The sequence below is a fragment of the Pogona vitticeps genome, chromosome 6, assembly GCF_051106095.1.
Source record: "Pogona vitticeps strain Pit_001003342236 chromosome 6, PviZW2.1, whole genome shotgun sequence".
NCBI lineage: Eukaryota > Metazoa > Chordata > Lepidosauria > Squamata > Agamidae > Pogona > Pogona vitticeps.
In genome coordinates this window covers 105524344-105641030 of record NC_135788.1, presented here as the reverse complement: position 1 = coordinate 105641030, position 116687 = coordinate 105524344, and the positions used below count along the sequence as shown (strand labels likewise).

Below are 116687 nucleotides of genomic sequence, written 5' to 3'. Positions count from 1 at the left end.
AAACCAGAGTACATACCCTAAATATGGAACATGGCAATTAATGTAGGTAACAGCTGACATCATAAATATATTACAGGGAAAGACAGTAAGGCATCAGAAATGACTGTATGCCTCAGTGTTCCTAGGAAATAAAAGTACACCATTTCAATTAGATGTTGGTGCCACTAAAATGTAAACATTATCCACATTCACTTAATGATTGCTTATATCAAGCTGGAAGAGGTCTAATCAGCTTTTAAGTCTGTACAATCACATTATATGAAAGCCAATGGAAAAATGAAAGCTCAACATTGTTACCACAAAGACAAAAACTACAAATTGAGTTTATAGCTGCTGGCAACTAGTGTTGTGTTCACAAGGAATTCAAGGCTGTGTCTGACAGAGATGGAAAGCTAGTGTTTATGAAATGGTGGTTGATTCAACTGAGAAGCTCCATGAAAATAATACCTGAAGCTTCAAGGCTTAAAAAGGCAAGTAGCTGTACATCTTGTGGAGAAAAACAAAGACTGAGTAAGCAGCAGGATGGAGATCAGAAAACCATCCAAGAAATTCAGAATATGGATGAATCCAAAGTCATCTTATAAAGCACTAGAAAAAAAGCCACTTTCTTTTGTCAAAGGAAGATATAGTCTCAAGTTTTTCAAAAGCATTAATACAGTATTTATAAATCCAAAAGAGTTTAATTTTTAAAAACACAAAATATTTAAAGGGTTCCATTATCAGGTAGAAATAAAACATATGAACAATGTATCAAGCTTTCAGTTCTTCAAATATATAATCATAAGAGTTTACTTTTTTCTTCATAATTTAAAACATTCTCACTTTATATTTACAAACATAAATGCTTGCTTTGACAAAAGACCACACTTTTGTTCACAACCACTCTGACTCACAATTTTGACTGACAGATTTCATGAACTTTTACCGAGTAACTCTCTCACTCTCTCTCTCACGCCCTTGTACACCAACATTTTCAGCCAGGAACCAGACCAATTAACTTGAGTTTCCATCAATAAACATTATTTCTCACTCCTCAAATGTTATAACTGCTGCTCCTGGCACACATCCCCCTCATATAATTATAAACTAACTCCAGTTGCCTAACATACAAGTCAATAAAAACCTATAACTTTTAATTTGATGCTATGTGTTAAGTACGGAAAACCTTTTGAGTAAGTTACAAGAGTATGAAGGAAGATGAAATAAATGGAGAGTACAATAATTAAAGAATGTGATATGTGAAATGAAATTGGAAGGGGAGGGGAGTAACAGAACCTAAGAAAATGAAGAACAGATTGTTAAAAAAATAATTAAAATAACCTCAATAACTTCAATATATCTAACAACTCTCCTACTGCAAATCAGAAAAGGCAAGGTCCTTTCTTTGAGCCGTTAATCTATTTTAAGTCATTTAGTCACTGTTTGAGGCTATGGTTCTAGAACTGTTATTCAAAGAACAAAACACATGCAAACAAACCTTAAGGGGAAAGAAATGAGTACTTACATAAGGTCTTCAAGCAGTGGCGGTGGTGGCCCTTCAGTCAGTGTAACTGAACTGGATAGAAAAGAACCATGGGAAGCAATGGCGCCAACAATGATGTCTCCAGGCTGATGATACTGGTGAGGCGGAGGAGGTGGATGATGAACCTTGCATCCAGCTGGCTCAGCGAAATCAAGTATGTTAGGAAAGAGAACAAGTAGTGAGTTAAGAAACATTATAATCATATATGAAAGTCAAGCTTTTCTATCTTTATATCCCTATGTTACTGTAATCTATTCTACTATACAATTCAAGTCTCTTTGACTAATCAACCTGACAGGAAAGTTCATTTTGCCTTAGAGATCTGAACATGTGTACATTAGTGGCTCTCTACTGGGTATCATTCCCTCTCTTTCTCTACCTCCAAATAGTACTGGGAAATTTATAGAAACATTCATATTCATGAGCAATGAATATGTTCTTCACAACTATTGAAATTCCACAGGGATTTGGGGCAGCAACAGAACTAATTATAGTGCTTTTGGCAGTGCAATAAGAAGGTGTTTATTAAATCAAAATTGGGAATTCCCCTTGGGTTTCCTGAAGGAACTTGTTTGTCTCATCTGAATAGATGTTTTTCACTAAGAAAACAAGAGCTCCCTTGCCATAGACTGACAGACAGCAAAACATGAACATCAGAAAAATAGCAAGAGGGTTCTCCAGACCAGTGGTTCTTAACCTTTTTGAAAGAAATGCCCCCTTGAGCCATTGAGGAAGTTATCATTGCCCCCCTCCCCACGGCGATATCTTTCTTATTTATTTATTTATTTATTTATTTATTTATTTATTTATTTATTTATTCATTCATTCATTCATTCATTCATTCATTCATTCATTCATTCAAGACACTTAAATCCAATGACCCCTGAAAATAAAATTCAATTGCAAGAAAATGAAATGCCAGAAAAAAACAGTAACATTTAATGATTTAGTTACAAGTGAATTTTAAGATGCAAAAAGAAATATAAAAAGGGCTTAAAAACAAACCGCAATGCAGGAACTAAAAATTTCAAGACGAAAACTGTGAAATTAAATTAATTATTCATGCACACTATAAAAAGGGTTAAAAAGACACAAAGAAAAATTTTACATAAGGAAAGCAACAAAAATCAGAGAGACAAATTATATACAGTGGTGCTATGCAATTGGTTTTGTCACTTCAGCTACAAGTCCTAACAGAATTTTAAGAATTGGAGAATCTTAGAATATAGAGTATTTGTTTGAAAGGAAAGGAATATTGATTTTGTTGCTGTCTGAACCATAAATTCAAGATAACAACCTAAAGATAGCAACCTACTTGGGTCTCAAAATAATTTTTTGGAAAAAGCAGAGCAATATTAGAGAGAAATTCTGTAGATAGTAGACTTTATATTAAGGAAATAGAGAAGCAAATTAGGGTTGTATATTGCCTTGTAGCAGTTTTAAATTCTTTTTTTTTAATTCAAAGAGCATTGTTAGAATAATGCAAAAGTCTGTTGACCAAAGCAACCTTCTACACACGAAACTTGTTTAATGTAACATTTTCACATTATCTTTTCAGAAGATTTTGAGAAGAATTTTCAAGTTTTATGCCAATCATTTCACAGTCCTAAGGGTTTTACAGCAATCAGAAAGTAATGAGTAACTAACACTCTTTGCAACATTTACTCACACAAATTACTTTGGGGGAGGAGAGTTACAACCACATCCATAACAAATTACCTTAAAAACAACTTTCCAAGTACCCAACAGAACAATAAACAATTGAACTGCTGAATAACTCAATGAGAGATGGCACGCCACCCCAAACCGACCCGTTTCTTTCTGCGCTTCCATTGCAATGGGCAGGAAGGTAGGCCAAGGGCAGGAGATTGTGGGAGTTGTCTAAACCTTTTGGAGCGCCCCCACCACCCCCTTCTTGAAGCAAACTGTTATACTCAAGCCACTGACATGCTGCCCTTTTCACCTTCACTGAACAGATCCTCAGGGTTCAGGGAGAAAGAGGAGCAGCTGACTTTCTGCAGTGCGTTTGCTTGTCTCTCTATGAACCCGTGGATTTTGCCCTCAGCACTCTCAGTTCAATTTGAGAGCTTTCTCTCCCAGAGGATTTACGCATAGAGGCACATCACACCCGTGTACACAGAAGACAGGGGAAGATCTCAAGTTCGATGTCCCTTAAAGCCATTTAAAGTTGGCCGGCTGAACTTTCTTTCCCCCTGACAGCCAGCCAGCTACGACAGGGCAACAAGAAAACCCGGAAAAGCTGCTGAATTCCCACCCACCCAGGATGACCTGAGCCATCCCTGTCCCTAGAAATCCTGCCACGCCACCCCAAACCGACCCGTTTCTCTCCGCATTTCCCTTGCAACAGGCGGGAAGCTGGGCAGGAAGGCAAGATGGAGAAACAGGGCTTGTCTCTCCCTCCCCACCCAGGGACAAGACAGCGCTTCAACAGGTGAGGATAGGGACCCGAGAGACCCTTTCCTTCCACCCAATCCACACTTGGTGCTCCCCTAACAGAGAAAGGCAAGACGTGGCAGGTAGAAAGAGCTGGATTGTCTGGCGGTGGCGGCACCGGATCCACTGCCAGCACTGCGGCTGCAGCTGCCTTCACAGGTTTGGTTTGGTCCAGCACCCCCCTACCGCCCCCTTCTGTTCCAACCCCCCCCACCGCCCCTTTTCATTCTACTGCCCCCCTGAAAAATGAAATCGCTCCCTGCTCCAGACCAAAATAGGGTACATATTCTCTCTTTATCAGGACGTGGTGGCACTGCGGGTTAAACTGCAGAAGCCTCTGTGCTGCAAGGTCAGAAGACCAAGACCAAGCAGTTGTAAGATCGAATTCACGCAACAGAGTGAGCTCCCGTCACTTGTCCCAGCTCCTACCAACCTAGCAGTTCGAATGCATGTAAATGCGAGTAGATAAATAGGTACCACCATGGTGGGAAAGTAACGTTGTTCCATCCTAGCTCCAGTGCCTTTTTCATTTCAGATGAAAAAGCCAACAAGAATAAGCTGTAATGGCCTCAAGTGATAACAACCCTATTCGGTCATTACTTACCTAGTTTTCACCAACATGTTTAGAGACAGGGAGTGATAGGTTCTGCTTACAGCTAGGCTGCACACATAAGGAAGAACCCTATAAAAATCAGAATTTTTCCTGCCATGGATGTTTCCACATGCTAGCAGCAGCCTTTGTTTTTCAGACATGTCACTTTCCATATTCATAAAGCTAAGATTGAGAAGGGAAAGGCTTGGTACATGACAATCATTTGTTGATCTGCTTTGATCTGGATTCTTGCATTCAGCAGGGAGTTAGACTCGATGACCATATAAGCCCCTTATATGGGGCTTAACTCAATTATTCTATGATTATATAGCCCCTAAACAAGGTTGATATTCCTTTTGTCTGGAGATGTGACTTTAGAAGCTTCTAGCTCTTGGTGAGATACTGAGGGAGAAAAAATTATCTGTTGTCCTCACAGTGAGATTTCTATGTATCAGATTCTCCTTGCCCAACAAATATTGTGAAATTTCTTGGATGTATAGTGATGCTTAATTCCAGAAGAAACACTGATCTGTGCAGAACTAAATAGCTAAATGATTTCGTTGACTGCCCACCATCCTTACCTGGGAGAAGAGGAAGGTGAAAACCAAGCTGTACATAGCCCCAAGTGTGCAGGTACATTCCTACAGCAGATAGGGGTGTTGCAAATTTGAGAAGCTTTGTCATGATCCCCTCTGAAGACCCTATCCTCCCAGGCCTTCACGAGGTTCTCATTCTTCTTCCTTCTTAGCTGCCACCAGATATTAATGCTTTAATATCAATTATGTATGGAGACAAGTGTGCTGTTGAAAACTTAAGTCTTTTATTTGATTAGGGAAGTTATTAGATGATGAATATTCATTGGATCAATCACAGGCTGCCAATCACTTATATTTGAATATAATCAGATACAACACCAATAACCCTCTGTTCTAATCTACGTTCTTACAGATCTCTAACTCACTCTCTGTCACTATCAAGATACACACAGTCTCTTTCTCTCAGATTCTCTCCCTCAGACTCCATACACCAGTCTTTATATCCAGCTCCCTCCCCCCCTTGGCTCCACCTTCCATCCACTCATTGGCTCCTTCTTCAATGTTCTGTGGTGATGGACAGGTAAGGGCAGGGCTGTTCGCTACAAGCATGTTCCTAGACTTAACTGTGAGCTGCAAAGGAAAATAATTCCAAGTGGTGCCTGGATCTGGAAGCTTGACTAGCCTCACACTTTCCTTCATGTAGGAGAACATGCATGGGGAGAGATCTTTGGCAGCCAGTTTACCTTCCAATCATAGGCAATAAATAAATGCTGACTAGTGATGGGCATGAACTGGTTCATCCCCACTTTATCCCAGTTTGTAAAGGTAGCAGCACAGGTGCTGTTGCTCCCCTTCCCTGCCTCCTCAGCCAATCAGCCACTCACCAGGCCCAGCTTGCCTGCTTTTTTCACCTGCTTGGCTAATCTCCCAGTCACAAGCAAAGGCACAGACTTCTATGACCTGCCCGTTTGTCTGAGTGGGAGATCAGCCAAGATGGCAGGGCAGAGAAGTCTGAGCTGTTGCTGGGGGTGGAAGATCAGTTGAAGAAATGCAAATCTGACAGGCGGTTGCCCAATTTTTTTTGACTGCCTTCAGCGTTGGAGTGCTCACCAACTCCTGAGATAATTGGTTCCATTGTCGTACTGCTCTAACAGTTCAGAATTTTTTCGCACTTGAGTGCCTTCAATGCAACATTATTTTTTCTTTTTTTAATCCTCTTTTCTTTGCCCAGCATATTCCATGTCTGAATAATGATACTTCCAATCCCTGTCCCATCAACCGATGGAGTGGGCCAGTCATTTGACTCCCACAAATGGGCATATGCCTGAACAAATGCTTTAGCAGAGTGTCAGGTGTTTAGAGAGGTTGAGGATGAGGGGGTGACTGGCTTGGCATTGGCTCTACATACAGTTAAAAGTACAAACAGGTAAACAAGTTGGTGATGCAAGACTTCCTCATGATTGGTCAATACTTGTACCCCCCCTTGTGTCTCTCAATGAGGAATTTGGTAAGCACTTGTTACATCCCCGCTTTTCAAAACATCAGAAACAGCAACATTTAAAGCAGACATCTAGCTTACTTTGGAAGAGCAATACCTCAACAGTGCTAAGGAGCCCTCCTGTGGCAATGAGAGTAAGCCACATTTGTAATTTAATAAACTTTTCTAAAAAGTAGTCACAGCTCTAATGGCTGCCTGGAGCAGTTCTTATACAGGGAAGGCAACGCTGCAAAGCATTTTCTCTTTATAGGACTGTGTTATTAAACATATTTCTGTTGCACAGGAACACCTGGAACTGAAGGGAAGGCAGAAAACAAATTTATTATCAAGGCCACATGTATAATTAAGTTGAATGAGGAAACCACTTCTACTGGCAAATTTGAATGTCGAGGAATATTATTAGAGATTCTATTTGTTATTCCTTCATTTTTACCACCAAGGATTGATAGAGGAAGTTGTGGGTCAAACAGGAGAGTGTCTTGGACCAGTCAAGGATGGTCATAAAAGGAGGAGCTCATGCCTTCAGTGTATTGATAGTCGTGTCATCAATGATAAACACCTTTTCTCGAGTGAAAAGTGCATGTGTTTGGATTTGTGTTGTCATTTCATGCTACGTCACAGCGATCAGTCAACAGGTGTGATTAAATTCATAAACTCTGCCTGCTCCTGAAAATTGTGAATTGCTTCATCAACGGCTTTCTATCCACCTAGTTCATTGTTATATGTGTGAAAATGTTTCTGATCATATCACACTCTCCCCCCACCACACCACCATTGCTACCTTTTACAATTCATCTTTTCAATGAATGCCGCAGGGATGACTTGATGATATCAGCAATCTCTGAAACTCTACAATCCCAGGGTCTTGTGGCACAGGTCGTGTGGGACCTGTGTTATCAGGAACTGCTATTATCTCTTTCTGTTCCAACTGTAGGTGTATAAACTGAGGTGTGTCTCTTCTTTTAGCTACAGGGAGAACAATGTAATCATCTGTCGGTCGAACACAAAACCTCATAATCTTTGGTCATTTCTGGAGACAAGCTGACATTCTCTGATCATCTCTGTCTGGCACCTCAGAAAGTTCTTTTTGATGCTATCAGATAAGGTCGCCTTTAGAAATTTCAACACCTTGATTATTCCTGGGTTTGGCAAGGATGACAACTTCAGTGGATGGGAAGGCAAAGGGACGGTACATACCTAGAAGACTTGTCTCACTATAACAAGTCATAACAGGGATTGCTACAAGATGGCTTGTAACAGATCCCACAGGGCTTGCTTTTCATGAGAAGATATCTATGGATTCTGGTTAAGTGAGAACAGTTTTCATATCTATTAGAATCTGGGCCAATGGCTCGTAACTTCTTGGAAATTTCATTCCATTGGTACTACTTATCTTAACCTAGCTACTGATTTAGGCTCAGCTCACTGTTCTGGAATTTACACTCTTCTGGATGGTTAGGACTGCATCTGATAAAATGTGCCCATTGTGAAAAATTGTACACATTTTAAGAGTCTGGAAAACCCAGCAAAATTGCTGAAATTTGAAATTTGAGGACAATTTTGTACAACAACTCTTTTAAAATTTTAGGTACCTTCTTGCAGGCATAACTAGGCAGCACAATTTTGACCATAAATAAACAATATATACTATGGACTGGATCCTAGAACAGTCATACTTAGAGCAAACTCAGTACAATTAATGAAACGGGTCATATCTAACTTCAGTTCATTTGAGAAGAGTAATGAATTGTTCCTCTTCAAGCATTATTAAGACAGGATCCAGACAGGCTGGATAGTTCCGCGGTTTAGATATCTGACTGCGGAGCCAGAGGTTGGGAGTTTGATTTGTCGCTGTGCCTCCTGCAAGGACAGACAGCCTATGTGTCCACGGGCATTTTGCACAGTTCCAAGGCAACTCCAGAAAACCCTGGAAAGTTCAAAGTCCGAATTGACTTGACGACACATGATTACTTTACCCTTTAAAAAACAACACCTCAGAATGCCTACGTTGTAAATCTAGTTTTCTGTAGTTTCTGCAACAACAAGCGTCTCATTTTGCTGCCCAGAGGTTAAAATGAAACAGTCTGAATGGTGCCAGATTCTTCAAAAGCTAAGCTTGAGATGGTAAGGGCTGCAGTGTTTTTCTCTGAGGCTAATGAAGCTCCTCCAATATCAGTCACAACATCCTCCCAGCATCAATTCGCTTTGAACTTTGAAAGGCTCCTTAGCCTGCCAGTGTTGCCTTTCTTCTCCTCACCATGTATGTGGCTGGTGAGAAGCCTCAATACACACCCACTTGGCAGGCCCCGTACTTAGGAGAAGTTAATTTCCTTTCAGGTGTCTTGTGGATGCCCTTTACTCCCACTGCCACCCATAACTTGGCAGGTGTTAGTAGAAATTATCTTCATGGCATCAGTAGGATGGACCTGCAGGGTGGGCCATTACCTCTGAAAGAGGTGAAAGCACACACATATAATTCTGAGGTGACTGAATTGACTTCTTCAGCCAAGGCATGGTAAACATTGTGTGATAGATGAGGCAGGGACAATTTTAATGGAGGAGGTCAAATTTGTACGGCTTCAATACCTCAGGTGTTTCACAGATGCTGTGGAGGCATAATTTGGGGGGGGGGAGATATCCATGGCCCCTTGGATGTAGAGGTCAGCAGAAACTCATTTTCTGAAAAAAACAGTGTTGTATTTGTGACCCTTCCGGTTCATTCGGCTAAAAGCAGGACCATTGTAGTTTCCAAGCTCAAGGAATTGTGTTGCTTTCTCTGAATTTCTGAGTGGGAGCTGAATCTTTGGTGCTGGAGAAGCTTACATTTTTGTATGTGTACTAAGTAGTTTTATACCTTGTAGCCCCTTCTCCACCTGTTCCCAGCTAATATAAGAACTCATTGGCTCAGGATATAAGCAGAGACATATAATCAGGAATGACCGTCTTTAAAAAGAACAGAAAGAGTTAATTGTAATAATGGTCACAGCAGCAAGATTAATATTTGCAAACAATTGGAGAAATGACAAACAAGTCACCCTTAAAAATTGGTATAAAGAAATGTGGAATTTAGCGAAAAATGATAAGCTAATATGTAAAATAAAAGTAAGAAGGGGTATGACAAAATATAATGATTTTAAAGAGTCAAGTCAAGCCAAGAACTTTTATTGGCATCTGAAAAGAAACATATAACACAACAGGCAACAGTCCTCACCTAGATGAGGTGTATGCCCAGTTAGAAAGGAAACAAAGAGGACGAGTGGCATAAACACCAATGAAACAAATCAAAATGAACGTAATTCATTTGAAAGAACAGCTAGATACCAGCAGCGAGGCTTTGGCAAACCTGGGAAGTTGTTGATTACATCACACGAGGGCAGAACAAGAAGTTTGTTGGAAATTGTGATCTGCATCGCTGTATTAGATTGTTGATATATTTGGCCATCTGCCCGGTATAGACTTTCTTCTCTCCTAGCAGGAATGTGTTCAGCATTACCTCCTCTGATCGACCAGGTGAACTAGCAAGAATTCGCTCCAAATCAGATGCACGGATATAATTGTATACTGTACAGTAAAGAAGCATCTGTGCCAGGGATTCAAGGGCACCAGAATTACAAGGGCAGTGCTATGTTTCCATTGGTTGGGAGTTAAATCTACCATATAGAACATTAGATGGAAGTACATTGCATCTTGTGAGAGTGAAGGCACGCTGTTCGTGTGGGCTCTCTATAATGTGCAGATAACTGGCCAATTTTTCAATGTGTAGAGGGAGTTGTAAGCTGAACAGACTTTATGGGCTGCCCCAAAAAGGCTTGCCTTTCAGTGTCCAAAAGCCTAACTTTTAGCTGTCTATACGATTGCATAAACAATAGAGCACCAGTGAAATACCCAGAGTTTGGACCCTTTGAATGAACAGTTTTAGGCTGGGAGAATGGAAGGAGTCAGACAGGATCCCCCTAATTAAGGAGTCTTTGTCTAGCAGGAAACAAATTCTCAGGCAGTACTTCAATTGTCTCAACCATGTCTCTGTGTTCAGTCTAGTTAATCCGGCCTCCAAGCACAAAGCTGCATACGGCACACAGTGGGGAACAGCAAAGATTTTGTAGAGGAAAGAGGCCTGGAGTCTTCCCACCGAAGAGTTGAAGGTGTCGAGCCAGATTGGGATCCCATTCAAGAGTTGGGAGGCAGCCTTAGCTTTGAAGACCCTCAGGATGGCAGGGATGTTTGCGTTGCCCCATACATAAAAAAAGCGAAGTATTGCTTGCAAAGACAGCCTTACTGCTTTAGTAATAATGTAGCGATGGCTGGTCCGTGAGTTGCGATAGTGGAAGTTTAGTCCTAAATACTTGAATTCTTTCACCTGTTGGATAGCTTTCCCGTAAAACATCCAAGGTTGAGGTTTCCAAGTCTAATTGAATACATTAAGGGCCATTTTGTTACAGGAAAAATAATTGATGGATTTTGCAATTAGCTGTTTTAGACCTATCTTAGTATGTGACAGGAGTACCATATCATCCACATATAAAAGAACAGGGACTGCCTGTTGTCCCAATCTAGGATAATGGCTGTTCACTTCTGAGAGCAGCAAGATCATTAATATACAGGTTAAATAGAGTAGGGGCAAGGACACAGCCCTGCTTGACTCCTCTGTTGATGGAGATCTCTTCGGAAACATTGTCATGGCAGAATAGCTGAATATGGCAGGTGTTATCCGTATACAATCTCTGGATTAATAAAAGCAATTTCCTGTCTAGGCCAGCATCCTGTAGCTTTATCCAAAGGAGTTCTCAGTCCACCGAGTCAAATGTGGCTTTGAGATCTAGGAGGGCAGCATACGGGTAGGTCTTGGTGTGTGCCATCTGCTTGGCTATAAGATGGGATAGTGCCAAGCAGTGGTCCATGGTGGCCTTGTCTGCCCGAAAGCCTGCTTGCTCAGGGCCTAGTATGTTGTCATTTATCCAGGCAGTGAGCCAATTCAATAAGTGATTAGCATAGACCTTTCCCACTACTGATAGCAGACTAATTGGTCTGCAATTGTCTGTCGCTCTTTTTGTATATAGGTAAAATTATGGACTGGGTCCAGGTCTTGGGTATCATCCCAGATCTATCCACAATTGTAAAGAGCTCAGCCAAACCTATGTTTGCTTTGAATAGATCTGGGGGCAAAAAGTCAGACCCAGGAGCCTTCCCAGATTTCAGTCTATCTAATAACTGCTTAAGCTCTGTGGTGGAAATAGGGGGCCAGTTGGGTATTCCCTTGAAGTTGTTCTTATCAAACAGGGGAAAGTTCTTGCAGTCATCAAAGTAGAATGAGAAAAAAATTTGTTCCCATGTAAATGACGGAATTGAGGGGATTGGATGACTTTCCCACCTAGATCTACTTGTATCACCTGGGGTCAAGCTGACAGGACAGAGTCATGTTATAATCACAATACAAAAAAACACCAAACATGAATGAAGTTTGGATGATACCTTTGGAATGTCAATGCCATATCCAATTGTATGAGAGGAGCATAGTCTGTTGGGTCTTCAGTGTGGACTTTGGGTGCAGCCTGTTTCAAGCTGGGAAGTTCTCGTGCTGCTGATGGAGTTTCTCCTGCAGGGACTTCCAGATGTGGGGGGCATTGGGCTGTAGTAATTACTTGGTTGGAAGGGACAGTGGACGTAACTATTATATTTTTCTGTGTATAAAATGCTACTTTTTCTTAAATTGTTAGAATAAAAATTGAGGGTCGTCTTATACACTGAGGGTTGTCTTATAAGCTGAGGTGAGAACAAAACAGCCCATACCTTGTCTCTGCAAACAGGCTTCCTTCAATCATGAGTCGCACTCTACCCTGCCTAGAGAATTTTCCTTGACCTCTACTTTATTATTCTTCATTTAGTCAGGAATATTTTATCTTCTCATGCCTTGCAATTGTCTCCATATTTCTGCTTTAATGTTGCTTTTTTGTGCATTCTGACCAATTTTGTAGTAGTATTAAACCTTCATGCGATACCTAGTTTAGCTTGTGCTGCTTTCAACAGATCATTGTTCTGAATTCATTGCTTTATTGTGACTCGGGATATTGTTTACCTTTTTACTGTGTGTCACCTTTGGCTACACATTTTAAAAACAAGCAGTTGCATATTTTGTGAGGTTGTCTTGGCTAGCATGGATGGTTTATTTCGTCCTGCACTGACCTTCTTAAGCCTGTTCTGACTGTTAGCATGCCCTGGGATGAAGCTTGAGAACCACTGGATCAAAGCTTGGGTTTCGAATATCAGCCACATGAGACTTTAGATCTGAGCCATCACGCAGTTCACGTTTTCAATTAATTCCTAATTAGTGCCTTTCATATCTCATTTGGATGCAGATGATGTAAAGAGATGCTTAGATTACATTTACACGGAGCAAAGAATAACTTCAACCTGGTGTTCAGCCTTCGGTTGCGTCATAGGGAAATGCTTTTATCATATTTGATTTTCATTTGCTTTTTACTTTTTATTATTTTTGCCTCTGGTGTAGACTGTGATTAAGAAATGCGTCAAACAGATCCAAATATTTTAATAACTGTTGTGGCTTCCTTGGCAAATTGCTTGCATTCAAGTGATGCTTTATGTGAATTGGCTGCCTCTTTGAGGTTAGTTTCTGTACCACTGCAGACTGCACTGTGCCAACAAATGTTTGCTACAGCCTGCGGATAAAGAGAGTTGCATTACTCAACCCACCTGGTGAGTATTAGAAGTACTATATACAAGTTAAACTTCCAGAACATGGTGTATTTTCAGAAACTATTAAATTGTCTCATAATGTTTTGGACCACTGCTATGTCTTGCTTGGCATTGGATATACAGTATTGGTAATTTGATGGCAGCTCTCCTGGATTTGGGGCACAGATCCTTTGTGGTCAACTTGGAAGTGGCTTAGATTGAATCTTCAACATTGTGCATGTATTCTATTATAGATGTAAACTACCTACCTCGTCTCCTGCCTATAAGTAAGTATGTCTCTCTGTGCTTTTTGACATGATAATGTCTGTATCATTTCAAGACAATGATCATGTTGACCTGTCACAGTAAATGCAGCACTGAGTCTGTCCGCATCTTAAACATAAATGGAGTTTATTTAAGATGCATCTTCATGGACTGTATTCCACACTTTCAACTGTATGGCTGTTTAGTCTAACGGGAAAGAGGGGAATGTGACCTGGAATGGAAATTCAGGTTTTTGCTTTGTTATGGTGTAATTCAGTGGTCCCCAACCTTGGGCCTCCATATGTTCTTGGACTACAGTTCCCAGAAGCCTTCACCTCACCTCAGCTGGCCAGGATTTCTGGGAGTTGAAGTTCAAGAACCTCTGGAGGCCCAAGGTTGGGGACCACTGGTGTAATTGATTGTTTAAGGTTGTAAAAAAAAATCTGGGGTCAAGCTGACAGGACAGAGTCATGTTATAATCACGATACAAAAAAACACTAAACATGAATGAAGTTTGGATGATACCTTTGGAATGTCAATGCATTGGGGGGGGGTTAGCAGTATGGTTAGCTTTGTGGTTTGGATTATTGCCTAGTTTAGCAGATTAAATTTGCCGTATTTTCCCAGGTATAAGACACTGCTTTTTTCTAATATATTACACTAAAAATTGAGAGGTGTCTTATACATGGAAGTAAGTGGAGAACATGGAGAGAACAAAACTGCCCATACCTTGCCTCTGTAAACAGGCTTCCCTCAGTCATGAGGCTTAGCTTCCTATAGTCATGAGCCTTATGGAACTGGCATCAGCTGATGCTGAACAAACTAATTGGAACAGTGCTCAGATGCAACAGGGACTCCTAATGTCCAAGCGTTCTGAGCCCAGAGGCTGAATACTCAAAGCTAAGTTTTCTTAATTTGGGGGTTAGAAAAGTAGGGAGGTTTCTTATAAATGGGGGCATCTTATAAATGGATACATGTTTTAATTCCTTCCTTCCTTCCTTTTGCATTAATGTGTGAAATTGGCTGGGAGCAGCAAAAAAAAAGAAAAGAAAAAGAAAAGAAAAGAAAAGAAAAGAAAAGGAATAGGAAAACAAAACATAAGAACAAATAAAAATACTGAGCAGCAAGCATTAGATTTGGGGCCTTCCCCCCCCCCAGCAACTTGTATGTACATGTGTATGAAAAGAAACACCATGTATGGCAGGTGTCTGAAATCTGGAGACATCGTTTCAACTCTTAGATGTCGTTTCAACTCTTAGATGATTATGCTACGGAATGCCTAGAGTGCAGGTCCACTTTTGTGTAAATTTTGCAACTAAGTGTGGCTCTGTGTCATGAGTGCAGCCGAAGATCTGGAACCTGAAGGGTTGACTTTCGCTGAGGAGAATGCTGAGCAATTAGAAATACAAACACCTGAATCACCTCCAGATTCTCCTCCCCAAGTAGACAGGCTGAGGACCCTTGCCCGGCCTGGCTAATCAAAGCAGCCAGGCCGAAAACAACGGAATGGGCCACTGCAATAATAAATGGGTCTTTCCTTGAGGGCAGGTTTCCACCTGCCCTCAAGGAGACACTCATTAGGCCCATAAGAAAGAAACCTAATTTGGCGGCGGACGAAATTGGCAATTATAGGCCCGTCGCCAATGTTTCTTTCATGAGCAAAGTGGTGGAGAGGGTGGTGGCAGATCAGCTTCAGGCACTCCTGGATGAAACAGATGCCCTGGATCCATTCCAGTCGGGCTTCAGGCCGCGTCACGGTACAGAGACAGCATTGGTCGCCCTGTACGATGACCTGCTGAGGGAGGCTGACAGGGGCAAAATGTCTCTGTTGGTCCTCCTCGATATTTCGGCGGCCTTTGATACCGTCGACCACGGTATCCTCCTGGGGAGGCTCTCCGAGCTGGGAATCGGTGGCCTGGCGTTAGCCTGGCTCCGCTCCTTCTTGGAGGATCGTCCCCAGAGAGTCCAGCTTGGGGAGAGTGTCTCAGCCCCGTGGAGCTCCAACTGTGGGGTCCCGCAGGGTTTGATTATCTCCCCAATGCTGTTTAACATCTATATGAGGCCGCTAGCTGGAGTCATCAGGGGGTGTGGAGTGATGTGTCACCAGTATGCTGATGACACTCAGTTCTACATCTCCTTTTTTCCAACCGCAGGTGATGCCGTCCTGTCCCTTCAGCGCTGCCTGGGGACTGTACTGGAATGGATGCAGGAGAACGGTCTGAGGCTGAACCCGGACAAGACGGAAGTTCTGAGGGTGGGGGGCCCCGTGGTTGGTGGCTTGGGTGGCTCTCTCTCGTTTGGGGGAGCGGCCCTGGCTCCGGCGAGTGGGGTCCGCAGCTTGGGCATACACCTGGACCCGGCGCTCACCATGGAAACACAGGTGGCGTCGGTTGTCTGCTCCGCCTTTTTCCATCTTTGGCGGATTGCCTGGCTGCGGCCCTACCTCGACACGGGGGCTCTCACTACCTTGGTGCACGCGCTCGTAATCTCAAGATTAGACCACTGCAACGCGCTCTATGTGGGGCTGCCTTTGAGGTTGATACGGAAACTTCGGATGGTGCAGAACGCAGCGGCCAGACTCCTTACGGGAGGGAGGAAATACCATCATATTACTCCTATACTGGCCAGATTGCATTGGCTGCCCATTCGTTTCCGTATCGAATTCAAATTTTTAATGCTCACTTATAAGGCCCTAAACGGTTTGGGACCTCGATACTTGGCGGAACGCCTTCTCCCACCAAGATCTACCTGGATCACCCGCGCGAGCCAGGAGGTGAGGCTGAGGAGCCTCACGCCGAGGGAGGCCCGGAGGGAAAAGACTCAAAACCGGGCCTTCTCGGCGGTGGCTCCTCGCCTCTGGAACAATCTCCCTCCTGAGATTCGCGCGGCCCCTACGCTGGGTACATTCAAAATCCAACTAAAAACATGGCTTTATGTCCAGGCCTTCCCTCCTGCCAGCATTTAATTTAATTTAATTTATTTAATTTAACTGTTTCCTTTTCTTATCTATCATTTATTATTTTTAGTATGTTTGTTAATAATGGATGTTCATGGATTCATCTTGTTTTAATTGTATTTGTTCTGTTGTCAGCCGCTCAGAGTGGTATAATTATACCAGATGGGCGGGATATAAATAAATAAATAAATAAATAAATAAATAAATAAATAAATAAATAAATAAATAAATAAATAAATAAATAAATAAATAAATAAATAAATAAGACTCATGACCAAAAGGTCAGAGGATCGCTTGAAAGCTGCCCGCAGAAACATCCGATCAACTAGCCCTGAGTACTAGGATGAAAAGGCTTCCAGCAGTTCAAGGGGCTATTTTACTATATAAACAGCTCTCAGACGGCTGAAAATCCATGGAAGCAACAAGTCAAACCTCTGGCTTGTATCCATGCTCCTGACAACCTTGAACTGTGTTCTCTGGACTCTTGGCTGTGGACTCTGACTCTGGACTACGTTGTGCATTTTGGCTTTGGACTCTGACCCTGGACTATGTTGTGTGAGTTGTCTTTGGTATTTGGATATCGGCTCTGCATTCCCTGAATTCCTGACTTTGGACTGGCTTATCGGACTCTGCTGTTGTAACCCCCAGGAACGTGACACTCTGGGGAACTGAAATGTTTCACCTTCCTGTATGAAATCTGGACAAACTGTAATCCTCCAAAATATTAATGAAGTAGAACTCCCATCATACATAATCCTTGGTCAGATTTGCTATGGCTAATGGAAGAATGTGGTTCAACAACATCAGGTCAGCCACAGGTTCTCCAGTTCCATTTCAAAACAAAGAGATCCATTGACTTATTTAATTTGCTTTCCAGATTTTTGCAAATGAGAATAGGAACATCCTTATTACACAATTACTTTGCCTGCAATGAACAACCATCCCTGTACTATGACTACACATTAGTGGAGGCTTTTCCGTGCTAATTGGACTGGGATTACAGGAATCTATTTTATCTCAGGTCCAATTATTTGTCCATCTGGAACAGTGCTTAATTCACTCATCCATGATTCGCCAGAGGCAGTCATTCCATGTTGCAGATAACCCACAGTAAGCTTTTTACTGCAGGTTGTCTGCAAACCAGCACAAAAATGCTGAAAACATAACATCCTGTTTTAATGCCATTCCTCACATAAAAGCAGAACATGTAGTTCCAACTGCTTCCAGCACTGGAAATTTACAGCACTGGGGGCTGGGCAGCAGAGTTCTCCCCTGGAACTGTCCCCCTCTCCCCAAGAACAATGCCACCACACGGCCAGTAGTCGAAGGCTTTTCGGCAACTTCAGCAAGTCTTCCAGTCCTGGATAGTTGGTGATGGGTGCCCTATTGCAATTCTGCACCTCATCCTTCTAATTAGAGATGCCAGGGATTAAACATGAGGTCTTCTACAAAACATGTACTTTTCTATACAATTATCTTGCAATGTACGTAGGCACCCTTGCTGATAGTCAAGAGGTCACTGCATATATGGTTCCTATATAAAACAAGAATACCAATGCTCTGAGGATGGGGGAATGATATGGTCAGAATCGGGCGTCAGCCCTTTATCACACGTGGTCTCAGGCATGGAGAAGAACCCTTCTATCTCGACCTATCCTATGCCCCTTTGTTTACCACATGGAGCCATCACAATGAAGGGCTTACGCGCATCCTAAGGCTTAAGAATGTCCCTAAGGCTTAATTTTCTCTGGTCTGAGATACATAAAGAATACGCGCATCCTAAGGCTTAAGAATGTCCCTAAGGCTTAATTTTCTCTGGTCTGAGATACATAAAGAATCTTTGAACCACTGATGAATTGAAATGATTTTCTCCTATAGATTTGGGACTCAAAGTCTTGCTTTCCTTTTATGTTTTTCCTCTTAGAGCCAGAGCAGACAAAATGTTATTAGCATTTGTGTGGTTGTTTCCTATATCAGTACTGTGCTAGGAGAGAGTGGGCCTTTAACCCTTTTTTCTCTCACAGATTCAGTCAAGACTCCTCCCCCTCATACCTATTATTTTCAGTAGAAAGATAGCAGGTTCATTGGTGAATAATGTCTGTTAAAGCCAGGATCACAGTAGAGGGGACGAGCTAAAGCCCACTTTCCCCTATAGAATGTCCCAAACCTTTTCATTTGTCTTCCACTTCCTGTTTTTTTTTTAAACAATAACGCAATGGCTGATGACTTGAATAATGTGGCATCTGGTTGGCCTTCTGTCTTCTGAGCTTCTTTATGAGAAAGAACAATTTTTTGTGGGAGGGGGATGAATTTTGCAACCTTTCATAACAGTTGTGTTTGTTTTGTGGTAATTAGAGAGCTACACCTACAGATTTAAAAGAATGCCCTCTGTTGTCCTGGGCTTGCAACTAAGAAGCCGTTGAGCTGTGTTGAGAAGGAATCAAACCAGTTGTCATGGCAGGGGGAGGAGGATTGGGAGGACTGGAATTCTTAAAATGGATTCCTGTGGCCTTTCTCCTGCATGTAGTGAACTAAAGTGACGAGGCAGTCATTTATTTAGTGGTGGCATATAGGGCCTAAAATTGTAAAAAAAAAAAAAATTGTTCGTGTAATTGCATTGAAATCATTGGTGTTAATCAAGTGAGTTAATTTAGCCCTGAAATCTCATTACAAGCAAAGCAAGCGCAGGTGACCGACTTTGTTTCAAAATGGAAGAAAATGGCTATCTTGATATATGATGAGCAAAGAATGGAGGCAGGACATAGTTCATGCATTATTATTATAACCAGCTATGGTGTGTTTAAATGGCCTTAAGTGTTTTCTGTCATCTGTTACATTCATTTCTTGCCAGATTTCCTAGAACTGTGATGCATCTTCGCCAGTCTTTTGAGAACTGGGTTCCAGGGTTGCTGCTGCCCTATATTATGGTAAAACAAGTACAAGCCTTGAATTAAAAATAGAAGACTCTTCTACTGATCAGAGTATGAGGGAATATAGCATTTGGTGTGAATTCTAGGTGACCTCCCCCACATCAGGTTCTTTACCTTCCTTGCTACTGTGATTATTTCAAGACAGAAAACAAGGAGTGATACACATACATTAGCATTTGTTAATTCTGGGCCTCAGGCACTCACTGGCTGTCAGCAGTAAGGTTGCGAAGTAATGGATGACTAATTTTGCAGCAAACAACTTAATCAGCATATACTTGCAAAAATAAAGAGAACAATGTCAGGCCAAGGTTTCATAACACCAATGATATCTGTGCTTTTGTTTACCAGCAAGGACGATCTGTCCCTGTAGCATGAATAGGGTAGAAAGACGTTACAGACCACCTTACTTTGAAGCAGAGGCCAGCAAAGTGTAAATCATGATCTACTAGAAGATTCTGAGGTGATTTGTAGTAAGCTTCTGACTCTGAATAGTTTAATAACAGGAATGTTCTGAAATGATGGACGTCTGGAGTGGGAGTGGAGGACCAGAGTGAAATACAGTGTGAAAAGAACTCAGTTCTGATTTAGAAATACATTCTGGACCACAATTCTGCATACTTCTGCCCTACCTCAGTTTTTGTAGACAGCTTGGTGGATGGTCTGGTTCTAGTTAAAGTAATCCTGAATTACAGCCTTAAGGACACTTTCCTTGCAATTCTGTGTAGTTCTGCTCCAAGGCAGACTGGCAATGGCTATCGATGTATGGTCTGACCAATTCTTCCAAATCCCTCTGTTTTATGAATGTGGGATATTGTGCTTCTGAATCCATGATTCCAATTCCAGGAAATCTTCATTCATACTATGTAAAAGAACTGCAGTGAAATAAACTCATCTGAAATACAGTGTTGGAGGATACCAGAGCCAGTCAGAAAGGCAAATAAGTGGGTGCTCAATCCAGTCAAGCCCGATCTCTTGATATCATACCATGCACGAACAATGAAAGTACAGAGCTGGCCAGAAAAAACAATATTTCTGAGAACACTGTGTGAGGGATAGTAGGAAGAGAGGAAGACTTAATACGAGACACTGTTGGTTTGCAAGATCTCAGTGGGGCACCTTAGTGGGGCATGATATGACATTTGGGAGGTCATTAACTCATCATTTCACAGCTTCAACGAGTGAACTTCTGAGTAGTTGTTCTCGATTCTTTTTAAAGAATTTTAAAAAATATTTTTATAACCAGACACAAGAACTCATTCCCAGCATGGATGCATTTGGCTGGGAAGGAGTTAAAAAGTTCTGCTGAGAATCCTGACTGACATGGCAAAAAGTACAGGTTGCCCCAGACTTGGAGTTGCTTTAAAAAAATCTTGAGAGAATGTTTACTAAAAGCACTTGGATTGAACATATACAACTGCTCTGTGCTTTTGTAATGCAGAAATACTTTGAATATGCTTTACAAACTGTATGCTAATTCCCTGAAAATACATGGCAAAATGGTGCCCTTTCTGGAGGACTGTCACTTCATTACTTTCTTTAAAGCCAGCCTGCTTCTTTTAAAAAACTTTTCAAAGAAAACCTGCCTTTTCACTGCTTCTGTGACCTTTCATTGCCCTCAAAGCAACTCCTTTACTGACCCAGAAAGCTGTAACAATGTATCTACTTTGGAATGCTCTTGCTAGTAAGCCTGTTCTATTCCTACTCAGTTTATAACAAAGTGACTGTTTTACTCTTGTGAAAGCCCTTTTTTGAGTATCAGTATTTCATCCCCTGCACCCTGGATTCCTTCCAAATAATAATAATAATAAAATATATGGGCCAACCATTTTTTTCAAGATAAGCAACACTATTCTTTTCAATTTATACAATCTGTTCTAAATCTGGGGACATTTAAGACTGGTTGTTTCTACACAGAAAGGGTAACTCAGTTTTACCTTTTTTTAAAAAAACCTCATAACTCAAAGACCCATTGCCCAAACTTCTCCAAATTTGGCACACCACAAGAATAGTCTGTTTACTACATCTGTGCCAAATCTGGTCCTGATCTGTTAAGTTATAATATTTTGTTTGAGTTGCCCCCATTTATAGAGTTGCCTTATAGAATGTTGATTTGTTCAGCTGCACAATAACATCACGGCACTCTATTTAAACTGCATATTATAATTTAATATGTGCAGGGTGTTGGACTAGATAGCCTTATGAACCCCTTCCAATTCATTTATTCTATGATTCTTTAATTCTGTGTAAAGGAGAAATCCTGGCATCAATGGAATATGCCTTGTGTTAAGTATGTTTAGAGCTTAGTATCCACTTGGCCTAAGTGGGACGTGGTGGCGATGTGGGCTAAACCACAGAAGCCTGTGCTGCAGGATCAGAAGACCAGCAGTCGTAAGATCAAATCCACGTGATGGAGTGAGCTCCCGTCGCTTTGTCCCAGCTCCTCACCAACCTAGCAGTTTGAAAACATGCAAATGCGGGTAGATAAATAGGTACCACCTTGGTGGGAAGGTAAAACGGTATTCCCTAGTCACGCTGGCCACGTGACAATGGAACTGTCTTTGGACAAGCGCTGGCTCTATGGCTTGAAAACAGGATGAGCACCGCCCCCTAGAGTCGGACACGACTAGACTGAAAATGTCAAGGGGAACCTTTACTTTTACCTTTTTATCCACAAACAGCATGTACTGTGTTGGCTCAGTGGGAAGGCCTAATCAGATATACCGATATACCGAAACATATGTGGAATTTCCCCATAGAAAGGGATGATTCTGTAGGTAGCGCTTGGCTTTGTAAGAGAGTATCTGTAAGAGTGTATTTTGGGAGGAGAAAGGCAGGGCTCTTGCTGGGCTATGACCACACAGGTCTTTTTCAGATACACTCTTCTTTATTTTCTCTGCATGCTCAGCTTTCATCTTTAAAGACTTCTTAGCCAGTTACTTGATGAGAGAAGGAGTAAAATGTTAAGAAATTTCTCACTGAAACATTAGCCTATCTCTCCTTCTTATACCCTGGCTCACTGGACAGAGTGATACAATATCAGTGCCATGTGCTAAACTTTTATTTTAAAAATAAAATAATTTTTAAATTTATTAACATAAATTTGTCTCATTGGTTATCTTAGAGGAGTTAAACATGCACCAGAGTTGGTCCATGTGAGCTTCCTTGGACACAGCATTCCACAGTTAGGGTGCACCAATGAAGGAAGCCCTTTTGCTACCAGCTGTTCATGAAACATTTAGGGAGGTAGAAACCTGCAGAAAGCCTACTGTTTAAGAAGTTTATCTGGATAAGCACACAAGAGCGGCTGTTCTTTGCAGAATTAGTTTCAAGCTATACATGGTTCTAAAAGCAAAGGCAACCTCACAATTAACAAAACACCTGCATGATATGATCGTAATATGTATTTATTATATATTTAATTATTTAATTTGTATACTACAGTGGTGCCTCAACGTAGGAATGTCCCAACATACAACCATTTCGAGTTACAACCAGCTCTGGCCGCAAATTTTTGCTTTGACTTGTGGCCAGAGCTTCCAGTTACGAACAGAAAAAGGCAGGGGGAAAAGGCGGGAATTCAAATTGCTAACCATTGGTAGGTGAAGAGGCTGCTTGTTTGTAGCTCTTTTGCCACAGCAGTTAGAGTGAGTGCGATTGGAGGAGGCTTTGGACTGCCTGGTAAGGTAAGGTGCTGCTTTCTGCTTTTTAAAAAACGATTCTGGGTGGGTTTTGCAACGTGGTTTTGGACTGGGTGGTGGGATTATGTTTCTATGCTGTGTTGGGTCTTCCAGTCTTTGTTTTCCCCCCGTTTCTGATGGATCTTGCAGGGTTTGTTTGCTTCCCCACCCATATCCGAAGGGTCTTGTGGGGTTCATTTGGTTTTTGGGTTCCCCCCATTTCCGATAGGTCTTGCAGGGTTTGCTTGCTTTTTGGGGTTCCTCCCATTTCCGATGGGTCTTGTGGGGTTTGTTAGCTTTTTGCTTTGCTTATTTTGCATTTCCGATGGGACTTGCATGGTTTGTTTGCTTTCTATTATATCCAATGCTTTTCAAAATCCCTCCTAAGACTTAGTTTTTAATCCTATTTTGTTTCTGGGAGGGTAGATTAATTTAGCACTATGCAGCTTCTCATTCAAGTTCATGTCTGTGGTTAGAGTCTCTTGGTCAAAAGCTCTAAGCTAATAAACCTCATGTTTCTTTGCAGGGGAAAAAAGAGTATGGAATCTTTTCTTCTTTCTGGAAAACATCTCAATCAAGGAAGCCAAATGAAAAAGCTACACCTAAAAGACAAGTAACAACTGTGGAAATACAAGCTACATCTGCTTAAATTCCATGTATTACAAACTTATTAAAGGAGCAGGAGAACTGCCAGATCCAGGAATCTTGGAATTGTTCCTTGCTGAAATTTTACTAGGTTGGGAGTGCAGAGCAACAATCCCATCAGCTTTCAGCTTTATGAAAGTTAAATACCTGAGCAAGGAGAATTCTGGGAATTGCAGTCCCCAAAAAGGAAAATGAAAGTAAAAATAAGTAAGCAAATAGGATCTGTCTCATATTCCCTTCCATCTGAGGCTGGAAACCCTTTTTTACTTGTGCCTACCTTACATTCTACGGGTCCCTATTTTTACTCTCTTATTGTTTCCCATTGTCCAAAGCATCTGCTTAGCAAGTGTGGGGGCTAACATGAGAGATATAATTAAGAAAAGGCTGGGCAATCTTGGCAGGTCTGGATGCCAGTTTTCTGACCTGGTATTCACTGGAAGAGCGACACAGACTATCTAAGATACAAAAGGTGCAGAGGGAGAAAAAGAAGGCGAGAGAAAGAGTTGGAAAATAACTAGAAAGCCACTTCTGGATTTGGAAAATAAATTTTTCAGGGCATTAAACAGTGCAATTCTTTGAAAGGTGAAGTTCTTTGAAATGTATATTTGGGATGGGGCGTCACTGGAAAACAAGGAGGACGTTAGCAGACTTGGGGCTGTAAAACAAGACTGGGCGTTCACATAGACCCATGGCTGCACTTTGCCCACCTCTAATTTAAGAAGCTTGAACATGTTGCCAAAGATGGACAACCTGGGGATTTCCAGATGTTACCAAACAACAACGCTTGCATCATGGGCCAGGCTTGCTTAGAATGATGAGAATTGTAATACGTATGCTTCTGGAGCTGGGGGTGGTGGTTCATAGGTTCCTCAGTCTTGTGCTAATTGATCTTGATGAATAATATTTTTTTAGCAATTTACTGCACAATCCTATGCATATGTACTCAGAGACATAGGATTGAAGCCTTTATTCAGACACTTCCAGAGGTAACCCAACTCATGATTTTTGTTTATCATGCTCTTGACCCTCTCAAAACTCTCTCCTCTGACTCCAGCCTTCTGCCTTGCTGCCTGAAAATGATTTCTAGAATTGTTTGTAATACATTCTATCTTCAAACCAACCTCTTCTAGGAGATTTCTGCAACTTCCTATGTCCCACTGTAATTAAATCTTTCTCTCTATATAACTGAAGATACTGCATATTCTTCACAATTCTCTCTCTCTCTCTCTCTCTCTCTCTTCTACTGTTTCTGTTGTAAGCTCCTTGGGAGAGGTTCCTTGGTGAAACAACATCCGAGTTCATGGCACCACCATCTTTGCCATTGCTGTTCTGCTCCTTTTATCAAGATGTTTTAACACAGTGCTGCCACATTTATTGGAGTGTGATTGCACTGTGTTCTCATGAGGAATTATTTCCAGGAGCTCAAATTTCAACTTAGGTTACATGTAGTGTCACCACTCCCAAAGTGCTAGACAAAAGAAGAAAGCTGGAAGGATAGAGGCTTTAATGAAACTTAAGGGTGGAAAAAAGAGGGCGAAAGATGGTTGGGTATGGTAGATGCAGGTGTGGTCTTTTGCTTGCGTTCACACCTTCCTGACAACCTGGGCCATTGGCTACAGTAGGATGGGTATTAGAAAGATCTGCTGAACTTGTTGGCCAACATTCTAGACCAACACCCAACTCAGCTTCTGCAGACAAATATATAAGCAAGGTGACTCCCATCCTTGATCTTTGGTTATCTGTCAACGGTTTCCAATCACAGTTTGGTCCCATTTCTGGGACCAAGCTACAGATTGTTCCTGGTTGGTTATTTGGTTACCGGCACAAGCAGAGCCCACAATGGTTCATTGGCAAATACTCAAAAAGAAAGGCATGAGGATCACCAGGAAAGCCCACCTGCTCATGCTTCTGCTGGCATTGATTGGTAAGGAAATCTGCTTTCCCCCCCCAACTATTAGACTAGAACAAAAGTAATGCGCATTTCAAAACTGCAAACTGAGATGAATGGGATTCCTGCGTTGTTGTTTGGTTGCTTGCTTTTTTTGGATAGAAGTCATATTTGTAGTAGTGTAATGGAAGGGGATTAATGTATATCACTATACAGTTCTATGGCCTGTTCCAGAAAATGGAGACTTATACACGAGGAAGCCCTAGCTACTTTATCATTGCTGTTTGTTCTTGAAGCTTCTTTCAAAAGATTTTCCTTTTTTGCCTTCTATGTATTTGAAGTTACACAGGAAGGAAAAAAGTGGTTGAGATTTATTATTGTATTAAATATAGAATTGTATTCTGGAAAGCACATATCCTAATAATTGGTTTGCAGTGGAAAATATTTCAGATTTAATCAATAACAAGGTAAGCCCATGGCATGAAGTACTACAGGACCCTTTTCCCTGGACCTCCTACAAACTTGGTGACAGCAAGAAATTTGACTCCAGGTATTTCCTGTTCAATTGATCTCAAGAACATTTTAACAAAGAGATGTACCGGGTTGTTGCTATTAATATATTTTCTCTAGACCCTATAGATCACTTGAACTCTTTTTAGGTGAAGGAGGGCTGATTTGAAATGTAGTGGAGGTTGGTGATTCCAGTATCAGTGGGACAGTGAGTCCATTCTGAATCCAAACTCTGCAAGATGCTGAACCCCATCACCAAAATATATTCCTCTTCTACCGTCTTTAAAGGTCACTGTCGAAGTGATATTGGAGTCACCAGTCTCTACTTTTGTAACGTATTGACCACAAAATTCCTGGCAGCTCAAAAGTGGACAAGTGTAACTACATCCTCTCTGGCAGAATAGTTAATGGAAATCTGGAAGACTGCAGAATTGACAACACAACATTTACAGTTTATATGATTGAAGGATGGCAAGTGGAGATGTGTTATTTGGTGGTTTTTTTTCCCCCACTCCAAATCCCCAAATTCAGAATTTGTGAACTTTTTGTTTGCCATCATCTTGGTTCATGAGTTTATTTTCATGATAGTTTAGTGTTTTAGAGATATTTCATAATTTAAGTTTCTTTCTTTGTTGTACAACACGCTGAATAGTGATTTGCTAGAAGGGGTGGTATTTGCAAACAAACAAACAAACAAGAAAAATCCAATAATTTGTGGGGCAGAATTCTGGTAGTTTCAGCTCAAAATTCCTCACCTACAGAAACCTACATTTCACTCACCTGGACAGAGCCTTTTCCCAACAGTGTCTGGCTTTTTGGGGCCTGTGTTTCCTGTATGAAAACGAAGCTGCTCCAGTGCTACCTGGAAGTAGTATGTCTTCCTGTGAGGCATAGTCTGATTGCCCATTAGTTCCTACAGAGGGCTCCTCTAAAAACCCATACATTCCAGGAAGACCTATCTGTGACTTCATAGTAACACTTGAGTAGCTTCCTTCCTTTTGAAAATAAAGGCTGAAGAAGGCACTTGATGGAGGTAAACACAGCTGATCTGTAGATATGTGTGCTGCAACTTCCAGAATTTTCCCAAAGAGAATTCTTGGAGAATTCTGAGAGCTGGTATCTGAAAAACCCAAAGTCCAAATCCAAATGACAAGCCAGTGTAGTTGTTTTTCTTCAGCGTAAGCATTGTAACATTTTGCATTTCAATCTTCATATTATGTTGATACTATAAATATTCATTGGCTCAATCCTATCTTAATAACAATCATGTCAATAATCAGGTCAATTCTGACTGAAGTGACACACTTTCCAGAGTTTTCCTGGTGGAATACATTCAGAACTGGTTTACCATTTCCTTCTTCTGAGGATGCTCTGGGATTGTACAGCTTGCCCAAGGCCACACAGACAGGCTCTAGTCATAGGCGGCACAGTGGAGAATCAAACTCCCAGCCAGATACCTATACCACTGAGCTATTCAGATACTCTGTATCCTAATAATTCTTAAAGAGGAACCAATTTATTATTCTTGTCAAGCAAGCTGAAGTTAGATATGACTCATCTCACTAATTTCACGGAGTTTAAGTATGACTGTTCTAGGATCCAACTCAAAGTGTATATTATTTATCTATGATCAAACTTGTGTTGCCTATTTACACTTGTAGTTGGCAAACCATACAACTTGAAGTTGTTTTTTTTTTGCTGGCAGTTAATATTCCTGTTTGGAAAATCAGGCGCTTACTCTACCACTGGCTTGGCATGTGCTTGAAATCCAAGCAGACACTCATTAATTATCAATAAGAAGCTTCTCCAAATTACGCCACTTGCCTTCTGCAGTGTAACTAAGCAACAGGATTTTGGCCAACATGTCATCTGGTTTCCTGCTCAAAAAAAATTACACATGAAACTCCCAACTGCGAAAGCTGCCACTACTGATAAGGTGCTAGTCATGCAGGAACTTCCCCATCTGGAGCTCTGTACGCTCATAAGTACTGAACAGGTTACTGGCCATTTAACCTATGTGGGGGGGGGATATGGAAGGTTGTATACAACGGTTGCAGAATCAGCATGTTTCTATTAGAAGTACATTTTGTAGGGCAAAAGATGCATATATGGCTTCCCTGAAATTTTGCTAGCATTTGAAACTCCCCATGTAATTCCTCAATACCTGTGTTTTCCATTATGAGGAGGTTGTTTTAACACTGATTCTCAATTTTAAGTTATGCTTCCATTTGTTATGTATGTCCATGTGATCTGAAGGACAGAATCAGCCCATATGAGCCCCCTTGGCTTTTAAGATCCTCTGAGGAGGTTCTTCTTTTCGTTCCATTATCTTCCCAAGCTTGTTTGTTGAGGACACAAGGAAGGAGGGCCTTCTTAGTGGTTGCTCCCAGTCTTTGAAATGCACTGCTCTGTGAAGCTAGGTTGGCCCCCTTCCTCTTGTCCTTCTGTCATTAAGCAAAAAGCTTTCATTTCAGGCAGGCTATAAAGCAATAAGCAGAGGTCTCAGAAATACAACGTTTATTAACTGTTTTTACAAATGTTTTAAAAACTGGTATTAATTGTGGTTTTAATATTGATAAAAGTTTAATTTTTTAAAAAAATATAGTTTCTTATGGCATTCAAAAAATCAGTGATTCTTATATAATTATGATTCTTGTGAGCCATCTTGGTCCCCTTTGGGCAGAAAGGTGGCATATCAACAAACAAGCACATTGTTGTTTAATGTTTTATTTAGTTCTTTCCGTTAGTGTCACTTTTCCCATACATCAAGTTGGGATTTTACTTTGGAGTAAGTGAAGCCATGTAAGTTGCATTCGCAGCAAATTAGAGTTAATTAATGAGGTGATTATTTCATCACTCATCGTGTTGCTGATGTGCAAAAAGAGACATGCTCAGACACATAACCAGCATCTAGTTAGTTAGCTGTAATTTGTCATCACAATTATGTGATTCCAATTACCTTGGAGAAAAATCCTAATACGATTCTGCAGGGATGGGAACTCTAGTAGTGCGACTTACTGTCAAGTTGGATTTAAGTCACAGCGGTGACTCGACTGAAACCTGACTTGAGTTTTCCTCCCCAATGACTTAGACTCAACTTGCGACTCGGAACCCACCCACCCCTCCTTTCTTTCTGGGCAAAAATCTTATTTTTAATAGAGGCTTTGAACTCAGGACTTGGTACTAAAGACTCAGACTTGGGACTTGGTACCACATACTTGAACTTGGGACTTAGACTCAAAGCCTTGCCAACATCCTTGGTTTTCTGGCTTTTTCTTCTTCTTTTAAAGAATCGTTATTATTCCTATGGGTTTTGGTTTAGTCTTGATGCTCTTGAATGTGTGGTTTGCAACCTGTACCTCTGAATAAAGAGATTCAGAACTCCTTTAATCCTTGACTTGTATGTAGACTTCTTTAAAAAGAACCATCAGTCAAGATATCAATGGTCAAAATTCTGTTGTTTAGTGTAGTAAGTCAGTTAGAGTAGGCCCATTTTAATCAATAGAACTTATGGAGGAGCTGAATCACTAAATCCCCATTGACTCAATGGGCCCACACCAGTGTGATTTACTAAACTAAGCGACATAATTTTCGCCCCAATCTTTTTAAGATCTGAAAGTAGGTACTATCTGGAAATATTCCTGTGATGTGTTTCAAGGAGAACAATGGTATGATAAATAGGAATGGATTACAGGGATCTCGTCTTATCCTACAGACAACAAGAAGAGTAAGTAAGGATATAAATCCTCTCTTGTATCATTCTCACACTGTGAATATGAGGAACAGTGAACTTTTCCTTCCTTCTTGGCAAAGAGGATTCTTCTGGTGCTCTCAGTACAGAGTTCCTACACAGGAGAGAGCAAAGTTTTACCTATTGCTTTGCAGAATTGCTGATTTTTGTGGGGGGAAAAAGTGGACCAACACAATTGTGTGAATTATGCAGGTTATATGAATTGTCCCTTAGTCGAATGACTGTTGTATTTTAAAATTTGAAGCACTGAACACATAGTTTCTATCTTTCCTAACAATTCTTCCGCACTGCTGTAGAGATGGGCCTTCCATGTCTACATGAAAGACCCAAAACACTGAAGTGGCTGTCTTTGGTGTAATACATGTTCTTTCATTAATTACTCGAAGACAGCCTCTTCAAAATGAATGATTTGTATTTCTGAAAGAAGAGTTTCCCCTTTTGGTGTCCTTTTGGTTCTTACGTTCCCTAAGAAATTTTCCATCCAATAGTACAGCATACTGAAGGCTGTCAATAGGCAAGTAGAACCTGCAGGAGGAAAGGAGCAGGAATTTTGAATCTGTAAAGTGCCTGGATTTGGTTGGAACCCAGTTAAAAGTTACTGTTCCTTGCTTCTCTCATTCCTTATGGATGTGTTGTCCTGAACTCCTGGTGCCTTCCACTATGGATTCTGCTGTGCCTCCATCTTGGATCCCTTCTCTCTCTTTTTTGGCTTTTTTCTTTCTTGATTTTTAAAAAATTTCTAGTTGTTTGTAAGTATTTTTGCTGCTACCAGGTAGCCTGTCTGCAGCTGCGTGCCTCTTTGGAGTTACTATTATTTTGTTTAAAATGTTCTCCTGAATTCTTGTAGGGCAATTTCCCTCTACTTTTGGAGGGGCATTCCTTTATTGGGTTATTTTTGTTGCTGCCTGCCTGACCTGCACTATGCTACTGGCTGAACTCAAAGAAGAGAGGAGAAGACATCAAGTGATATGGGAGAGCAATATCTCCCCATATTCTAGAAGGTTTTGTTTGTTTCAAAGTGCTTTGATTGTATTTTTTGGTCTTTATTTACTTGATTGCTTTTCTGGGTTTTTGAAAGAATTTGTGTGTGTGTGTGTGTGTGTGTGTGTAGTGGAGTTGCTTTCCCTGTCTGACTGATTTTATTTATTTATTTATTTATTTATTTATTTATTTATTTATTTATTTATTTATTTATTTATTTGGTTAATCTTTGTGTATCTGTTTTGTTAAAGGTTTATATTTTGGTTGGGTTTGGGGGATTGTTTGCTTTTGTGGGAGCCTATGGGCCGAGGGCAAACTTTTTGACTATGCCATTATGTCACTGGTTTGTGTGGCTGGGCACATTTTAGGGTATTTCTCTCTCTTGTTTTTGGTGTCATGTTGTTTTTAGTTGCTTTGGTGAGACTGAATATCTCTGCGTATAAGACAGCCAGTGTCTGCCTAGCTGACTGCTTCCATACCCTCTTTTCTATTGTGCCACCCAGGGCAAGAATTTAGCAAGTATTCTTTCTATTCTTGGGTCTCTCTGTGTAGCAGGAAGTTCATATATGCAGAAACTTGGACTGAAAAGGAGGTAGAGAGCTGATATTCAGCAGAAAACCCTATGCCATACCAGCTTCTCTGGAAATATGATGGGGAACAGGAAACGTGTTTAATGTTAACGCCATGAATTGCGTTTTTGCTGTTTCAAAACAAGTGAACCATACTGTGGTTTGGTCCTTATAGTACCACATTAGCTGTAGGAATTACCAGTAGTGTGTGACTGTTGGAAGTCTAATAGAAGCTGTAGGATAGCTTACAATCAAGATTCCAGCTTGCTACCAGGATTTCAAAACGATGGGGGTGAATAATTGATAATAGTGAAGGAACATGAATGCACATGCCAGTGTTTGATCAGTGCAGATTTTCCATGTACATTTTCTGTACCTTAGCGTAGCAAATTGCAATTAGGGTTAAGCCATTGAATCAGTGGAGATTTGGTGAGTTCAAGTTTTTCATACGTTCCACTGATTCCAAGGGTCTCTTCCAGTTGTGACTACTCTAAGCAACAGCATTTTAGCTATGGTTGGCCAACAAATCTAATAAAATGAGCAGAATTGAAACACTGAACAAATTAGTTAGGACAGTGTGACAAATCAATTTCCAGATAAGAAGCCTTGTTAGTGTGTTATGGCAGAAACACCAAGGTCTCACTGCATCTTACAGGTTAAGAAGTTTTCTTTGGCATCAGTAAATGAATCCTGTGACTCCACTTCCCCGCAAGGTTCTGTCATGACCAGAACCAAAAGGGGCTGGAAATGCTCTCTGTAGGTGCATGGAGGAGCAAGAACGCTGCATGAAGGGGGCGGCGAAATCATGTACGCTTGTGCAGCTGCACACCTTAGAGGGAACCTATTTATCTACTCGCATTTGCATGCTTTCGAACTGCTAGGTTGGCGGGAGCTGGGACAAGCGTCGGGAGCTCACTCCGTTGCGTGGATTCGATCTTACGACTGCTGGTCTTCTGACCCTGCAGCACAGGCTTCTGCGGTTTAGCCCACAGCGCCACCACATCCCAAGAAGACTGTAGCCATCCTTAAAAAACAAAACAAAATACATTCCTCTGTTAAAGTAAAAAAATGTCCTTCCAAATCAAGGTCTGATATGCTGTAGAGCTTCCTCTCAAGAGGTTGATGTCCTGATTGTTCTTGAGTGTATATCTGTTAGAATCATAGAAACAGAATACGGTAATTGATTTGGAAAGGGCCCAGAAGGCCATCAAGTCCAACCCTCTACTCAAGATAGGAATCTACATCAAAGCAGATCTGTCAGATGGTTGTCCAATTTTCTTGTGAACGCCTCCAATATTGGAGCACTCACCACTTCCCAAATAATTGGTTCCATTGTCATACTGCTTTATTACAAGTGATAGCAGTATGATATCACTTCAACGTCAATGGCTCTATCCTATCAAATACTGGGGTTTGTAGTTTTGCGAATGATTGAATATTATCTGCCAGAGAGCAGAGAATATTCCACTGAATATTCCACTCCACTGAACCACTAAGTACTTTGCCATACTACAAATCCCTTAGGATGAAGCCATGGCAGTTAAAGGAATGCTCGCCTGGGTTGCGTAGATACATTCTATGACAAACCCTCAGGTCAATGTTTCTACAAAGCTTGGTCTGGGGTTCCCTTTCAATAGGAACCCTTGTTCTGAATATTTCTGTAAGCATTCAAATTTCAACCATCTGTGCCTTGAAATCCACATGACCTCATCCTTCTAAATCTCAACCAGATGGTTCTAATTTTGGAATTGCAGCAGAAAACATTTGTCTTTCTGCCTGAGGGAAGAGCCGTGCCAAACATCTATTAGTTTCTTTCTCCTCCAGTTTTCCATTTGTGCTTCAGAATTCCCTCATGAGCAACTCCCCATATTCCACCAAATCTCCTTCTACCTGTAGATAACTTTCTTTTGTATAGTATTTGAATATCCCCCCCCCCCTTTCAGTTCCCCTTCAGGCCTCTGGTTGTTTTAATGTTCTCCTAATTGCACATGCACTTATAAGCCCTTGTCCTGGTTTACATTAGCTCAGCCAACATTCTCTCTAGACTGTTTTTAACACTCCTCCAGGACATATTTTCAAATGGTTCCTTTTTCCCCCTTCTTGCAGACATTAAATCATGCTACCTCCCTTCATGTCTCATTACAGTACTTTTTTGTCTTGATTTTTCACTGGCTGCCTCCAAAGTTCTTATTTTTTTTCCTGTCTTACCATTTGATCTCTGTTGTTTCTTTCCATGTGGTTTTGTAAAGATGCCAGTTGGTGCCTTTAGACTTGTCTTACCTGCTTTATACAGTGGTGCCTCGCTTAACGATTTTAATTGGTTCCAAAAAAATAATCGCTATGGGAAAACATCGCTAAGTGAAACGCGGTTTCCCATAGAAATGCACTGAAAACCGGATAATCCATTCCAATGGGAACGGATTGCTGTCCTTAAGCGAAAATCGCCATAGGAAACATCGCTAAGCGAAACGCGGTTCCCCAATTGAAATGCATTGAAACCTATTCAATGCATCTCAATGGGGGAAAAAATGACAACAAATTTAAAGAGTTGGAACAAAGTCAAATTAGTTTAACAAAGGGTTTATTAAGTGCACTTATGATTTCAAGCATTCTAAATATTTTTAAACATTTTTAAACATATAAAAAACCATCGTTAAGCAAAACAGGGGGACACAAACTGTCATCGCTATGCGAAGCATGGTCTCAAACATTGCTATGCGAAAATCGCCCATAGAGAACATCATTAAACGGAGCGCAAGATCGCTCTGAAAAAGCCATCGCTAAGCGAGTTCGTCATTAAACGAAGCGCTCGTTAAGCGAGGCACCATTGTACAGCAATTGCAGTTGGTTATATTAGAAGTCAAACCTTAGTCCAAGGATGGACAACTTTCCTACATGAGGGACAAGCCCTGGATCACCCCAAAAGCATTGGGAGCAGTATTTTTGCTACTGCCATAGAAATTGCTACCACAGTTGCTGTAGAAATTTCAATTCCATGTAATTCCTCTCATTGCTGGAAACTTGTAGGAGCTGTGGAATGGAAGTAGGAAGTCTTTAGTTACCAAAAATCACCACCACTGGCATGGCATTAATTAAAGACATCCTTCTTCTGTCCTGTGGCTTCACCAGTTCTCGATGAGATTGCATGGGGCTTCTGGGTGCCTTTCCACCCAGTAGGAAATGCTTAAAATCATCGTGGTTGATGATGTCATCATATTTACACAGAGTAACTGACACAAGCAGGATTTCAGCCACTGATTTTAAAAAACAGAGGGTGTTGTTCTTTTTATATATGAAATAAGAAGCAACTCATTGCTATAACCTACCTTCCTCCTTAAAAAGGATCCAAAATATATTGCAGCTGATGTGTTGTGTGAATTAGCAGAGTGTCTACTCAGTGATGTAGTGATAATTGTGAAAGTGCAAATGTTCATTGTGATAGTCCCCATACGATGTACCCAAGATGCAGGTACAGTGGTGCCTCAACTTACGAATGTCTTGACTTGCGACCAATTTGAGTTACAACCAGCTCTGGCCGCAAAATTTTGGTTTGACTTGCGACGCGAGCTTTGAGTTACGACCGGAAAAAAGGCGGGGGAAAGGTGAGGAAATTTGAACTGCTAACTGTTGGTCGGCGAAGAGGCTGCTTCTTTTCAGCTTTTTCACCCCAGTGGTTAGAGAGTGTGTGTTCGGTGGAGGCTTCAGACTGCCTGGAAAAGTACTGCTTTTTGCTATTTTAAAACTGCCTGTTCTGGGTGGGTTTTGCAATGTGGGTTTGGGCTGGGTGTTGGGGTTATGTTTCTATGCTGTGATGGGTTTTGCAGTGTTTATAGTGTGTTTTTTAGTGGGGGTGTTTGGCTGGAACAGATTAATCATGTTTCTGATGGGTCTCACAGTGTATTTTTTAGTCCCTGCTGGAATGGCTTTTCAAAAAACCTAAGATCATGGCCACTGGCCCCATCACGTCCTGGCAAATAGAGGGGAAGATATGAAGGCAGTGACAGAGTTTAATTTCTTGGGCTCCATGATCACTGCAGATGGTGACAGCAGCCATGAAATTAAAAGACGCCTGCTTCTTGGGAGGAAAGCGATGACAAACCTCAACAGCATCTTAAAAAGCAGAGACATCACCTTGTCGACAAAGGTCTGCATAGTCAAAGCTATGTTTTTTTCAGTAGTGATGTATGGAAATGAGAGCTGGGCCATAAAGAAGGCTGACCGCCAAAGAATTGATACTTTTGAATTGTGGTGCTGGAGGAAACTCTTGAGAGTCCCCTGGACTGCAAGGAGAACAAACCGATCCATTCTAAAGGAAATCAACCCTGAGTGCTTACTGGAAGGACAGATCCTGAAGCAGAGGCTCCAGTACTTTGGCCATCTGATGAGAAGAGAAAACTCCCTGGAAAAGACCCTGATGTTGGGAAAGTGTGAAGGCAAGAGAAGTAGGGGATGACAGAGGACGAGATGGTTAGACAGTGTCATTGAAGCGACCAACATGAATTTAACCCAACTCCGGGAGGCAGTGGAAGACAGGAGGGCCTGGTGTGCTCTGGTCCATGGGGTCACGAAGAGTTGGAGATGACTTAATGACTAAACAACAAGGAATGGGTTTGTTTGATTCGGGGGGTTTATGTTTCTGTGCTGTGATGGCTCTTGCAGTATGTTTTTTAGTGGGGGGTTGTCTGGAACGGATTAATTGTGTTTTTGATGGGTCTTGCAGTGTGTTTTTTAGTCCCTGCTAGAATGTGTTTGTTTGATTCTGCGGGGGGGGGGTTATGGTTCTGTGCTTTGATGGATCTTGCAGTGTCTGTTTTAGTGTGTTTTTAGTGGGGCTTGTTTTGGCTAGAACGGATTAATCGTGTTTCAATGTATTCCTATGGGAAATGGTGCTTTGAGGTATGACCATTTTGAGTTACGACCATCTCTTATGCGATGGATTAAGTTCATAACTCAAGGCACAACTGTAGTTTGATGGGTCCATATCAGCACATGAAAAGCAGACCTTTTGTGAAGTGAATGGCTCTTATTTGTCCATTCAAGACCAAACCATCCTCAAATATTTTGAATTACAGCAGGGGTAACTTGGAAAAACATACTTTCTGAGGAACATTATTTATCCCCCTGATACTCTGATGGTTTTAGCTGAACTCAGATGGATCAGGGAAGCTTAAGGGGGTGGTGAATATCATAGCCCCTGCTGATCAGAAAGTCCTTGGACTTTGGACCTGTGAGTCATAGCTCCACTACATTACTGTGTGTAATGTAGTGCCATTGCTGCTGCCACGGCAGGATTTTGGGACATGCACCAAAGGCCCCACTCTGTAGAGTGAGCAGAAGAGCCCACAAGCATAGCAAGGCTGACTTAAGCTGGGTAGAAGCAAGAGTAGCAATTTATTGTCAGGGCCATAAAACTCTTTTGAACTAAGTGGAGTCATTCACATTATCATTTAAAAGGTCCTCGCCCCACCGATACAACTATGACATAGTGAGTTGCAAGTTATCTAATGGTGCCATTGCGGTGGTACATTTTCTTTCATGAACATGAGTTCCAAAAAATATCCAGCAGAAGAGATGATACTTTTTGTTTGTTTTTGCTGGGCCTGAGTGTATCTCCACAAACTCTAGAAACAAGGCATATCTCTTGCCTCTGAAAAACTTTTTTAAAATATAATTTTTATTCATTTTCCATTGGGTCAGAAAAGATAATAGGGAAGGAGATCTGGAACGAGGGATTGGTGTAAATAAAAAACACAGAATGTGGTGGAGAATGATATATATCATTATTACTTTTACCTACCTGCTTTCTTACTAAACTTACTCCACAGTAATCTTGCCAAATTTTTTTCTAAGCCTTTAAGATCTACAATTATATCGCCTCTTAAAAACTTGGATTCCAGAGCCCTATGGAAAGAGGTCAGAATTCTGAAGAATTAAAATTCTACCAACTCACATTACCAAGATTTTGGAAGATGTTTCTTTCCAAATGCAAAAGAAGTAGCTTGCCAAAAAGTTACTGACCAATAAGAGTATTTTGGTATGTTGGAACAGACAATCTAGATGAACCAGCCGGTGAGAAATAAAAAAATTAAATAAAGAATAAATAAAGAATTAAAGAAAATATATTTCCAGACAGATATCATGAGCCTTTAGTCAAGTATGGGAAATGTTCCTCTTTTGTTAAATGAAGCATTTCTGTCCTCATTTAGAAGAACACTCTGCAGAAATACACAGAATAGGAATTCTAAACCAGCTGGGGAAGCGTCGTGTTGGCCTGGCACAGCCTTCCCCAACCTGGTGTTCCGCAGATGTGTTGAATGACCACTTCTATTAATCCTAGAACAAATAAAAACAAAAAGGAAAGAGAGAGAGAAAAAATAACTGAGTGGAGAGGAAGAAAGGAGGGGGGGAAGAAGTATGAGAGGAAGAGAAAAGACAAATTCAGTGTCATAACAGTGTCCTTGGAGGGCCTCCCTTGGCGGCGTAGTGTTTCACATGGTTTTGGATACAGCTTGAGAAAAGTTGTCCTTATTAAATGAAATGTATTGTTTCTTTAATAAAGAGCTGCAACTAGGACAGGGTTCTTTGGGACTTTGACCGAAGGTGCCAAAAAAGGGAAAATGCAAAAATGTGCTGCTGGAAGGGTATTAACCTGCCCACTGGTATTTGACACTGAAAGGGCATGAACCCAAATGCTCAGATCTCCTAAAGCTCATTGAGTCATTCTTCCCCAAGCAAAAGGAAGTACAATATAGGTGGGTTCAGCGTAGAACTAAAGTGGCCATTCCACATTCAGCTCCAACTGTTGTTCCTCCATTTTTTGTCCTTTTCTGTATACAGTATTTATCAATCACATGTGACCAAAGTTTAACCAATAGGATTGCAACACCCTGTGCCAAAATTCTCAGTTACAGCTGCTATTATTATTATTATTATTATTATTATTATTATTATTATTATTATTATTATTATTATTATTATTATTGTTGTTGTTGTTGTTGTTGTTGTTGTTGTTGTTGTTGTTGTTGTTGTTGTTGCTGTTGCTGCTGCTGCTGCTGTTGCTGTTGTTGTTGCTGTTGTTGTTGCTGTTGCTGTTGCTGTTGTTGCTGTTGTTATTGTTATTGTTATTGTTGTTATTATTGTTGTTGTTATCATCATCATCATCAATTTGTCAACTGCATCAGACAGGGGAGGCAGTTTCTCGTTAGAGAAAGTGTAAAACTTAAGAGGGTTAAATGCTGGTTTTCAAGCTAAACATAGAGGTTGTTCCTAAGAAATAGTCATTATTATTCTGAGTCAGAATTACTCAGTGTTTTAGTTCTCTGGCTGCAGAGCCAGAGGATGGGAGTTCAATTCCCCACTGTGCCTCCCTGATAGAGGCTGAACTTGATGATCCATAGGGTCCCTTCCAGCTCTGCACATCTAAAATATCTATTATGATATATTCACTGAGCCTTGGATTCCCAGCACTCAGGTTTTGGTTTTGAAATCTGAGGAAATAAGATGCTTTTGGATGGGGTAGCCCTCATCTAGTTTTGGAGTTCATCTTTGACATAGCGCAAATACCCAAAGATCTACCCATATCTATCTTTGGTCTGGAAAACTTGGTTCCAAAGTGAGTGAAGCACTTGGATTCCATTGTACAATCCAGCCATCAAATTGTCAGAGCCTTGAGAATACGAACCCATTGGCCTTAAATTGTGTCTGTCAAATGCATAGTAGTTGGAAATTGTTGATACTAAAAATGCATATCAGGGGAACTTCTCCAGCACTACATCTTTGGAAATGGAATGCTGTTGATCCAGGTCCCCTCACCGGGCACCACCCTATCTGTCTGTCTGTCAAGTTAAAATCAAATATGTTTTTGGTAACAAGTGGATAAAAAGAGGTTTTTGTGTGTTTACTGTTACTTTAATGACAATTAATTAATGATAATTCCTTTTCTGCATCTGTCTGGCCACACACCAGCCATCTCCATCTGCCTCTGCCATCTGCTCCAATCTAATTGCTCACCTTTCAGCCTGTCTCTGCCTCTCACACCCTCACTCTCTTGAACTCTGTATGCTTTTCTGTCCTCCTCTGCCATCCACTCTTATCTGAATGCTCATCTCTCTCATATATTTTTTTCACTTTCTTCATTGGTTTATCCATCTGTCCTCCTCCATTCTCTCTTATTTGCCCCAATCCCAGTGCATGATTCCTGTGTTCCCTCATGGCTTTCTTTCTCCATGGTGTGTCCGTTTTTCCATTCATCCATCTTTGTTTGCCTTGCCATCCAACCCTGTTTCAGGATTCAATACTTCCATCTCCTTCCCTCCTCGGTTCCCTCTCTTCTCCCAATTGCTGTATCACTGTCCATCTCTCTTCCATCACCATAAAGCAAGTAACCATCCACCTCAATCTCAATTGCCTCTTTTTCCTGTTCTCTCATTCTCTCTGACTTCCTATTACCTTCTGTTGTCTTCCACATCTGCCCCATTGCAATGTCTAGGTTTCATACATCTTTTCCCATCGCCTTGGGTCGCCAGATGTTCTTGGAGTAAAACTCCCAGAAGCCTTCATTACAACCTGTATTGGCAAGGAGATTTCTAAGGCTAGGAACCATTTGCTCTTCCCATTTCCATTCCAGTCTCTCTCCTGCTTTGATGCACTACCTTTCCTAACAGGAACTCACACACCAATACTTGAACAACATATTAGCCTTTTACTCCCTTTCCTCTCCATTACAATTCAGTGAGTAGACATACACCTTGTTAGGTTATGCCTATTTCCCCAACAGGTTAAGTCCTTGTTACTGTACAAACAAAAACCAATCTTGTTGGATCATTGTTAGCCTAAAAGCTTAACAAGAGTATCAACCCATTAAGTCAGAGTTATGTCCAGGTTCTACTGGTGGGTGTTTGGTGAAGAATATAAAGATGTTGGCAAATAAACATACAGAACAGGGGCGTGGAACAAACTGTTGTGTCACAGAATTTTTCTGCACTGCTTATGATTCTAGTGATTCAGCATCCTGTGTCTACTGGGCATAGTAAATCTTCTTTGGGCTGTTTTGGGGGCCCCTCTCCAAGGTTCTCTCTCTCTCTCTCCTGCTTTTCTCAAGCCTGTTGTTCTCTCTCTCTCTCTCTCTCTCTCATCTACATCTGGTACCTTTTTGTTCCTATAAGTGTTTGCACTGGTAGTATGAATCTGACCATTGGATGATATGTGACATGGTGCGATCCTGTTGTGTAGATATGTGAAAGAAAAAGGAAGAGAGGAATTGATAAACTATTTTGGGAAAGCAAGATTAAAACTGGCACAACATCCTGGTTGAAATCACTGAGCATAACACTCTAGGAGCCTCACACAATCCCTGCTTCCCACTGAATAGCCCAGAGATCTCCTCATGTGAATTAATTTGGTCTACACCTGTGAATGGAGGTAGCAAATACCTCCTTGCTCAAGCTCCTGAAACCTCTCACCAGTGAAGTAATAAGGTCATGTGTGAGGGAATGAAACAAAGAAGATTCTGTCATGGGTTTCTCTGTGTCTGTGAGCAGGCTTGTTGATCTGTGGTTGGGTCCATGCTGCTCCAATAACATACAGATGCTCTCTATATATTTTAGTTTGAACCATATGTTTATCTATTGGTCCAGGGTCACTTTCCAATGGGATGAGCATGGCTGCTTTGGTATGTAACTGCAGGAGCACAGGGTTGAAGCATTCTTTGAGTGCCACAGAACTAACGATAGAGGCAGCAGTAACAATACTGTTCAAATAACATGTCAGCCAAGTTTTAGAGAAGTACATGGAGAGTAATATTCTACCACACAATGCATCATCATCCTGTGGAAGCAAATCTTCCAGGATGTGGTAATGGCCACTATACTTATAAATTGTTTGTCGAAAGAGGCTTACTTCAACTTGTCTTTAAAAATTGCCTTACTTCCATTGTGTTGATATACTTTCCTGACAAAGCTTATCTGGTAAGAGCAAAGGCAATGATAGACATATTGCATAAAGGACAGCCATAGTTGCAAGGGACTGTAGGAGTTGTTTGTGGTTTGCACTGTGCAGTTTCTAAGACCAGAATGTGAAGGTGGAGCATCACATGAACTAAGCAAAGGTACCCCATATATTTTTGAATGAGTAGTGGCTTCTGTGGGTGGCATGTTTTAGGAAATACATCACTGTAGAAAGAGATTCCTGAAGGAAGCAAGCATAGGTCTACTAGGATGTGGTTATTGCCCATGATAACTTGGGGCCTAGCTACTACTTTCATTGGTAGCTTAAAGCTGCTACATGAAATTTTAATTCCCTTATGATGTGTGATGACAACACTCTCCCAATGGAACCATCTCTTTTACAGCATTGCTTTTGCTAAAAAACTGACAGCCAGAAAATTTTGAAGATTGACTTGAATTTGCTGAGTGAGATCTTTCCTAGATCCTCAAACACTCAGAATCTGAAAATTTTAATATTTGGACTACAGTTCCAAATCTCTTCCAGCCAACATTGGCCATGAGATTCTGGGACCTCTAGTGAAAAAAAGAGTAACTTTCCCACCTACTGCAACGACCATCACTTAGGCCTTGACTGAAGTCATGGAGCACCATTTTACAGCAGACATCTGCACTGAGATTCAAGTGTGAGTGTCCAGTGTACCTCTCATTTTGGTGCTAAAAGGAAGTCAAGTCCTGAGGGAAAATTTGTGGCTCGGAGAATTTTTTGCTCCTCTTCCACCTTCTAACATTTACTAGCCAGCCTGGTGATGGCATCTTGACAAGCCTGCCCCAGATGAGTGCCAGCAAGGAAGGGTCATTAACGCCAATGAAAGAGGCACCATAATAGCTTCTCGATTTGATTCTGATGATATAATTGGGTTTCAGGGCGTTGGCAGGTAGGTGGGGGAAAGTAAATTATGGCTTTGCTAAATTAGTTTTGAAGGGAGAGATTGTCTTTGGAAAGCCGGCCCTTGATTGGAACCGAAACACTAATGTCATAGTTTGGAAGAACAGGCTGTTCTGATCAGGATGGATGAGGACAGGTAGTTGACCCAGACAGTGAGGAATTATGCTGAATACCAGTCTATTGTTTCATAGTTTGGAATGGCGACAGGAAGGTACAGAATATAGATCTATGTGGGTTGTTGGGATAGAGAGATGGGTTAGGCTTCCAGACAGCTTAGCAACTCCACCTCAGGCACTGGTAGAGCTAAGAGAGATCCATATGTAACTATCCTGCTTCTTGCACCTTAATACTATATAATTACTATTCCCTCCTTCCAGTCAAAAGCCAAACAAAACAAATGTCTTGACATTTCTCGGCTAGAAAGGAGAAGAGATTCTCCAGTTTATCTGGCCAAAAATTTTAGGACTGTGTACACAAGTGGAGGTACCTTTTGCTCCAGAATTCTAGTGAATGAATATCTCAGTTAGATTGTGGTCTAGTCTGTTTTTGTAGAGATTTGCCTGATTTTAAGTGTTACCAAGGTCATTGAAAACAAAGAAACAGCAAAGAAACATTCAACTTCTGGAACATTTGCACTCCCACTACATTTTGAACCCTCTGCAAATCTGACATGTACTTTCCTTCTTTATCTGGACTAACCAAAACTCCAACTATTTTCTTCAAGGACAAAGATATGTTGAGAAGACCTCTAGTTGGAGCATTCATATGAGCTGGAATTTCTGATAATTACCAGTGACTCCTGACTGTATTGGGTTGCTTCCTTTGATATTGCCTAGTTTCCTATGATGAGTATTTGGGTACCTGGAGGTAACTTCTCACTTCCTTCAAGTCTAGTTCCTGGATTAAGAATATTAATGCAAAACTGCCATTGGAAGTTGCTATCTGGCTGAATCAAGCAATCAGTCCAGAATACTTATATCCAGTAACACTCAGTGGGTTTCTAGGTAGTCTCTTAACTTTGTCTTGTGTTGCAGGTGTGCAGGATATCCAGGCAACTAGAGGTGAGTATGTGTTTCATGCAAACTCAGCATACTTCTCCTTCTTCTAGACTGTTTTCTCTTTTTTTGGAGGATAAGAGAGAGCTCATGATTTGAGCAGGTGGGATTGTCAACACACACCAACATTTTAGTGCACGTCGTACAGCCTCCGCACCCCAATTGAAATATGGGTTGTCCATGGGACACGAGGTGAATCTCTTTTGTAGCTGCTGTTTTCTTCTCAGTTTTCTTCTTTTTCAAATGTATTGTTTTGTTTCTAGTGCTGGATGAAAATAGATTCACCATTTTTTAATTTTTGCAGGGCATGAAAGAATTTGTGGGGCATTCCAGCTATTGTGTGGTGAAATCTGAGGAGAAGAATTCACCAGCACTTCTCTGGGTTCCTTTCTGCAGGTGGCAACCACTTTGATTTCCCATGATTTCCTCAGGAAAGCCCTATATCATAATGCCATGTTGTTTCAGGGCTGTGAATGGGGATAACCAAAATGGTGGTCATCCACAGTAGGGGGCTGAAGCAAAGTGAATGAGTTTTGATCCACTGACGTGCTTGTTTCGTAAAATATGCTGGAAAATGAGGTGGTATCACCTTCATTCGGCAGTTAACCCAAAGTTCCACCAATCCAAAACTGCATGAAAATCCTCGTTTGAGAACTATAAACAAAGCTGATTGTTAGTCTCAACTAAAGTAGATCCACTGGATTAGAGTAATTTACAGGTCAACTCACCAATTCCCCATTGATACAATGAGCCTACTCTAGTTGGGAGTATCAACTGAATTAAATCCTTAAATCCCAGAATCCCAGCCCTAGTTTATACCAGTAATTCTCAAACTAACTATTGTGAGAATTGTGTACATTAAAAATATTTATGGGCTCTTATTTAAGCCCAGGTTGCTCACCCATCCAGGAGGCTGGTAAGTCTGCCTCTCTACATGACCACCTGTTATGATTCCTTCCAAATACCATCTCTGCTTGAAGTGAGTAACCCTTTTTTGTTTCTGAACTGGAAGGCCAGTATTTTTTGAAATAGAAACAGAATTTCCTTTCTTCAGCAGATTATGTCCATATGATCTCCATGCAAGTCATGACACCCAACTAGTTTGCTTTCCACCATGGATGGAGACAGTCACCATAGAACAATGGAAGTATTTGAATGAAGCATTTTTTCTTAAAGCCAAAAGAATACTTAGATAAAATCAAAACTCTCTCTACCATATTCTTCACTACAATCTATATCAATGGTCCCCAACCTTGGGCCTCCAGATATTCTTGGACTTCAACTCCCAGAAACCCTGGCCAGCAGAGCTGGTGGAGAAGTCTTCTTGGAGTTGTAGTCAAAGAACATATGGAGGCCCAAGGTTGGGGACCACTTATCTATAGGACCTCAGCACTCTGAATCTGGACTTGTAATCCCCAAGTCAGTCTGAATGAGCTCTTCTTTCTTGTAGCCTGTGGGCAGCCTCCTGTTAGCCTTAACCGAATTGTAAAGGGGAAGGATGCTGTGCCCGGAGAGTTTCCTTGGCAGATCAGCTTACAGCTCAACCAAAGGCATGTATGTGGAGGGTCTCTCATCGCAGAGGAGTGGGTGATAACTGCAGCCCACTGTTTCTATCAGTAAGTAGAGGGGGTGGAATGGCAACCTTTGGCCACCCATCCTATTATCTCATCTTTTGCTCATTTCCCCCCCCCCTTTTTTTACAAATGCATGAGATCATGTTATGAGGCTGATCCACAATTTTCAACAATGATTTGTCTTTGTGGATCCCAACTTTGGGTAATCCAGATGTTCTTGGATTGCAACTCCCAGAGACCTTGGGCAGGCACAGCTGGTGGCGAAGGCTCCTGGGAATTGCAGTTCAAGAACTCTTGGATTACCCAAGGTTGGGAACCACTGATAAAAGTCAAGAAACCTGCATACTTTAGGGGATTATCACAATCATTCATATTAATTTAATAATATCTTCATTCTATAAAAAAATATTTCAAATGCTATTTAAAAGCAGAATACTGTAGATGACATTTTAAAATACAGAAATGTACTAATAGTCCAATTCTGCACATTTGTCCATTTATGACACCCATTTACTGAATGTAATGTTCCTAGTAACTAAAAAGGTGGCTAATTACAAATCAGCCAAAAGGGCAAAAGAGAACACTTAATTCTTTAAAACTGCATATATTTATTTATAGGTACAGTAATTATTTTTCTATAAGTAAAACAAAATTGCAATACATATCACTAGAATGTGGAAGACAGTGACCAGGTAACCTGTGCACTTGCTGAATTCGCTGTCCAAGCAGATGGGCAACAAAACCTTCTGGTGCTTTAGCCTCAAATCATCCCCAAAAAGAAGACTGGAACTAGCAGTGCTCCAGATAGAAGACCATAGTCCATAAAAGAAGATATAACACTCCTTTATTAGCTAGAGAAGCAGTAGGCTGACAAAAATGGGACTATGCAACATAAGTAGCTCACTTGCAGGTGAATGGAGTGAGTGGATGTAGACTTTGCAGGTGAAGCTTTGCAGTGGATGCAAAACTGTAGATCTAGTCCAAGATATATTCTTGCTTGAAGTGGTGGTGTCCCTTCCCCACATCATGTTTGGAAGCTGAGTCAACTGCGAGTTCGATCTTACTAGACAGTTTGTCGTGGGCAGATTCCTCCACTACACGCAAGGATATCAACTAGCTTAAGGAGTGCAGTGCACACGATTCTATCCTCCGACACTCTGATCCCCATTTGAATCTTGAAGCAGCCACCTCACTCTTCCTAATGGTAGAGCCGGCCCTATTATATTGATGTGTACAATATTGAGCAAAATGGACCTATCGTTCTAACCAAAGTCCAGCCACGGTCACCCCGCCCCATTCTTTCTGTCATGTTTCCAGGTTCAGGGATCTCTCCCAGTACCAAGTCCTCTTGGGGGTCACCCAGCTGTCTAATCCTGGCCCACAGGCATGTTGCTTGGGAGTGAAGCAGATCATCATACACCCTACCTATGAAGGCCAGACCAGCAGTGGGGACATCGCCCTTGTGCAGCTATCCAGAAAGGTCCACTATTCAGACCTGATCCTACCCATTTGCCTGCCAGACGCCTCGGTGAAGTTCCCTCCGGGCAAAGTGTGCTGGGTCACTGGTTGGGGCAATCTGCGTAATTCAGGTATGTGGAGAAAAAACAAGCAATATATGGGCATGAGGAGAGGCAAATGTAAATGGAGAGTGGCAACTGACTGACAAGTGCTAAGCTCTAGTAAGTAATGCTTAATTAATTAATATAATCAATTAATTAATATAATTAATATAATTAATTATAAATAAGAGAATTGCCCCCTCGATTATCTTCTTAATCACAGAAATGTAACAGTTTGGAGGGCAGGGGCCTGCTGTAACTGTGTAATGCCTCCACAGGAAGTAGAACCTGAAAACATAGGGGGTCTGTCTTACTAGCAGGATATAGAAGCCTCAGACAATAGTGTTTCCCTGACACAACAGTTGATGATGATGGGAGTTGGGTTAGTTTGAGTGAGTACCTTTTCCCTAACACTGAGTGACACTTGAAACCACCCACCGGCTTTGCAACAGGGGCTGTGGCACAGATCAAACTGCATCAGATTGAGGGGCCGGTGTGGACAATCCACAGTCTTCATGTGGTCTCCTAATCCAAATAGAACCATAATATGGGTTGTGAATCAGATTGTAGAAAACAAATTCAGCACCAGCCTTACTGCTCCACTGTTGGTGCTGTGAGAGGAATAATGGCAGGGAGATTTATATCTGGAGGCAGAAATAAATGACCTCCGTCCCCCTGCCCCAAATTTGGAGTAAAACGGTATAAAAGGAAGGGACTGGAGAAATATAAATGGTTCTTGACAAATGATGGGGTGGATGGGTTTAACGGATGGCATTCTGTGCGTGAGAGGGGCTCTGCATGGTGGGTTTTAGATAGAAGCTCTTCAGTGGTGTGCGGTGTTGTCATTGCAGTCATCCTTCCCTCCCCACAAACACTCCAGAAGGTGAAGGTGCCCATCATTGGCACAAAGACATGTAGTGAGCTCTATCGCACCGACATGGGGGATGGACTCACCCCAAGGATTATCAAGGATGACATGATCTGTGCTGGCTACCAAGAAGGCATGAAAGATGCCTGCAAGGTGAGCATCCCAATAAATATGTACAGCAGCCTTCCACAGTTGAATTCTGAGGCGCCATGTCTTCCAGTGGGTGGGGAACACTGCCATCCTTCAAAATAAAAGGCAAATATGGTTCAAAGCCGGGTAGGTGGGGCTCGTCAGCCCTGGAAGGCAGCCCATCTAGGAGAAGGAAAACTCCGATTTCAAACCTCCACTGCCTTGTGGCTATATCCAGTGATGGAAAAGGCTTCAGGAGTTAACCTCAAGGCAAAATCTGGAGCCGGAGTCCCGGAGGCAGTTTGTGTTGTTCTGACAACTCCTGTGATGTCACTGGAACCAGTTGTATTGGCTCTTGCCTTTCCATTGGACTATTTCAGTGATGTGGAGAGGGGGGATCTGCTGCTTGGGTAACAACCTATCCTCCATATTATTTTACCCAGGCTTTGTGCACTGGAGAGGACTCTCTCCAAGTCCTCCATACAGACTGAAGGATGTCATTCATTCATTCATTCATTCATGGTTCAAAGGAAGATAGCAGGAAAAGGAAAAGTGAAAATAAAAAACCTCTAGCAGAACTGCAGTCTCTGGTTAAAAAAATATAGCTCTTCAAACAAGAAAGTCATGGAAATCTTTTCATCCCATAATTGAATGTAATCTTAGATGTGGTCTCCACAAAGCAACCACCTGACCCCAGACCCTCTCAAGAAGCACGTTTATTAGGAGTTTTTTCTTCTCCTCCTCCATAAGCTGTTTTAGGTCCAGGAAACCTTAGAAATAACTTCCTCTCCACCTCCACAAATGCCTCTTGGTAAAAAAAACAAAAAACCACACCCTTAAATGGGATGGATGAAAATCATTGTGTCCCACACCCACTGGAAGGCATGAGGAAGCTTTCTGAGTGTGTGTTGTTGTTGTTTAAATTGGAGGCTTGGGACTGCAAGATGGCAGTGGCCCTTCAAGGTCCCGGTGTGGGTTTGTGTTGCCTCAGGACGTCTGGAAATTTCTCACCCCTGATGTGTAGAAAATGCTTCCTCGACTTTGTATCTTGAGAACGGCATTGAGGATTTGGGGAGGCACTTTATGACCAGCCTGAAACTTGAGATCAAGAATGTTTGCTCCTAGCATCCTGTGCCTTTCTTGTACCCAGTACTTCCCTATTGCCCTCCAGATACATACAGAACCACAATTCCTTCATACACATTTGCTATTCAGGAATTATATTCCAACACAGGTACTAATCTAGTAGAGATAAATCCTACTACAATAGTCAAAGAAAGGATGGTTCCAATTAGTACTTCAACATTTAGAAGCCAATTTATAAGGTAATTGCTATGCTCATTTTTCATATAAGTTGACAGGTTGCCCAAGGCCATTCAGTGAGTCAGAAACAGTATTAGAGTTTACCATCCATGCAGAGCACAATGTTGGGCTGAGCTGAGTTTCCAGCTTGAAAAATCCACATCTGAAGAAAAGAGATTACCTGATCTTGTAAAGGAGGCTGACAAATGGGGCATTTGGGTCCTAGTGACCACCCTGATCCTTACTCCCACATGGCTGCTTACCAGGAGAATCCAGGCAGTGTAGGATCAAGTCTCTATCTTTGTTTCCCTGTCAGTGAATTCCCAGCCTTACACTCTGTGTTTATGGGCAGGGAAGAGACAGAGAGAGAAAGAACGTGAGGGAATGACTATGAGCTAGTAAGGCTAGTGACACCATTGCCCAGCTTTGGAACCAGGCATAGAAAGAAGCAGGACGGGGTAGGTACATTTCTGACTGAATTCTAATAATAATAATTAGAATTCAGTTAGAAATATCCATCACCAGAAAGGATTTTAGTGCAAAGCAAGGGGACATTGACTGGTTGTATAGTAGTTTTGTGTGTGTGTGTGTGTGTATGAATGCCCACTTTTGCCTGTGGCTCTGCCTGTTACTCCTGAATATGCCTACCATTGTGCTATTCACTTCACCATCCACAACGGACACAACAGGCATCCTGATTTCAGTACCACCAAGTCATTTTCTATTTTCTTGGTTCACAGGGTGATTCTGGAGGTCCCATGGTATGTCTAGTGGACCAGTCATGGGTCTTAGCCGGCATCGTCAGCTGGGGCGAAGGATGTGCCAACAAGAACCGCCCTGGTGTATACAGTCGGCTGACGTACTACGAAAACTGGATCCACAGCTACATTCCAGACATTGAATTTGTCAAAGAGCCAAGCAGCCGTGTATTGCGTGACTGGTGGCAGGTCAGCAAAGGCCAAAAGCATGCTGAAGTCCACCTTCCTGCCCATGCCTCCTGTCTGAGTGGCAGCTCTGTGATGTTGTTCTCATTGTGTCTACTGATTCTCATGTAATCAATGGACAGTAGGGAAATGGTTTCCCAGCAAGCATGTTATAGCACAAAAAGGCCTTGTTAGCCATCATACAGCGTCTTTCAACTGTACAGAGCAACCTATCTCTTAGTATCACCGTTTTAAAAGTAGAAGACGATCTTTCTACTTATTGTCGGGAAAATGTATTGAATTGTTTCTATCTCTTGTGAAAGGGACATTTCAAGAACCACTATTCAAGACAAGCAAGTTGGTTTAGATTTCTCTTCTTTAGACTCAAAGGAGTTAATAACAGAATAATATGTGTTTGGAGAAGGGAGGAAGTCTAGGGAATATGGAAAGTACTCCTTTTTGCCTTCATGAATCAGATGTTTTGTTTGTGTGCGACAGATGGATTTGTGTTCAGCTGTGTTTTCTCTATATCTGTAGTGTGCACAGGTTTTCATAGTATCATAGAATAAGGGAGTTGGTAGAGGCCAATAAGGCCATCGAGTCTAACCTTCTGCTCAATGCAGAAATCCAAGTACTGTATAAGTGACCCATGTCTGTCTAGCTTTCTCTTGAATGCCTCCAGTGTTGGAACACTCACTACCTCCCAAGATAATTGGTTCCATTGTCATACTGCTCTAAAGCAACTTGAGCCCATTATTACATATCCTGCTCCTCCGATCTATGACAACCTTTCAAATATCTGAAAAGTGCTATCATGTCTCCCTTCTGTCTTCTCTTCTCAAGGTTAAACATGCCCAGAGCTTTCAATCTTTCCTCATAAGGCTTGCTTTCCAGTCCCCTTATTATCCTTGTTGCCCTTTTCTGAAACTGTTCCAGTTTGTCTGCAGCAATTTTGAAGTGTGATGTCTAGAACTGGACATAGTACTCGTGATGAGGCCTAACCAGTGCGAAATAGATGAGAAGAAGTACTCAATGTGATTTGGAGACTAACCTCTTTTAATAAAGCCTAAAATGGCATTTCTGTTTTTTGCAGCCGCACTGCCCTGTTGGCTCGTACTCAGCTTGTGATCTACAACAACTTTAGAGATAGCATTTGGTCCTCCTGTTTAAATTTGGGAATATTGATACAACTTCAGCAAGAAGGATAAGACTGAGGCAATCAGATACAGACAAATCCCAATTAATCTGTGTCACACTTCAATGTTTTATGCTGCCTTAGTGTAGACCTCAGCCTGGGCTCTCTCAAGCTGTTGTGCCAAGATATACTACAATGAAGCCCAACAGATCAAGATGGCAGAAAGTGAAAGAGTCTGCAATAGTGTTTTTTAAATGGGTCATTTTACTAGCTTTGCAACAGCTTAAAGAATAGCAGCCCATGGCATTTGAAGAAGTGAGTGGACCAATTCTTCACAAAAGCTTATGCCCAACAACATTTCCTGGTCTTTAGGTTGCCTCAAGAGTTTTCATTGTTTTTGCTATCAAGGTAACACCATTTCTTAGTTGCACTGATGAGAAAGGCATTCAGCACACTATGACCACTATTTACAGAACTGGGACATGCTATGCTCCCAAAAGCCCTGTTTCTGAAGGTCCAGCCAGGCAGCAGAAACAGTACCCATCTTATAACCCACCATGTATAACTAGTAAACGGTCCTTTGCTCTACGGTAGAGGACACAGTTTGCATGCCAAAGGTCCAAGCTGCAAAACAGTAGGACTCCAATATCTGCAGGGGTCAGTTCCAAGCCCGCCCACCGTCATGGATGCTGAAAAACCTGGTTTATAGCAAATGCTATTTTAATAGTGAATGCTATACATAGCATGGTCTATGGCTCCCTTTCGTGGCCAGTTATGGTAACTTCATCATTAGAAATATATATTTCTATGATTTTTCTTTTCATATTTTTAATATGACTGTGGATAAGTGAATCAGTGGATACTGATCCTGTGGATAAGGGGGGTGTCTTACAGTATTTGACATCTTCAAATGAGAAACGGAGCTGGGAAAGAGATTTGGAGTAGAGGGTCTTCTATGGCCATCAATCTGCTCCCAATCTTGGCCAACTGGATGCTGCTGGAAAGTCCTATCAAAAGGTCATAGAAGTGGCAGGGAATGAAATGTGTCATAAATTGCGAATGACAACTCTTTTGGGTATAAAAGACATTCTACCCATGAGGATAACATTGCGATAGGACTGTTTAAAGGGCATTAAAAATCAGATATCTCAAAAGCTTGGATTTTTGCAGGGGCAGTAATCTTGGGGTTTGCTACAAGGAAATAAACATTTCTCTCCCCATCCTCTCTTTATATATACACACAACTGGGTACCTCTAACTGTGCACCAGCATTAGCATGTTGATGACTTGTCATTTTGATAAGCCTGAGTATCCCAATTCACTTCAATACTGTCCTTAATTGAGAACGCAAGCTATGCACAATATAGCCATTGTGTGCAAAATGCATTGTGCAGATGACTCAATAATTATTCAGGCTATCTACCTGCCGAGCTCGTTTGCATTTAATCTACCTCTTCCAGGTTTGTTGATGTTCCTCTCAGTTTCATCTCATGTTTATTTCTTTGTTGAGGTTTCTTAAAGGAGGTTATTGCCAATTTAGATCTGATCAAGTGGTGCAAGAACTAAGCATGTTGGATCAAAGCAAGTTCCTGATAAGCCAGGCAAGGCTTGCCAAACTTGATTTATTGCCAGTACTGTAGTGAGTTACGTGCTATGGAGAATATCACAGCTGCATGCTGCTATATTTGCAAAGGGACAGGAAAAGTACCACAGTTGGTAGTAGCGCATGTTGTTTACGTGCAAAATATTTAAATTTTAATTCCCACTATTTCTGATTTAAGAAGATCATAGCTCAAGGGGTGACAAAACTAAAGGGTGGGAAGAATAAAAAAAGAGATAAAATATGGCAGCACTTTAAAGACTAGCACATTGTCTTGGATCGAAATCTACTTCTTCAGACAGAAGTAGGTCTTGATCCCCTTCTCCCCTCTCCTCCCTGTAACATGATGAACATGTTGAGACAGATTTACACAGCTGCTTCTTTGGAAATAGTTCAGCGGTGGCCATTTTGCACGTGTACCATGCTTGCTAAGAAATTATGAAATTTTAATCCAAAAACATAACTTCTCCAAGTTCTTGAAGATTTCAGCTTGGTACCATGAAGAGCTCCTGTTGTGGCTAACAGTCACACAAAAAAGGGCCACATGGATCAAGGTCCACCATATACCCCTGACCTGGTATATGGTGGTTTCCTTTGTACTGTCAGAAAAGAGTGGCAGAATCCTATGCTCTCATTATAAAGCACAGCAATATTGAATCACAGTGTTGTCAAGTTTAAGCTACATTTAGACATGCTGCCTGGATGCATGCAATTGCCACTTTACCCACTGTGGTCCTATGGGTTTAATTTTTCTACTCCTCAAAGGGAGTTTGAGATCAAGGTAAGGAATATCACCACTTTCAGCATTGACGCCACCTCCACTATACATGAAGCTGGAAAAGACTGAGAGAAGTTACCACTTTGAGCAACAGTTGGGCAATACCATTGTGTAATAAAATTGCTGTAACTAGAAAATGAATATGTTGGGGAAAAACCAGAAAATTAACATGCTGGGGAATGCAGCTGTTTCCTAGGTGTTTTCCTGCTGGGTTGCCTTTCTATTATCAGGAATTTTATAATTTTTGTGCATATTTATTAATGTGCTTATAATCCATTCAGTTAACTCAGCATTCTGTCACCTTGTTTAGCTGCCTGGACAAGCCTGTGCAAAATAATTTTGCTCTGCATACCACACAGAAATATTTAGGAAAGTTATGTTTGTGAACTTCGGCTCTCAGATTCTGGAAGCTGTAGTCCAAGGAAGTAACTCCCCCCCCCCCCAAGTTTTAAGAAGGACCTGTGTAAAGTAGGATCTTCCAAGTTTCATGCAATCCTCCAGAAACTACCTAGGAAGTTTGAGATTTGAGTATTTTGAGATTATAGTAATACTGCAGAGCTGGAAGGGATCCTATAGATCATCAAGTCCACCCCTATTTCTCTCCAATAAATACTTCTCGAATAAATAATAGGCTCATCCAGCTGGCAGAACTAGACCACTTTTGATCCTATCACATACAGTGATTGTCAGCCAGGAACATCCCATAATGAAGCTTCATTTTCATCATAAATTGCCAGGACAATGTTGGGAAGCTTCAGATTCCCCAATTCCACTCTCCCACTGATGAGGGTGTAAAGCTAGGATAGTGACTCCCGTGGTCATTACACAGAGACAGTAGATACTGGAATTGCTTGGGATTTCCATGTGGATAGATGGGAAAGCTGCTTATGGAAACAAGGAGCAAAGAGAACACAGGCTTGGGTTAGACGGGCATTGCCTAAGTTATGCTGAAGCACTGACACAGTTACTGTAGTGTAGACAGAAATGCATAATATTTTGTCATTGTTGGAAAGAATAGACAGCACCCAGGAGATCCATTTGCCAGCACAGTCTTCTGTCTGGATGATAACTATGGAAGGGCAATGTCAAGGCTCCCACACTTTGTTTTATTTTAAATTAGACCTATTTTATTTTATTTTAAATTAGACCTATTTTAAATTAGACCTAGATGGTTCTTCAAGTAGAGGACTGTTCTCTGTCAAATAGGAAAGGGCTACTCTATCTGTAAACTGGGAGAGGATGCACATACACTGAATTTCACCTGCATGTTGATGGGCTTCTCTGTAGCACAACATGATCTTTGGCTTTCCTACACATGACAGATGCCAGAGGATGCATGCACATGGTTGCACCACACTGATCCCTCACTGGTCCCCTTCAGGCAAATAAAATTATATTGTGCATTAGCATAGTGGTATGGACACATACCTTTCGGACCAGATAGGCAGGGTATAAATCAAATAAATAAATAAATAAATAAATAAATAAATAAATAAATAAATAAGAATTTTTATAGAAACTGTACGCCACATTTTTATCTTCATAACCAATTGTATTGCATAACTGACTATTACAAATGGCAAGATGTTTAAGACATTAAACAAACTACCAACTCCAGGAATTTATTTTATTTCTGAAGGTTTGAGAATATGCCAGAGGTGGGTCGGAACTGAATCTTGGGAGGAAAATAGTTCCTGAATGTCTGATGCTTACCAGTAACTTTCTGTTGATTTTTGTTCTCTGGAAATATTTTGGACATTTAGCCGTTGAGACAGAGAATCCTGCTTACTGTTATTCCATGTTGGGTGGAGAGAGATTCAAACAGAGAGCTTTACTTTCAGAAATCCTTAGTTTGCTTCCATAAAAAATAAACATTAAATTTTCAAGAAGCACAGAGCTCCAGGACCAGAAATATCAGATTCCATCCCAGTTTGGTATGATGATTGTATTGTTTTTTTGAAAGAATATGAGAGCCATATAAAAAAAGATGACTCAATATTATTCCAGCGATGTTCTTTTATCCTACTGTGCCATTCATGTTAAAAACTCTGCTCACCCATTGATTTTAAACAGATTCTGCATGACAGCAGAAAACTAGATCAACTGCAACAGAAATAGTGTGATGGAAGGAAGAGACAAATGTTGCTAGTCTGTTCCCTGAGTGGATGAAAGGATCTTGCTCTTTATCAGAAACAGCCTCTTGAGGCTGAGCAGCAAATTGTGTCCTTCACTCACCCTTTGCTGGAACTTAAAGCCAATTAACTTATTCTTACACATGAGGCAGAATATCGTAGAAGCCCTTGTCTCCTTTTCCTGAAAGTAATTTAATTATACAGCCATAACAAAATAAATAGCCAATATTTTACTGGCTTTGCACAACACCTCCTGCTATTGCATGTTGCCTTAATAATAGTACTGGCTAGCTGGATAGATCTGGGAGGTTAGGAGTTTGATTCCTCTCAGTGCCTCTTGGGAGAAGAACCAGCCTGTACAGCTTGGGGCAAGCTTCACAGCCCCTAGAAACCTAGAAAATCCTGGAAAGGATTGTCATAAATCAGAATGGATTTGGCGGCACATAATTATAGCAGTACAACAGTGGAACCAGTTCCCTCGGGAGTTGGTGAGTGCTCCAATACTGGAGGCATTCAAGAAAAACTTAGATAATCACCTGACAGATATGTGTTGATTGTACTCCTGCATTGAGCAGGGGGTTGGACTTGATGGCCTCATAGACCCCTTCCAACTTCACTTTTCCTATGATTCTATGAATTATTTTTCTGGCACATAAGACAGAGGGGAGCCATTTTGCACAGCGGGCAGCCATTTTAGAGCCACCAATCAGGTGTTTTGAAATCGTCGTCTAGCGAAAAATCAGTTCACGAAGCAGGGAACCAATAATCGTTAAGTGATTTTTCCCCATAGGAACATCGTTTTGCGATCATAATAGTGATCTATGATTCTATGAATTATTTTTCTGGCACATAAGACAGAGGATCCTACAAGTGCTTGCCCCTTATTTCTGGAAGTAAAAAAAATACAGTCAAAAGAAAGTAAATAGCTAATGTTTTGCTGTACCTGAACATTGCCTTCTGCTATTTCATGCTGCCTAATAAAAGGATCAACTACTTGGATAGTTCTGAGATTAGGAGTTTGATGCCCCACTGTATCTTCTGAGAGAAGATCCAGCCTACGTAGCCTTGGGAAAGTTGCACAGCCCCAGAGCATACACAGAAGAAGGAATGGTAAACCACTTAACAGTACTCTGTATTAGGAAACCCTGGAAAAAGACATCAGAAGTTAGAATGCACTTAATGCTATATAATTATTATTAATAGTAGGGCTGGCATTGCTTTCATTTTTCCTTCTGCTGTGTCTTAATGGAATGGTGGTTTCCAGGTGGCAGTTGCTGAAGGGAGGGAATTGATGGAGACATGAAGTTGGTGGCAGTACAGTGGTGCCTCGCTTGATGAGGATAATTCATTCTGTTCAAATCACTGTTAAATGAAATCCTTGTCAAGCGAAATTAAAAAACCCACTGAAATGCATTGAAAACTGGTTCAATGCGTTCCAATGGGTGAAATACCTGCTCGTTTTGCAAAGATCCTCTATAGGGTGACCATTTTCCGGTGCCTGTAAAGCGAGGAATCCATCCTAAAGCACAGCGGGGAGCCATTTTGCACAGTGGACAGGCATTTTAGAGCTGTTTTGAAATCGTCGTCTAGTGAAAAATCAGTTCACGAAGCAGGGAACCGATCATTGTTAAGCGATTTCCCCCCATAGGAACATCGTTTCACAATCATAATAGCGATCGCAAAAACTTCATCATAAAGCGGTTTCATCGTTTAATGAGGTAATCGTTAAGTGAGGCACCACTGTACTTGCTTTCTTGTCCTCATTGAAATGAGGTCTCCTTATGTTTTCATATCTTTCCTGAAAAATCAGTGGGTGAAAAAATAATTTGGGCTGCACTCATTTGCTTTCCTTCCACTTGGTAAATCAACCAACTTTACAGTCAATTGATGACCACAACGTTGTTCATAAGTCCTAATGATAAAATGAACACAACAGCTAAAAATGCCAACGTTTCTATCTGTCCTGAGTCCTGACTCCTGAAAGCTGGGGCTTTTAACAACAGAGTGATCCACAGCAGTAGAAAAGCTGGCAATAATGATTACTATGACATGGAACAATTCATTTGCTAATTGCTGCGGTGAAATACAATTGAAATACAAGATAGCACAGGATGGTTAAAAATTTGGTAAGCCTCCATTCGGCAGGATGAAACAAGCTATCAGAGTGTTGTAATAATGCAACTGGATGGGAAGGGAAGATGGAACAATCAAGAGATCCTTTGCATGGGAACAGTATGTTGAAAGTTTCAAGGTGACCCTGTGCTCTTCTTCTGGAAAACATAGATCAAAAGCCTAGATTTCTGGATCGGGCTGAGGAATACATTGTAGAAAGGAAAGAGAGCATCCAGTTACACTATTAGAACATTTGTCATAGAGATAAGAAAATGACTCTTCTTGACCACCAGCATCTTCAGTGGCTATGCTGGTCACAGGATTCTAGCAGTGGTCTTCTGCAAGAAAAGACATTTTCTCCACCTCTGACTTGTAGGGCTGGCCCTACCATTTGCTAGAATGCAGCAGCTTCCTGAAGCCACTGATTGCAGAAAAATTATTGACTATATAAGGTCTTATTATTGCATTGTTACTATTAGGGGGACAACTGCTTATATTGGTGTTGGTGCCTCAGAAAACTTACTGGCACATACGGCTCCAAGTGGCTTGAATTGCCTTTGGGCTATACTAAAGGCAAAGCTGGTTGAATAACTCATCAGGTATCTGGCAGCAGGGCCAAACGTTGGGAGTTCAATTCCCCACTGTGACGTCTGTGAGTAGAACTAGGCTGTGTGGCCATGGGCAAGCTGCACTGACCGAGGATGCCCCCAGAAGAACAGAATGGTAAACCACATCTGAGTATTCTTTACCTGGGAAATACTGAAAAGGGTCACAAGTCAGAATTGATTTGATCGCACATGACTGTTATTGATTATATTAAAGGACGAGTGATCCACATTTTTATGCTCCCTCTTCTAACCAAAGCAGGACATCTGGAAAGGATTAAGCTGCACGGGAATATTAATTACCAAAGTGGGTAACATCAGCAGGAAATGCAGCCAACTCATGTTAGTTCAGTGATTCTCATGTATCCTGCAAGCCCGCACAAGTACACAGGAAAGGTGGCATGAGAACATTTAAAGTAAATAAATGTCATATACAGATGGAAAATGTGCAGACGTCCAAAGGCAAGGAACCTCTATCTGGACTGTCTTCTCAGCTCTGGCTGAGATTTGAAAGGGAACACTTTCTGAATGCTAATTATAAATAATGTGTTTAAGCAGTTCAGAAAGGATTGCAGGAATTTCTTACCAAGAGGAGATGTCTGGTTTTCCAGGAACCCAAAGAAAGCTACTGCCTTCTCTTCCTATGTATGCCCCCCCCCCCCCGTTCAAGTTCAGGCTGAATGGAAAACAGTGTAAGGGTGTGAGACTCATCATCAGTGTAGTCTCAGGTGAAGTGGCTGACAACGGGAATTCTTAATGGGAAAGATGGTGGAAACAACCAGCAAATACATCCATCTGGCTCTGACACATACATCCACTCAAATGGACAGGAGAATTCTGGGAAAGCCCTGGAAAATAGGGTGCATGCTGGCTGGGATCCAGTCCTGGGGGAACTTGGATGCTGATGAAAATTGACCACAAAATGAAAGCAGATGGACAATCTGCACTCTCTATGGACAAGCCTAGAAGGCCGAGCAGCTTGAATTTCCACTTTCTTGACCCATCTCTGGATAGTGGTTCAGAGTGTGGATGTGACTCTCCGCTCCCTTGAGATCTCAGCGTCATCGTGAATATGTTAATTAAGGAGAATAAGGTTCAATCCATGGCATCTCCTGGCTTTTTTTTTTTTTTTTTTTTTTTTTTTTTTGAGGAGAACATAGCGTAGCATTCTCTACATCTTGCTTGGGAAATGAAAGAGCAGTTGTGTTGCAGAAAGAAGGTCCCATGTTCAACGAATAACATAGGACCCCATAATATAGAAATGTAAGAAATGGCCTTATATGGAGTCAGACCTAGATTATTGATACATCTTGCCCAGTGTTGTCAACTGTGAGTGGCACTAGGATTTCTGGTAGGGTTTATTCTTAGCTGAACCTGTAGATCATTGGTATTTTCCTGTGGCCTCCCATCAAGTCACTAACCAGACCTCACCCTGTTTAGCCAGGAAAGTATATTTTTGCTCATTTTGTTCTTTCTGAATAAAATGATGATTGTCAGCAGGTTTCTTCCTCTGATTGTTATTGCAAGAAAGTTGTTCTTTTGTTTTGCCTTTTTTTCTGTTTTGGTTTTGTATTTCAGGACCTTTGCACACAGACACACTCACACAAAATCATGGAAGCAGTTCTTTGGTGCAAAATGCAAGGGGGTTTACACAAAATGCAAAATACAATTTTTCACACAACCCTGCCACTTTTTTTAAATAAAAAAACCTGGTCCTTTTGCTGTCATGCAGGAGTGAAAAACCTGACATCAGTTCATACATTAATTGAGGTGTTCAGACATTTTTTTGGGGGGGGGGGAGGGAGAGTATTTGTAGAGACATGGTGGTGCTATGGGTTAAACTGTAAAAAGCTTCTGGGCTGCAAGGTTAAAGACCAGCAGTTTGAATCCACACGATGGAGTGAGCTCCTGTCGCTTGTCCCAGCTCCCGCCAACCTAGCCGTTGAAAAGCATGTAAATACAAGTAGATAAACAGGGACCACCATGGTGGGAAGGTAACACGTTCTGTGTCTAGTCGCGCTAGCCACGTGACCACGGAAACTGTCTACGGACAAACGCTGGCTCTACAGCTTGGAAACGGGGATGAACACCGCCCCCTAGAGTCAGACACGACTGGACCTTGTCAAGGGGAACCTTTACCTTTACCTTATTTGTTTCTATCCCTGGTTACTACTAGGTCACACATCAGTTCAAAGAATGTGAACATTTTAATGCCTAGCCCAGGTGGTTATTTTCTTCCTTTGGCCCAAAGCTTGCACACGATAGTTTTAAATTCTCAGTGCGTGTTTATTTTATAAGGATAATATATTTAGTTGGCTTTTAAAAAATATTGGTCCATATCCTGTTTTGTAAAAGTAGAGCAGTAGGCCAAATACGTAAGTCTTCTCCTTTCCCATGCCAGCAGGTTTCCCGTTTCATAAGCTGCTACTCATTTGATTTCACATCAGACACACAACTGGGAGCTTTTTATTTTTTTGATTAGCACACACCAACGTGGCTGTTTTTTCCACCCTGCATTTAGGCAATATGATCCTGAGCTGCATTTTCTTTTACATATTTGCAAGGCGTCTTCAGTTTCTTTATTGGGAGAACATCATGGCAGAAATCAAATAAAAAAAAACAACAAGTAAAAGCTATCCATGAATCTTGTGTGGTAGGTTTCTTATACCAGTTGTTGGACTATACTATTATTCAAGAAAACCCAGAGGTTCTGCCTCCTTCTTTCATCAACCATATTCCTGTTATTTTGTAGAGGTCCAGGTCTCTTGCTTCCCAGGCTGTCCACTCTAACCACTAGACTTCCCATCACCAAACCCAGAAAACCTGGCTTCTATAGACACCTCTTTGAAACCCCTGTCCTGGCCTCCACAGACTGGAACCTATGACCTCATCCGAAGTGTGAAATTGGGAGGAGAGAAAGAAAGAAAGAGAGAGAGACATAAATTCTTGCACATTCATGCAAAGAGTGAACAATAACATGTTCATGGCCAAGAGCTCTGGAAAACCTTGAAGCACTTGGCACTTTCCAGAGTTTCCCTCCCCACTCCCTCAACTTTCATTTCCTGCCTCCCTCTTCTAGGCACATTCCTCCTTCCCTCCCTCCCAGTTGTTACCCCCTCCTTCCCTCTCTATGGCTGCTTCTCTCCTGGCTATCCGTCCAGGATTTACAAGCCCTGCCTGGTCTTGGTGGGCAGACAGTGGAGGTGGGAGGGCTCAAGAGACAACCTGTACAGCTGTATGCCAGACCTAGCGTGAGAGAGGGACAGTGGGGTGGGAGAAAGAGCTGCAGCAGAACCGTCCACACAGCCATAAATTAGGCGAATAACACTTGCAGAGGAGAAGCACGAATACAACATGAAGGTAATATGATAAACTGAGAGGAGGGGATTGTGTTTTATTGGGGGGTGGGTAATGATCTGGTGACAGGGGGGAACGGGATCTGATTCTTGCTGCTGAGATTTCTAACATCTCCGTATGGTTTGTACTGTCACTTTTCTCCATTCTTTAGTAGTCCTGGCTTCTCACAGTGACCCATCTAAATGTAACACAGGTTTTAATTTATGGAAGGCATAGTTACAAGACCTGGGGGCAACAGCAACAATGGAATGCACAGCTCCAAAGTTTTGTTCTTAAATATAAACTTTATTAAATAATTTTGCTTGGCTTTGCTTAAAAGGAGAGATGTATAGGTCTTATTGAACCAGTGGTTCAGTAAAGACCACAGATCTGGGAGCACATCCACGCCCTACAGGGTGAAAATCCGTTGCTGGGGATGTTGCCATCTTCTCTTGCTTGAGCTCCCTGGATTTTTCTTTCTGGCCATTGAAAGAAACAGGACCCTGGATTGGATGGAGTCTTGGTTGAATCAATCAGGGCTGTTCTTATGTCCTAGATCCAGGCATATGTTTATCTCCTACACAAGTGTTTTCTCAGCTGCGAGAATGCTAATTCTTCTCATCAAGGTCACATAGTGCATCCATCGCCAACCTGTTGCACCATCCAGATGTTTTGAGCTCTACCTTTCTTCACCCCCAGTCAAACATCTTTTTGACCTGGGATGATGTGATCTGTAGTCCAACACATCAGGAAGGTGGCACCAGCCAAGGAAATTGGAAATGGTGCTTGGTCCCCAAGCTGTGAAATTCTGAGCCCTTTCTGAGTCTGACAGCTCCCACCTATATCTATCTTTCTTGTTTTAGATGTATGTAGGGGATAGAATAATGGACTAGGACTCAGGAGACCTGGGTTTGATTCCCTGGCTCTGCTATGGAAACTCGCAGGGGTGAGGGTGGAACCGGTAAAACCACTTCTTAATTACCTCACTTACCTTGAAAACCCTATTTCAAGGTAAGTGAGATAGGGATGAAGACGTTTTGTGCAATATTGCGCCTATGTAACAGACTAAGAACTGGGTGTGTATGTTTCTTATCAGCAAGTTGCACTCAATTTCGATAGAGGTAAGAGGAGATAATGAGGGGAGAAAGAGAATAAACAAGAGAAGTTAATGAGAGAGACATGCCTTGTGAGAAATAAGAATGAAAGTGAGGAAATGGAGCAGCATACTCAGTCCCTTTTGCAGGGGTGGGTATGGGGGATGTGACTGGCCAACCTTACTTGTAATTCTATAGTTATTATTTATTCTTATTTTACAGAAGTATTTGTTAATCAAGTTGATATAGCTTAGTGGGTTAGAATCCTAACTGAAGAGTGAAAGGCTATTTGCCCTGCAATCTGTGTGGCCTTAGGAGAGACTCGAAAACCACTTCTGGTTACTAGAAAACCTTCAGAGGATCACCATGAATACAAATTTGATCTGACAGCATGTAATTATTATTACAACTTATTAACTGCCTTCTGCCTCCAGAGAAAACTGCTGGAAGGCTCACAGGCTTAGATGTTCACTTCCCCGCTGTGCCTTGTTGAGAGGGGCTGGACTTGACAATCCATACGGTCCCTTCCAGCTCTATAGTTCAAAGGTTATTATTATTATAAAAGCCTCCGCCCCTAGTGCTGTACAGTAAAATGTATTTTTAGAAGTGGATTAGCTAAAAGTGCATATGTTATGTTGCCCAGATAAAACCTATATATAGAGGATGTCTGCCTGATCCAAAATCCTGATGTGGTAGATTGCAGTGGGAAAGCTCATATGCGTAACCAACACCGGCCCTATTATTAGGCAGAAAGAAGTGGCTGCTTCAGGTAGCAAATGCTCAGCATGCAGTGGGGGAAACAGGCAGGTAAAGGAGTCAGTGTGCAGAATAGGCAGCTTGTCCCAGAAGCTGGGGGTATCCCCTCTGTAATGTGGCAGTAAGTCTATAAGGCACCACCATGAACAGAGGTTTCTCTCTGTATCTCTTTTCAGAAGCAGGAATTCAAAGCTGTTCATAAAAATATCAAAATAAACCATAGAAAAATATAGAGTTCTTTAACGCTTATCAACACAACGTGTTTGGAACCTTTCAAAAAGGCTGTAACACATCCTTTTAAAGTTTCAGCCTGAAAGGAAAGTGAGTTGTTTTCTCAGACATTATTGGCATAGCTGATAGTTTTTTAAAAAAATTCTAGTGCTTTCTTTCTGAATATCAGGCTACAGGCCAAATTTAAATTTTTAAGCCCAGTGAAACAAAGGAAGAAACAGACATTTCCAGCTAAAGTGAGCTTTTTTATCTTCCTGAGAACTCTGTATTTTCTCTAAAGATTATCAAGGTTTTTCACAGAGAAAATTAGTCATTGTGGCTATGTGTCCCTGAAATGTTATTACTGTCTGTTATTAATATAATGAGCTGCAACATAATGTTGCAGTATGAGGTCCTCCCTACTCAGGATTCCATTTCTCTTCCTCACCTTGCCATTGTCAGTTCCCTTCAACAGCCAGTATTCCACAATCATTGAACATACTCAGTTTTCAGGGATTGTTGCTGAGATCCTTTTTAAAAAAAAACAGATCCTACATTCTCAAAACCCATTTTATGTGTGTCAATTCATTCATTCATTCAAAACTTAGATAATCACCTGGCAGATATGCTTTGATGGTGTTCCTGGAATAATAAATGTTTATTATAGTCACTGACCAGCAAAAGTAAGATACATTTTTAAAATTAGGAGACATAAAAACAATATAAAAAGATCAAAAACACTAAAAACACCAAAGCACTAAAAACATCTATATACATATATACATCTTACTAAATATCTCCTACCTCCCTATCATAGGCCTTATCTATGGGCTATTACAGCTTGCATGGTGTTCCTGTGCTAAGCAGGGGGTTGGACTTGATGGCCTTGTAGGCCCCTTCCAACTTCACTTCTATGATTCTATGATTCATTCATTGATTCCTTTTATTTCTTTAATATGGTTCTATAAACCACCCTGAGATCTTATGATGTAGGGTGAGGTATAAATGTTTTAAATATTTTTAAAAAGGAATTTAGATTTGTCCCCCAGAATACTGTATGTTTCCTTTGCATGTTTCCATTTGTTTCCATGGTTCCTTTATATGTTTCCATTTTGCTGACAGATCCAATGTCACATCATGAAAACAGGAAATGGAAGGAGTGGTTTATTACAGAAGTGGATCTCCAAATTTATAATAAATCACTCCCTCCATTTCCTCTGTGGCTGAAAGGGTACAAGGGAACTTGGAGCCATTACTGGGAAAGGAGACAATCCCTTAACACACTTATATTGGAAAAAAATGGAGACAAAAATTGAAAACAGTACTGCTAGAATCCTGGCGTTTCTGCACAGGGCCTTCTACAAGGTGCAATATTTGGTTCTTCTGTCCGAGTGTAGTATATTTTGACTCCAGATGCTTTGGACTTCCAATTTCCAGAAGCCTAAGCCATTATGGCTAATGGCCAGGGGAATTCGGAGCCTTTATAAACATCTGGACGGTCAAAAGTGGAGAACTACTGAATTACACCACTGAGTCACAGCCTTTATTTCATGGTGCAATCAAGCTCCACATCCCAATGAAATAAATGGGAGCTACAGAAGAGCAATAATGTGCTTGCAGTCAGGAGCATGCAGGAGAACTTTTTCTTGAATGGAGCTGTGTGGAGCTTGTGTGATTTGTAAGAGTGGGGATGTCAGTCTGATTTCAGATGTTAAACTAAGATATATTGTGTGAGGTTGAAATAATCTACAATTGACAAGGGTCTGCAAATGTCTGGACATGCTAGCTGTGGACAGTCTATAGAATCTTCCTTCCTTCCTTCCTTCCTTCCTTCCTTCCTTCCTTCCTTCCTTCCTTCCTTCCTTCCTTCCTTCCTTCCTTCCTTCCTTCCTTCCTTCCTTCCTTCCTTCCTTCCTTCCTTCCTTCCTTCCTTCCCCTTGTCTTTTCTCTGTAGATAATGGCATATGGTGCTGAAACACAGAGCTGCCCCAGTATATTTTGCAGCCCAGGGCAAAGTACAAGATGGTGGGCTCCCATATTTCATGAACAGCGACCAAAAACACAATGCAATTGCCTCTCACTTCTACACTGGTAACAAGGTTGCAATTTCTACCAGATTCGAGGACCACAAGCTAATTTGGAAACTCAGGTCAGGTCAAATGTCATATATAACTCTATCCTCCAAAAGAATTACCAAGGAACTCAAAAGAGGCATGACAGGGGCCTGCCTCTGCTGCCCCCAGTATATGGTCTCAGAGGTAGTACTTCCATACTATCAAATGGTAGAGCCAGCCTATTATTATCCTGAAATATACCTTTCAGCCTGTTGGGTGCCTCTTTCCATAAACATTCCATTGCACCCAATATGTGTTCGACAAGAGAGGAATTTTTTTCTTTCTGTCTCTCTCAGGGCTCTCTGTTCCTACCATGCTTGCTGTTCCTTCTTGTCCTTGTCCAGTTACGCATCTCGGAAGGACAAGCCATCAGCCAAGGTAAGAGCTGTTGACTCTTCTGTTTGGAATTTCCGCAGAGCCTTCTTTATCCATTCTCTGCTGCACCCTATCACAAGTATCCCTTCCCCTGGGGATGAAGCAGATATGGTAGAACATACATGCAGGTGTATGCAAAGAGGACTCCAACCATGAAGTCGTGATATCTCCAGGTTGAGCTCTGAGATGGCTGTTGGCTTAGGGTTAGCTGTCCTTCCCAAATAAAATAAGCCCATTGAATTAATGGGAACATGGTTTATTAAAATTAAGCTGGCTGCTGAGAGTGACATTAGGACCCCCTCTCCATCCATACAGATATCTGAGGAGATACATGTTTTGTTTATTAAAAGAGATTTACAACAGGAAACCAAATCAATGTTGGGCTGCTGTTTTTTGAAGGTGGCTGGTGAGGGTTTTTGTCCAGGCTGAGGAAGCCACTGCTTTGGATGTTCATGTTGTTGTTTTTTGTTGTTAAGTCGTGTCTGACTCTTCGTGACCCCATGGACCAGAGCACGCCAGGCCCTCCTGTCTTCCACTGCCTCCCGGAGTTGTGTCAAATTCATGTTGGTCACTTTGATGACACTGTCTAACCATCTCGTCCTCTGTCGTCCCCTTCTCTTGCCTTCACCCTTTCCTAACATCAAGGTCTTTTCCAAGGAGTCTTCTCTTCTCATGAGATGGCTAAAGTACTGGAGCCTCAGCTTCAGGATCTGTCCTTCCAGTGAGCACTCAGGGTTGATTTCCTTCTAAATGGAAAGGTTTGTTCTCTTTGCAGTCCAGGGAACTCTGAAGAGTCTCCTCTAGCACCACAATTCAAAAGCATCAATTCTTCAGTGGTCTGCCTTCTTTATGGTCCAGCTCTCACTTCCATACGTTGCTACTGAAAAAACCATAGCTTTGACTATACGGACCTTTGTCGGCGAGGTGATGTCTTTGCTTTTTAAGATGCTGTCGAGGTTTGTCATGGCTTTCCTCCCAAGAAGCAGGCGTCTTTTAATTTCATGGCTGCTGTCACCATCTGCAGTGATCATGGAGCCCAAGAAAGTAAACTCTGTCACTGCCTTCATATCTTCCCCTTCTATTTGCCAGGATGTGATGGGACCAGTGGCCATGATCTTAGTTTTTCTGATTTTGAGCTTCCCACCATTGTTGCGCTCCTCTCCTCTTTCACCCTCATTAAGAGGTTCTTTAATTCCTCCACACTTTCTGCCCTCAGAGTGGTATCATCTGCATATCTGAGGTTGTTGATATTTCTTCTGGCAATCTTAATTCTGGTTTGGGATTCCTCCAGTCCTGCCTTTCCCATGATGTATTCTGTATATAAGTTAAATAAGCAGGGGGACAATATACAGCCTTGTCGTACTCCTTTCCCTATTTTGAACCAATCAGCCATGCTTAGGCCCACTTGACTTCGCTCGCTGTGATGTCTGGCTTTGGATGTTATGGTGCAGCATTAAACATTCATTTCTATGTCTGGCTGGATCTTTGCTTCCTTTGTACATTTATGGGTAAGGATGGCATACAAAAAAGAGAATAGAATTCACACCCCCTTAATAGTTGTGTGGTAAAGAATATTTCTGACACAGAGGAGTGACTGCCATGGTGAAGTATCATTGCTGAAACATCCTCTTTTGTCCTCCTTTTCATGTTTTTCCACCTAGTGTAGACTGAAGTCACTCAATTGTCTTGATATCCCATATGTTTTGGGGAAGATTCTCTTTTGATCAAGAGAATTGATCCTATAAAGGTCTGCATCTTATAAACCTCTGCATTGAGGTCTGCTCGAAAGTAGGGAGAACAAAGCAAGAATATTGTATGATTCTATTTCCCTGAGCCATGCAGAATACCAAGGGCATCACCAACCGATTTGACTTCCATCTCGTGAGAGAAAAGTGGAAACTTTTGATTCACATAAAAAGACCTACTTCATGTTTAATACTACAGTGGTGCCTCGCATAGCGACGTTAATCCGTTCTGGATTAATCGTTGCTATGCAGAAACTTCGCTAAACGGAACAGAAAAAGCCATAGGAACGCATTAAACTTTGTTTAATGCGTTCCTATGGCTCCCAAACTCACCGTTGAGGGAAGTTCCTCCATAGCGCCGCCATTTTCGCACCCTCGGTAAGTGAGGGCAGGGCGCGAAAACACTTGCGGTGGCCGTTTTGGGCACCCGGCAGCCATTTGGGAACCACCGATCAGCTGTTTAAAAAAACATCGCAATGCGATGTTTTGCCTATTCAGAACATCGCAATGCGATCGCATTAGCGATCTAAAAAAAAATAGATCGCTATGCGGATTCGTCGTTAAATGGTGCACTCGTTATGCGAGGCACCACTGTAATACTAATACCAATACTTTGACAGATACTTAGGTTTTTGGTTAAAACTTGTATCTGTTTTATAATACCAGTCAATGCTTTTATGATTTTGATTGACTGTGGTTTTTTAAATAACAATAATAACAACAACAATGTTGCAGATTCACGAATCACAACCTCAGAGCTACAAAAATCAGCAATATTAGGAAGAGCATACACACTGTGCTGATATTTAACAGATACTTAGGTTTTTGGTTAAAACCTATATCTGTTAGTCAACAACAACAACAACATCACAATGAATTAATTCTGTTTAATAAATGCTGTTCTGTTATTCATCTTCAGGAAGTGGTCTGAGATAAGTTGGTCCAGAACTTACCAAGGTCTGTGTCGCTAGCAGTATGGTGGCCTCTGGTCCAATGGCAGTGACCCAGATGGCCTCCTTTCCTGGCATGGTCACTCTGGTGCTGAGACATGCCAGGAGGCTGACACAGGTTGGAAGTGGAGTGTGTGCAGTGTGAACTATTTACGCTTTGCAGTTACAATTTGGGGGGGGGGCACAAGATTTACAATGGATTTTGAACTATATGGGGGGGGTCTGCCATCCTTAACCTCAACATTGTTTAAAGAAGTATATTGAGTTTTTAACGTGAAATATTTATTTTCCCCTCTACTGGGGCAGCTCAGCAGCAGAAACACTGTGGAGAAGAGCCTCTTCCACTAGACTGTGAAGACATTTACGACCAAGGCTCCGAGACGGATGGCGTGTACCTCATATACCCTGCAGGTTCCAACCTTCCTGTGCCTGTGTACTGTGACATGACCACTGATGATGGGAAATGGACGGTAATAAGAGCACAGGGTGGGGTGCAGGGGAGAATGGCTTTCACTTTACCCAGTACAGGGAAATGGGAAATGACAGGGATCAGGGAAATGACACAGCCTTGTAGGGATGATAATTTGTTTCTGTACTCAGACACCTCTGCTGTTGCTCCAGAAAGATTTTGATGTGATTCTTGTATCCAATGTTTCTATTCCGATTGCCCTGTCCATTCTTTTCCTATATTTCTTTGTGTATGAATGAGCAAATCCATGGTTACTAGGAAATTTTCCCAACATGGACTTGAACACAGACATGAAGACAAATTGGCAATTCAAAATCTGGTTTTTTTGTGGGCTTATGTTCCATCTTGAAATAACCCCCCCCCCGAAAGGGTTTGATAAAGTGTACATAAGAAAAAGGTTCATGAAAAAATGTATACATTTGAAAAACGAGCAAAAATATGCTTCAGGCAGTGAGCAGAAATGTGCAGATTTCAAACATGGGCAACCATGGATATTTAGAATAATGTATCTGGAAATATACAGAAAGTTCCTTGTCAGCAAAAAGATCTCATAAACCCATTGTGAGGATCAAGCTGCGAGTCCAGAAGGTCTCTGAATCTTAGGGTCAAACCTGATGGTATCTATAGCATGTACTTAGGTCCATGTTATTTTCTTCATCTGTCTTTTTTTTTTTAAGTTTAGAGGTCATTGCTTTGCGATTGTCCAAGTTAAGCGCAAGCATACTTTGCAAGTCTGATTGCTAAGGGATATATCCCTGCAGAAATCCCATTTCCAGAGGGAAAACATGCTAATCTAATAGGATGTTCTTTTCCCCTAACATGTAACTGGATTCTTAATTTTGTTCATTCTGTTCATCCATAGCAATTGTGCAATTAGATGCATAGTTGCAACATAACGAAGAATTCTGTGTTTTATCTATAATCTATACATCTTCTCCAGGTTTTCCAGAAACGTTTTAATGGTTCAGTCAGCTTCTTTCGGGGATGGAATGATTACAGATTTGGCTTTGGCAGAGCGGACGGAGAATACTGGCTAGGTAAATGTGTACTGGGAAATGTTGGCCACTTCTCCCTTCTTCCCGGCCTGCCATTTATGCTGTGCTAAGGGATATTGTCCCTTTCAATGAGTTCCCTGGCCAGCCTCCTTGCATTGTCCCCAGCCTCCTGTGCTCTTGACCCAGACATTTTTCTCTGCCAGAACTTCCTGGAACACCCCAATGTTTGGGTGTCTCTAAAGACAAGTCCCTGGGCCCAGACCATTCCAGTTGCAAGTGTGAGCATTATGTTTATTGTGATTCTGAGCCAGGAGGACCAGCCAAAATCCATCTCACTTCTCTTCTGAGAGTTGCTGGGCCAGACAAAACACTACTACCCCCAAAGAATGGAAGATGGATTCCCCCCCCCCCTTGTAGAACTGTGTAATCCAATGAATGTGTCCTCTCTGCCCTGTGCTCCAGGATTGCAAAATATCCATCTCCTAACTCTTAAGCAGAAGTATGAGCTGCGTGTGGATCTGGAGGACTTCGAGAACAACACAGCTTTCGCCAAGTATGCTGACTTCTCGATCTCGCCAAATGCAATCAGTGCCGAAGAGGATGGGTACACACTGCATGTGTCTGGTTTCACTGATGGAGGGGCAGGTGAGGAAACTGGATGCCTGGTCCTGCCATTGTCATGGTTTCTCAGCTGATCTCCTTTTGACATGTTGGCTCTAAGGCAGTGGTTCCCAACCTTGAGTCCCCAGGTGTCCTTGGACTGCATTTCCCATTAGTCTTCACCACTGGCTGTGCTGGGCAGGATTTCTGGGAGTTGTAGTCCAAGAACATATGGGGGCCCAAGGTTGGGAATCACTGCTCTAAGAGAAAGATCTTGACTGTAGACACAATAAGTCTATCTTCAGGTTGGGATCTAGCACTAAACCCATATGAATCTAGAGCAGGTTTCTCAACCTTGTGCCCTCCTGGTGTTTGACTACAGCCTCCATTCTGCCCAGGCTTACTGGACATGATGGTGATTGTAGTCCAAGACTGGAGAGGATCAAGTGCGAAAGAAGGCTGATACTCAGGATTTGGTAATAGCCTTCAATGTTCCTTTCATTCTCAGTATGGAACAGTCTTGGTGGAATAAGTCCAAAATGCTTCCTAGATCGAAGGGCAACCGGCTTGCTTTAACATCTCAGTTCTGAATGTGTCCATATGCCAGGTATTTAGATATGATTTGGGTTTCCTGATTATCACAAATTTAGGGATAGTGCTTGACTCCACATTAGTATGTAGACACATCCTACAGAGTTGTGTCCACATCCATTTGTTTTCCCTGCACACAGCTGTTTTAGCTTGGATCTTATCAAATAGGTATTTAAAAACCCCTTTGTTTTAGAGATCCTAACATGTCCACACCTTTCTGGAAGCCTGCAGACTGAACCAGTACTCTCAAGGAGGACCATTTGCAGTAATGTTGTCATGCCTATAAACTAGAATACTTAGGTGCCAAGAGATCTACTTCTGAGTAGGCATGAGAGTAACCTATTGAAGTCCTCATTGCTGTCCTTGCTTCTCCTTGCCCTTTCACCAGGTGACTCGTTGTCCTACCACAGTGGCCAAAAGTTCTCCACCTTTGACCGTGACCAGGACCTCTATGTTCAGAACTGTGCTGCACTTTCTTCAGGTGCTTGGTGGTTCAAGAGCTGTCATTTCTCCAATCTCAATGGCTTCTACCTTGGTGGGGCTCATCTCTCCTACGCCAATGGCATTAACTGGTACCAGTGGAAGGGATTCTATTATTCCCTCAAGAGAAGCGAGATGAAAATACGCCGTGTCTGAGACCTGATATGGTTGGTGGCCATTCTCCCACCAACAGTGACCTTTAGACACATAATATAGGATGGGTTTTCAAACCTTTTATTATTATTATTATTATATTGTCAAGAACATGTAGATCTGGAGTTGATGCAATAAGAATAAGCTCTGTGGGCAAAATGGGGGCCTATGCAATCTCCCAGGCTGTTTCTGCAGCTCACAGGATCTCCAGAAATCCCTGATCCCAGCCATATTTTTCCTCTATGATGACAAAAAAAAAAGCACACATACTGCAATACATTTTTCAAGTTGGTCACAGGCTCTCCTGCACTGTTCAACACTAGAAATCCCCTCCCCCAAAACTGAAAGTGTACCTCTGCCTCTTCTGATTTGACTCTTTTTTTTTTTAAAGCAATTTTGGTAGTCTATGCAGCCCCCAAAATATCCCAGACAACCCCCTGCAACATGCCAAGAGTTTCCCAGTGGGATGATCAACTGGTGGTGCTGCTAGACTGTAACTCCCATCATCTCTCAATACCAGCTCTGTTGTGGTTAGGGCTGATGGGAGCTGTAGTCCAACCACATTTGGAGTTGCCCATCTCTAATGGCCATTTATGTATGTGTAAGTCTATAGAAAACATGATGGTGCATAGGAAATGGTTGCATTCCTGATTGTGTGCCTACCATGGAGTGGGCACACAATCAGGAATGGAACTGATGTCTTGTTAATTAGCTGCAACCCACTACCAGACACACTCTCACTTACACATACAGTATTCTCCGTAGGACTGCTATATCCACAGGATCATTTCAAACCCCAGAAATATGTTTCCAAGATATATTACCAGAACTGACAACTAGAGGGAACCAGAGACTATATAGAGAGAATTCACTATTACACTGGTGCCTCGCTTGACGATAATCCATTCCAAGAAAATTGCTGTTAAGTGATATCGTCGTCAAGCGAAAAAAAAACCCATTGAAATGCATTGAAAGCCAGTTCAATGCATTCCAATGGAGGAAATACCTGCTCGTTTTGCAAAGATCCTCCATAGGGCGGCCATTTTGCGATGCCTGTAAAGCAAATAATCGGCCCTGAAAATAATGGGGAGCCATTTTGCGACCCACCGATCAGCTGTTTTCAATCATTGTCCAGCGAGAAAACGGTTCCCGAAGCAGGGAACTGATCGTCGTAAAACCAAAAAACCCTACTGAACCAGTGTTTTGCGATCGCTACAGTGATAGCAAAAAAGGCATCGTTAAGCAATTTCAGCTTCAAGCGGGGTAATCGTCAAGCGGGGACCACTGTATCTACGATCTCCTCCATCTGCAGCAGGTCTTGAAATGTATCCCCCACAGATACAGCAGTAATACTGTACATTCTTACTGACTTAAGACAGTTTCCAAACCTGGTAGTCAGATTCGTAGCTACAAACAATGGCTCACAATCAAGGGGAGCAACTCTCAAGCTAACTTAAACACTTGTAAACAATTGCTTTGAATTTCCACCAAGGGGAGGAAAGACAGTGAAAGACAAGCTAATCCACTGGTGGCATGCTGCCCCTGATAGCTCATTCCCCAAGTAAGCTCCATGATCAACAGGAAAAGGTTTCCACTTCTTGTCAATGATCTGAGACCTCAAGAAGGCCAGTGGGCACTATCATTGGTACAGCTCCGAGCCTCACCTCCTTAGGAACCCGGATAACTGGCTTTCCTTACTTGGTTGCACTGATGCTGCTTATGTAGCTACGGCTTCTTTCTATCATGAAGAAGGGCCAGTGGAAGCAGCAGAGAAGGGAAACTGAGTGGCCTCAAAGTGTAAGATCCAACACTCCTGTTTTGTCTATTACGTTGTAAGAGCAACCTGACCAGAGGAGAAAGAGGCTAATGAGAAGCTCGCCCTGAGGAGGAGGGTAGGGGCAGATATTGCCTCAAGAGCCTGGCCAGCATGGAGGGAAGGGGGAAGCCATTACTAGTGGTAGCTCACTAAGAGGCCACGCCCAAGCCTTGTGTTTCATCCTCTTTAACAGAAGATTTTAAGATGCTATCTCAAATCTACAGTTCTTGATCCTCTTTGGGCCAGAGCTTAGAAAACGTACTTTGGACTAAAACGCCCCAAATTGCTCAGGCAGCACAGTTGGTTTGGACAGATTAAAAACAGTTGTACTCCTCTGTTAATCCGTCTAAACACACAGTGGAGAGGTGCTCTTTGTTCCTGTCTGTTTTCAATATATTTGAAGCCAGGACCAAAGGTTTCCCCTGGAGCTGGCTGACTTTAATTTTCAAACTGTGAAGGAGCAGAGGATGGGGCACACGGGGAATGATCTTTACCAAAAGATTAAGTATTACGAGTCCTCTTCTTTGTGCCTCTTCAGTTTTCGCATTGAAATAATCGCCCGTTTTCTGAAGCTGGGACATTTGAAAGACTAACGTAAGAGTAATGGGGAGGGAATGTGTTCCTCCCCACAAGACCATTTACTACTTCTTTACTGCTTAACCTCACCCCCACTTTCCCCCTCTGTCTCCGATATTGTCCAGTTGCCAATTTTTTCAACAAGGGTCTTATTTGTGCTGGGAACATCTGGCTGAACAGAACTGTCCAGACTGTGAAGTCCAAGTTACAAGATGGAAATGCAGGCAGGACACTCTTCCCTCCCCGCCATCCTCCAGCCTTCTCTTGTGTCCTGCCAAGAGGCTTGTTTTGACTACACTCTCTCCACATCTGGGTTTTGTCTTTGGTAATTATGTGTACAAGTCACCTGAGGCTACAGGCCTGCAGTGGCTGACAGCCAGAGAGCATTCTTTCTGTCCTCCCATGAAATGGGTTTGTGCTTTGGGAGCAGGATGGGCTGGTGGTAAAAAGACCTACCACAGTCAAAGTTCGGAACCCTAAGCTTGCAAGTCAGGCTGAAAGAAAGAAAGAAAAAAACCACACTGGAGTTGAAATAAATAACTCTATTTTCTGAAAGACGACCCAAAGAGATGTTGGATGGGTAGAAACAAGGAATAAGCAGCCGCAAAAGTCAAGGCACTTTGATATAATGTACAGAACATTAATACATTTTTTTTTCCTGACAATAATTCGCTGGAGCATCCTGGAAGATTTCACCCTGCTCCTGGGCATGTCGAACAAACAACTTGAAATGGCTAAGAAAGGGTTCCCTGAGCATGTGAGGAGAGGCTTTGTTCCTACGAGGGAATGGAAATTTCCCAGCAGCCTTTGCTGTGGCCCAGGTGAATTTGGAACTGCATCCCTCATTTACCCCACATGGTACACCTGAGAAACTACATTAACAGGACCCTGAATTAATTAACCTAATGAACTACTGTAATGTTTGGATGGCACTGACCTTCAGAAACATCCTGCAGAGAGAGAGAAGAGTACTGGTCAACTCTATGGGGTGGGGCGGGGGACACATCTTATATACTTTATTCCTCTTTTTTTGCAGAATATAGAGTATAGAAATATCTGTTGTAAAGCTCCTCTTCAGTTTGAAACTGTTGTACATCCCATGATGTTCTATTTTGAGCCACTCCGTGGTTCCTTATCGTAGAATGTACTGCGCAGCCAAAGAGGGTGGCACAAACTACGTTTCTACCACAAACTGGTGCTAAAGATAAACCTTCTTCCCTAATACTGCTTAGTGGTACAGAAAGAGGGAGGACCCTATTTCCCCATCAACTCTGCTTACAGTCTTGGAGATCGGAGGGGGGGGAATGACTTCTCACCTGAGGAAGGAAGGAAGACTCTTGAAGGGCTAGCTGTTTGAGTCACTTACCCCTGGGAAAGAAGGAAACCAAAAGGAAGACAGGGCGTAAATTCTATTCCCTTTTTATTCCACTAGAGGTCAACACATCACCCTAGCATCAGATGGCCTTATTACTTTGCCTTCACTCACCACCAGGGAATTTGTATCGCTTGAGTTTGCCCCGTGTTGCTCTCCCATAGCCAACCACTATAGATATGGGGTGATCAAGCCTTCATGGTTCATGAGACAGAGAGAATCACTCCTCTTCTGTTTCCTCACCTCTGGGATCCATGATAACAGAAGCTGGCATTAGACTGTTATCCTACCATCTTTCCTGCAGAGGAAACTAGGCCACAGGCCCTGGTCTGTTGTCAACTCTTAAGGTGTGACCTACTGGCGAAGAAGACACCTCTCATCGGAGAGATCATCCTCTGCTTCTTCATTCTCACAGTCAGGTTCAGCCACATTCTCAGCCTCCCGAGCCCTACGCTCCCCTATACTGCTCCCTAAACCAGCCCCCACTCCTCCTCCAACGAGTGCAAAGGTGCCCGCCCCGGCCATAGTCCCAATGGCAAAGGTAGCGGCCGTACCGGTGCTCAGCACAATGGCTTCTGCAGCCAACATGGCCGCTGCGACGCCAGCTCCAACGGCCCCTCCGGCTAATCCCACAGCGCCTACCCCGATGGCTATCCCAGCTTTGAGGGCGTGGGATTTGTATCGATGGCTGTAGCGCTCTAGGAAATCTTTCGTGTCAGCCTGCAGGTGAGATTCTAGTAGTGAAGTAACATTGGTCCTATCCAGCTCATCGCCCTGCAACGCCATCTCACACTGTCGGACCAGCTCCCGCTGCTTTTCTAGGACGCGCTTTGTCATGGAGCTCGGAGTCACTCGCAGGCCTGCAACCATGGGGCGTGAGAGGAGCTCCTGAGATGAGGGCAGAAAGATGAGAAGATTAGAGGATCGGGTTAGAGGGAAAAGAAAGAGGTACCAATAAATTTCATCCTAAAATACAATAATCTCCTCCATAATCCTCACCCTACTTTTCTTGACAGATAACAATTGGTTCTGTAGTTACCGTATTTTTTGCACCATAAGATGCACTTTCCCCCCACAAAACAGGGGGGTGGAAAGTCTGTGCGTCTTATGGAGCGAAGAAAACAGATTATATTTTCCTGTTTTCTTCTCCTAAGAAATTGGTGCGTCTTATGGAAAGGTGTGTCTTATGGAGCGAAAAATACGGTAGCTTTGTAGCTGATTAGAGATTGAAAGACATGTACTCTGTCCAGCACTCTAGAGTCTAGATTAATGGTTCCCAGCCGTTGATCCCCACATGCTGTTTGACTACAAATCATTAGAAATCCTGGCCAGCACAACTAGTGCTGTGGGAGTTTTTAGTCTGATAACATCTGGGAATCCAAGGTTGGAAACCACTGATGGACCATAATAGTTTCTTATCCTCATTCTAAATAATTATTTCCAAAGCTATAAAATGCTAATATTTCAAATCCCTCCGACATTACCAATCCATACCTCCCTAGACCTCTTTTAAGACTGGAGCTTTTCTGGTTGCTTCCAGATGAACCTTCTATTGTTAATCATCTTAAATCTTCCTCCACTTGTAACCTCCTTGTGCTTTCTCCCGATTATAATTCCTTTTAACTCTTTCCAACAATAAATAAGGAAGCAAGCAAGCAATGGAAAGTTTCAAAGGGGTTCATTCTTTTTTTGACTGACACTGTTAAGAACCTTCTATCTAGAACAACCTCTCCTGAATCTAAAGCACCCAGCATTTCCTCTCTGAGAACAAAGCTTCAGGACCTTTACAACATTTCATTTCACCGTCTAGAGATCTGCCTGTGATGCATTTTAGGGAATCTCTTATCCCACACTCGGACTCCATCCTTTGATACTATATTTTCATTTTAAGCCCACCCCTTCCCGCCAGATACCCCCCTTCCAAACATGGTTGCTACTCCTAAGCCAACTTCAGTAAAAACAGTCTTCTTCAACCTGATGCCTTCTTGGTATGCCGGACTGCAACTTTCATCGTCCCCATTAACATGCTGGTGAGAATAAGAGGCCATCTAGTCTAACACCTGGAAGGTTTCAGATGGTGGGAGGCTGAGTTAATTACATTGAGAACTTCCACTCCTAAAGCTAGATTGATCCCTGAATTCCAACGAACACAAGTCTCACATTAGAATCTGTTCTACCACAAGTATCTTGCATGTTGTAATTAGTTCTTTCACTCAGAGCTGGCCCACAGTCTTGTTCACAGTGAATCTTTCCCCCTTCCCATAAATCCACTTATGCCCTGTCCCTCCTTCTGTTCTTACCTGCTCTTTGATGAAATCTGCAAATTCCCTCTGTAGAGTGTCCCGGGTGTCCAAATTGTGTATGGTGATGGCCAGCTATGGTGAAGGCAATGGAGAGGAAAAAAATGCAAATGTGTTTATGGTGGTGGTGGGAGGGTTTACTGATTCCCCTTCAGTCCTCTCAAATCTTGCAGCCAGAAGAGGCAGAGGGGAACAAAGACTAGGAAGGAAGGAGATTCAGCAAGTGTGTCAACCCCTTGGATATGACATGTATCTGGTGCTGAAAGAACTGGATCAACTGGACTTCTGTTATCAATAGAAGTGGAAACTTTTCCCCATGGACTTCCAAGGTGGGAACACATCCTTGAAAGTACAGCCTTCCATTTTGAAGGGCAACCAGACAACCACCTTTGAATCAGACTTGTCCACCATGGGATAGGCAGTCCAGTCTGATTTAAAGGTAAAGAAGAGAAAGATACTCAAAAGGAGGGACATCAGGGACCCTGAAACTTCCGCATGCCCAGTGAGCACTGGGACAACAGACTCAGCAGGCATGCAAATCACTTTTCTGTACTTCTGTGAGATATGATAATGTTGTTTAAATTATAAAAAAATGCTTATAATTTTGCATCCGAATATACAAACTGGCATATGCAATTTGCAAAGCATCCTCTTTGCCATTTTTGATGATGTCTAGATGTCTCATGGACCTCTCAATCTACATTTCAAAGATTATCTATCTTCTTGTGCCCTCCTTTCTTGAAATTCATGGGGCTGCACAACAAGGGTCCTCAGAGGACGATTATCCAGACACTAAACAGGCCCAGATATGCTTAGCTTTAGCAAGGATGCTCTGGCACCTGTCTGTAGCCCAGCCAGTGGCCACAGTGACCTCAGCTACAGTTTCTCCCTGAGATAAACAAACTGGAGGACCAACCTATGAAGAAGGAAGTCCAGTGGCCGAACAAAAATGGAAGGAAGGAAGGAAGGAAGGAAGGAAGGAAGGAAGGAAGGAAGGAAGGAAGGAAGGAAGGAAGGAAGGAAGGAAGGAAGGAAGGAAGGAAGGAAGGAAGGAAGGAAGAGTACAAGCACTTTCACTGTGAGCATCATCTGTTTGCATCTGAGATAGTAGTAAAATGGGAAAATTGGTACCTGTGTGACTGAGGAGAAGCCAAACTGATATTGCCTCATGAGACCTGAGAAGTTCTAAAAAGGTGAAAAAGGAGTGAAACTTGAGGTTGATATTTACACAACTAATTCCATTAAATGACAGATATAGAGTCTACCTCCAAATGCATCATGGGTGGGTACGCACGCACATGCACACACACAGACACACACACACACAAATATATGTTTCACTCTTCCACAGTCAAGAACTGTACTCAATGCCGTGGAACAACAAGGGTATAATAGCCTTAAGTAAGTAAATAAACATCTGGTGGCTCAGGTATCTGGTTGTGGAGCCAAATGTTGGGAGTTTGATTCCCCACGGTGCCTTGTGTGAACAGAAACAGCTGTGTGGCCTTGGGCAAGTTGTACACTTCCAGGGTACCCCCACAAAAAGGGAATGACAAACTACTCTTGTGTATTCATTACCTGGAAAACCCTGAAAAAGAGTCACTGTAAATCAGAATTGACTTGATAGCACATAATTAAGCAAGTAAACACATTCACATAAGGCAGCGCTTAGAAAAGCAACACAAGTTGGGGGATCATAGAAATTGTGGTCCAAAATATACTTTTTTCAAGCTCTGCTATGAATACAGGATAAACAAACTGCCTGCTGGGAGTGCTGCCAAGTCCCCAAAATAACTGGATTTTGGCAGCAAATCCTGAGAGCAGGAGGTAAGCTTAGGTTTTGCTAGGCTCATGCTAATACATGACATGCCAAGGGGAGAAAACAATACCACTGAGTTACATTGGTGTGCCAGACCTAGACAAGCCCAATACAGCATGTCTCCCATTAACGACTTCTTGGAGGGAAGGGACAGTTCCCGCTTCTCTTCTCTTGATTGGCAGTAGGGACGGTTGGATTAACAAGGCTACACTTGACCTGAATGGTGAATTAAGTAAGGAGCAGAGGTTTCGGTGGTATTGCTAGATCATTTTCTTCCAGCTTCTTGTGGGGTATCAAACAATCCCAAGCCATTTCCAGACTCGAATCAGCCAAGCAGGATGGGGCTGTCCTTTGCCTATGGTGAGCTCATTGAGACACACAGTTTCAGGACAATCCATAAATTCAAGCACCCAGCACTGAATCAATACATATTTTTCCCTGCTGGAGGCTGATGACAAGCTGTCCCTTTCCAATGCCACATACAGGAGCTGGTGGAATGCCAGGATGGGCCACAAGGATGGAGCAACTGGTGGTTTGTTTCAGGGCACCAACATTTAGAGAGCAACAAAATCTGAAGGTGACTCTACTGGTGAATGTTCCTGCATCCCATGGTTCTCCAGCCTTCTCTATCTTTGGATGGGAAAGGGAAAGGCTACATTTTCTTCTTCCTTTGTCATGGGGAGCTTGTGCCCATGACTCAGTAGGAGGGTAGGAGAAAGTGCTTCTTGTCCCAGGTGCCAAAATGACCAGCCATCCAGCTTGCCAACCATCTGGCTATATATAGTGCTGCTGGAATGAAAAGCTGCTTCACCACTGGTGACTGGATAGCATCTTCCACTGCACCAGTGAGCCTCGCAGTCGCTCCTGGGGCACAAGGCAGGATATGTGGTACACAACTCTCAACTAGAGATGGGCTAGAAACACAGATTCAGCAGTTTGTGCTGATTTGTTCTGAACAGGCATTCAGCACTTCCCAGCCTCACTTCCATTGGCAGGCGCCTACTTAGAGGCAATGTCCTGGCTTCCCTGGCCCACTTTGTCCAGGCGCTGCCTCTGAGTGGGCGCCCATGAGCAGAGGCAGAGTTGAGGAGCACCAAAGACCTGTTTGGCCACTAAACATAGCAGCACGGATCGCCAAATGATTGGCTTGTGCCCATCTTGGCTCTCAACCTCTTGCCCTTCCTCTAGGCTCCACATCGTTGTCATTTAGTCGTGTCCGACTCTTCGTGACCCCATGGACCAGAGCACGCCAGGCCCTCCTATCTTCCACTGCCTCCCGGAGTTGTGTCAAATTCATGTTAGTAGCTTCAATGACACTGTCCAACCATCTCGTCCTCTGTCGTCTCCTTCTCCTCTTGCCTCCACACTTTCCCAACATCAAGGTCTTTTCCAAGGAGTCTTCTCATGAGATGGCCAAAGTATTGGAGCCTCCGCTTCAGGATCTGTCCTTCCAGTGAACACTCAGGGTTGATTTCCTTCAGAATGGATAGGTTTGTTCTTCTTGCAGTCCAGGGGACTCTCAAGAGTCTCCTCCAGCACCACAATTCAAAGGCATCAATTCTTCGGCCCCTCAGCTTTCTTTATGGTCCAGTTCTCACTTCACTCCACATAACAGCTGCCTAACAACAGAGCTGGCTCTGGCCAGCAGTCCTCCCTCCCACCCACCTTCTTTGCTTACTCAAAATAAAAGCATTCCTTTTTTGCTAACATCATGTCACAAAACCCCCCACATCCCTTGGCTACAGTAAATCAAACCTGCATTAAAGTCAGGGGCCAAGTCAACCCTAGAAAATTGGCACCAGATCTGTTCACACATTCACAATACCAGTCCCATAACCTCCTGTCCACTTAGGGATATCATTTCTTTTTCTCTGTCCATAAAATTTTTGTGAGAAGCAGAAACACGTTCTACTGTCTGTGCACCTCAGAACCTTGATACTGCATCACTCACCTTTATCTTGGAGGCAAGTTGTGCCCCTGTGAGGGCTGCCCCTTCCCAGTTTCTCTTCACATGCATTGCAGCTGATCTGGCTAGGTCATTCCCATAATCCCTCAGACATTCCCTAAAATCATCATCCATGTCTGGAAGAGATTAGCCAAACAGTTGGGGAAGAGGAATAGTTAGTAGGGCAACATCTGCACAACTTCTCCCTCTAGTGGTCATATGACTGCAGCAAAAATAATCAAGAATCTTAATCAACTATTAAGTTTTATTTGCCACAAATGTTTGTAGACATCAAATACTCAAGAGTATGCCATTCAAACCACTGTTGATTGTAACAAAAGTTTACTTATGAGCCTCATGTTCGTATCCCCACTGGTTCTGTTCTAATAATACATTTTTACTAATCATGGATTTTCAGATTTTTCTGGACTATATTCAGAGAGTTCCATCTGACATACAGACACCTAAATGGGACTCACCTAGGAGAAAGGCCTAAATTGGAAGACTGTGCGGCCTAGCTAGGCCTAGCTCTCCCTAGCATCCCGTTCAAAAAGGAATCTCTTAGCCATCACTGGGCAGTGTCCTTTCTGAACAGGTATGTAGGCAGAGCTAGGCCACAAAGCCTCCCAAGTTTAGGCCTTTCTCCCAGGTGAGTCAAACATAGCTGCCTATAAGTCAGGTGGAACTCCCAGGATGAAAGAAAAGTGAGTTTAAAAATAATTGGTAAAAGGTACTCGTTATTTGTCACTTTTTTCTGCTCTTGCCAGGTTCCTCTGGATTCCTTTCTGGAGCTAAAAACCAACCTTCCTGCCAGTGGAAAAATATGGATATCATATTGTTTGGCTCTGCCATCTTTTTCCTGTGGGGTTAAGAACAGTTAAACACACCCTCCCCAGGACCTTTACTCTGATCTTCATCTGAACTTCCGCCAAGAAGAGTGAACTGCTTAACTCCTTTGCTACGATACAATTACACATCTTACACATCTTTTGTGGTTATTTAGCCGTGAGGGACATGCTAAGTCCAGGATCTGTGTTGGCTGTTGCTTAATTAGTTGCAGAGATCATCCCTGTGATTGCTGAACAAAGGAAGTGGAAAATTGGGGAACAGCTGGAGTATTTGGAGAGACAGCTCTAAGAGGCAATCTGTGTTACAACAGAGGTGGAGAATCCTCTTTTGTTAAAGGGAGGCCACTGGTCTATGGGAGAAGTCAACCTCAGACAAATCCAGGGCCAGGAATGACTGAAGTCTGTAGCATTTTGAGTTACACAGCTTGCTTTTTCTCTTGATCCATCCCCTCCCTCTGCCCATACTTGTGGGCATGTGTGTGGACACTCACCCACATACAGAAAGGCAGTTCATGAACCAATCAGAAAGCTACCAGTTCCCCCCCAAAAAAGAGTTAAATACTGCTTCACTTTTGTGGGGGCTGTTGATTAAACTCAAGGTCTTGTGCTTTCGGCATATCGCTAGAAGTCTCACAGGAAAAAGACAGCAAGTCTTGGAAAACCTAAGCAGGAAAGGAGGAAGACCTAACATCGGATGGATTGACTCTGTAAAGGACGCCATGGCCTTGAGTTTGGAAGAGCTGAGCCGGGATACTAGCAAAAAGGATCTTTCAAAGGTCACTAATTTATAAACTCGCCAGAAACAACTTGGTGGCAAGGCTGCATGATCTCCTGGGGCCATCAGAAGGAGCCACCGGGGAGACACTTTTGCAAGAAGTACCTGGAAGAATGAATGCAAGCAGGTGGTGAGGAATCTCTGAACCTCCAGATGTTGTTCTGTACCATCAAGTCGCTTCTGGCTTACGGCAACCCTACAAAACGAGCAGCTTCCAAAATGTCCTGTCCTCAACTGCCTGCTCAGCTCTTGTAAACTCAAGACTCTGGCTTTCTTTAGGGAGTCAGTCTGTCTCATATTTGGTCTTCCTCTTTTTCTGCTGCCTTTAACTTTTCCCAGCATCATTGTCTGTTGCAGAGAATCCTGCCTTCTCATTACGCGTCCAAATTAGGATAGCCGGAGTTTCAATATTTTTGCCTCCAGAGGTAGTTCAGGCTTGATTTGATCAAGGACCACATAATACCATGGGGATATTACAACCTTGACTTTTTTAAAAAAAAGAAAGCACATTACTTATCACACATCTCTGTAGTTCAAATTATGTGTTGGAGGGACTATATGGACTTTTTAAATACCATTCCAGAGCGCTTAGAGTACTCTCTGGGCAGTTTACAATTTAATTATGAAGACTATACATTCCCCTCCCCAGTGACTTGGGTACTCAATTTACCCACCACAGAAGGATGGAAAGCTGAGTCAGCCTCAAGCTGGCTACCTGGGATTGAACCAGGGTCGTGAGCAGAGTTTTTGCTGCAGTACTGCAGTTTAACCACTGCATCACGAGGCTCTTTTCATTTTCACAAAAAAGGACAGCTCCCCATATTTGACATCATAGGTGGCTTGTGACATGCTAACTCCAGGAGTGAGGAGAGTAGTAGAGGGGGAGACAGGATTAAGCTGCTTTTAAGGCAGTGGGGGAAACCACACCTGTTTGGATGAGAAGCCATCATGCTTTAAAATATTAAAATGAAATATATGAGAAAGTCCAGTCTCTGCTTCAGGAAAAGGATTGAATTAATCTAACCCTTTTTTGAGTCTGTGGTAAAAAAATTTTTAGAAAAAGCCACTGCAGAAAGAAAACTCATAAAGATATCACATACTCCTGCATGATAAACTGAAAGACAGTTTTATAGAACCAATGCTCCACCCCGTGGTGGAAAGATGAACAGCTTCTGTTTTCCATGGACCTAAACCTGGAAAGTTTGCCTCTTTAAGGCATTTTAATCCCTTGCTTTGGAATTTTGCACATGGATCATCCAGAGATCTAGGAGACAGATATATGTGGGAAGAAATATGGAAGTGGGAGAATGCTAGGAGATGAAGGTTTTGTCATGTGGAGAACTTCCATTAATAATGAAGGGTCTTCAAAAAAACAACAACAGTTCTTCATGTGAGAAGGATTTATAATTTTATAATCTCAGAACTGCAGGGCTGTTCTGGATCACCACATCCAGCATGTGTTAAGGAGACACAGTGGGAAATCGAACTTCCAATCTTTCGCTTTGCAGCTAGATGCCTAAACCACTTAACTATCCAGCAGGGCTATCCAGTCGGACGGCAACAGATAGGGCCAGACCTAGATTAATTAATGCAGATTAATTCCGCCTCAATCCATAAAGCTTGAAAGGTTGTGAGTTCAATTCCCCACTGTGCCTCTCTAACACAGGCTGAACTCTGTGATCTATAGGATCCTTTTCAGCTCTGCAATTGTGAGATTATAGTGGTGCCTTGCTTAACGAGTGCTTCGTTTAATGACTAATCTGCATAGTGACAATGTTTTTGCGATCGCAAAGGCGATCGCATTGCGATGTTTTAAATGGTAAAATATCGCTTTGCGATGATTGGTAAGCTGTTTCGCTTATCGATTTTTGCATAGCGATGATTTTAGAACAGCTGATTGGTGGTTCCAAAATGGCCACTGGGTAAAAAAATGACCGCCCGCTGTGTTTTTGCGCCCATTCCTTGCTTACCCGGCAGTGAAAATGGTGGCCGTATGGAGGATTTTCGCTTAAAGGTGAGTTTTTTTTGCCCATAGGAACGCATTAAATGGGTTTTAATGCATACTTATGGACTTTTTCTTTCCGTATAATGACAAATCCGCATAGCGATGATTTTTCCGGAATGGATTATCGTCGCTATGCAGGGCACCACTGTACTTTGAAATAGAAGTTGGATAACCACCTGACAGATGCGTTTCAATAGGAATTTCCTGCTTTGGTAAGGGGCTGGATTTGATGACCCTTGAGATCCCTTCCACTCTTCTATGATTCAAGATTACCATTCCCCCATGGTGGCTCACGGATTCTTGGTCTTGTAGTCTGAAAAACAACAGGTTGATACTCTGGAAGAGGAAAATAAATAACAATACTAGCGAGGTCTTTACCTGCTAGGGTGCCCTCAGTTTCCACCACCACTTTCTTGCCAGGGAACGGCATCAGGTAACAACGGGTGGTGGTCTTCTTGAGTGTCCCCAGGACTCGTGGGTGCTTGTTCGGTTGATTCTCCAGCCTCTAACAGTGAAACATCAAAAGGAATTTAAAGGCTGCCATCTTAGAACCACAGCAAACCCGTTGTTCCTCTCTCGCGGATGACAGGTGGGCCCAGAGAGATGCCAGAATTAAATTCCAATCAAGTTTTGATAATAATTTATTACAATTCAAAAATTTCTTCAAAGATGACAAGAACTTGAGATGGGGGGGGGGATTAAATAGTAGAAAATCTGAAACCTGACAATTCACCCTAGTGCAGCTTGTAACCTAAGACCAATATCCATCCTATTGGTAGTCCTAAGTAGAGTAGACCCATTGACTCAGGCAGATTTGTACAGGCCTTGACTTTGACATTCAGCAGTTGTTTCAGTGGATCTTGCTTAAATGGAAGTAGCAAGGGGATACTAGCTTGAAAATCTGCATTTTAACCCTGGTATATTTCAATATACCTGGCAGGGTAGCTGAGATCTTTAGGTATCTGGATGCAGAACCAGAGGTTGGGAGTTCAGTTCCCCACTGTGCATCACAGAAGAGCCGGATTGTGCAGCGTTGGGCAAATTGCACAGTCCCAGGATGCCCTCAGAAGAAGGGAATGGTAACCAACATTTGAGTATCCCCTATCCATAAAATCCCGAAAAGGGTTGTCGTAAGTCAGAATTGACCTGATAACACATGATATTTCAGCATGTTAGGACTGAATCTGATTTGTCGTATGTTTCCTCTGAGGAACTCGTTTTCAACAGAAACCTGCAAGTCAGGTACAACATGGTTCCCTTCATGCAAAGAGCGGTTGTGTGTATTCAAAGTGACCAGTGCAAATGAGAAAGAATTTTATTTCATATAGTTTTTGAAGCATTTATCGACATTTAGAAATCTTTATATTTGGAATGAAATGGCCCTGAGGACTTGCTTTCCTCAGCTGACCATCAGACAACCCAAAACCTGACAAATATCCTCATCTCTAGGTAGACCGCTTTATGGACTTCCTATTTTTTCCAATACCCTTGGAAATTAGCTGATACGAGAGAAGAACCAATTACCTCTCTGACATCTTGGAGATATTTCTGGCCTCCTTGGAGCCCATAGATGGGTGGGTAGAACCAGTCACGGACCAAGATGTCCAGATGCTGCAACAAGAACACAAGACAATCTGGATCCTGACAGCCATCCCTTTGCAATGTGCAGACAAAGACCAATTTCTCTGTTACACTGAAATACATGTTTACGGTTCTGGATCAAAACACTTTTATTATTATTCAAAAACACCAGGCACAGTCAAAATTATAAAAACATGGACAGGTATTATATAAAAGAACCAAAAACCTAAGTATCTCTTAAATATCAACACCGTATATATGTTGTTCCTAATATTGCCGTTTTTTGGAGCTCTGATGGTGTGATTTCTGAGATCTGCAACTGCTTATGATACTTATAGTACTTTTATTATTATTATTATTATTATTATTATTATTATTATTATTATTATTATTATTATTATTATTATTATTATTATTATTATTATTATTATTATTATTATTATTATTATTATTATTATTATTATTGCAATCATCATCATCAACAGATGTTGTTGTTCCAGTATCACAGCCAGCAACTTGGTTGCAGAAATGGAACATTGTGAAGGAAAGATTGGTGAAGGAAAGATTGTTTCAAAGGGTGCCGTATTTGGGGCTCATAACCCTCGGCAAACAATTGAACAGACCTGTAAGGAGATCATTAACGCAGTAAGTAAGGGATAGGGCAGAGGCAACTTCATTGGCATGCAGAGATGGGAAAGAAAAGAGTCAGGGAAAGAGATGCGGGTACCAGGCAGAGGAGCACAGAGCCGGGAGAGGCGGTGAGTGGGGATGGAAATTCAAGGAAACAAAGGGGCTCTTTGATGGGAGGCAAGACAGAGGGCCCTAACAGGACGGTAATGGTGGGAGGAGGAAAGGACAGCATGGAAGGAAGGGAAAAAAGGAACAACGCTTGTTACCTGAATGGACCTCAAATGGCAAGCACGCCCCACCGTCTCGGCAACATACACGAACATCTGTGGGGACAGAGGAAGCAGGAAGTGAGTCTGGGAAAGGATCTCTGAGCTCAGCCCATGAGATCCACTTCCCTCCCAGAGCCCAGGACGGAGGCCAAAATGACACTGTATCAATCAACAATGCTTATCTTGTGCAGTTTTTTTGGTGACGCTGCAGTTTGGTCTCACCCTTGCTGCGGTGAGCTTAGGACAGCGTGAGTGAGCTCGTCTCCATTTATCCTTGCAATAAGCTATACGATGAGACAAGGCTGAGAGAGAAAATGATGGGTCAAAGACTTGGTGCTTTTTGGCCCACAGCAACAGGGAATGAAGTATCTGACATACAGACACCTGCCAACCCATCAAAGAATTCAGTGACAAATCCTTTCAACCCAATCTATATCAGGGGCATGTGTTACACCAGGGTGACAAGACAGTTGGACAGCTGGTATGAAGATACAGTGGTGCCCCACTAGACGCTTACCCCATTAAATGATGAAATCGCTTGATGATGCCTTTTTCTGCGATCGCTATAGTGATTGCAAAACGATGTTTCCTATGGGTTTTTTTAATTTAATGACAATTAGGTCCCTGTGTCGCAAACCGATTGTTCGCAAGACAGTGATTTAAAACAGCTGATCAGCGGCTCGCAAAATGGCTCCCCGCTGTTTTCCAGACCTATTTACGCAAGACAGGGATTGCAAAATGGCTGCCCTATGGAGGATCTTCACTGCACGAGCAGGTATTTCCCCCACTGGAACACATTAACTGGTTTTCAATGCATTCCAATGGGGTTTTTATTTTCGCATGACGACAATTTCGCATGACAGCGATTTTAACGGAATGCATTATCATCGTCATGCGGGGCACCAATGTATAAGCAATCCAGGCTCCCATCCAATCTGAGCCATAAAGCTCACTGGGGATGCAATTTGGACCAACCATCTTCTCTCAGCCTGGCCTGCCTCGTAAGGCTGTTGTAAAGGCACAAGTAGGAGGAATAGTACTCTATACGTGGCCTTAAGCTCACTGGAATATTGACGGGATACAAATGCAGTCTGCAGAGAATGAAATGTATTTGCCACTGGGCAAACCAGCCTTGTGGGTGTCTCCATACCCTACTCACCTTCATTCAAATCTGAGGGTTGTCTCAGGAATTCCTTTTCTCCCAAGTGGCACAGGTGGGTGATTCTAGGGGCTTATTGTTATCCCTGCAGTGTGTGATCAACAGATGTTTGCTCTTCAAGCACTTTTTACCAACCTACGAACTCTGTGTTTGCAGCATATCAGATTGTGCTGATTGGGTAGGACCCAAATTTAGAGCAGGCTGAGTTAGGCAAAATGATCTTTGAGGGCTTCCAGTTCTGTTACACACTGAAACCTTTTTTTGTTTTTGCTCCAAACTGAGGGCTGGATAGCCCAGTGGTTTAGGCATCTGGCAGCAGAGCCAGAGGCTGGGAGTTCGATTCCCTGCTGTGCCTCCTGGGAAATAAGCCAGCCTATGTGGCCGTGGGCAAGCTGCACCGTCCCAGGGCACCCCCAGAAGAAGGGAATGGCAAACCATTTCTGTGTATTCTCTACCTGGAAAACCCTGGAAAAGGTCACCATAAGTCAGAATTGGTTTGAGGGGACATTTTATTATTATCATTATCATTATTATTAACCTGAAAGACCCAGGGGGGAAACTTAGTCCACATCCCCTCTTTTTAGCTTATGCAGAGAGGACCTGATTTCTCTACTCCAGTGGTTCCCAACTTTGGGTAACCCAGACGTTCTTGGATTGTAACTCCCAGAAACCCACCAGCATAGCAGATGGTGAAGGTTTCTGAGAACCGCCGTCCACAAACACATGGGTTACCCAAGGTTGGGAACCATTGTTCTACTCCATCCCTACCCACAGATGCTCTGTTTTCTCTACCACTCCTTATGAGAATTTATGACCTACAGGTGGAGAACCTCTGCCTCCCCAAATATTTTGGACCTTCACTCCAATCCGCCCAATCCAGTGTGTCCAGCTGTACGAAACGGAAGTCCATTCCGGAAGTCCAAAATACCTGGAAGTCTCAAAGGTCAGCACCCTATTCAAAAGGGTCACAACTCTACTCACTTCTAGGTATTCCAAGTCTGCGTCTTTCATTGTGGTGGCCACATTGAATATCTAGGAGAGAAGAGAGAGACAGAGCAAGGTGTCAGATGTTTGGAAGGCAGAGGCAGTAGAGGAAAGAACACAGATACAAGAGGAGGCATTGGGATCTGACAAGAACATACCTGATAAGAGCTGAGCAACATGGAAAAAGCTGAAAGCTTGACACTAGTTTCCTTGCTTCTGTCCACATCCATTGAACCCTCTGTGTCTACCAAGAACATGGCTACCTAGAGTTGTAGACAGTAGGATGAGATTTAATCAACCCTCAAAGGTTCATGACTCCATAAAGAGCAATGGATGGGTTTGGACAACAGCCTCCAATCCATGATGTAAAAGCTCAGGGATGGGGGGGGGGGGAATCATCTGGCATTGCATGTACCAACAGAGTTACTTCTTTTTCTAGTGTGGGAAATGTTTCTGCATGTGATGAGAAGGACTGCCAAAACATCAGGTTCAACACGAACAAAGGAAAGCAATAAAATGGAACTTGAAGGTAAAAGCGGAGTAGACTTTGTCTAAAAGGGCGGGATAGAAATCTAATAAATAAACAAATAAATAAAAATTTCAAACTTGCAGGCTCTGCTATACTATGTTTTGCAAAGACAAATTGAAGTTCTACCACTCACTGTCAGGATCTGGCCCACACCACCCTGGCAGCTGCAGGATCGGGGCCAGCCTGACCCAGGAATGGCCTAGTAGTGTTTGCAGACTCAGGCCCTGGCCTGTGTAGCAGCTGCTGAGCCACTCATGAGGTTCACCTGGAAGCCTGGAGGGAAGACCTATTTAAGGAGTGGTTCTCCATGCCAGAAGTTGCCTCAGCAACAATAGACTTTGGTTGTGCTTGTTGCCCCTGAACTTCAGAGTCCCCGTGTTCCAGTATTCTTGGATCTGCTCCTGTTTCTGCCTTGAACCCTGCATCTTGGTGCCTCTGCTTGGTCATGACCAACTGTGTGGTGAGTGTCTTTGGACTTGATACTCTATGTGGTAGACTAGGTCCTGGTGCCCTTGCTCCTGGGATATCTTGGACTATGACACTCAGATACAGATGCAAAAGTCACACACTTTGTATTTAAAAAGTATTACTGTATTTTTTTGCTCCATAAGATGCACCATTTTTTTAGGAGAAGAAAACAGGAAAATATAATGTTTTCTTTGCTCCATAAGACGCACAGACTTTCCACCCTGCTGTTTTGTGGGAAAAATGGTGTGAAAAATACGGTACTTCAGGAATTGTGACCCAAGTCCTTCATGCACCTATGATCCCACTCTTGATTGACTCTCCCTGCACTGAGTTTTCTTCACTTTAGCAAACACAGTGGGGGAGAGGGGCAGCCATTTTGTTATTGACATTGTCAAGTACTCCAGATGTTGCTGGCCATTTCCATGCCCCCCCCTTTAATCTACCTACTCGTTAAGGCTGGTGGGAGCTGCAATTCAGTAACATCTGAAGGGAAGCATTCTGCCCACTGCTGCACTGAACTCTTACTTTTCCATGTTCAGTGGAGATCCAAAACGGCTGACTCCATATCCATATCCCCTTGGTGGTGGTGGTAGGTCCTGGTCGCCACTCAAATCCCGCCAGGGGGTCATTTTCTTCACCCATCCATGAATCATCCTCAGCCACCTGCCAACAAGGAAGAAATGCAGGATTGTGTCTGAAAGCAAGAAGGATTCTGGTCCTAGGATGGAGAATTTGACATCCTTCCCTGGGGAGGAATCCTTCACTATTGAGGATAGCTCAGTGACTTAGGTCTCTGGCCGCAGAGTTCAATTCCCCAGTGTGCCTCCTTGAAAGGGGCTGGACTGGATGACCCATAGGGTCCCTTCCAACTTTGCAGTTCAAAGTTTATTTTTATTATTTTCAGACTAGCAGGTCATAGACTCCTTAGGTAGCCACAGGCATGTTTCTGATACCTTTAGCTCAAACCTAGGCACAACTTCCTAATGCCTCTAAGTTAAAGAATAGATCACTGGTTCTCAACCTCCAGTAGCCCAGGCATTCTTGGACTGCAACTCCCAGGAAGCACAGCTGGTGGTGAAGGCTTCTGGAAATCGCAACACAAGAACACCTGCGTTAGCCAAGCTTGGGGACGACAGCTATCTCTAAAACCTGTAGCAAGCATTAAGATTGCACTTTTTACTGTGCTCTGCCCAGAACCTCTTTCGTTTTCCCTCTGAGATTACACAGTGTTGTGTAATGTTTTCTATTTGTTGACTATTTAAGTATCTTCCAAGTGCCTCATAAAATTAAATAATGGGGAGAAATAAGTTTTGAACAAACAAAAGGATTTTTAAAGGTAGCTTTCTTAAATGTGTGGAAGAGAAAGGTAGTGTCTAGGCCATATCAATTAAAGCACAAAACAATTGTAAAATATAAATAAAATACAATAAAATAATTATAAAATATAAATACATTTTTCTGTATTTTGATTCAAAATATCTGCTGTCACAGACTGTCTACACAAAATGAAATCCTTGCAACCAGCAGCAGCAGCTTCTTTTTCCAACAGGAAACTAGGCCCAGCCTATCTTGGGCCATGTGGCCTTCCAGAGCGGTATTTTTCCAGGTGAGCACAATTTAAGCATACAGTCATGCCCCGCTGGATGATTACCACGTTTAACGACAAATCTGCTTAACGTTGAAGTTTTTGCAATCGCAAAAGCGATGTTTAGATTGGGTTTGTTTAATGACGATCGGTTCCCTGCTTCGGGAACCAATTTTTCGCTTTACAATGATCAGCAACAGCTGATCGTCGGGTTTAAAAATGGCCACCGGCTTTCAAAATGCCCCCCCCCCCACTGTTTTCTAGGATGGATTCCTTGCTATACAGGCACCGAAAATGGCCGCCATATGGAGGATCTTCGCTGGACAAACAGGTATTCAGCCCATTGGAACGCATTAACCAGGTTTTAATGGATTTCAATGGGTTTTTTAAAATTTCGTTTGACAATGTTTTCGCTCTACAGCGATTTTGCTGGAACGAATTAACATCATATATCATCTCTATATCCAGTAGGTGGATCTTCCAGAACGGAATAGTCTGGGATTTGGAGTCCAAACAAACACAAATGAACACACCTATTGACCACTCCCTACCAGATTCTTTGACGGATCCTTATTAATTGATTCTCAGAACAGACTGGCTCTCTCAACTGCCTCACTGCCAAAACATTCAAATCACACCAACCAATCAGCATTCAGCTCTTCAATCAGCATTGCAGGCCAACCATATTAGCGCTCAACTTGTGAATGTCTATTATTCAGGCATTCCCAGCCATCCATTATCAATGCCACTTACACTTGCACGACTGACAAGCATCGACAGAAACCCTGCCGCCACCACCCCAAACACATTATGACACTCACCAGGTTTTGGAATCGTCTCCGGAGGAAGTTCAGCAGGAAGGATTTGCCACGGCGCTGTTCACCAAGAATGGAGATCAGGCAGACTGGAGAATCCTTCACCTGACCTTCCTCCAAGCAAGAGCTTAGCACCGCCTCATCCAGGCAGAGATTTCCATTCTCATCCAGACCCACCAGCTGCACTGGTTCCCCCATCTGTGACAGCAGTATTGGTATCTCCTGAAAGAGGTATAACACAGTCAGGTCAAGAACACGCCCTATGCTCCATTCAGAATAAGCCTGGCCCATGGATCTGTGTTGGGAGGGAAACCAACACAGAGGCAGGGCTGGGCCAGATGAAGAAAGAGATGCCTTCTCATTCCTTGCATCAAATCTATGTTGACTGACTGTTGAATCTTAGATCCACCCCGACAATGCGAAGTATTATTGGCCGTAACAGAAGGCTCATGTTAGCTTTGGAGAACAAGGTAGGCCTTTTATTACCAATTTTTTACACTTCGCTACCACCTCCCACCATTTGTCAATCAAGGTGATTTCTTTGCTCTGCCTAGCACTCGGTGTGATCCTGCTGTTTTGGGACAGCTTCCTCACTATACAGGCAGCAAAAATGGCCGCCGCATGGAGGCTCTTCGCTGGACGGTGAGTTTCCAGCCCATTGGAACGCATTAAATGGGTTTCAATGGGTTTTTTTCCGCTTTATGATGTTTTCGCTTAACGGCGATTTTCCTGGAACGGATTATCATTGTTAAGCGAGGCACCACTGTAGTCAGTTAAAAAAAACACAACTCTGCCATTTAACATGCCACTCATTTTAGTAAATGAAACAGAAATAGATGGCAGTGAGTCCTACTTGTATTCTAGCATGGAATGAGTCAGATCCACACTTAGGATGGAGTCTTCATCTATGAGATCAATGGGATTCCACATAGTCATAATTAGCTTGCTTGCTTACCATGTGTCAGCCCTTAAGATGCTAATACCTGGACCCAACCTAACTGATTCTCCCAGGTGCCATATTAATGAATGCTGTAATTTCTCCTAGTTGAGTAAGTGTCATTTCCAACACCTGTTGGCTATTGTGTGGCTCCAATTATAAGCCATTTTGGGCCTGTTTTCTTACTTTTTCCTTCTCAAACTCCTCTGGTAGAGGGAGCTGTCCAATTTTTTCCACCAGGTTCTTCAACCGAGTGTCCGGTTTCATCCTCTCCCGGCTGCAGGGATGACGGCATTCGGGGCAACGGTACCCATTTTGCAAGGGTACACTCCAGTGGGCAGTCAAGCATCCCCTACAGAAATTGTGTCCACAGTCAATGGAGACAGGATCATCAAAGGACTCCAGGCAGATGGAACATATGATGTCCTCTTGCAGGGTCTGGATCATGCCTTTTGCAGACTGCTTTGGAGGGTCTGCTGGTGGGTCTGGCCTGCAAGGCATAAGAAGGGTAGAACCTATCAAGCTGCAGATGGGACTGGATGGACACATAACCCCATCATCCCTAGCCAGCACTGTGAATGATTGGTGTGATGGGAGATTGAGTCCAAAAACAAGTAGAGCATTCATTTTCAGATGTTCTTAGACTGCAGCTCCCAGAAGCCTTCACTCTTAGCTGTGGTGGCCAGGATTTCTGGGAGTTGTAGTCCAGGAACATCTGGGGACCTGAAGTTGGCAAACACTGACCTAGAGGTTCCTTCATTCTCAGACATAAGACATAAGAAAAGAGAGGGAGCCAAGGACTATTTGTAGCTGTGGCTTTACCATCATTCAACTGCATCTGCAGATCTTAGCCTGGATATAGCCCAAATAGATACATGATAAGGTAGAAGGAAGTTCAATGAGATCCTGGGTGGTGACCTGCCTTTGCATCTTACCACTCTGAAAGGGAAAATGGGTGTCCCTCTGGAAGTTGTTGCTCTGCAGCTCTTATCTGCCACTGCTGGTTAGGACTGACAAGCGTTTCCACCTAACCCAGGACTACTGCATCCCATATCCCCAGTCACTTACTGCAATTCTACCTGCTTTGAATTTTTTTTAATTTTTAAAAATTTTTCTTTTTTCCTTTTTTTTGCTCATGGCTGTTTGCCACGTTTGCCATTTCCACTAAGATTGCTTTTCATTGTGTCAAAACAATAAAGGGTTTTGTGGCACCTTAAAGAAGAGCCAAAGAATTGATGCTTTTGAATTGTGGTGCTGGAGGTGACTCTTGAGAGTCCCCTGAACTGTAAGCAGAACAAACCTATCCATTCTAAAGGAAATCAAGCCTGGGTGCTCACTGGAAGGACAGATCCTGAAACTAAGGCTCCAATACTTTGGCCATTTCATAAGAAGAGAAGACTACCTGGAAAAGCCCCAGATGTTAGGAAAGTTAGAAGGCAGGAAGAGAAGGGGACGACAGAGGATGAGAAGGTTGGACAGTGTCATTGAAGCTACCAACATGAATTTGACACAACTCCGGGAGGCAGTGGAAGAGAGGAGGGCCTGGTGTGCTCTGGTCCATGGGGTCACGAAGAGTTGGACAAGACTAAATGACAAAAGAAGAGCATGTTTATTTTGGTATAAGCTTTTAGGGGCTCCAGCCCTCTTCTGCCGATGTAAATGAAGCTCTAAGTCAGTGGTTCCCAACCAAGGTGTTCTTGGACTGCAACTCCCAGAAACCCCAGCCCACACAGCTGGTGGTGAAGGCTTCTGGGAGCTGCAGTCCAAGAACACCTAGGTTACTTAAGGTTGGGAATCACTGCTCTAAAGGTATCACAAGCCTCTTTGTTGTTTTTGTTGCAATATCTTAACAAGGCTCCAGAAACCTTTTAAGGTGGCTGATGCAAAACCTGCTTTTGCAAAGACAGATGGGGCACCTGAGGATGCATTATGTGGGGTAGCTTCTTCTCCCATTCCTTCTGGGACAGAACCAGAGATTGGGCGGGGGGATGAACAAGCTATATCCTAGCATCACCGTTCCATACAGGGTTGTCAGAGTACACCAAGAGCCAGCAAGAAAGGAGTTAATGGGTATTTAGGATAAGAAGATCTTCCTTTTGCCTTCTGTGAGAGATGGAGAACTTCCACATTTCCATAAGATAAGGGGAAGCCAGAAAGTATTTTGATCTAATCACTTACAAGCGAGAACAAAGCTCTCTGGCTTATGTTACCTTGAACTTTTGATTGGTTCAGGTGAGGTTTCTTTGGGTGTAGCTGCGCAAATAGATAAAACATAGCCTAGAGTCTCTTGTTCATTCCTGCAGACAATGAATCCCTGCAGAAACTGTTGAGTTAAGAGGCAAGAATCCTTCTAAGCTGTTTGGGGGAGAATGTTTAGGCAAAGCAAGACAGGTTTTAGGACAGATCCATAGATGGCTGTGACCCTAAGCAGGAACATGGAAGCTTCAATGAATTGGTTGGGATTGCATTTTTGTATTAATGTGTAGAAGACTGAGTTGTGTGGTCTCTTGTAAGAGCTGCATGCACAAGAGTAATGGGAGAAAAGGTGTGAGTATGTATTGGGAGAAGCCAGGTGCCAGGAACTGCAAATAGGAATATGAAGTAAGAAAAAAAAATCTCTTATTGGCAAAGCCCAAAATGTTTACCTCTTTTGAAATGTTGAAGCAAATGTGCAAGAATGAATCAGATTACAGAAGCTACTAATAATTTGTGTGACAGTATATAGTACAGCAACACTTCAGAAACAAAGTACTGCAGTATTTTGGAAGGAAGGTCGAATGGAGAGGTGCCCAAGATCACATATAGTTCAGTCCCAAAGCCTTTCTACATTGCCATTAAAAAGAACTGGGATGGCAAGGAGAGATTGAACAATGGCCCTCTGTGACAGCTTCTCAATGGAGTGCCCAAGGGTCATGCTGGACTAAAATGCCCATCATTCTGAGCCAGCAGAGAGTGATGGTAACCATGGATCTAAGGGTGCCAGTTTGGAAAAGGCTGCTGTATGAAATATCAAGAACAGTGCAGTTGCAAGCATCCATGGGGAAAACTCCTCTCCCCTGCACTATAGGGCTGCCTATCCCCTAAGAAAAGGATTTTTTGTTGTTCTTGAACTTGAAAAGTCCCAACATCCAGGTACTGAAACCACTGAGCTATCCAGCATTTCTTATTCTGTTAGATTAGCATGTTTCCTCTCCAAAAAAATGGGATTTCTGCAGGGATACCCTGTGTGCTTGAGCAATAAGCTGCTGCTTGCACTCTTGAGCCCATGTTTTGGAATGAACCCAGGAACAGAACCAGTGCCTTGTTAATGAGCAGCAATTTGCCACCCCAGATTACACAATTTCATTTAAACTAATCATTACATTGATAAATTCCAATAATATTTTTTAAAAAAAAATCAAAAGGGAGAATCATACTGTATTACTGTGCTGGACCTTTTCAGTCCTAATTTCTTCATTTTTTTTCTATTGAGAGATCACGTTAGTCAGCCCATCACCCAAGTGTCAACTTACAGTTTAATATTCTTGTTCCCCATTCCGTGGCAAGGCTAATGTTGAAGGTCTCAGACCGGGAAATCCTTCGTCCTCCTATAAGTAAAGAATAGTGCGGTAAAGTGGAGCTGTCTGTCTCAATAGCCAGTGTATTTATAAGGAACTTTGTAACGGGGTTGGGATGGAAGAATTGTTTTGGGCTCATTGGGTCAAAACAGCCTGAAAGCAAAAGGTAAAGGCTACTCTCATGCCAACCTAGCAGTTTGAAAGTATACAAATGCAAGCAGATAAATAGGTACCACCTATTTAGAGAGAGAGCACGTATATACGTACATGATGCAATATGTAGCCTGTATAATTAAACTGTAAGCCACCCAGAGTGTACTCTAAGCACTATGGGGGAGTATATAAGCAGCATGCTTTGCTGTGATTATTGCTATCCATACCTTCCTATATTCTAAGACCCCTCTGTATAACTGCAGTCCTCACTGTAGGTAAGCAATGGGTTTTGCAGCTATTCTTGTTGAAATACAAAATAATTTAAGACAGCTTGATCTTGAATGAGCAGTGAAGGCCCCTCAGCTTCATGAGAAATTGCTAATCTTAACCTCTTTGGTGACTTCTTGGGTCTCCTCCTGCAACCACACATCTCAAGAACCAAAGTCCAATATCCCAATCATTGTGCTGTCCTTTGCCAGCTCACTAGTCTATGGCCACCAACGGATCCTCATAAACTGGGCATTATCCTATGTACTAAGCTCTGGGGAGAAATATAAGTGTATTGTTGACATATAGTACCCATGAATTTTTTTGTGTAGACGGTAGTGTAAAACTCATAAAATGCACAACACTAGAAATCTAGTCATAAAATGGTAATGAGTAGTGCAGGATGCTACAACTGATCATTCAAAGTAAAAATAAATAGGAAAAGAAGTGTATGTTAAATAACTTCTTGACTGAACAACCAGGAGACTGATGTGGATGTGACACAAATTTGTTCTGTAGAATTAGTTGGAGTACCCATAATTAAGACAGCCATGGTGATGTCTAACTAGGCGGACAAGAACATGAAAGAAAACAGAGAGTAAGACATCATCTGAAATATTTGGACTCTTCTCCACTTCAAAGTTTACAACTACACCCATATGTCTGTCCTCTGATAGCTGACCTACATAGCCATCATGCACTGAACATAGATACACTGAAGCACCAGCCCAAGGAGTCGGTTTATGTTGGGATATTGAGTGATACGTTTTCAGAAAAGAGAAGGAAAGTTCCCAGGTATACGTGTGAGACCAGGATCAAAGAAACCTGACTTCAAAACCCTTATCAGCCATGAAGTTTACTAATACTACACTTCTGTGGATCTTCACTGTGAAATTAAGCTATGACATGTAATGTTCAAAGAGGTTTATTTTCATATGAAGTAAACATAGGATTGCCGCCCAAGCAAATAGAGGATTGAGTGTGACCCTAGATGAGTCGTTTTTATAACCTTACTGATCTTACAGGACTTCGGCAAGGATGAAATAAATGGGAGGCAAACAGTATTTTAGTTTGAACTCCATCAAAAAATTGGGGGAATAAATGACAGGAAGGAGGGCAGGAATGCAATCTGAGTGGGTGTGGGTGTGGGTGTGCACACACACGCGTGCTTTGGGATTATTCTTATTATTGCTATCATTGTTATTTGTGGAAAAGGTGTTATTTTCTCCTATAAGCCCTCAGCCCAGTGACTAAAATGCTTCAGTCCTTTGGAAATGAGCCAAACTCTTTTCTGCATTTCACATTCTAGAGATGTTTTGGACCTCACGGCCCAGAAATCCCAAACAATGCGGGCAAGGATAATGGAATGTGGGAACTGTAGTCCAGATTTTCTGGAGGGTGAATAATTTTCCAGCATTGTCCTGTAATATAGATCAATGGTTCCCAACCTTGTATCCCCAGATGTTCTTGGACTAAAACTTCCAGATATTTTTACCACTAGCTGTTCTGGCCAGGATTTCCGGGAGCTGCTGTCCAAGAACATCTGGGGACCCATGACTGGGCACTACTGATGCAAGTGGTTTGGGGCTGATCCATAAGAAACCTGTGGTTTCTACAGTGCATTTCTTTATTTTTATTTATTTATTCATCATTGTCATCATAATATTAGAACTGCAGACCTGGACAAGCACCTTATGAATCAAATCCAGCCCCTTCCAAGGAGGCACAGTGGGGAATTGAACTCCCAACGTCTGGAGTTTAGATACCCTAAACCAATACAGTGGTGCCTCGCTTAACGAGCACAAGGTTTAACGACGAATTCACATAGTGACGCTTTTTTGCAATCGCTAATGCGATGTTTTAATAGGGAAAACATTGCATTGCGATGATCGGTAAGCGTTTCGCTTATCGATCTTCGCATTGCGATGTTTTTTAAACAGTTGATCTGTGGTTCCAAAATGGCCGCCCGCAGCGTTTTCGCGCCCTGCCCTCGCTTACCGGGCAGCGAAAATGGCGGCCAGATCGAGGATTCCCCGCATAGCGGTGAGTTTTCACCCCAATAGGAACGCATTAAACCCATTTTAATGCGTTCCTATGGGGTTTTTCCCCCTGCATAGCGATGAATCCGGATAGCGACGTTAATCCTGGAACAGATTAATGTCGCTATGCGAGGCACTACTGTAGTTCCCAATTGTGGGTCCTCAGATGTTCTTGGACTGCAACTCCCAGAAATCCTGGCCAACACACCAAGTGGTGACAGCTTCTGGGAACTGTAGTCCAAGAACATCTGGGGACCCCAGTTTGACAACCATTGCTGCCTTTCTTCCCATAAGGGGACCCAAAGTGGCCCACAGCAAATAAAACAGATTTAAACACACAGTAAAAGTATCACATTTAAAAAACAATTAAACACATATTGAGACAAAAAAAAGTTAAAAACAAATTTAGAACAGTTAAACATCTGTAAGTTCAGAACCAGAGTTCCTGAGACAACATGCCTGAAGAGGAGGGTCTTTGCCTGCTGATGGAAGGACAAGAGGGAGGAGGGCAGCCTTGCTTCTTGGGGCAGTGCCTTTCAAAGTTTGGGAGCAGCCACTGAGAAGGTCCTCTCTTGTGTCCTCACCGTATGAGCTTGGCAAGGTGGTGGGACTGAGAAAAGGGCATCTCCAAAAGAACTTAGAAGCCAAGAAGGCTCATATGGGGTGACATGATCAGTGTAGTCTTGTATATTTTTACCCCCAAATAAGTATTATTGAGTTCAGCAGGATTTACTGCCCAGTAAGTACATTTTGAAGAGGGACGTGGTGGCACTGTGGGTTAAACCGCAGAAGCCTCTGTGCTGCAGGGTCGGAAGAGCAGCCGTCGTAAGATCAAATCCACATGACGGAGCGAGCTCCCGTCACTTGTCCCAGTTCCTGGCAATCTAGCAGTTCAAAATCATGTAAAAATGCAAGTAGATAAATAGGTACCAACACAGTGGGAAGGAAATGGTGTTCCGTGTCTAGTCACACTGGCCACGTGACCATGAAAACTGTAGGGACAAAGGCTGGCTCTACGGCTTGGAAACACGGATGAGCACCACCCCCTAGAGTTGGACACAACTGGACTAAATGTCAAGGGAAACCTTTACCTAAGTACGTTTTGATACCCAGTGTGGTGTTGTGGACAGAATGACAGACTAGGACTCAGGAGGCCTGGGTTCAAATCCGCCCTCAGGCATGAAAACTCACTGGGAGTGTGGAACTGATAAAGGCACTCCTTAAATATCTCAGCTACTTTGCAAGCCCTATTAAGGTCGCTATAAGTCACTTCCAACTTGATGCCACATAACAACAAAGTATATCTATTATTGTAGCTTTGTAGCTCACTCCCTAAAATTTGATTTTTAAAAAAACTCTCATTGAAACTCTTTATAAAAACAATTCATAAACAGAAGTAAACATTCAACACCATTTCGTTCAGAAGTTACTGTATCACTATGACAGACCGGCACTGAAAAGCAGAAGACTCTTCTCTTACCACAGGTTTTTTTCCAAATATACTGTAACTTGCTAACTTCTTTCTTCTCTCTTCTTTTCATTCTCTCCCACTTGAGTTCCCACCTCACTCACTCCCAGGATCCAGAATGGTTTGGAAGAAACCGAGCTCCTCCCAGTCACATTCAGTTCTGCCCCAGCCGCCCCCACCCTGCCCTCACGATGACACCACAATTCACAATCTAAAACAACACTCTTGAAGTTCACTATCTTTGTCTTTTTGGTTTTAGTTTTGCTTCCATCTAACTAGATGTGGCCGAAGGGTGGAGGAAAGACTGAGTGCTTAAGAGCCACTTGCACAAGGGAGGAAATCATGTGGGGTCCATATAAACTGGCATGGAGTTAGTTTAGACATGTGAAGGCATAGGGGGAAATGGATGTTTACAAAATCTCATTTTCCTCTGTATTTTCCCTAAGGACAAATGTTCAGATTTTCTACTGGAAAAAAACTGGAAACTCAGGGGGACCTGCATCAATTACCACTCAGTACACACATTGACTGAAATACATTTTCAAATGCTTTTGGAAGACAAGATTTCACTCACTCAAAATGTTTTTTAATTGTTATTATGGTAACAGCAGCCCCGAAATTAAAAGATGCCTGCTTCTTGGGAGGATAGTGATGACAAACCTTGACAGCATCTTAAAAAGCAGAGACATCACCTTGCCAACAAAAGTCTACATATTCAAAGCTTTTTCCTGTAGTGATGTATGGAAGTGAGAGCTGGACCATAAAGAAAGCTGATCGCCGAAGAATTGATGCTTTTGAACTGTGGTGCTGGAAGAGACTCTTGAGAGTCCCCTGGACTGCAAGGAGAACAAAACTATCCATTCTGAAGGAAATTAACCCTGAGTGCTCACTGGAAGGACAGATCCTGAAGCTGAGGCTCCAATACTTTGGCCATCTCATGAGAAGAGAAGACTCCTTGGAAAAGACCCTGATGTTAGGAAAGTGTGAAGGCAGGAGGAGAAGGGAAGGACGAGATGATTGGATAGTGTCACCGAAACTGCCAACATGAATTTGACCCAACTCTGGGAGGCAGTGGAAGACAGGAGGGTCTGGCGTGCTCTGGTCCATGGGATCACGAAGAATCGGACATGACTAAACAACAAGAAGACTGTTTGTAGAACTGGAAAATACAGTAACTTCCATGCCTACCATGGGTATATGTTGTATAATGCTTAAATAAAAGACAGTTTGAGACCAGAGCACTAGGATCCCTGAAATTTGGGGGTAAGATGCTACCCTCATCTTGGTACGTTAGCTATCTATAGGCACGGGTGAAGGATGCTGTAGGTCAGGGGTCCCTAATACTCGGTCTGCAACTCGGCAGCGGTCTGTGGCCTTGGAGGACCAGGCTGCAGACACAGATTTCCTGCCCCCCTTCCAGCGCACCACCCCCACGTTGTGAGTGTGCCACACCCCCTGCAAGCGTGCCATGTGCATGCACGCAAGGGCACCACAACCCCCATGAGTGTGCCACGCCCCTGTGCAAGAATGCCATGCCCCCTGCGTGAGTGTGCCACACACGCACACAACCAGTCCACAGTTGGGAAAAGGTTGGGGACCACTGCTGTAGGTGGTTTTTCCAATGTAAATTCTACACTGAGAGTTTAGACTGGTTGGCCTGTAAGATCTTTTCCAGAATTATTACAGGTTCCACACTGGCATCTCTAATAAAACACCTCTTCCTTACTGCCTTCTGTAATCAAGAGGAAGAAAGGATATTTATTCCTTTCCCTTGACCCTAATGTACTACAGACATCACAAACGGACAACTCAAGTGGTTTGACAATGGAGTGGGAAACAGAAACAGGGAAACAAACCAGCTAACCAGCACACACAAAAGCTGGTCGCTGGTCTTGGCTTGGATGACCTAGATAAAAAGCCTGCTTGAAACACAACTGAGGCTGTTATTGGAGCCCCTGCATTAAAAAGAAATGAGGTGTAACCAGGTAAGTGTAAAGGAAGCAGAGACGACAGAGGTAGGAAAGCTAGCTCCAATTTTTCTTCTCTGCACTGCTCGGCTATCTGCTGAAGGGCCAAACCCAAACCACTTTTCTGCCTAAAGCCAAGCACAAAATGTTAGTCCTTCCCATTCCATGTCAAGTCAGCCACAGCTGAATCAACACCGGAAACAGTATAGCACCCTCCACTTTCCCGGAGTAAAAGACTGACTTAGGGCTATAAGTGAGGCCACTCTCACAACTGTTGCTTAAGGAAGCTGTCTCCGTTTGCCTAATGGCATGGCCAGCCCTGGACTGATGCAAGATCAGGACCAGTGGCCCAGGAAAGCCTGTGTGTACCACAGTCACAGGAATGCATGTGGAAGACATACGTGAATAAGCTCTCCACCTTCTAATAATAACTTCTGCAATCCATTTTCTTTTTCTCCTCTATAAACTAAGAACTTCTGGACTGAGCCCCTTGGAATTGTCAATGCCGGATGTAACCTCCACCCTTAGGGATCTGATTCAGAAACCTGCATGTGTTCAGGGGCATGGACGATTGCCTCCTTTCATTCACTGGAGGAGGAAGATTCCCCACCTCATCATGCAAAGCACATGGAGAAACTCTGCTAGAATGTGCAGGAAGTCATGTTGACTGCAGGTGCTCCACACAGATATGACGTGGGAGACTGTTTACTTAGTCTGCATTGCTTTGGATTAGAGTAGTAATTGCTACCACTGTGCAATTAAAACCAAACCTGACCCTATGGAGTAGTAGCCATAAGCACTGAGATGGCTGCTTAGAAAATGTTCAGTCCAACACCTCCTGTCTCCGTGAGCTTGGTGACAGATACGAGAAGATTTGAGACCACCACAAGTCAAGAATGCAACTCCCCCACTTTTGCTGGTGGGAGCTGCAGTCCAACTATACCAGGAGGGCCACAAGTTTCTCATCCCTGGTTTACATCATCATCATTGTCACTTCAGAACTGCAGAGATGGAAAGGATCCTATGGATCATCGAATTTAGTTCTTGGCAAGGAGGCACAGTGGGGAATTGAACTGTCCGCCTCTGGCTCCACAGGCAGAGACCTAAACCACTGAGCTATCCAAAACAACAACCTTTGCGATAGATCACTCATAATGTCTATCTGTTGAAGGGGGACAACTGATTGAGGATGAGCCAGATTTTAGCTTGCTTAAGCCTATCTACACATTTTTACCTGGGCTTCTTGTATCACAGTTCATTGTCTTTACAGGCACCCCACATGATTTCCTCCCTGGTGCAAGTGGCACTTCTTATTCCACAAGTCAAGAACTCAGTCTTTCCTCCACCCTTCTGCCACATCTAGTTATGCAGAAGCAAAACTAAAACGAAAAGACAAAGATAAGACACTGAACTTAAAGAGTGTTGGCTTTAGATATTGGGTTCTGGTATCATCGCATGGAGAAGGGTGTGGCGGCAGGGGCAGAATCAAATGTGACTGGGTGCAGCCCAGTTTCTTCCAAACCAGGCTGGATCCTGAAAGAGAGCTGGTTCAATGGGGCATATTCCCGAATATGAAGATACAGTGGTGCCTCGCAAGATGACTATAAATCTTTCAGCGAGAAGCGCTGTCTTGCAAAAAAATTATTTTGCGAAAAGCAGTTTCCCGTAGGAATGCATTGCAATGCATTCCTATGGGAACCTCGCAAGACAAATGAATTTTAGACAAATGAATTTTTTACGTCTTGCGAGGCATCGGTCTCGGAAAAAAAAAGTCTTGCAAAGCATGGCCATAGAAGAAGCCGTCTTGCGAAGCACCATAGTGATTGCAAAAAACAATTTGTCTTGCAGGTTTTTCATCCCACAAGGCATTCGTCTTACGAGGCACCACTGTATAGAATTGCAGCTTTAATGACCACACTAGCAATAGCAATAGAGGATGTCAACAAGTTTGGAAATACTGGCCATGATCCTGTTTCTTAGTGAAAGTTACCCTAGAGTAGGCCAACTGAGTCAATGGGGACTAAGTAAGTCCTCTGCAGGTTCCATTAACTCAAATGAGTCAACTCTAAAATGTATCCTAAAGTAAATTACAGTTAGAGTAGGCCCATTTAAATCAATGGGACCTATGCAGGAAGCATCTCACCAGACCCTCAGTAATTCAATGGGCCTAATCTAATGGATTTACTATGCTTAGCAACAGGATTTTGTTTTTTTCCTGAGTTCCTTTCTTAAACTACTGGGTGATGCTGCTCTTTTAGTATAAGAAAGTGTTTTCCCAGCATTATTAAATCCTGTCTTCTCAGGATGTGCTCAAAGTAGGACAGCCTGAATTTCAATATTCTTGCCTCCAAAGACAGCTCAGGCTTGATTTAATCTAGGACCCATTTGTTTTTCTTTTTGGCAGTCCAGGGTATCTACAAATCAACATTCAAAATAAATCATTTTCTCTTTACTTGTCCAGCTTTCACAGACAATCTAACTTCCTTTAATTCAACCTCTGAGTGCCTCTGAGTATACACAAACAGTATCTTACCTCATCAATGAGAAACAGACCGCTTTAAGCCAGAACTTTGCTTCCGCGAATGGCTCAAAGTTACTTTTTCCTTTTAACAGACAGAGTGTGCTTTGTGCAGGGACCCACAAGGTGGGGGATGGAAGGGAGAGATACTTGACTTCCCCTACATTCCTTTTCTGTGTTTTTTATTTGCTTACTGGATTGTGTAATACCCTTCAATACCCAAATCAGAAAGGCTGCTTGCAATAAAAAAAGAGAGCAAAAATAGAATACAGTAAAATAATGATGTAGGAGTACAATAAACACTTTTCTCGTCTGCAATAGGACTTCTATCTGAGTAGACCGCTAGACTCTGCTGTTTAAAACAACACTAGTCACACCCCTGAAAAGCTTCCCAAATTTTCTGTTTAAGGAACTAAGCTTTCTCCTCTCCTCCAAACAGCCTTATCCCTGATCCTTCATTTATGGACTTTCCTTCATATCCAAAATCGCTTCTTGTAAGGTGGTGAGGAGAAAGTCTATTTTGATTTAGGATAACTCTTTCCAGAGTGTTTTTTTTAAGGTACAAAGTGCTCAGAAGTGGTTTACCTTAGAAAATCTGTAATTTGTTAAATGTTTTATCATTTGTTGAAACAGAAGCAACAGTGACCTTCGGGGCACCTACACAAGAAGCCGGTTTTATTTGGCACCTGCTTTTGCCGGACGACAGTCCACTTCTTCAGATGCAGGGAGTCCAGCTTTAACAGCCAGACCTTTCTACCTTGATGGGAAAATGTGTCATTGTTAAAAGGGCTTCACAATCCTTCAGTTGTCTCTGTTTTGCATCAGCTCCCTCCTTCTTTCACTGCTTGCGGGAAGGATAATCTGTGAGCGCCTGTTGCAAGTGTCAAAGCGAATTAAGGACGTCCCAGATCCTTGTAAACATGGAGAGTCCAGAGCACAGAAGAAGGACCAGAAGAAGGAATTGAAAGAAATAAGTAAACAGGAGGGAAGGAAGAGTCAGAGAGTTGGAAAGGATGGAGAAGATGTTCCTTTTGCCAGAACAGGAAATGATATTAGCAAGAAACCACAGATCCCCACACGGGGAGGTAGGGCAGGCGAAGGAACTCCCCCTCCCACAAAAACACCTAGAAAGGTATCGGTCTCGAGACGCCTCTCCCTTACCTGTCCCAGAGCAGGCTCCGCAGGTGCTTCAAAGCCTGGGGGAGAGAAAGGAAGGGGCGAAAACGAAAGTAAAAACATCTCGACGACAAAAAGGGTTGTGCAGCTACTTCCTCATTGTGGGGATGCTTTTGAGAGCACGGTGCAGATTGGGCAAGAAAGGGTGGCTACAAAGGGGGTGGGGGAGAGGAGGAGGAGGAGGGAGGGGTGAGTCGAGGTGAGAGCAAGAAAGGAAGCTTCAGCCTAGATGGAGGAAACGGAAGAGAGGGCAAGGGAAGAGGCTAGTTTACGCCCCCCACCCCGGCTGGCGAGGCGGGGGCTTCTCCCTTTTGTCCTTCGCCCTCTAGACGGCTTAACAATTAAATGGACTGCGTTAATGCAATCAGTGGCGGCGGATTGCGCCCGCGCCCGTTGGGTACACACGGGAGCTTCCTTTGAAATGTGGGTGTGTGGATGCATCGCCTCTGCCCCCTTTGTTTTGAGAGCTGAAATCCAATCCACGGCTGCCCCAGTGGTAGCCTTAAAACAGCATTCTGCCTCATTTAAAGACCGAAAATTCATCTTGCCAAGAAGTTTACATCTGAGAATAATCGCCTAGCAAATCCCATCTTCCCACAAATATTTGGACTGTTTGCTTGGAAGAAGTAGGATTTACCTACAAAAGCTCGGCTCACATAGTGTATGATTTCTAATTTAAAAAAATAATAATGGCCTATTGTCTATTCTTGCATTTGTACAGCAGCTTCCTAGAGGTGTCTTAGTTCTTTTGTGATTCTAGCCTGCCTTTCTCTCTTGCAGGAGCCAAGGCGGTTTTTAAAAACAGACATTTAAAAACGGACAAAGGTTTTATTTTTCAACACAGTACCTTTTAATGCCATTACAATAGTGCAACAAACCCCACATGAATGCAATTATTAATGAACAGTTTAATGAGTTTGGAGCGTAATATGCTCACGCCGTCTAAACTATTGCAACTGAGTGTATATAATACATAATATATTTAGGATGGGGGGCAAGCACCTCCTTTTCCTGCATTAGTACACACATGTAAAATGGATATGTGTGTTTAATATATGCACGTATGCACACACAGAGAAAGATGACACAAAACGCACATTGCCCTGGAAGGGTTATTGATCACAATGGCAAGTTTCTTTCCCTTTCCAAAAACAAATTAATGTTGAAATTCTGGTCCCAACTTTTTTTTCCGACACCTTCTATTCTGCTCCTTTTCAAGGAGGAACGTGGGTTAAATGTGTTTTAAATAAATCACATTTTAACGTTTCTAAGTGAACAGTGGTGCATTTGCTTTTTAAAAATGCATCTATTTGCTTTAATATCACTTTGCATAACTAGAAGCTTTTCCCAAAGTGGATTGCAGTCACCTTTCTTTCACTTTTACTGTGGGCTATCCACCTTAAATCAGGCTTGCCCTATAAAAACCCTTGTCAGCAAAGTCAATTAAATGTTTAATTTGAGAAGAAACTAGGCCTTTGTAAGAAACGGGTAGCAAAACAAATTAACAACAGTCTACAGAGAGGCCGGGAAATTCCCAGTAATGGCTAAGTTTTCAATTTTTTTTCACATTCAGGATTTCAGTATGGTAAACTAAATCATGTGAGTAATTGATGGCTTAATGCTCCATTTCACCAGGGGAGTGGCACTGGAATTTTGACATGGGAATCGCTTCTTTCTTACCCCTGCAATCTGAAAACCGCAACCCCCCCTGTAAGCTGAGTGGACAAAGAACAAGCATGCTCTGCCAAATGAGGAAAGAAATGTGTTGTTGATGTTGTTGTTACATGCTGTTTAGTTATCTCTGACTTATGGCAACCCTGCCGTTCAAACTTGTCCAAAAAAAGTCCTGTCAGTTGTTTTGTGTTTGGGTGAGAAATGGTTAACTGATGAAAAAAAAGGAGTCAGTTTCTGAGATTTTCCCTTCTGTAGTGTCATATTGTGAATGGTAGTGATCAGAAGAGAATATCCTGTCCAGTGGTCCCCAACCTTTTCTGAGTCATGGACCAGTTGGGGGGTGGGGTCCGTGCACGGGGGGCGGGACACCCACATGCATGCATGAAGGGGTGGAGCTCACTCACATGGATGCACGAAGGGTGCAGAGTGTGCTCACAAAGGGGTGGAGCATGCTTGTGCACATGGACAAAGAGGCGAGGTGCGCTTGCAGAGGTGAGGGGTGTGCTTGCGGGTGGGAGGGGCACCTGTGCATGCAGGTGGTGGGCTGTGCGTGTGGGTCGGTGGGTGGGTGGGTGGAGTGCGTGCAGGGGACACAGGAGATCTGTCACCACGGCCCGGTCTTGCCATGGCCACAGACCTCACCGGGCTGCAGACTAGGGATTGGGGACCTCTGCTGCAGACCATCTTGACTTCTGCCATGTGTTGTCAACATTCAGAATGCTCTTTGCTATGTCAAGCCTGGCATCTTTTTTTCTGGTGGCAACATGGTACAGTATTGTGCAGCAATATTAGGCAATTTCCTGGTGTTCTGAATGGTGGATATAGAAGTACAACATCCCACATTTATATACTAGAAGGTTTTTTGTTTTGAATAACTGGATCTTTTTAAATTCCTTCATTGCTACCCTTCTAAGTCTCAGTCTTCCGATTTCTTGGCTACAGTCTCTATTTGGGCTGATGATTGAACCAAGGTATACTAAATCTTTAATCTTCATTGTCAAAGTCATACTTGTGTAGTTCTTCTGTATTCATGATTTCTTTCTTTCCTTAATGTCCTGCTTTTTCACTTTCACCTTTTACTTGCATCAGAAGTCATTTCAAGCCATTGTTCCTTTGTGAGAATAAATTGGTGCTTTCTGCCAGTAGGATAATATCATCCACGTATCTTAAATAATAGATGTTTCTTCCACCAGTTTTCATTCCCCCTTCATATGAATCTAATCTAACTTTCTGTATGATATATTCGGTGTACTGATTGAACAGATAGGGAGACAAAAAGCACCCTTGTTTGGCTTTTTTGCTTAAAGGAAATTATTTTTTCTATATACTGTATAAACTGTCCTAACAATAGCTTCTTGTACACAATACAGGTTGTACATCAGGACTATCAAGTGCTGAGGCACGCCCATTTCTTTTAGATTAACAGCTTCTCGTGATCCACACAGTCAAAGATTTTGCTGTAGTTTATAAATTATAGACTGATCTTGTTCTGAAAGTCGTTGGTATGTTTCATTATCTGCAATATGATCTCAAGTGCCTCTTCCTCTTTGGAATCTAGCTTGAGGTATTTCTCACTTCATAAAAGTTAAAGGCTTTTTCTGCAACAACTGGAGCACCACTTTGTTTGCATGAGGAGTTGGAATGAACTTATAGTGAACCTAATAGGCTTTTTAGGTAACAGAGATATGTAAGGAGTGGCTTAATCATTGCCACTCCACAGAACATTACCATGGCCACGGGTGGTGGTGGCTTCAGATCCAAGTCTCCTGAGTTCTACTCTGTCACACTGTCTGCCATGCAATGCTGGATATCTAATAAAGAAACTGGAGCCCAGAAAATATATTTCTCAGTTTGGGGGACCTGTAGCAGTCATGGCTTTTATGTAACTCCCCCCCCCCCCAAATAACCTGTAAATGAACATCTGGGTACTTCCTGTTTTGATGTTTCTGGCCTACTTCCATCAAGTTCTACCCGTGTCACTCGCGCGAGTCAGGAGGTGAGGCTGAGGAGCCTAACGCCGAGGGAGGCCCGGAAAGAAAAGACAAGAAATCGGGCCTTCTCGACGGTGGGTCCTCGCCTCTGGAATAACCTTCCCCCTGACATTCGCGCGGCTCCCTCGCTGGGTATTTTTAAAAAACAATTAAAAACACTGATGTTTCGGCAGGCCTTCCCCTCAGCCAACTCCTGATCTTCCCTCTTTTTTTTTCTCCTCTCTCCTAGTGTTTGTTCCATCTCGTTCATAGTTTCTCCCCTTATTTAAAATTGTTTTAATTATATTGTATTACGTTTGTTGTAAGCCGCCTAGAGTGGTCTTAAGTGACTAGATAGGCGCGATATTAAATATTTATTTATTTATTTATTTATTTATTTATTTATTTATTTAATTTAGTTTTCAGGGATGATGCTGTGACAAACCCAGACCTACTGGGATATGCCACAGGTTCACTAAGCTGCCACCAACCATTCCCTATAAGAAGTCACACAGACCAGGGATGGATTTTTAACAAATAAAAGAACAAGGTTTATTTAATAACACACAGGGAAAAATAAAAGGATCAAGTGAATAAGATACAGTAACGTGGCTTAGTCTCAATCATACATACACACAGTTTGGTTCACACAGAACACTTAACTTGAAGCACAGACCCTGAACCTATCAGTTCTGGCTAACCATACAGACACCTGAACCTATCAGGTTGGTACTGACTGACACACAGTAGTACCCTGTCTGACACACAGACTCCCACTCAAGCTTCTTCTCTCAGCTCTTCTCCAGCTTCTCCTAACTTCTCCACACACGCTCCACATATATATACAGTACAGCCCCTCCTCCTGATGTCCCGCCTTCCACTCCCCATAGGATGGAACTTTCCCTCCAAACCCATGACAGACAGGTAACATCAGTGCTGTATGTAACACCTCCCCTCTTTATAAGTTGTTTTGTAGGGGGAAAGCTAAGGTGCTTTTCACCAAAAAACAACCTGGTTAAAACACACAAAACAGTTATACATTAACATACAATACCATACTTACTTATACTTACACTCTATTAGGCATTTAAACATTTACCATTTTCAATACATCAAGTTACCTTTATTCATACAAACCAACATGTATAATAAACAGACACATTTGACTTTTTGTCATCAAAATATATACATAGTCCATGTTTCTTTCGCCGTCTTCATTCTTCGGGTCTTCTTGACAAGGCGTCAGCAACACAGTTCACTGACCCTCTGACCACCTTCACTTCAAAGTCATAGTCTTGCAGGTTTAAAGCCCACCTCATAAGTTTACTATTGTGGGTTTTCATTGTCTTTAACCATTGCAGTGGTGAATGGTCAGTGCACAGAATAAAATGTCTTCCCCAGATGTAAGGCTTGGCCTTCTGGATCGCGTAGACTATGGCCAGGCACTCCTTTTCCACGGTTGCCAAATGTCTCTCACCTTTCTGGAGTTTCCTACTCAGGTAGGACACTGGATGCTGGTCACCATTCTCATCCTCCTGGCAAAGAACTGCTCCTACCCCGCTGTTAGACGCATCGGTGTAGATGATGAACTCCCGGTCGAAGTCTGGAGCACGCAGCACTGGATAGTTGATGAGCGCCTCCTTCAACCTCCGGAACGCCTCCTCACAGTCGCTGGTCCACGGGATGTGGTCATCAGCCTTCTTCCTCGTCAGATCGGTCAGCGGAGCCGCAATCTCGCTAAACCTCGGGATGAACTTTCTGTAGTAGCCCACCAACCCAAGAAATGATTTGACCTTTTTCTTGGTGTTGGGTCTGGGCCAATCACGAACGGCTTCTATCTTGGCCTCTAGGGGTTTGATCACTCCTCCCCCTACTATGTGACCCAAGTATTTTATTTCTGGGCTACCCAGCTGCAGTTTGTTCTCTTTACAGGGCCTAGGCCAAAGCACTTCCTCCCCTGGGTTAAAGTGCCTCTCCCTGCCTTCCTGGTCATCCCAAGCTTTCTTTCTGACCTTTTGAGCTTGCAGGGTCTCTGCTGCTAGCTCTAGGCTTCTCTTTAGGTCGTTCATTAAAGAGTCTATATATGTCACAACATCTTGTGGGTCATCCTGGGTGATCTGCTCCCAATTTTGTTTGATCAAATCAAGGGGCCCTTTCACCCTTCTCCCAAATAAAAGTTCAAACGGACTGAACCCGGTACTGGCTTGTGGCACTGATCGATAAGCAAACAGAAGGGATTGCAGCTTCTGGTCCCAATTGTTTGGATTCTCAGCCAAGTAAGCCCTAATCATGCGCATTAGAGTCCCATTGAACTTCTCAGTTAACCCATTACTTTCAGGGTGATAGGCAGTGGTTTCCTTGTGCTTAATTCCACAGATTTGCCATAACCGTTTCATGAGCTTCGATGTGAACGATGCACCCAAATCTGTGATTATTTCTGAGGCAAATCCCATCCTGGACATATACCCCACCAAGGCATCTGCCACTGTGTTAGTTTCAATGTTAGTCAAGGGAATGGCTTCAGGGTACCTCGTGGCATGGTCCACAATGGTGAGAATGAACCTGTTCCCCCTCTTTGTGGCCTTGGGTAAAGGTCCCACAATATCCACCCCTATACATTTGAACGGAGTGTCAATCACAGGCAAAGGGCACAACTTTGCTTTGGTCCTGTCGCAGCTATTCCCCTGCCTTTGACACACATCACATTGTTTACAGAACTCCCTGATCTGCTTCCCTATTTCAGGCCAGTAAAAATTCTGTGTGATTCTCTGCTGTGTTTTGTTCACCCCTAAGTGCGCAGCAAACATGTCAGAGTGCCCCCTTTGTAAGATCATGGGGCGATACTTTTCAGGTACCACTAGCTGACTTCGGATCCCATCTCCCCCTTTTGAGATATTCCTCAGGGTCTCTCTATACAAAATCCCCTTTTTCTCTAGAAATCTCACTGGGGTTTCAGGTGTTAGCTGGGCGTCAGTCACCTGTTCAAAACACTTTTGGAGAGTGGCGTCTGCCTTTTGCTCTTGGCCAAATCGGCTGTCTGTGGTTAAGGTTTCCACCACAGCTTCTGAACTCCCCTCTGCTTCCGTCTCTGGCTCATCAGTACCCCCCTGAACTGTCCCCGTGGTGGCTTGTGAACGTGTAATCAGTAGCACCCGTTTCACATGTTCAGCCAGGTCATTTCCCACGAGCACGGCTGCTGGCAGAGTCGATGAAATCGCTAGCCGCCAAACTCCCCTCCAGCCTTGAAAGTTCACAGGTACCTCCGCTACTGGCAGTGAGATCACCTGCCCCTCAATCCCTGCCACCTTCATGCTCTCATTTGGGATTATATATTCCCTAGGAATAATATCTGGATGGCACAGGGTCACCTGGGAACAAGTGTCCCTCAGCCCCCGATACTGATGGTCAAGTATTCCTACGTCCACCCCTGCTGTTTCAAACAACTGAGAATCTGTTCTCACGAGCAAGCAGCGCTTGACCTCCACAAGAGGACCATTTTCCTCAGCCTGATCAGCAGATGTAACTGTTCCAGATTGAGTAGCCATGGCAACAGGCTCCCTCAGTGACAAGGAGCTTTGCTCTTTCTGGACACAGAACACAGCTTTTGGCTTGGTTCCACTCGAATCCTGAGGCACAATTCCTTTTAGCTGCTTTAATTTCTCACACTCTGAGATTAGATGGCCCTTTCCCTGACAGAAATAACATTTTCTGCTATATTTTGAGTCTTTCTCATCTTGTTTTGGTTTTCCCTCCAAAATCTGAGGTCTTGGTTTCATGTCTGAGGGCTTCCCTTCACCATGGGCCCCTCCCCCTTGCTGGCTTTTCCCTGGTCCCTGAGAGTACTTGCTGTAGGTTTCTTTGGGTTTACCTACAGATTTCTCCTCACCTAAGGGCTTTCTTATCTGGTAAATAAAATCTGCGATCTCGGCTGCTTCTGCCACAGATTTCGGTTTCCTTTCCCTCACCTGGAATTTCAGTTCCCCATGCAGGACTGAATAGAACTGTTCCAGCGCTATCAAGTCTTTGAGCTGCTGAAAGGTCTCTGTCCCCTCCTGAGATAGCCATTTCTCTAGCAGCCTCACCAATTGGGCCCCCACTTGGGTAAAAGTCTGCTCTGGTTTCTTGGTGATTGACCTGAATCTTTGCCTCAGCTGTTCCGCATTTATCCCATGTCTGGCAAACACCAGTTTTTTAAACTCTGCAAAATCTTTCATCAGTTCCTCTGGCATCTCTGCATAGACTTCTGCAAGGCTGCCACTGATTAAAGATCGCATGATGGTCATCTTCTCAGTTTCCCTTACTGAGAAGTCCACAAACGCTCTTTCCACTAGGGAAAAGAACACTTCAGGACAATCTCCCTTGTGGTACACAGGGAATTTCTTCAGGTCAGCTTTAGACAATTGGCCTCCCTCAGAATCCCTATTGTTATTATTGTTCTGGTTCATCATTTCCAATTTTCTTAACTCAAACGCCATCCTTTCTTTTTCCAGAGCAATTTTCTCTCTCTCTAATCTTTCCTCCTTTTCCATTCTCTCTCTCTCTAATTCGAAATGTCTCTGTTTCTCTCTTTCCCTTTCCTCCATTTTTTCTCTCTCTAATCTTTCCTCCATTTCCCTCACCCTCAGTTCATGCTGTTGGGCTATGAGCAATTTTCTGAGTTCTGGGTTCTGTTCTCCCGTGCTGTCACCTTGCACTGAGCCAAATTCATCCTCAGAACCTTGGTCAACCTGGGGGTCTTTCACTTCACCCATTTCTGCCATTTGGCTTCGAGTCAAGGGCATAATCCCCCCCCCCCAGAACAGGCTGCTTTCAAAAGTCAAGCCTCAAAATAAAGCGACCACTTTTTTTTTTCTTTTGCCTCAGAACCAGCTTTCTATAGATTACTGCTGTTCTTCAGCACTAACTTGCAACAGTTGCGAGCCAGAGTCTACCCCCCTCTGCTAGGCCTCTCAGCAGGCAGGCTAAATCACTTCTACTACACAGTTTTGCCTCAGCTTTTTTCCCGCCAAAACAGGCTGCCTCAGAGCTCCCTAACCTAGTCCCCAATCTGAGGTTACACGTTCTTCTACTAGCGCACCCCCCCGTGAGGTACACCTAGAAGATTACCTACGTGCTCTCAGATTGTCCCTGACTAGACCCCCCTTGCTCTGGGCACACTTGCCAAGGCTTTGCTGTACCACTGGACAACTGGACCAGTCGTATCCCACACGCTGGACACCAATCAATGTGACAAACCCAGACCTACTGGGATATGCCACAGGTTCACTAAGCTGCCACCAACCATTCCCTATAAGAAGTCACACAGACCAGGGATGGATTTTTAACAAATAAAAGAACAAGGTTTATTTAATAACACACAGGGAAAAATAAAAGGATCAAGTGAATAAGATACAGTAACGTGGCTTAGTCTCAATCATACATACACACAGTTTGGTTCACACAGAACACTTAACTTGAAGCACAGACCCTGAACCTATCAGTTCTGGCTAACC

General features: G+C 42.7%; 3 protein-coding genes across 5 annotated transcripts; 2 read left to right on the top strand and 1 right to left on the bottom strand.

The window, feature by feature from the left end:
• Positions 1–43198: 43198 nt before the first annotated feature.
• On the top strand, positions 43199–52745 carry LOC110088362 (serine protease 27). The gene is made up of 7 exons (XM_078378759.1): positions 43199–43220; positions 43358–43414; positions 44859–45024; positions 45601–45605; positions 46227–46571; positions 47393–47562; positions 49581–52745. The coding sequence occupies exons 1-7, from the start codon at positions 43199–43201 to the stop codon at positions 49893–49895; spliced, it is 1080 nt and encodes a 359-aa protein (XP_078234885.1). The 3' UTR covers positions 49896–52745.
• A 2488-nt stretch (positions 52746–55233) lies between these two features.
• Positions 55234–72075, top strand: MFAP4 (microfibril associated protein 4). The gene is made up of 6 exons (XM_020810621.3): positions 55234–61485; positions 65932–66013; positions 69012–69175; positions 70115–70211; positions 70632–70814; positions 71749–72075. Exons 1-6 carry the CDS (start codon positions 61480–61482, stop codon positions 71994–71996), a joined length of 780 nt encoding a protein of 259 aa, XP_020666280.3. The 5' UTR covers positions 55234–61479; the 3' UTR covers positions 71997–72075.
• Positions 72076–74912: 2837 nt separating this feature from the next.
• On the bottom strand, positions 74913–109388 carry RNF112 (ring finger protein 112). Of its 3 annotated transcripts, XM_078378135.1 has the most exons (15): positions 107537–109388; positions 105092–105236; positions 97919–97993; positions 94593–94896; positions 93476–93691; positions 91595–91732; positions 90231–90335; positions 90070–90120; positions 87927–87983; positions 86974–87060; positions 85828–85954; positions 81828–81958; positions 79189–79242; positions 78058–78132; positions 74913–76645 (listed from the first exon to the last, which is right to left on the bottom strand). In XM_078378135.1, the coding sequence occupies exons 3-15, from the start codon at positions 97939–97941 to the stop codon at positions 76112–76114; spliced, it is 1902 nt and encodes a 633-aa protein (XP_078234261.1). In that variant the 5' UTR covers positions 97942–97993; positions 105092–105236; positions 107537–109388; the 3' UTR covers positions 74913–76111. The 3 variants fall into 3 exon arrangements, with proteins under 3 accessions (XP_078234261.1, XP_072860602.2, XP_072860603.2); XM_073004501.2 differs by lacking the exon at positions 105092–105236; XM_073004502.2 differs by lacking the exons at positions 105092–105236; positions 107537–109388 and adding an exon at positions 101903–103318.
• Between the last annotated feature and the right edge of the window lie 7299 nt (positions 109389–116687).

Excerpts from the sequence above, each read along its gene's own strand:
- LOC110088362 (XM_078378759.1), top strand. The coding sequence starts at position 43,199 with ATGAGTATTTGGGTACCTGGAG. Across the intron at positions 43,221-43,357 it reads GAGTATTTGGGTACCTGGAG|GTAGTCTCTTAACTTTGTCT; the intron begins GTAACTTCTCAC and ends GTGGGTTTCTAG. Across the intron at positions 46,572-47,392 it reads GGGCAATCTGCGTAATTCAG|TCATCCTTCCCTCCCCACAA; the intron begins GTATGTGGAGAA and ends TTGTCATTGCAG.
- MFAP4 (XM_020810621.3), top strand. Across the intron at positions 66,014-69,011 it reads AGGACAAGCCATCAGCCAAG|CTCAGCAGCAGAAACACTGT; the intron begins GTAAGAGCTGTT and ends CTACTGGGGCAG. Across the intron at positions 69,176-70,114 it reads CTGATGATGGGAAATGGACG|GTTTTCCAGAAACGTTTTAA; the intron begins GTAATAAGAGCA and ends CATCTTCTCCAG.
- RNF112 (XM_078378135.1), bottom strand. The coding sequence starts at position 97,941 with ATGGGGAACAAGAATATTAAACT. Across the intron at positions 90,336-91,594 it reads TCTCCACTGAACATGGAAAA|GTAGCCATGTTCTTGGTAGA; the intron begins GTAAGAGTTCAG and ends CTACAACTCTAG. Across the intron at positions 85,955-86,973 it reads ATCTCCAAGATGTCAGAGAG|AGGCTGGAGAATCAACCGAA; the intron begins GTAATTGGTTCT and ends TTTCACTGTTAG.